General features: G+C 32.5%; 2 protein-coding genes across 2 annotated transcripts; both read right to left on the reverse strand.

Annotated features, from left to right (window-relative positions):
• Positions 1 to 3,822: 3,822 nt before the first annotated feature.
• Positions 3,823 to 19,890, reverse strand: lman1 (lectin, mannose-binding, 1). The gene is made up of 13 exons (XM_051093891.1): positions 19,669 to 19,890; positions 18,621 to 18,775; positions 16,199 to 16,306; positions 15,483 to 15,544; positions 14,788 to 14,887; positions 14,499 to 14,622; positions 13,566 to 13,624; positions 13,243 to 13,375; positions 12,662 to 12,849; positions 12,400 to 12,470; positions 6,404 to 6,563; positions 4,698 to 4,819; positions 3,823 to 4,429 (listed from the first exon to the last, which is right to left on the reverse strand). Exons 1-13 carry the CDS (start codon positions 19,859 to 19,861, stop codon positions 4,393 to 4,395), a joined length of 1,512 nt encoding a protein of 503 aa, XP_050949848.1. The 5' UTR covers positions 19,862 to 19,890; the 3' UTR covers positions 3,823 to 4,392.
• Positions 19,891 to 36,593: 16,703 nt separating this feature from the next.
• On the reverse strand, positions 36,594 to 108,108 carry ccbe1 (collagen and calcium binding EGF domains 1). Its single transcript, XM_051093911.1, has 11 exons — positions 107,880 to 108,108; positions 107,675 to 107,755; positions 64,111 to 64,163; positions 63,124 to 63,258; positions 61,264 to 61,401; positions 55,711 to 55,817; positions 51,475 to 51,583; positions 51,239 to 51,378; positions 42,436 to 42,471; positions 39,150 to 39,185; positions 36,594 to 36,904 (listed from the first exon to the last, which is right to left on the reverse strand). The coding sequence occupies exons 1-11, from the start codon at positions 107,984 to 107,986 to the stop codon at positions 36,647 to 36,649; spliced, it is 1,200 nt and encodes a 399-aa protein (XP_050949868.1). The 5' UTR covers positions 107,987 to 108,108; the 3' UTR covers positions 36,594 to 36,646.
• Positions 108,109 to 144,179: the final 36,071 nt, after the last annotated feature.

A 144,179-nucleotide genomic window follows, 5' to 3' on the forward strand; every position in this document is an offset into this window, starting at 1 on the left:
GTTGACCCAAAAATGAAAATTCTGTCATACATATCTCACCCAAATCCGTAAGACCTTTGTTCATCTTCGGGACACAAATGAAGATATTTTTGATGAAATACGAGAGTTTTTTGACCCTGCACAGACAGCAGTGCAACTGACAAGTTCAAGGCCTAGAAAGGTAGTAAAACAATCCATGACATTAGTTTTTTTGAAGCTTGATTTTTCTGTTGCTGTCTATGTAGGGTCAGAAACCTCTCAGATTTTATCAGAAATATCTTAATTTGTGTTTCGAAGATGAACGAAGGTCTTGGAACGTCAGGAGAGTGAGTGATCATATGCAAAATGCATATTATTTTTATTTACTACTGACCTGAATAAGATATTTCACATATAGTCATTTACATATAGTCCACAAGAGAAAATAATAGTTGAATTTATAAAAATGACCCCGTTTACATACACTTGATTCTTAATAGTGTTACCTGAATGATCCACAGCTTTTTTTTTTTTTTTTTTTGGTTTAGCGATAGTTGTTCATGAGTACCTTGTTTGTCCTGAACAGTTAAAGTGCCTGCTGTTCTTCAGAAAAATCCTTCAGATGCCACAAAGTCTTTGGGTTTTCAGCATTTTTGTGTATTTGAACCCTTTCCAAAAATGACTGTATGATTCTGAGATCCATCTTTTGACACTGAGGACAACTGAGGGACTCATATGCAACTATTACAGAAGGTTCAAATGCTCACTGATGCTTCAGAAGGAAAAACCATGCATTAAGAGCCAGGGGTGTAAACTTTCGATCAAAATGAAAACAAGTACATTTTTCTAATTTTGCCTAAATATCATATTTCATTCATTTAGTACTGCCCTTCAGAAAGATGCCCTGACTGAAGATACTTACATGCTTCCCAGAAGACAAAATAAGTTAAATTTACCCTGATCATCAAATTCCAAAAGTTTTCACCCCCCACCTCTTAATGCATCCTGTTTCCCTCCTTAAGCATCGGTGAGCGTTTTAACCTTTTGTAATAGTTGCATATGAGTCCCTCAGTTGTCCGCAGTGTGAAAAGATGGATCTCAAAATCGTACAGCCATTGGCGGAAAGGTTTCAAATCCACAAAAATGCTGAAAAAACAAAAAAAAATTGTGAGATCTGAAGGATTTTTTTTTTTCTTGCTGTTCAGGACAAACAAGGGACTCATAAACAACTATCACTAAACAAAAACACAGTTAACAACACAGTATTAAGAATCAAGTGTATGTAAACTTTTGAACGGTGTCGTTTTTTTATAAATTCAACTATTATTTTCTCTTGTGGACTATATGTAAATGTCAGTACTAAATAAACAACGCATTTTGCAACATGCAACAAGCATCTTCAATCCTTCGAACTCCCATGACCCTTGTAAATAAGCTCAACAATTACTGAAAAGTCTAATTTTATTTCATTGTTTGTAGTTTACACGTTTTTATATCCCTTTTGCGGTAAAAGCAGCTTAAAACAATCCAAGGTGGTGTACATACGAACTTGTGTTCTTACGAACTCCCATGACCCGTGTAAAAACATAATTACCAAAAGGTCTCACTTTATTATTCGCAGTTTACAAGTACCTCAGGTCAATTCATATTGTAGTTTGACTATTATCTGACAAAACAACTCTCGTTTTGTGAGGCGATTATCGCCTATTAAAGCTCCGACACGGTCTGACAATGCCTGTCCAAGGTGAAGACACTTACAGCAATAAGGACATCATTGTGTCCCCACATTATGGGTCTATTAGAAACATAAATACGTCGAAAACTATTATTCCTGAAGGGAAGGTCATTTTAAGAGTGAATTGTTGTGGATAAAGTTCTTAAAACGTGAATTTACATCAGGTAACAATATGGTTGCCTTGAAAGGGCACAACTACTATTCATACAGGAAGTGCAATGAAATGAGTCACAGCAACAAATGTAAATAAGATAACTTAATAAGAATAAATTAAACCAAAGTATACTAAAGTAACTAAGTGATTAAAATGTAGTGGAGACCATTTGAAATGATTCACAACTGCATGTCCTGTTAGGGGCCAGCGAGCTCGTGCTGGATTGATCGCACAGCATGGTGGGATGGAGTGACAGATGTGCTAAACGTACACGACACGTCTCTGTGTAATCCCCTGAAAAGAGAGAGGAGGGGTGGGGAGAGAGCGAGAGTATGCAATCAAGCCATAGAGCAGTGATTGAGAGCGAAGAGAGACAGAGGGAGGGAACGGCTGGTGGATTATTGGCACTGAGAATCATTGGTGCAATACTCTAACATCACAAATGGACGCTAGTAACGAGGACAGTGACGGCCTGTAGCATCTAAAGAGTCGTTCTGATCGTAGCTGTGGTAACTTTCTGTGTCATGGATCATTAATATAGCACACAAACTAAAAAACTAAAAGATGTAACAAAGGATTTGAGGATTAGTTAATGTTGCACTATTTGACACACCTGCAGGTTTGTCAGGATGCTAAAACAATTAAAATAAAATAAAATAAAATACTGTATTTTTAACATTTCCCAAAACAAAACATTTATCCCATTATAAACTAAATGATAAAAATTGGTATTTTTATTTCCCAAAATAAAATAAAATAAAATAAAATAAAATAAAAAAGTCTGTATTTTTAACATTTCCCAAAATAAATAAATCAAAATTAAATAAGATTAGAACATTTAGTTTTAAATTTCCCCAAATAAAATAAAATAAAATAAAATAAAATAAAATAAAATTCAGTATTTTTAACATTTTCCAAAACAAAACATTTATCCCATTCTAAATTAAATAGCCAGATTTTTTTTAGTGATTTTTATGGATTGAAATCGTATATTTTTCTTTCAGGGAAAAATAAAATTTCATTAAAATAAAATTTAAAAAATGAAATAAAAATAAAATAAAAACCTGTATTTTAACATTTCCCAAAATATAATATAATATAATATAATATAATATAATATAATATAATATAATATAATATAATATAATATAATATATTCAAGATTTTTAACATTTCCCTAAACAAAACATTTATCCAATGACAAAAATAAAATAAAATAAAATAAAAATCAGTATTTTTAACTTATTCCAATTTACAAAATATTTATGCCATATTATAAACTAACTGGCCTGTTGTTTTCAAAACATTCTAGATTGCAATCACATTTTTCTTCTCTTACAGAGAAATGGAAACAAAAATAAAATAAATCGATATTTTTTAATATTTCTCATTTACAAAATATTTATCCCTTTATAAACTAACTGGATTACGATCACATTTTTTTTTCCACTACAGAAATGCAGACAAAAATAAAATAAAACAAAACAAAACAAAATAAACAATTAAAAAAAAAATAAATAAATAAAAATCTGTATCTGTAAAAGAAAAAAAAATCTGTAAAAAAAAATATATATATATTTTTTTTTAATTAAGCTTAAATAATAAAATGAATAAAGCCTGTATTTTTCAAAACATTCTGGACTGCAATCGCTTCTGCTCATTCACCGTTGACTGACATCCTTTAAACCAACATGCAATCAGTTGTTTGTGATGACCGGAGCTGAATAAAGGTGGAGAAAGTGTGTTAAAGCCCTCTGTCTCTGATCTAATCCCTAACGATGGCCCGGGTCATAGAAGCTTCCATAGAGCAGCGCTGAGGCTCACGGTTGGGGTCCTTACATAATCCCCCACATGAGGCCGGCCCTGTCAGACACACTTACATCTGCATCCAGGAGCTCAAAGCCTCCAGCTTATATTTCCAGCTTATATTTATTGAAATATATATATTTCAATAAAAACAAGACAACACGAAAAGTCATTGGATTTGTGTTTTATGTAAATTGTTTGAGAAGAAAAAGATTTTTGTTTTTTTTAAAGATTCAAAATACACATTCACAAATTTAGGTTCTCGCTTTGACCAATACAATAAAGCTTTAACACTTTTTATGGAAAAATCTGCCTTACTGTAGTGGTTTACCAAAGGGAATGTGTTAAAATACTTGATCCTATTGCAATTACTTTTTTTACCACAGTTCAGAACATTCCTGGGACAGTCATTGAGTTTATGAAATGATTCCTGGACCAGTATTGAACAGTAAATATAATGTCAGGCCTCTTAAGAATATATTACATCGTATTCAGGAATCGTCCATTGCAAATGCCACACACACTTGGAAAAGAGCAGTCATTCATTCCTGTACAACTCTGATCAAATTAAAAATCAAGAATTAAAAAAAAAAAAAAAAAAAAAAAAAAATCTCAAACAAAATACTTTAGTTTTCAAGTATAATAATTTACAGTTTGCAAACAGAAAACAAACAAACTGGTAATTAACAAAAACGGACAATTTACATGTTGTGCTGTGTTTACCAAGAGCTACCAGTCATCAAAAAAACTTCTTAGCTGCTGCTTCCTGCTGACTCCTGGAAGTAGGAAAAAAAAGAAAAATTAAAAACACTAAGCAATTTATGACCCTTTATTTTACAAACTCTGAAAAATATTCTTCATTTTTGTCCCATGCATACAAAATGTCTCTTTTGAGTGATTTCCATCTTGCTTTTTCATTATATGAACAAGAGAGTTTTTAATTTAAAGAAATTGGGAAAGATTTCAGTACTTTAACTACCAAAACATCTTTTAACATTTATATATCTCTTCAAAAGCTTGACTGCAACATAAAAATACACTCACTTGTACATAATGTAGCCGAAGAAGAGGAGGGATTGAATGACGATGAAGATCACAAAGTGTGTGGTGGAGAGGCAGGTGGGTAAAGCAGGAAGTTCAGGACATTTCACCTTCTCTGCTGGATTCTAAAGATGGTGAACAAAAAAGGGGGTTATCGACTTTTTTTTCCTTAAAAAAAAAAAAAAACAAAAAAAAAAAAAAAAAAAAAAAAAAAAAAAAAAAAAAGGGAGAAACCACATGTATGAGTGAAGGGGGGATTGGTAAATGACTAGACATTCTATTAGGTGATGTAATGTATGAAATGTATTAAGTAATACAATATAATATATAATATAATATAATATAATATTGTTTTGTAATCTATAATTATAAAATAACATTTTAATAAATATATAAAAAAAACTTACAATATAAGTGTTATTCTAATAAAATATAACACAATATAATACTGCTGTCAAATTGACATAATCATGATAAACTGCATCCAAAATAAAAGTTTGATTTTACATAATATATGTATATGTGCTGTGTATATATAAATACACAAACATACATGGATATATTTAATAAATATTTACACACATGTGTATTCATATTTATATATGATTTATATTATATGTAAATTATATATATATATATATATATATATATATGCACAGCACATGCACATGTTATATAAACACAAACTTTTATTTTGGATGTGATTAATCGCATTTTGACAGGATTAAATATAACAAACATAACATAACATAACAACAAAACATAAAATTATAAAATAAAATAAAATAATTTTACATTTTGTAATAAATATTAAACAAAAAACTTGTTACAATATACGTATCAGTGTTATTCTAGTATAACATAATATAATATAATACAATATATAATAAAGTTATATATTGCATTACAGTTATACTAATATATTATAATTATAAAATAATATTTTTAGAAATATTAAACAAAAAAAACTTGTAAAAAAAGTATCAACATTAATCTAATCTAATCTAATATAATAAAATTGTAAATAATTGTAATAAATATTTAACTTTTTAAATAAATATAAAAAAAACCTTACAATATAAGCATCAGTGTTAAGTATAATTTAAATATAAAATTATATATTACATTACAGTTATATACTACATCATAATGTATTATAATATATAATTATAAAAAACATTTTAATAAATATTAAACAAAACAAAAAAAACAGTATCAGTGTTATTTTAGTATCACTGAGATTCTATTATAATTTTTTATTCATATTTCAAATTAGTCTTTATTTTTATATTTCTGTTGTCATTTTAATTTTAAAGTTTCATTTTGTTGTGCATTATTATTATTACTATTACTATTACTATTACTATTATTTAATGTCCACATCATTTTCAATATTGTTTATTTCAGTTATTTTAGTACATCAAGTTAAAAAATAAATTGATAAGTCTGGCTTGGCAACGGTTGAAATAAAACAAGTATATTTTACCTCCGTTTAAGTTAATTTAATTATTTTTTATTATTATTTTCATATTATTTTAAGTTTTTTATGGTTTTAGTTTACTATGATAAGCCTAGCATACCAATAAAATACCAAGTCAACAAAAAAGAAAACAAGATGGTTTGCCTATTGATTGCAACTGTGATTATTTGTCAGCTAAGACTCACATATACTGTGCTAATGCAGAAATGCTGGTTTATTTTGAACTTACCGCATTTTTCTGAATTATGTGTTCGATGTTCCTCTTGACAACATGCAAATGCTCCTTAATGTCATTGAAATGCTGGACCGTCTCATATGATCCAAGCCCGCCAACGTTACCCTGCTGCTGACCCGTCGCCAACTGCTTAAGTGAGCCTGACAATGTGTTCCTACAAACCACAACAAAACATTAGTGCAATGCTTCATTTGCCATCACGCTTTAAAAACATTAATGAGTCCGACAGCTTGTAAAATATTATTAATTATTCAAGAAGAAAAGTTTAACATTTTCAAATTGTGCATGCCAGACGGTTTCAGATGCAGATGTTTTTCTACAAGGGAACAGTATGTCATACAAGAGGATCTCATCAAACAATCAATTCCTCTGAGACCGAGTGTCGCAAGACTTAATCTATGTTTTAAATGCATAAAACAGCATTAAGCGGATCTGATTCAAAGACAAAGCTCATGTTTTTGGATTGCATGACATTATTTCTCTATTGTAGACATGAGTTTGCAAAAAGATGATTCGCACTTAATATCCTCACTCAAAGTATTAAAGAAATTGCAGCTTGTCGTGCACCAATCCTTGGAACTAACAGACTTATATGCAGTGATGGGAATGACGGTGTTATAAATAAACGGCATTACTAACGGCGTTATTTTTTCTGTAACGAGTAATCAACCGAATTACTGTTTCCCCCGTAACTGACAATAAAATACGCCATTACTATAATTTATTATATTATTATAATTGTATTTTTCAGTTCATCTTATTTTCCTTTCAAAATAACGGAGTTCCTTTGGAATTCTTCAGCTTTTAAGAACTGCCGGTTTCTCCGGTAGTAGGCGGAACTAATGTGCAATCGGCACATCTCATTGGCTGGCGCTCACCTATCAAATCAGTTTGAGCGAACACAGACAATGTGATTAATATTCATGAATCCAGCAGCTCATTAGACCTTAGTGCTTTTAAATTGTTATTAATAGTAGAATTCGTAGTAGCTTTGTTTTCTTATCAGAATAATTTTTAGTTTTTTCCCCTTTTTTTTATAGAAACACTACATTACAAAATATCTTAAGCGCCACCACCAGTCCTAAGTTCAGTCAACGTAACAAATATGCATTCATACATGGTTATTCTAATTACTAAAGATCTAACTGCTAAAGTTTAAAACTAAATTATCATAATAATAATCATAATCGTATATCAGATTTTTAATATTATTCTGGTGAGTAAACTAAAAATTTTATTTATTTCATCTAAATTTCATTCATTTAACATATTTAATATTGGGGGCATCCAAGTTATTTGATATATTTAAACTTTAAATATATATATAGTAATTAGTTAATTACTATTACTACTATAATATATTAAAATAAAATAAAATTATACTTTTGTATATATTTGTGAGAATAAACTAGTAACTGTAACTCATATATATATATATATATATATATATATATATATATATATATATATAAATGACATTTCTAACATTTCAATGCGTTGCAATGGATAATTCAGGTTTGGAGTAACAGATAAATATTCTATTTCAATATGACTTTTTTTTAAATGCCAGAAATTTAAAGGATTAGTTCACTTAATTAGTTCACAGAATAAAAATTTCCTAATATTTTACTCACGCCTATGTCATCCAAGATGTTCATGTCTTTCTTTTTTCAGTCGAAAGAAATTAAGTCTTTTTTTTTTTTTATTAATTTTTCTCCATATAGTGGACTTCAATGGGATCCAACGGGTTGAAGGTCCAAATTGTAGCTTCAATGCAGCTTCAAAGGGCTCTACACGATCCCAGCTGAAAAATAAGAGTCTTATCTAGCGAAACGATTGGTCATTTTCTAAAAAATGTGTCATTTTTTTTATACTTTTTAACCACGAATGCTCATCTTGCACTAGCCCGACCTCATGCATTGCGTAACAGGCACCTGTAATGTAGGCGAAAGTACCGACCCGGTGTTTACAAAGCAAACGTGCAAAGAAAGTGAAACACTCTTTACAAAAAAGGTACAACAACGATGTTGGAGGAGAAAATGAGCTGTATCCTACATTTTTTAATTGAAGCACACAGACGAAGAACTAACCACGTGTGACCTCTCCAATGTGATTATGCAATGCATGAAGTCAAACTAGTGCAAGATGAGCATTTGTGGTTAAAAAGTATATAAATGATCGTTTCACTAGATAAGACCCGTATCTTATCTTATCTGATCTTTTTACTCGGCTGGGATCGTGTAGAGCCCTTTGAAGCTGCATTGAAACTGTAATTTGGACCTTCAACCCATTAAAGTCCACTATATGGAGAAAAATCTTGGAATGTTTTCCTCAAAACCTTTACTTTTAACTGAAGAAAGAAAGACAAAATCTTGGATGACATGAGGGTGAGTAAATTATCAGGCCATTTTTATTCTGGAAGTGAACTAATCCTTTAATTTTTACACGACTATGACAAATATCCACCAGCAAAATAGTAATCTGTAAAATAAAATAAATCACTTGTTGTTCAGCTCTGGCTGATATAACTGTTTTTGAGCCTCTCCCACACCTCTAGTGGTATCTTGATAACATTGCATGCAAACGCTGGTGTCCCTGATTACACTGGCAAATGACTGCTGCGTCCAAGGTCTTCAGCCAAGAAAATCTTAATCTTAATATTACAGTGAATTGTCCCAATCTAATCTTTTAAGCCTCCTCTTAACTCTCCCAAAAGGCCATATATCCCTCAGCCTCATAGAAAAAATGAAATTACCATGCAGCTCAAGCAGCAATGATTGCTAAATTAATCTTCCTAAAAAACATGGTCCCTTTCTTAAACATATTTCAGATGATTAAGAAACACCCAGGCCATGCCACAGCTTTCCTCAAGGGGACACTTTCATTTGGCTATAAGCGCGGTGTGCTTAAAATGATCATTAAAGATGGAATATTATACAAATCTTACATAAAAAAAAGATACATTTATAACAGTCACTATGGGAATTACAGAAACATTTTATGTAAATTTAATTTAATTAAAAATGTATCATCAGAACTTTCTTTTAATATACAGTAATTTTTTAAAAATCCAAATAAGGTCAAATTTATGGTCAGCATATTAAAAAAAAGAGCAACGCACAGCTTAACCTTTTAATCAGGAACACATCTTTAAATTATAGATAATTTCTCTGCTTAACTTGCATTTTTTTTTTACTGATCATGTATTATCTGAACCCCATTCCTTTGGATATCGTCTTCAGAATTCTAAGATGATTACTAGGATAAAAAAATATGATGGGACGGACAAAATGAAAACGTTTGGTAAGTCATAAGTACAGACTCCTTGGGGAATTACAAAGATAAGAAAGCAATCAGAAGCAGACCGTGTATTCGCTGGTGTATGATGGATATATTTAAAGATGCGCATATAATCCATCAAACAGAGGCCCATAAGGTGCCTAAACAGAATCAAATTTGTTTCTTAAGGGAGAAAAAAAAAAATTAGACACAAATCTCCCTTGAGGCAAAAAGTGAACATTTAGTAACCCTCTCCCCGTAATCTTTATCCACTTCAAATGACCTATATGTCTAAAGAAGGTGATTTATTATTATTTTTTTATCAGATAAGTTGGGCTAAGATGAGTAAAATGAAATTATGATATAAAAAAGTAAAGGTTAAGATAGTAATATGTACATAATCTATAAGATGAATTTGATCGAGCTGAGCATTTGTTTGTTGCGGACCAAATGCTGTTTAAATAGGATTAGCCTAAATGAACAATCGACAGATTACTGACCTTTTCAACGTCTTTCCGACAATAGGACGACAATGTGGCCTCAATTCTGCCATTTTGATAAAGACTATATTATGTTAAAATTAAAAGTAACAATATTTGCATATGCTCTAAATAGTGAACAAAGACGGCATCTTGATGACATAGAGAAAAATGTCTTGAATGGTTCAAGATGGCGCAGATATGAATAAAGCTTTTCCTGTTGTGGTTAAATTCAGTTTTAATAAAATATAGGACGTAATTAGGTTTTTAAAACTTTCAAACAATGCACTTCTGCAACTTAACTCTTAATCTAAATGCATCCGTTACAAACAAATCTCTTGCTTAAATCCCTAACAACAAAACCTCTGGTAAGTGTTGTTCTGAAAATCGGTTTAACAATCATTATAGTTTGGACACATCTGAGTTAAAGAGTTGTAAAAACAGTCTTTTGTGGGCTAATCCTCTCCTTGCGCAGTTAAAGAGTTTTAAATGCTGTATTTTGGTGTCTAATCCCAAAGCCTTATTGTTTGATTTGGCCTTTGTGCTTTAATCCTTGTTCGTCTACACCTCGCTTCAAAAATACCTGGAGGAAAACAAACAACTGCCCGCTAACAAAACAAAAAAACAATGCTGCCAACAACAGAATAACAAGCAAATGTATTTAATCTGGATTAAACAAGGAACATCTTTAGATCTTTATGTAGAGACACAACAAACAGGAAGTTTACAGACAAAACCTAATCTCTTGCGCTGTTCAGTCTTTTGCAAAGGCGTGTAATGCGCTAAGGCCTTTAAGTAGTTGTTTCACTCAGATATTGGATGCGATTTAACACTTTATTGGCTAGGAATTTTCCATACTAGTTTTTTATTAGTTAGTTTTAGGTTAAATAAAAATACATTTGTTTAAAGTTTGCTGTCCCCTAATAGTTGACGAGAAGAGGCTTGGTCGACAAAAAGTTTAGTCGCTTAGAAAAAAAAAAAAAAACTATAACAATAACAACGAAACGTTGTGCTTTTGTAAAATAACGAAAGCAAACAGGATGCGCTTTCTACCGTCTCGACTAGTAGTCATTCATTTTAAGCATTAATCGACTAATCAAACATTTATTAATAAACCATTATAATGTAATATAATGAGCCTTTAATTGCCTACATAACCTAATAAGCGCTCTAATCTAATAATAATAATGAATGTGTCAGGGAAAAACGGTAAGGAGAATGCATTAACATTTTAATAATGTATTGATACACTAGTGCTTTCTTTTTTTTTCATCTTAAGAGATGAATTCGGCGACACTGACTCATCATCTCCACAGTAATGAATGCGCCTGTATGCATGTTTCATACAGATTACATAATCTGAGAATATATGTTTCCTATTTGAATTGGTTCATTTGAATGTAGACATTTTGCTCTCTATAGATGTAAGATATGTAAGAAAACTACACACAAAGACAGAGATTTGGAGTTTGGCGCTCAAGTTCACAGAGATCGAGACGGCAGAAAGCGCCTCCTGTTTGCTTTCATTATTTTACAAAAGCGCAATGTTTTGTTGTTATTGTGCATGCACACAAATAAATGTAGAGTCTTTACAGATTCTAAAGATGTATTACTCTTATCTGTATGACCAAAAAGGGGACCATTTTAAACGCAAGTGACCGCACCAGCGGCTCCACCTGTTATACAGTAAACACGCTACTGTTCAGCTTCCACATTCAGCACAGACACTTCAATAGCACACATTTTTCCAGGTTAACTTTAGACTGAGCGGCCATGTAAGGTTGCTAACACATTTAGATATTTCAGATGACAAGCCATATGTAAAATTTTTAAATGATAGTCGAGTGTTTGGACGTCCTGCCTGAGTACTGTATTACCACATAGACCAGCCCTTAACAATCAGTTTGTCACGGACTGCGTGACTTTGGAAATGCGTAGAATTTTTTGTTTCTGCAACGAAGCGAGTAATAAAATTTTGGTCGACCAATGGTTAGTCGACTATTAGGGGGCAGTCCTAATAAAGAGTGAAATGTCTACTTTTAAATGAACCAATTCAAAAAGAAATCAAATATTCTCAGATTATGTAATCCATATGAAACATGACGAGATGACATTAAAATGTGACTTATATACTGATGCAACTTATGTGCTTTTCTCAACAACGCAAATTTGAAGGTGTGACTTATTTTTCATAAATACCGTAATAATACAGTTGTTTCATTGGGGACTTACCTTACTTCATCAAGGTTCCTCAAAACCTCATGCTGTGTATTAACAATGGTTTCCATTTCATGACTGGGAGCCTAAATAAAGCATGTAATTATTAGTCAGGCTAACTGGTAAATTAGATAAATCACTTTTAAGTATCAAAAGCAATCATATAATTTTAGTGCTTCACAAACTGAGAAAGCAACAAAATCTGGTTAAAGTTAGTGTTTTAATACACAGTAAAATGTATTTTTGCCATATTTCAATTGCATTTGTCATGTCTTACCTGTCCTGACTGTGCTTGTGACGAGCGTTTAGCGATCTCCTCTGTGATGACTGACACATAACGGCGTTGTTCGTCCAAAATCATAGCCAGCTGTCTGTTCAGCTGCTTGATTTCCAGGTGGATTCGATTCTGCCCCTCAAACACCTGACGGATTTCCCGGTCGTTAACGCTTTCAAACAGGTCCTCAACTGCCAGAAGAGAAACACTGAACAGATGTTTTTCTACAAATATGGGTTTTTCATCTTTAAACAACTAAGTTTTGTAAGCCATTTAGCATAGTTAAAAAAATACAATAGAATAAATAAACAAATATATATCTATATCTATATCTACATATCTATATATATCTAGGCTAAAAAAAATAACTGTTGCAATAAAATCTACCTCGTCCAATCAGATCTAAGATCTGAGGAGAATTTATGAAAATGTATAGGAAAAGAAAGTGTTTTTACAAAAAATATTTCATCATTGTAGATGTTTTTTTTATGCCAGGACATTTCTTTTGACTATGAACATCATGAAAACCTAAAGCTGAATGTGCGTCTGAGGTCAAAACTTCAGACAGAATGAGAGCAACTCACTGGGCTGCCCCTGGACATCAGGGTGCTCTTTCTGAAACTCCTCTTTCCTTTTGTCCAGCTCTTGTTGGAAATTCTCAAATTCCTCCTGGTACTTGTCCTTCTCCTCTTTGGGAATCTCTTTTTCTGGGGGAGGCTTTATAGAAAGACACAAAACACACATTCAAACCCACTCACGCACATAGACACACTTACGCATACTCCAATTATAATGAACAAGAGAGATGGAGTAAGAGGTGGACACTTATGAAATAAGTATGGCCGATTCTTTTTAATCATACTTAAATGTGTGTTCGCGACTGTGCGGGGAGAAAAAAAGTGCGTACCAGATTCTGCCCAGGCTCGGTAAGTCTGAACAGCAAAAATGACAGAACGTCATGGTCATCTGTTGGGGATAATAATAAAAAAAAAAAAAAAAGTTTAGCCATATTTTTTATGCTGTAGTGTGCAATTTCACTAGCACCAGAAATACCAAACATGTTTTGAAGTATAAAACTGCTTCTTTTAGCTATCCACCTTATTATTCAATGCTTCCGGTTCATTAGCCACTATATGAAAATAAGGAGAATAAGAACAACAACGTGCAGCAAATGGTGAAACTGTTTGCACTACAAACCAGTGTGCTCATAATTAAGATAATACATTAAAATAATATGGTAAGACATGACTATTTGCAATATCAAGCAGCAAAACGTGCGTTTTGCACAGCTAAAAATAGCTGGATGCAGATGAGACCGGAAGCCAGACCCATAAAATTTACAAATGGCTGTGCCTGCTCTTAAAGAAAGAATAAGGTGGATAAATGCTACAAACTATTTCTTAGATTACGTTTTATATCTTAAAGGTACAGTTCACTCAAAAATGAAAATTCTGTCATCATTTACTCATCCTCAAGTTAGTCCAAACCTGTATGAGTTTCTCTTTTCTGTTGAACACAAAAGATGATTTTCTGTAGAATGTTGGTAATCAAACAGTTCACGGTAGCCATAGGCTTCCATAGAGTGGAAGAAAAAATACAATGAAAGTCAATGGCTACCGGTAACTGTTTGGTTACCAACATTCTTCAAAATTTCTTCTTTTGTGTTTTTGAGGGCGAGTGATGATAGAATTTTCATTTTTGGGTGAACTATGACTTCTCATGGTTGAAAGCCATCTATTTTCTTGATAGTTGATCCAGCTGAAGGATAACAAAGAAAACACCGGACTTTCAATTTGAAATAGAAAGCTCTTAACTAAATTTGGTTATGTTTATCCCATACCTGCAAGTCCTCCGGTGGCCGCAGAGATGCCAAAATAACCAGTCTCAGGAATGATCATGTTTTCAACCCTGGTGCAGAACTCATAATCGTCTTTATCAGGAGTAAAACCATTATTGATGAAAACCTGAAATTATTGAGAACAATTCAGATGTTATTATAGCTTGGAAATTTTAGATTTTAATTTTAACTTCTCTCATCATAGTCAAAAGGTCAAATTTTAGTTAGTTCTTTAGAATTAATCGATTTTGAGCATTATTATTGGTTGTTTGATGATATAAATTTGACCTACCGATAAAGTTCGCTTGTAGTAGGTGATTTTGGCGCGTACAGGGTAAGGTTTGTTTCTGAAGTCTCTTAGACATGTACCGAGAGACTGGGTTGTGCCATCACTGAAGGAAAAATATGGTTTAGTATAAACATTTGAAGTCAAAAGTTTACATACACCTTGCAGAATCTGCAAAATGTTAATTATTTTACCAAAATAAGAGGGATCATATAAAATGCACATTATTTTTTATTTAGTACTTACCTTAATAAGATATTTCACAAAAAAGAGGTTTACATATAGTCCACAATGGAAAATAATAGTTGAATTTATAAAAAATGACCGTACTTAAGTTTACATACAGTCAATTCTTAATGACTGTATGATTTTGAGATCCATTTTTTACACCGAGGACAACTGAGGGACTCATATGCAACTATTACAGATGGTTTAAACGCTCACTGATGCTCCAGAAGGAAACACAATGCATTACCCTATACCCTATGGGTATTTTTCTATATGTCTAGCACATATGCTGCTGACAGCTCTCTCCCGCTGGCTCACAGATCTAATTTAATGCTTTCACTGTTACTGCACTCAGATTAAGACAGACAGAGGATTAGACTCTCTCTCTCATAAATAATCATATTTCCTAATCTCCTTTCAGTTGTAAAAATGAGAGCGCTGATGTCAGCAAGGAGGAGGATATGTTTACTTACTTTTGATGGTCGTAAATAAGTTTTCCATTGTTTCCCACCACCAGGACAGCAGGGTTGTTTTTCTACAATAGCAAAGTCACAGAGAAGAGAGACATAATCCTTATTTAGTACATTTAGGAAACAAAAAAACAAATCTACTGAGGTGCACTGATGTTTGTTTCTGAGGCAAACGCAAAACACATAATCATAATCTGTTGATAAATATATATTTAGCTCTACCTTAAGATGTTTTGACTGAAAAAGGCACATCGTTCAAAAACAAAAAACGGCATTTTACTGACACAAGCAAGTGTTAAAAATATTTTTTCAATTAACTAATAGCTACAATAAATTTTAAGGCTAAAAAAAAAAAGATTAAAAACAACCATGCTGATTAATCAAACATTAAAATTTGCTAAGAAAAGCCCCAAAATTATTTTAAAAACTAGTTAAAAAAAATGTAATGCCTTTAAAAGTCAAATTGTTTGTTTTCATTTTTAATGTTAATTCCATTTAGCAAAAATGCAACTTGAGCAATTTTTAATATACTACATCCTAGCTTTTTAATTTAATTAAATCTAATTTTTAAATAATTAGATTTAATTCAACAATTGTGAATAACATTTGATATAATTTATTATTTTTACACATTTAAATAATAAAAGAAATTAATAAAACTAAAATAAAATTCTAAAAAATAAAATGCAATATTTAAAATTATACTTGTGTGTAATCACCTTTCCATCATTATCAAAAGAGTCAAAGAATATTCCCACGCCGTTCCACTGATCAGCGGCCCCGTACACAGGACCCTCCAGACCTTGACCGGCCGTGAACCATATGGCCTACAGAACACAGAAACACACACACACATCAGGCTCTCTTCAGTGAGCATGGGTAATTTGGTAAGTGGTGCTTGAGATCAGTGTGGTCTGCTCCACTGGACTGTGGGACAATTCAAAGAAAGCACATGTTACTTGTACAACACTACATTTTAATTGCTCATTCTACACCGCAAATGTCGAACAACCTGAATTTATCAAGTCTGACCTATGGATGCTTTTCCAGATAAAATAGGTTTATTCTGTGCAAAAAGAACTGCCTGTGATAAGATGAAATATCTAAACCTAATGACTTTTAACAATTTAAGAAAACTCATGATGCATCATGATAAGCTCATGATGAATCATGAAATGAATCACAGTGAGCTTGATATGTAAACCTACAATTTCATGGTTTGTGAAAAGCAATAATAGTAACATATAACTAGATTTTTACATCTTATGAAGAAAATGTGACAGTTGTGTGCCCATGCAAAACTGCCGCCACAATGCTAGGATGTCCTGGGTGGTTGCCCGGGCATGACTATGCAGGTGTTCTAGGTGGCTGTTAGCTTATTTCTATGCTTTTAGTGAAAACTTCCCACCTTCAAGTCCTTATGATTTTCTGATCTCTAGATATGACTTTACAGGAAGTAGGCACACTGCCATTCTGCTTGACTGTTTCGCAGTTTCTGTTTCACACGTGTGTCCTTCACACGTCAGCTAAAGTTTTGCACTTGTGTCGTGTACAAGTTTTAAATGTCATGTTTATTAGCAAAATGCAGGGATTCCAAGAATCTTGGAAAAAAATGGTTTCTACAAAAATCATACGCAGTACAACTGTTTTCAACAATGACAATAAGAATTGTTTGTTGAGAAACAAATCAACATATTAAAATGATTTCTGAAGGATCATGTGACACTAAAGACTGGAGTAATGATGCTGAAAATTCTGCTTTGCATCACAGGGATAAACGACATTTTATATTATCTTAAAATAGAAAACAGTTACTTTAAGTTGTGATATTATTATTTAAAAAAAAGGTTTACTGCAGTTTTGAGTAAATAAATAGTATGGAAGCTTGTTTCTGCCAAGGAATCAAAAAATAAAATAAAAGAATAAGGTAATTGTGACTTTATCTCATAATTCTTGTAACTGTGAGTTTATATTTCAGAATTTGGACAAATTGTGATCAGTAAGATTTTTAATGTTTTTTTTTTTAGATGTTTCTTCTGTTCATCAAGGCTGCATGAATTTGATCAAAAACACAGAATAAAACAGTAATATTGTGAAATATTATTACAATTTAAAGTAATGTTTTTTATTTGAATATACTGTAGAACATAATTTATTCATGTGATGCAAAGCTAAATTTTCATCATCCATTACTCTAGTCTTTAGTGTCACATGATCCTTCAAAAATCATTCTGATTTATTAACAATATGTTGATTTATCATCAATGTTAGAAACAGTTTTGCTGCTTAATATTTTTTTGGAACCTGAGATACTTTTTTGAGGATTCTTTGATGAATAAAAAATAAAAAAAGAACAGAATTTATTTAAAAAAGTAATATTTTCTAACATTTTATAACAAGTCTGTATCATCACTGTTCATTAATTTAACATCCTTGCCGAAAAAAAAAACCCGTCTTAAAAATACAGACCCCAAATGGTAGTATATATATATTTACAAAATATATTATATTTTTTTTTACTTCTTATTCAAGAATTATCACAGGTTTCCAATATTGACAATAAATCAATTAAATTAATTAAATAATTAATAATAAATTAAATCGTAAATCGTAGTTTTTAATTGATCAAAAATATTACAAAACCTTTTGAATGGTAGTATGAGTGTGTGTATGTATATATATATATATATATATATATATATATATAAATAAAATCAGAATTGTACAATGAAAAAAAAAATTAAATAGCAATTACCTTTTTTTTGTAGCATAACAAACTTTAATACATAGAAGACTTTTTTTTTTTTTAACTTAAACAAAGGGTGCAACCAAAGCAATTTCTAGTGTGCTACTTGTGTAAATGCTTAACTTAAGATCTCAAAAGGCTTCTATCAGTCATATTTTAGCTCATATATCACACAATCTGGGATTTAACCTGTGACACTAGCTCAAGGCTGTCATAGCCCTAAAAGGGTCAACATGACCCTCCACCGTCATAACGCTAACAATTTATGCCTGTGCTTCTGTGTGCTTACAAATGCCTACAGCCACAAACGTAGAAATGAGGCTCACATATATAAATAGTTATTTTATATTATATTTATTAGAAAAATATTTAATAAATAATTTCCCCCCTCTTACCAATCCATCTGCTCCCATACGTCCTCGTCCAGACACACGGAATGCCACTTCAGCTTCCCAGTGTTCAAAACGTACAGGGCTTTTTGTCCAAACCGAACCCTTCTGGCTCCGCAAAGATGGGGTGATTCGGATCTGATCCGAACTAGGAATGGCATCTGAAGAAAAGACAGAATGCAATTAATTTTTTTTATATTAAATGCTTGTTTCTCAAAACCAGGATGAGCTGAGGTAAGAAAGCTGGTTTCTGAGCATTTGCTACTTTCCAAACCCATCAGTATAGCTTACATTATTGGATATAGAAAGCATTTACATTACATATTTCACCATCACACACCCTTGTGATATCTGGCACAATGCCAGGTTTATAAGTACAGACTTCCCTGACAGCGTACTTCTCTATTGTGATAAATCTATTTAAACAGATCATGACAGAAACTACAACAATAAATCTGAGGACTAAATAAACAGCATTTATTGCTCCTGCCGGCTAATACGTGCAGCGCAATTGAGAGACTTGGGAAGTGTTGCAAAACAGAACTTTGCTCTTCGCACACGCCGAGACAGATTTGTTTAACCCTTTAGGAAAACTAGTGCCATGTCAGCTGTGAAACTGCATGCATATATTTATTATTCACAGTTTTATCGATGTCACCAAGACTGTGCATCAAAAATGATTATGTGAGTCGAATGACTAATCAACATAACACTTCTTATTAAGAAGCAGCTGCTGATTTCTCAACACACCATAAAAAAACACAGCTGGCACTCAAACAAACATATAAAAACTGAGGTAGTGCACTGATTTTTAAAAAATATTAATAGTTTATTTTAAAATATGTTACAAAATATCACAATTTTTACATTAATGCAAAAAAAGCAATGCAAGTCTTCATCATTCATTCAATAATATTGCACCACCAATAATAATGCAGCTTCACATAGATTTAAAGGGGTATTTAAACTACACGTATCTGCACAGACTAAACATCCTGACAGATGACAGACATTAATACAGATGGATGAGAGAGGACAGAATCTATCAACTTACTCCCAGTATGAATCCAGAATGGGATTGTTCCATCACTCTGTGTCAGATGTGGCCCTTTGAAACTGTATTTATACTCAAAACGCCGGTGCGGCGAGTCCCCGACAGCGCTGTCGGCGAAAGCGAGCGGAAATATTAAAGATATTAGTAATAAATAGGCATAAGCTGCCAGGCACTTGGCTATGGGCACCGCCATGTTTGAGTCTGAGTGCTGACGTAGCGCAGAGAGGGGCGGGATAACTGGAAACGCTGAAGGGCCAACAGGGCGCTCTCTCATTGGCTGAAGCGCTTGATTGACAGGCGGGGAATTAACAAGTGAACCGCTTTGAGCCTCGTTTTCAGGTACGTATGACTTTGTACAAGACGTGTCATAACGTACCTTAAAATTACTATAGTAACAGAAATCTGTGCCAAAGAGCTGTTAACAGTTATTTTTTACCGTTGTAAGATTATAATACTTTTATATGAGACTTTTTAAACATCAACTAACCATCTTTACACACACACACACAGATCTACACTACTAAAAAGTTTTTGAACAGCAGATTTTTAATGTTTTATTTATTTATTTATTTATTCTCACCAAGCTTGCATTTATTTGATCCAAAGTACAGCAAAACATTCTTTTTTTTTTTTTTTTTTTTTACTATTTAAAACAACTGGTTTCTATTTGAATATATTTTAAACTAATTTATTCATGTGATTTTAAAGTTGAATTTTTAGCATCATTACTCCAGTCTTCAGTGTCACATGATCCTTCAGAAATCATTCTAATATGCTGATTTGCTGTTTAAGAAACATTTATTAGTATTATCACCGTCATCAATATTTAAAACTGGATTTTTCAGGATTCCTTGATGATTAGAAAAATCCAAAGATCTTTCTAAAGATCCATTTTTTTAATAGAAATTTATACTTTTATTTAGCAAGGATGCCTTAAATTGATCTAAAGTGATGATAAAGACATTTATAATGTTACAAAAGATTTCTATTTCAGATAAATGCTGTTCTTCTGAACTTTCTATTCATCAAAGAAACCTGAGAAAATTCTACTCAGCTGTTTTCAACATAATAATAATAATAATAATAATAATAATAAATGTTTTTTGAGCAGCAAATCAGAATATTAGAATGATTTCTAAAGGATCATGTGACTGGAGTAACGATGCTAAAAATTCAGTTTTAAAATCACAGGAATAAATTACAGTTTAAAATATATTCAAATAGAAAGCAGTTGTTTTAAATAGTAAACTGTTTTTGCTGTACTTTGGATCAAATAAATCCAGGCAAAAGAGACTTCTTAAAAAAATATTTTGACTGGTAGCGTTTTTTTTTTTTTTTAGTTGATTTATGTATTATTTTTAATAACATATTAATTTACACACACAGTGCTAAAAATCAAAGCATTCAACAAAAACAGGAAATTATGTGCTATCAGCTTTGGATAAAAACTTTCTCTTTCTTTCTCAGTACACACACCTTGATTGCCAGAACAAAAGACTCTCAGCATGTCTTCCTATCCTGCTAGTGAAACTGTAATTAAAGTCTTAATGAGTGCTATCTTTATGAGATTGTGCGGATGGCGTGACCTCTCACTGTGGGCTGCCTCAGGTAGATGACATCCTGTCATTTTGACCAATCACAACCCCCTGCTCTCAGGTCAGTGGTAATGCAGTACTAGCACCGTGTGGAAGGGATCAGAACCAAATGGAGAGCAGTGGCTCCTGAGGTGTCTTTTTTCAGAGTGGCATCCCAAACCCTCAGCAGGACATGAGGGGGGGTCTGTTATAATCCCCCGCCATTCACTTTCTATGCTAATCGGTGAGGGCTAATGAGGGGATGACCTCACTCTAAGGTTAACATTAGCTGACCCTGACACAGCTAAAAGAACCAGAGAGGGACCTGCGGTTGATGACATGCAATGTCATTTGTGTTTTTTTACATGTAAGAGTACAAAACTTTTTTATTTTATGTATTTGTTTTCTTTATGTTGATCAAATGACACAGCAAAGCATGCTAAACGTCATATAAAACTGTTTTAAACTGCATTTTCATACCTAGTTGCGCTTGTATTTATTATTTTGCATAGGCCTACATTAGGATTAGATATTTGACTAAACTCCTGATAGACTTGTTCAAATCACATGGCTTGTTGAAAAGAGTAGTTAAAAAAAAAAAAAAAAAAAAAATATATATATATATATACACACACACACATATATAGCAACCTTAATGCCCTTACTAGTTCTATCATGTTTTTTTTTTTATTAAACATGCATTTTTCATAACCTCAAAACTGAAAGACAGAAAATTTGTGGAATAAAACAAAAAACAAAAACTGTCACTTAAATTATATATATATATATATATATAAAGCTAATATGGGATTAAAAAAAAAAATAATAATAATAATAATAATAATAATAAGAAGAAGAAGAAGAAAAACTAACAATATAATATTTATTATATTTATTATATTATATAATATAATATATTTATAAATTATATATAAATTATAAGATTATATATATATATATATATATATATATAATGATGTATTATATACATTTTAACTCTTAAAGGCACTTTGCAGAACTATTAAATAAACTTAAAAAATAAATAAATAGGTGATTAATGTAAAAAATGTAATGATAATATTAAATAGTATCAATCATATTTTTTTATACATTTCTATTGAATTTTAACCTTTAAAGGCACTTTGCAGGACTATTAAATGAACTTTAAAACAAGCGCACAAACTAAAAAGCTAAAAGATGATTAAAAACGGTCTAAAATATTTAATAATAATAATAATAATAATAATAATAATATTAAAAAGTATCTAACACTATACATTTTTCTTATACATTTATATAAATGCACTTTTTGAGATTATTAAATGAACCTAAAAAATCTAATATTAAAAACCTAATAGGTGATTAAAAAAATAATAATAGAAAGCAGTATCTAACTAAATAAATATTTATACATTTATATAAAAAACCCTGTTATATTTTGTATACATTTTAACCTTAAATCTATTAAATGAACTTCAAAAAAAAAAAAAAAAAAAGTTAAAAGGTGTTTAAAAAAACTGTCTAATAATAATAATAATAATAATAATAATAGAAAACCATATCTAACAATATAATATACACACATATATATATATATATATATTTTTTTTATATTTAATATTTTATATATTTCTATACATTTTAACCCTTAAAGGCACTTTGCAAGACTTTAAAAAAAGTTAGTAATAGGTGATTAGTGTAAAATATATTTTTTCTTCAGACTTCAAAACAAACAAATTAAAAAGTCAATAGGTAATTGAAAAACTGTCTAAAATATTTTATAATAATAATAATAAAAAAAAAACAGTATCTAACAATATAATTTTTACTCATATCTTTATTTAAATTTTAACCCTTAACAACACTTTGCAGGAGTATTAAATGAACTTCAAAAAAGTAATAGGTGATTAGTGTAAAATATTAAACCAGAATATAATATAACATCTACCAATATAATTTTTAACAAACAACAAACAAACAAAAAAGTTAACAGGTGATTACATTTTTTAATTATTTTTACACGTTTCCCTTATATATTCAAATAATTGTAACTTTTAAATGTGATTTTAATTCAACTGATGTTGGAAAAAAGGATGATGCTATTTTTATGTCATCTACCCATATGTAAACATTTTGTTTTTGATGTCAAAATCAAGTTTTTCAGACTCATCTCTTGCCTGAGCATCCACGTCATTTTGCATTTCCCCAAAACTCTCTCTTTATCCTCAGCCAGACGTAAATGTCATGCCTTGTTACGCAAAGGCCGTTGGAATCCCTGCTTGTGAGCAATGCATCAGCATCGCTGCGGCTGATCTCTTCCTGTGGCCTATTCTCCGGCTCACGATACTCCCCTAATCATGACAAGTGTCTCTCTTGTTCGCATCATTAGTTTAGCCCGAGGAGAGAGTTTGTAATTGAGGTCCCTTCTCTTTTGTGTGAAGTTCATTAGGAAGTTAATTCTCACAGTTTGGAGGAAATGCACGATTTAAATAACAAAGGAAATGCAAATGCCTCATTTGGATTGGAGACAAAGGCACCTGATGGGAGCTAATGGATTACGCATCAGGAGAATACCTCGACAAATTAGTCAGCGCAAATATTTGGCCAGCTAATTATGCAGCCAAGGAAATGTTATTTTTGGAAAGCAGATGCGGACAGGCCACAGTTTTAATGCGTAAAATAAGGCAGGAAGACAAGAAGGCTCATAAAAACTCCCGATGTGGATGAAAAACAGAGTGTTTCTTAACTGGGCTCATTGTGTGCATTCTTTGTCTATTATAAAAAGGTCTTTTCGGGTCGTACGGGACACAGAGCAGCTGAGCATGGCTTCTCACCTCTCAGCTGGGTTCCCTTTTCTGTATTCAGTGTGTCTTTCGCATTGAATTCACGAACTAATGCAAACAGACAAAAAACAACAAGTATTTCCACAACAAAACCTAAGTAAATAACAGCGGCGTGGAAGAAAAGCAGCATGTCGCATTTTATTATCCTTCACCTGCAGGGAGTTTACTTCACTATGCTGAGCACTTCAGCCCTAGATGGTCTATTCATTACGCTATAGAACCCACATTAAGATTTGACCCCGTTTTGGACGACTAGCTTATGGTTCAGATCAAGTAATGAATAGGTTGATCATCAGGGATGTGTTTGCTGGTGACTTATTCGAGTGCTAACCGTTTTGAATAAACTTAAAATAAAAAGCATTGTACGAGTTTGTGAGATCTCTGTAATACGTAATGTATAATATATATTTTTCTTCTTCTTCTTCTTCTTCTTATTATTTTTCTTATATAGTCATATACATTTTAACCCTTAAAGGCACAGGATTATTAAATTAACTTCACATAAATAAATAAATAGTGATTAAATATAATTAAACAGTATCTAACAATATATGTTTTAACCTTTAAAGGCACATTTTAACCTTCTGCAGGACTATTAAATTAACTTCAAAAAATAAATAAATAAAAAGCCTTGTACTAGTTTGTGAAATCTCTGCAGATAAGTATTATATTTAATATATAATATGTATAATGTTATTTATTTATTTATGTATTAATAATAATAATAATAATTATTATTATTATAAAACAGTATTTAACAATATGATTGTTTTCTTATATATTCATACATATTTTAAACCTCAAAGGCACAGAATTATTAAATTAACTTCCAATAAATAAATAAAAAGTAATTAGTGTAAAATATTATTAAACAGTATCTAACTATATACGTTTTAACCTTTAAAGACACATTTTAACCTTTTGCAGGACTATTAACTTCAAAACAAAATAAAAAGCCTCGTACTAGTTTGTGAAATCTCTGCGGATAAGTATTATATTTTTATATATAACATATTATGTTGTTTATTTATTTACGGATTATTAATACTACTAATAATAATATTAATTATTATTATTACTAAAAAGTATAATACAGTATTTAACAATATAATTTTTTTCTTATATATTCATATATATTTTAACCCTTAAAGGCACAGAATTATTAATTAAATGAACTTCCAAATAAATAAATAAATAAAAGGTGATTAGTGTAAAATATTATTAAACAGTATCTAACAATATACATTTTAACCTTTTACAAGACTATTAAATTAACTTCAAAACAAAATAAAAAGCATTGTACAAGTTTGTGAAATCTCTGTGGATAAGTATTATATTTTTATATATAACATATATAATGTTATTTATTTATTTATGGATTATTATTATTATTATTATAAAACAGTATTTAACAATTAAAATTATTATTAAAATGTAAATGTATTTATTTATTATTTATTTATTTATTTATTACCAGTCAAAAGTTACGAATAATTATTAAAATGTAAAATTGTGTATTTATTTATGTATTATTATTATGATTACCAGACAAAAGTTAGAAATAATTATTAAAATGTAAATTAATTAATTAATTAATTAATTAATTTATAATTATTATTATTATCAATACTACCTGTCAAAAGTTTGAAATAATTATTAAAATGTAAAATTATTTATTTGTTTATTTATTTATTAGCACCAGTCAAAAGTTACAAATAATTATTAAAATGTAAATTTATTTATTTATTTATTTATTACCAGTCAAAAGTTACAAATAATTATTATAATGTAAAACTATTTATTTATTCATGTATTATATTATGATTACCAGTCAAAAGTTAGAAATAATTATTAAAATGTAAATTTATTTATGTATTTATTTTTGAAAAAAGTCTGTTATTCTCAGCAAGACTGCATTTAAAAACAGTAAAAACAGAAATATTATTACAATGTAAAATAATCTTAAAATATCATTTATTATTGTGATGACAAAGCTACATTTTCAGCACCATTACTCTAGTCTTCAGTGTCACATGATCCTTCAGAAATAATTATAAAATGCCTTTTTGCTGCTCATTTCTTATGAGTTGTTATTGGCATCAAATTATTTATAATAGTTTGATTATTATCATATATATTATTATATATAATATGTTTGTGTAAACCATGATACATTTGATACATGACTAATTTAGCATATATTAGGAATAGATTTTTTGTAACTTTTTTTGTAAAATTACTTAAAAAAATAATAATTTAAAATTATATAATTAAAAATAAATAATTAATATAATAATTTAAAATAAATAATTTAAAAAATATATATCTATGAGCACTAAAAAATAAGTACAATAAAATGATCTATAATAATACAATACAAATCTAAAACAAAAAACTATAATATTCCAAAATTGCTGTTTAAACGGCAACTAAGTAAAACTGTATTTTAAAAATGGCAATTAAATGAAGTGTTATAGTGACAAGTGAAGTCTTCGAAATATATTTAATATTTATTATTTTAGATTACAAAATCTAAAATAAATATAAATAATTTTTAAAAGTATTTTCAAACATGTGCCAATTAAATGAAGTGTTAGTACATGCTTCTTGGACATCTTGTGGCACCTATTTTATATGCAAGTGTGTTCGAGAGTGTGTGTCTACATAAAGCAATAGTGCCCTTTGTGTGTGCATGTGTGTGGTGTTTCGAGCACTCAAACATTACCTTAAAGTGGCTCAACACGGCCCTGTGTGTGTGTGTGTGTGTACGCAGAGTGTTCTCTCATTATCTGTCCGAACTAAAGAGCATTGAGCGGAGAGGCCGTGCCCTGCTCTTATTTACCGACACACGAAAACGAAAGGTTCCAAACAATATCGAATGGATTCCTTTATCCTCACAAGTGCTCGCCATCTCCTCCACCTTTGAATGTCTCCCCTTTTCAGATACCTGCACGGAAGAAAAAAAAAAGAGAAGAAGAAGAAGAAGAAGAGAAATTTACGACAAAAGGATATCCTCAACTTTCCTCTGCGGCCCCCCTCGCGAAGATGGAGGGCCTAGTTTAAGACCTTTATTTGTGTAAAACCTCTCATTAACTCCGCTCATGCTGTCTCCCTCGGCCTGCCGTGGCTTAAGTAGCGCGCTTTGTAAAAAAGCTACCAATTAGTCACCCATCAGCTCCAATTAGAAGAGACAAAACCTGTATAAAGATAACTCGACGAGAGCGGGAGGGAGGCCGCGAGCGCCCGCTCGCTTCACCGGGGCCCTTTTCAGCGCCGAACGTCCCCTCCTCACCTTGTTTCTCCTTCTCTACCTCTCTGAGAGCCCAGTGTTGTGGAGATGGGAAGCCAGGCCTCCCAGGAGTCTCAGAAGGAGGGCTATTCAGCCCCTATACCTGTTTACGGCTTCTAAAGCGTTCGGCTCGCACACAATCGGCCTTTGTCCTCCCGGTGCTTCCTTTAACTTAGGCCTCAACAAGAGCAAGCTTTCACTAGCGCTCTCTTTCTCTCGGCGGATTGAAGAGGGGGGAAAAATGAGCTGAAGGAGTGGCTTTCGCCTCATTAAAATTGAATTTGCACTGTCCTGTAATTACATGGGAGGGCAACAATGTATTTCTTCCCCTCAATGAAGGTTTTTGGGGCAGTTAATTTGGTGCTTGCATTTAATCTCTTAAAGGCATTAATTAGCGCGGAGTGAAACCCTAATTTCCTCCGTCGGCGCTGATGTTCGCCTGGACGTTTTCCCCTCCCGCTCTTCCGAGCAAGCGCCGTTAATAAAATTACCTCATTAATGACTTTTATTCCAGCACAGTGACTCATTCAGGATCTGCCATTAAGCATTAGCTTGATGCTGTTTGAACGGGGCCCGGGCAGGGGGGCCCCGGGGAGGGGCCCGCATTCACTTTCACTTGTGTTTTTTCCTTCATAGTGGGCAGTTCTAAATAATGAGGGAGGCAGCCAGTGAGATATAATTAGGAACAAGGGGGCACTTCAGCAAATATTTCAAATCTTTTAAGGCTGGCTCTTGTACACTGTCCATTAATTACTTCCAGATGGGATTTTGGCGAATATTTCGGGCTCAATAATGTCCTGTTTACCTCCTCCCCGCCCAGCCCCTCTTTCTGTAATCTTGAGAGCTTCTTGTTTGTTTCGTGCCGCTTTTTTCTTTTTGGGTTAATGATGTTAATGCGTTAAATGTCGCTGGCCTAAAATTAACTTATTGGGTAAGAGAATGACTTGCATTAATAATTTTATTAGCGCAGCATTTCTGTCTCTTAAAGGGACAGTTCGCCCAAAAATAAAAGTTCTGAAATGATTTTCTCACACTCATGTCATTATAAACCTTTCTTCTGAACAGTTTCTTATGTACAGTGAAAGTCAATGACAGGTTGGTGAGTAAATTCTGAAATCATTTATTTTTGAGTGCACTATCCCTTTAAATCGTGAGTGGTACCATATGTGACCCTGGACCACAAAACCAGTCATAAGGGTCAATTTCTTGAAACTGAGATTCATACATCTGAAAACTTGAATAAATAAGTTTTCCATTGATGTATGGTTTGTTAAGATAGGACGATATATAATGGAGATACAACTTTATAAATATGTGGAATTTGAGGGTGCAAAAAAATCTAAATATTAAAAAAAATCGCCTTTAAAGTTGTGCAAATGAAGCTCTTAGCAATGCATATTACTAATCAAAAACTTAAGTTTTGAAATATTTATGATAGGAAATTTACAAAATATCTTCATGGAACATAATCTTTACTTAATTTCCTAATGATTTTTGGCATGAAAGAAAAATTGATAATTTTGACCCATACAATGTATTATTGGCTATTGCTACAAACTTACCCGTGCTACTTAAGACTTGTTTTGTGGTCCAGGGTCACTTAGTTCAGATTATTTTGATATAAAGGAGACCGGGGTTAGTTGTCACACAGGAAGTTGTCAGAAGGGCTTTATCTCAGGAATTTTGAGTCAGAGTAAAAATAATATTTTGTCCTTTTTTTTTTTTTCTAATTAAACTCCAATATCACCATATTTTTGTAACAACTGTCAGAAAAAACATTTATATGTATATAAAAAACGTTTGACCAGTAGTGTAAAAAAAAAAAATATATAGATATATATATGTGTGTATGTGTGTAAATAACATATATATAAGCAAAAATAATAATAATAATAAACAAAATAATAAAGTGTGATAACTATTATATTTAAATAAAACAGTATTAAATAAAATGACAATTATTTTATAGTAAACTTAAAAAATAAAATTATAATATTTATCTTTTTTTTTTTTTTTTTTTTTTTTTTTTTTTTTTACCATTTTCAAACTTAAAAATATAAATTTTTTTGGCGGTTTGTCTGCAAGTAAGTATTTGCCTGTCGGGTTTAGTGTTGCTAATAGAGGGTTTGCACTTAAGTCGCGATTTGTTCAGGTACCTCGATGCACGGCCATATTGGATACTCAGATGTAAACAACAGCATGGATTGCAGGTTAATGTACTACTGAATACACTGTTCTGCTAATTTATGCTGTCTAAACCACAGAAAAAACATGTGGAAGCTGCTTAATCATATAGAGAGGACTTAGTAAGCAGGAAAGGTATTATTTTGTATTATTATATGTATTTAGGTATTATATTGTAGGTAATAATAATATTGTAGATATTATTTTGTATTTAATATTATTATTGAAGGTATTGTTAAGGCAATATTTTGAGAAGGTAAAGTTAATATATGGCAAAGATACACGCAGTATTAATTAAGATATTAGCTTAATATTTCACCTACCTTACAGGAAATGATAAGAACAAACATGAGTGTTGTTAAAATTCTTGCCCTGGAAATCCTGGTTCAGTTTGGCCAACCACAAACGCCTTTTGTCCCTCAGACAATTTTCTGCACTCTTCTCCTTGATTTGTTATAACTTCTACCAGTCTATAGTACTCCACATGTTGACTGATTAACACAGCCCAAAACATGACGATAACTGACCATTTTCAACAGCAATAATAAGCAAAATATGCAAGTTTAGTTCGGTTTAGTGGCATTGTTTACCTTCACTGCCGCCAATATGGCCGATTGATGAGGCGTTGTGAAAATATTCTATTGAAGAGCCTCAGTGACTGAAATGTCAGTTTGCTGTCGGCAGCCTAGATTTATACTTTCAGCTCGAATAGAAATTTTATACAGTATTACAGTTTGTCCATCTAAAATGGTAATTGTGTGGTAATTACTTCAAGAAAGTATTTGCGTGAATCACTGAAGCTTCGAAAATGTTCGTTTCTCCTATCACTAGTTAAAAGGTTAAAAAAACGTTATTTTTCCCTGAAAAAATAATGATGGAAATGTTTTAGAGTGTTTTGATATTAAAAAAAAAAAGCTAGCCCCTTCTTATTAGCAACAGATATGCTAATACTGTGTTTACCTTATGGTGTCAATGAAGTGCACCAGGCGCGAGTAGTGAAAACACGGAATGGAGTTTAATTTATGTAGACTTTGAATGAGCCGAGTGGAATGGATTTGAGGAAGCGGCCAGGCTGTAGCTAAAACCCGGAATGGAGTTTAATTTATTATGGCGTTCCTCAACCAGCTTGCTCAGGCTGGAAGACCAGCTTAAACCAGCCAAGACCAGCAAACCAGCTTAGCTTGGTTTAGCATTTTCAGCATGTTGAACCAGACTGAGTCGTTATCCCAGCAGCACTGGTGGAATAAATGCTTCAGTGGAAACAGATCTAAACAGGGATGGACTTTAATTACAGCCTGGGGAACTGGGGCGCAAAACTCTCAAAAGAGAGACATGGAAAGGGTGTCAGGCTTTTGAGAGGAGATAATTGGGACCAGATCTGAACACGGATTGATTTTTGGGGATTGTGCCACTTGGACAGCAAGCCAAGGCAGTTTCTGAATGAGCTTCACTGTACCAAATGACCTCACCATCTCTATCCAAAATAACCAGAGGCTCTGAAATGACAAAACAATAGCCCCTTCTTAATAGTTATTAAGCAATTGCTCCATATCTTTGGTTTATTTTTAACTAGGCCTAAAATAAATTAAGGAAAATAAATAGTTCAACATGACTGAATCTATTTGGTAAGGTGGCATGGGATGCTATAAACACTAATTCAAGCCGTCTCTGTTGTCTGTTTTATATTTGTTATATTTAATTGAGTGAAGTACTTACAAAAGGCATTTTGTGTTTACTTCACGCTCCACCTGATTATTTATCTCATTAGGTGGTGGGAAATGAAGACACAAAGAATAATGGTACTCAGTGACCTGTGCTGTATTGGAATGAAGTGATAAATTTACTCAGTGTCACAACACATTAGTGTGATCACTCTTCAGCAGTTTTCATTTGTAGGTTTGTCATTATCATTCGTTCTACCATAGGACGGGACAAAGTCTGGAGCTTATGTGTTGTTGCTGCTGTCTTGTGGACAACACTCACCTCACAGTATTAAAATACACCACTGCTGCCATCTAGTGGCTAAATAGCCAAACAACAAAGAGTGTGCAATTAAAAAAGGCAATATGATGAAATAATAATAAAAAAAAAAATCCAAAATAAATAAAATAAAACAAATAAATAAATAATCCAGGCTAAAATATATGAATATTAAAAGCAATAAAATGAAAACAAATAAAACTCAGAGTATATATAAACATTTGTAAAATAAAATAAAATAAAATAACCCAGGCTAAAAAATATTAATATTTTTAAAAGCAAAAGCAATAAATAAATAAATAAATAAATAAAAAAATAAATAAAAAAATACATAAATAAATACATTGAAAATAAAATAAAAAATAAAATAGAATCCAGAGACAGAATAAAATAAAATAACATAAAATATATGAATATTTTTAAAAGCAATAAAATAAAATAAAATCGAGACTAAAAATCTAAATTATTTGTAAAATAAAACAAAATAATCTTTATTAAAATAAAAACAAAATAATCTTTTTAAATCTCTAAAATAAAATAAAATAAAATAAAATAAAATAAAATAAAATAAAATAAAATAAAATAAAATAAAATAAAATAATCAAGGCTAAAATATATGAATTGCTTTAAAAGCTTTAAAATGCAATGCAATAATAAAAATAAATAAATAAAATAAAATAATTCAGGCTAAAATAGATTAATATTTTTAAAAGCAATAGAGTAATAAAATGCAATGCAATAAATAAATAAATAAATAAATAAAATAAAATGATCCAGGCTAAAATATATGAATATTTTTAAAAGCAATAAAATGAAATGAAATAAAAGGCAGAGTATATATATATATACACATTTGAAACAGCTGTAACATGAGACATTTTGCTAATATGAATATTAAAAGCAATAAAATGAAATCAAATAAAACCCAGAGTATATTTACACATAAGTAAAATAAAATAAAATAAAACTGAGGCTAAAAATCTAAATATTTGTAAAAAAAAAAAAAAAAAAAAAAAAAAAAAAAAAAAAAAAAAAAAACTAAAAATAATACATAAATACATTAAAAAATTAAATTAAAATTAAAGAGCAATAAAAAAAATAAAATAATGCGGGCTAAAATATATGAATATTTTTAAAAGCAATAAAATGAAATATAATATATATATATATATATATATATATATATATATATACACACATACACACACACACACACACATTTGTAAAATAAAATAATAAAATAAAATAATCAAAGCTAAATATAGACATCTTTGTAAAATAAAATAAAAATAAAATAAATAATTTACTTCCAGACTGTGAATGCACACATTTGTTTCATTTACATGAGAGTGATTATCTGTCACTCTTTATGTGATTATTTTCAATTTAAATGGCAAAAAGTACAAGAAAGAATGACAGCTTTTTTTCCCTCTTATATTTATGTAGGTTAAAATTAGTCTAACTTTCTAATTCACTTTTCTATTGAATATTTTAACATTATTCTTGGCTGTCCTTTTATATATAGTATAGTGTTGTATTTCAAATAAATGTGCAAAATGTCTCATTTTACAGCTGTCTCATGTCACGATACATAATGAATTATGAAAACTGTAAATACACTGTAAGATGAAATAGCATGGGAAACAGACTTTAACAGTTTTTTGTTGCAATTAAACCGTGTAATGTGGATCTATTTTTCATTCACAATTTGCAAAGGAGATCAAGTACCATACAAATACACATCTAATACTTCTGACGCGTCATTCTTTAATAACAAGTAATGTAAACTTACCAGCCGTTTCCAAACTTTCATATTAATTGTTTCACTTGGCCAAATCAAAATATTGCTTTTGCGTTCACACAGTACTCAACTCAAGTTGTTCTTGTCTCATTGGAAACCGATGTTTTGATGAAGTCTGTATAACTGGCCTACAGGGTGAACTGGCCGCAGTTGTTGGCTGGTTACTTCAGACAGCTTCCCTTCACGGGCCATTACTGTGCGGCTCTCACAGGGATCAGTACAATTTAACCATGAAATGCGGAGGGGAAAACAGTGTCAGAATCAGACGGGTGCCCGACGGTGGGAATGTGTGTAAGAGGTCAGTCAACCATGTTTGGATCTGATTTACAAGCTTCAAATGGCAGAATTACCAACAAGTTTATAGTACTGCAACCTCAACTATGACAAATGTGCATTGGACAAACAGATTTTACATTATGTTTGAAATACTACCCCGCAATGCAATGTGCTTGACTTGACGGGCGGCTTGACCGCACTACTGTTTTCAACACTGATTACAAGAAGAAACGAGCAGCAAATTAGCATATTACAAGTGGTTTCTGAAGGATCATGTGACACTGGAAACTGGAGGACTGGCTGCTGAAAATTCAGCTTTGATTACAAGAATATAAAATACATTGAAATAGATTTTAAATAGATTTTTTTTTTTTACATTTTAAATTTTAATATTTCACGATATCACTGTATTTTTTGCTCAAATATATGCAAACATAATGAGCATAAGAGACGTCTTTCAAATATATATGTATAAAAAATGGTAGGCTACTGAACCAAAGTGGACTGTGGTGGATATTACTAAAATTTAATTTTGTATGAAAATGTCTCTTAACTATGGAAGCTGAATAAAAAAAAGAAAAGGTAACTGCGACATTTTAAATCTCCCAATTCTGACTTTTTTCTTCGTTGTAAGATGTAAAGTCAGAATTGTGAGATATAAATAACCTTTTTCTGTTTCTTAAAAAATAAAGTCACAATTCTGAGACACAAGTCAAAACTGCGAGATATAAATTCTAAACAATTCTGACTTTTTGTCTCAGAATTGCAAGTTCATTTCATGCAACTGTGACTTTTTTATATCTTTTTTTCCTCACAATTGCGAGTTAAGTCAGAATTGTGAGATTCCCCTCAAAACTGGATTTAATAACTTGCAATTGTGAGTTTATATCTAACAATTCTAAGAAAAAAGAACTGTGAGAGAAAATTGCAAGATAGAAACTCGCAATTGCGAGAAAAAAGTCAGAATCGTGAAATACAAACTTGCATTTGCGCGAAAAAAAGTCAGAATTGTGACAAAGGTCAGAATTGCGAGAAAAGCCTGAATTGTGAAATGCAAACTTGCATTTGTGGGAAAAAAAGTCAAAATTGCAAAATACAAACTTGCATTTGCGACAAAAGTCAGAATTGCGAGACAAACTTACAATTGTGAGAGAACTATAACTTGCAAATGTGTTTTTATCTCGCAATTCTGACTTTATTTCTCACAATTGCAAGTTTATATCTCGCAATTTTGACTTATTTCTTACAGTTGTGACTTTATTTCTTGCAATTGTGAGTTTATATCTTGCAATTCTGACTTTATTTCTTGCAATTGTGAGTTTATATCACGCAATTCTGACTTTCTAACTTGCAATTGTGAGTTTATATCACGCAATTCTTACTTTATTTCTTGCAACTGTGAGTTTGTATCACGCAATTCTGACTTTATAACTTGCAATTTTGTTTAGGTCTTGCATTTCTTATTTTTCTTTCCAATTTCAAGTTTTTATCTTGCAATTCTGACTTTATTTCTCGCAATTTGAGTTTATATTTCGCAATTCTGACTTTATTTCTTGCGATTGCAACTTTATATTTATTTCTTGCAATTGTGAGTTTATATTATCAATACATCAATTCTGACTTTATAACTTGCAGTTGTGAGTTTATATCACACAATTCTGAAAAAATGTCAGAAATGCGATTTTGTATTAAGGAATTTTGTGAAAAAAGTCATAATTGTGAGATAAAAAGTCACAATAACCTTTTTTATTTTATATTTATTTAGTGGCAGAATCGGGCTTCCATACTTAAGTAATAAATACAACTAAATTGTAAATGAAAAAATTACATATAATGGCAGACATTAGCTCTGATTCAACTTGCAAATGTGTTTTTATCTCGCAATTCTGACTTTATTTCTTACAGTTGTGAGTTTATATCTCGCAATTCTTACTTTATTTCTTGCAATTGCGAGTTTATATCACGCAATTCTGACTTTATAACTTGCAATTTTGTTTAGATCTTGCATTTCTTACTTTATTTTTCCCAATTTCAAGTTTTTATCTCGCAATTCTGACTTTATTTCTCGCAACTGTAAGTAAATTGCAAATGAAAAAATGACTTATAATGGCAGATATTAGCTCTGATTCATTTGTCACACTGGACATGGAAGGTTGAGGTGAAAAGCACCAGGTACTCAATGGTATTCCACAGGGATCGGTATTCGGCCCATTTTTATTTGACCTCGTGTTCGAGTTTTACAAGGCTCTCAGAGCGTTAACAGACAGTCTGTCCCAGAGTTCCTTAGTTATGTCAACACCTATGGAAAAGCACCTACAGAAGATGCAAAAGCAGCTACCCATGATCTTGTTTTCCTCAGAGATAAATGAGCCTACAGGCAGGTCAAATGGCAATGACGTTCCATAGCTGTGAACCTCTTCATGAACTGTGAGGGGGGAAAACAGAAAGAAAAGAGAGTTGAGAGAGACGACAAGGTGTTTTATAGGTGAAGATGACAGAGAAAAACAGCTGTTGAAAACTTACAGTGGTTGGCCTCTATAATTGCTGAATCATGAGTTCCAGTGTCACACGATCCTTCAGAAATCATTCTAATGTAATGATTAGGTGCTCAAAAAACAATGTAAAAGGATTTTAATTCTTCTTAAGCGTTATCTTAAGAAACCTTAAAAATATTGTTAGAAGTATTTTTGAAACCACAAAACCTTACCTTTTTTTCTTAAGCTAGGAAATAAGAAATAAGCAGTTAAGAAGAATTTTATTCTTAATGTTCTGTGAATCCGGCCCTAGAACAAAAGAACCAAAGTTTATGTAACCTGTTATTTGGTAGAAAAAAAAGGCACGTTCAAAATGCACAAAATACAAAATGTACATCCTTTATGTTATAAAAATAGAAATTTCATACAATGAAATACATTCAGCCTTTTTTTCAGCGAGTATACAGTTAAATAGCAGTCATTCTGTAATATTTACACTACTCATTCTCTCCATAATCAGTTCTTTCTTTCAGTTCTGGCACTGTTCGAGGGCAATCTTAAATTGGCCAATCTGGATTATTTAAGGTCCGGGGCAATTTCCTCTTTCTGGTGCTCTTAGGTGGGATCTGGGGTTTGTAGTCTTCTCCAGACCCAAAGTCCAAGCTTTCCGGGGTGTCCCTCCAATTGTCCGGGGCAGATGGGAAATCCTCTACAGAGTGCAGCGGTCTGCTGAATACTTTGTTCTGCAGCTCCGCGATGTCGTTACGAATGTCTGCCATCATGAGTAACAGGAAGTCAAAGGATCCTGGTGGGCCCTGAAAACACAAACACAATCATCATCACATGAAATTCCAGGACGTTGGGCTAAGAGTCATCCCACACCCACACAATTAACAGAAATGGGCATTAAGCAATCGTGTACAATACAGATGAGTCACGTTTTCAACACACTGTCTTTTTATGTATGTCTAATTTAGTGGGCTGTTCCTCCCTTCCTGTTGAGCTTGGATACTTTAAACACAAAAGCAGTTCTTATCAATGAGAAATTATGTGTATATATAATTTACAGCAACTTTAGTTTTCTTTCAATTCCACATACACTGGAATTGAATGCCGCTGCACCATAGCAGCTTGCAGTTGTCTACACTACCATCAATTTGGGTTAATTAAGCTAAATAAATTAGTAATAAAACACAATGTAGAATTTATATTAATTTAAATGGTAATTTTGATTTAGCAGAAGTTTCATAGGTCTTACCATTTAACTGAAATGAATTATTTAATAAATAAATGAATTATTTTTTTTATTTTTATTCATTTAATTTTATTTTGAACATATTTTATTTTATTTTTATTTTTTTTTTTTACAGATTTTGCTAAAATAATGCATGTAATTTATTTTGCATGCATGTAATTTATTCAAAATATATATGCATAAAAACAATAATAAATATATAAAACATTAGAACAATTTAGAATTTATATTAATTTAAATTTCCCATTTTCACTAATTTTGCTAATATTATTTTAGAATAGCAAAATCCTGCTTAAAACAATAATACAATAAATAAATAAATAAATAAATAAACAATTTGTACAAATGCTTAAAAATATACAGTATATACAAAGTAATAATAAATGAATAAAAATATGAATATTATTTTTTTTAATTTACAAATATTTAAATGTTAATATAAAACTTTAGCAAAAAAACAAAAACAAAAGAATAATATTGGTTTCCTATTTTCAGTGATTTTTGCAAATACTGTTTTAGAATAGCAAAATCCTTAGACCGTTTAAAAACAAAATAATAATAAAATTTAAAAAGCTTGAATAAATGAATAATAAAAATGTTCAAGATATTTATATAAAAATAATAATAAACAAATAAATATAAAAATATATTTAAAAAATGTACAATTTATATTAATTTAAAAATGATAATCTAAAACTTCAGCAAGAAAATGGGTAATATTTGTTTCCTATTTTCGGTGATTTTACAAATATGATTTTAGAATACCAAAAGTCTTAGACTGTAATAAAAAAAAAAAAAAAAAAAAAAAAAAAATCAATCAATAAATTTAAAAAATGATCAACAATTCTGCATGCATCATTTTAGAATAGCAAAATATTTTCATACATAAATTATGTCAAATATCAAAAACAACTGCAAATACATATTGACATATGGTTAGAAAATACCTGATTATTTCATTTGGCTTTTACATAAAAGTCACGTTATTTATATATACAATAAAATTCGTAAGACTGAAATCACATACATGTGTTAATGAATTATATATGTTTTACTATTACTATTATATATTATTTTAACTTTACTATTAATTGAATTTTTAAACAAATTTTAATTAATAAATATAAAAATAATATTTTTTTATAAATATTTATTTATTATCTTTATATTAATATAACAATTTTTATACTATACTATACTATACTATATTAAAATTATATTATTATATAATATTATACTATATTTTATTAGATATTGTTTATAATATAATATATTATACATTACCATATTATAATAATACTATATTATATTATTTTTTAAAATGTACAATATTAACAAAAATGCATTATTTTATTTAATAAAAAAAAATAGTCAGCAAAAGTCAGATTGTTAATTTTCTTATATTCTAAAAAAACACATAAATATAAAATTATTATATAGCTCAATTTTGACAAATAATGTTGTAATAGTTTCAACAATAATAACTTGTTATAATACACATCTAAAATTTAATCTGTTTGTAATTTAAATTTAGATATAATTTATTTGTAAAGTCCACAGCCACAGTTTAAAAAAGCACAGCAAAGTTTGCAAGGGGTAGAGGAGTTTTGTGGGTTTGTTTTCAAGAAAAATAAATCTTCTAAACCTGATTTTGTGAATAATCACAATAGGATGTCTGTTTTAGCGCTTTGAGAAAGAGACAGACAGACAGACAGATGAAGCGTGATCAAAGGTAAGAGCGAGAGAGACCAACACAGACAAATATAAGAACCATGAGAGAAAGTGCCATGATAAGAAGTTCTTACTGGAGGTCCGGAAGGGCCGGGAACCCCTCTCTCTCCCTGGAGAAACCAAACAAATATTTGGGTTAGCAGGATTACAGTAAAGAAGCCATGAGAAGTCCAACGGGACAGTTATTGCCCGCTATCTCTCAGTAACACGATCACACGTGAAAAAACAAGCCATCGCTGGCCACGTCAAAATCAGACATCTCCACTCCGTCCTTCAGCGAATAATTCACCACACAATGCAATTTAGCTGGAATACAAAACCAAACGACAAAACACAAGTTTATTCAGCATCTAAGTATATATAAATGTTATCGCAGCGGTGTTTCTGCGCACCATTTGGAACTGGTCTCTAGCTCATTTGGGCTGAGGTATGGCAGTAGGTACCACACAGACAAACTTTGTGAGATATTGACCCCTCTGTGGGGATTATGTCGGGTCAGGGTTCACAGAGAGGTAGTAAGCGGTCCAGATGTTTTTGATTTGCGAATACAAAGCCAGAAAAACTTTCTATACAAACACGTAACAGAAGTGCACACACTATACACGGATCAACCTTGAACCTCTGCACGCACACATATGTCAGAAAACAAACCAAACATTGGAAAAAGCGTGTTTGTGTAGGCCTGAAATCTGTGTGAACGTAAACGCTTCGGGATAAGCTAGGTTTTGTTGTGTCCTAAAGCAACACAGGTATGTTCTGAATTATCAGTGTTGATTTGAAGGCCGTGAAGAGTTTATTTCTACAGCTAGTTTTCTCTTGTAGATCAATTATGGATAATCAAGGGACAATCAATCTGGTTAAAGTTAGCTAAACTGTTGAAATATTTATTGCTAGCTACCTGAATAATAACATCCGGTATGTTGCACTCGGGGTGTAACAATATACTCAGTTCGATTCAGTTCGATACACGATACTTTAAAGGGGTCATCGGATGCTAAGTTCACTTTTACATGTTGTTTGAACATTAATGTGTGTTGGCAGTGTGTGTACAAATCTACCCTATAATGATAAAAATCCATGCAGTGGTTTTTAATTAATCTGTAAAAATAATATCCCCTTTTTCAAATCGAGCCATTCTCAGATGCCTGTTGTTGTGGCGTCACACCGACAGAGGCCGCTCCCACGATAGTTGATTGACATGAGTGTTTTACCTCAGATCAGCTGTAACAGTCCACCCTCTTTGTTTTGATGCCGGAGCAGGGATGTAAGTTAGACAAGAACTGAGTGATTGAGGTGTTGTGTTGCTGGATGTAATAATGAACATAGTGGTCGTCATTTACTCCCAACATCTGAGCCGCTGAAGATGCAGTGGATTACATTTATTTGTGAAGGGAACGCGCCTCCCAATCTACATATATACATCTATGCTCATGCGAATCATTCGTGATCCAGCGTCACCTACAGCAGAAGTGAGTATAAGGTTTTTTTTTAATCAATCTTTGCGATCGCCTTTCCTAATAATGTGCTAGTTAGCAAGATATTAGCAAATGCAGCTAAAGTAAACAGGCTCGTCACTCCACAGAAAGAAGAGGGGCGAGGCAAGCAGAGCTCATTAACATTTAAAGCAGCTTCGACCAGAATGGGTTGATTTTTGCAGAGCTGATTTTGGCAAGGTAAAAAGGGTGTTGTTTTACACAACCATTGAGAATTTTTAACCAAAGTATATTACAGACTTTTCATTAAGACCCTAAAGAATCATATCAACTTGAAAATGGACATCCGATGACCCCTTTAAACAAAGCTAGTTAGCAAAAGTTACTGTTAACAAAAAGTACTGTTCATTAAAATGCTACAAATGTAACTCCAATCGTATTTTCTCCCTCAACCTACATCGCTGCAGAAGTACCGACCCAGTCTTTGCAAAGTGAACATGCAAAGAAAATCAACACCTTTAACAAAAAAGGTAAAACAGCGATATAGGGCAATTTTGAAGTTGAGGGAGAACATGAGATGGGAGTTTTTCGACATACCCTAACTGTCATGAACCGGAACAAATATAGTTCAGGCAGAGCAAGACAAGATGAGCATTTGACATCAAAAGTTTATAAATTGTATTATTTTTATGAAAATAACTGATCACTTTGCTAGAAAAGACCCTTCTTCCTCAGCTGGGATTGTATTCCAGAGCTGATGTGGATATATTTAACATGGCAGCATGACGGTTTCTTATGCAATGCCATCTGAGGGCTCAAAGGTCATGCGCATTCACCTGAGGTGTCTTGCCTTACCCTACACAGACTGACATTTCTCTGGATTCCCTGAATATTTTCACAATATTATGTGAGGTAGTAGGTGATGGACCTAAATTCTTTGTGTTTTCTATTAAAAAATATGATTTTTGGTTTGTTTGACACTTTTGTCATGAAATTGGCAGAAAGTGATGAGACTTGTTCCAACTTCACTTGCAAAGACTGAAATGCAGACCTAAATATGATATCCTCACCCATTTCAATTTCACCTGCTTATTGTGAACTGTTTCAAAACGGTTCCATCTGGATATTCTATAACCTTTTCACTTTTATTTTGCCTCCGTCCCAACTTTTTTGGAGTATGTTGCAGCCATGAAAATCAAAATTTGGTTGTTTTGATTTGATTTGATTTGGCTTTGTACTTTAGTTAATTAAATAAAGGTTAAAGAGAATGAACAGATGATACATTCTTGAGTTTCTGGTTTAATTTTGAGTTACCTTCAGTGAACCTTTAATGTAGAGTCTGTCTATAAACCAGTGTCCAAGCCTAGTCTAGCTGGCTTTAAAAGGCCTTTATAACTTAAACAACTTTTGACATAATATTTGGCATAAACAGTCCATTTTTAGTATTGTTTTAGCATTGCTTTTAGACCATGAGCTAGCAGATAGACCTGTACAGTGATGATATCTTTGAAATATCTCTAGTTCATAAATTTTGAGAGTTATATAAAAATACACAATGATATGGTAATATAAATATATGATATCAAAGATTTAACATTCCATGATTATTAGTGGTGTATTGTGAAATCCCTCTGTGTAATTTTATTTAATATTTGGACTAATCATATTTGTCATTTCAGGAATGTAATAATGGTGTTTTGACATCCTAAATTCATCCTGCCATCTATGATGTCATATTTGAACATTTTGGCCTTTGGTCATCGACCCGACGCCATCCAAGAGTTTATTTCATTAGCGATCAGTCACCATTGATCCTAAACTTCTTCATCCTGTTTTTCCAAATATTTGCATTCCACACATGGAAAACAGCTTTTGGTCTTTGAAAAAGAGTGGACAGAGATAAAGATAGACAGAAAACATACCGTACCTTCAAGCCATCTCTCCCTGGAGCCCCGGGTGGACCCTGCGAACACACACACACACACACACACACACACACACACACACACAAAAAAAAACCCAATCTTAATTAAACAAACATATCTACTAAAAAATACAGGACTTTTCCCCCCATCAACTATGTTTAATTTCTTATGATTACATAAGGGAAAGGTGTATACTTTATAATTTATTATACTTTCATTTATCACAATTTTTATCAACTCTTTGCCTTCAAAATGTGACAAATAAATTTATAAAACAGACAAATATTCATTGTAGCCTTTTAATTAACTCATATGTCATGAAATAGCAAGAAAATAATAAAAATAGTTAAATAGTTAATTGTTAAAAAGTTTTTTTATGCTGTAAAAATGTTTATTATTGAAACTTGCTGCTTTAGAATTGTGATTTTTAAATAAATAAATAAAAAAAATATACAAAATGATATGGTAATATAAAAATACATATTACTTAAAAGTACCCAAAACATTTAATTGTTCACATTCAAAATTTTAGTTTAGAAATATAATAATGTAATAGTTTAATCATTAATTATAATCATTATCATGCTGTAAAAAATTAACTAATGAAAGAAAGAAAAATGATAGAAAATACAAAATAAGAAACAACCTAAAATATTAAATTATGAAAAATAAAATATTCAAAGTACCTAAAATATACAATTGTTCACATTTAAAATTTCAGTTTAGAAATATAATAATGTCATTTTTAAAAGTAAAAAAAAAAAAAAAAAAAAAAAAAAAATATCATGCAGTAAAAAAAAAAATGCTAATGAAAGAAAGAAATAAACTAAAGAAAAAAGAAAAAGAAAGAAAGAAAGAAAACCTAAAATATTCAGTTGTTCATGTTTAAAACGTTCGGTTTAGATATTAGAAATATAGTAATGTGATTGTTAAAAAATGTGACTGTTAAAAAAAAATGAAATTGCAGCTTTAGAATTGCCCTAAATAAATAAATAATAATTAGAAGTACCTAAAATATACAATTATAGAAAATACAGAATAAGAAATAACATAAAATATTACATTGTTTATGAAAAATAAATATTCAAAGTACCTAAAATATACAATTGTTCATGTTTAAAATTTCAGTTTAGAAATATGTTATAGTTAAAAAAAAAATCATTATCATGCTGTAAAAAAATGTAATGAGTGAAAGAAACAAAAATGATAGAAAATACAGAATAATAAAGAAAGAAAGAACCTAAATATTAAATTCATTATGAAAAATAAAATTGTTTATATTCAATTGTTTAGAAATGTGATTGTTGAAAAATGACAGTTTAATTAAAATTTTTTTATATATATATATATATATATATATATATATATAAATATATAATGAAACTTGCAGCTTTAGAAACTTGCAAAAAACAAATAAAAAAAAAAATAAACATGTTTAAAAGTTCAGTTTAGAAATATAATGAAATAAAATAAAGTTAAATAAATGTAAAAGTTAAAAATTCATTATCATGCTGTAAAAAATTAACTAATGAAAGAAAGAAACTAAAGAAAGAAAAAAAAACTAAAAGAAAGAATGACAGAAAATACAGAATTAGAAAGAAAGAACCTAAAATGTTCAATTGTTTATGAAAATAATAGAAAATACAGAATAAGAAAGAAAGAAGAACCTAAAATATTCAATTGTTCATGTTTAAAAAGTCAAAAATTTGTAATGTGATTGTTAAAAAAATGTGATTGTTCATTTTTTTTTTTAAAAATTAATGAAACTTCCAGCTTTAGAATTGCTCTAAATAAATAAATAAATAAATAAATAAATAAATAAACAAACAAACAAACAAACAAACACACAATTAATCATATTTAAAAGTTTATAGAAGAAATGTAAATGTAACTGTCAAAATAGTCTATCATGCTGTAAAAATACTGTATTGCCATTTTTTTTATATTTATTAAATAATATTTATTTTAATAAATTAATGAAGTAATACATTTATGTTTAAATATTCATCTCTGAAAAGCCTTCATAAAATAGCTTTTTATCTGACCAAACAACATTACAGCTAAAGGCCACACTAAGGGCCCTCGGCACTCCAAGAACGACATATTTATATTCTCTGAATTACAGATTTGATGGTCCTATTCATTCAGCTCTCAAATATTTTCACACATCAAATCATGCCTGTCAAAATCTCCAGGGCAGATCTGAGCCATATTTGTAGCAGAATGGAAAACATGATTCATCGATCTAAAAATACTGCATTGAATTCTTTATGCGGGTGATTAGAGAGAGCTGGTTCAGGGCCAGCGGCAACGTCAACAGTCCTTTAGTAAAGACGCAGAGCACATGCATTCATGGATAGAGCGGTTGTGACAGACACAGGAGGCCCATGACAGCACATATTGGGTTTAAAACTTGTATTTATGCACATGCAAAACACAACAAGATCCCACAGACGTAACTGGTGGCAGCTCCTTAGACAGCGTTTTCCAAGAACACTGCATAAATTCTCATTTATTAAATTAAAAAGTGAAACTTTGAGCACTCCCAAACTAAATTCATGTTATGAGCTACGTCTCCAGAGCACTGAAGGGCTCATGTTTCTACATCCAGGATTCATAAATTATTACAATACTTCAGCCGTATTTTTCTTCATTGACGACTCGTGCTTTATCGATGAGGTCCAATGCATTAAAAGCAAAAGGTCGACTCTATCGGACGGGTTAACAGTCAGATTCGAGAAGCACACGGGCCAAAGAAAGCAACCCATGTGCACTAACGCAGTCAGCCTTTTCCCTGTTATTGCCATTATCATTTGTCAACATCCAGAGGTAGGATAAATGTTGTGCTTCGGCATATTGAAATATGTATTGTTTCTACACGCACAAACTATAAGAAAGGCTTGGCACACAACCAGTTATATGGTAGGACATATATCAAGCAACAATCAAAAAGAACAGGGGATCAAATGTGATAAAGGAGGACAGATCCTGTCAGAAGAAAAGAACAAAAAAAAGGATGAAAGTGATTCCTGTTAGCCGTCCTAGTTTCCACCCCACCTGCAAAGACGCCCCCCTTCAGAGAGTCAGAGGTCATCCAGCTGAAGGTCAGGGGGTTTGGGGGACACGTGTTTAAACGCTGGCCCGGGCGGAGGTGACCCAGCTAGGCATGGGCTGATAGCACGATCTGGAGAGCTGAAAATCTGTTGCTAGACACTTGCTAACCTTAAAGTCTCTACTAAATCTCTACTAAAACTCAAAATAAAAGAATAAGTAATTTAAAGTCAATTAGAAATGTATAGATTTATTAATTTATAACATTAATATTAGTCAAAAGTTTTTGAACAGTAAGATTTTTTATATTTTTTTTTAAGAATTCTCTTCTCCTCACCAAGCCTGCATTTATTTGATCCGATATTTTTACTATTTAAAATAACTGTTTTCTATTTGAATATATTTTAAAATGTAATTTATTCCTGTGATCAAAGATACATTTTCAGCATCATTACTCCAGTCTTCAGTGTCACATGATCCTTCAGAAATCATTCTAATATGCTGATTTACTGCTTAAAAAACATTTTAAATGATTATTATTTTTGTCAATATTAAAACATTTAAATACATTTTTTTCAGGATTCTTTGATGAATAGAAATGATTTATCTTATACATTATACCATTCAAAAGCTTGGAGTCAGTATAATTATTTTTTGTTGGGAAACAAATTATAGAAATTAATTTAGCAAGGATGCCTTAAATTGCTCAAAAATAATAATAGACAATGATAGGTATTTCTATTTCAGATTAATGCTGTTCTTCTGAAGTTTTTATTCATCAAAGAAACTTGAAAAAACTCAGCTGTTTTCAACATAAAAATAATAATAAATGTATTTTGATCAGCAAATCAGAATATTAGAATGATTTCTGAAGGATCACGTGACTGCAGTAATGATGCTAAAAATTCAGCTTTTAAATCACAGGAATAAATTACATTTTAAAATATATTCAAATAGAAAGCAGTTATTTGAAAAATAATAAAAATATTTCAGAATTGTACTGCTTTTGCTGTACTTTGGATAAAATAAATGCAGACTTGGTGGGCACAAGACACTTAAAACACTTTTGCTGTTCAAAAACTTTTGACTGGTAGTGTATTACTCAAAATTAATATTAAAATAACTGAATAATATATGTAAAATTATTTATTAATACATTAAATATATTAATGTTACAAATTAAGTATATTAATGTTTATTTAAAAAAAATTTCAAAGTGTCTGAAGTGTTAAAGTGACATTTTGTAAACTTAAAGCCACATCTCTAATTTATTTAAATAAAAAATTAAATAAATTTAAAAGAAAAATCTATATATTTATTAATTAATTAAATAACATTTATATTAAAATGTTTTAAAACAATAATACAATAATTGAGTAATACAATTATTTAATGATTTAAATACAATAATTATTGAAATACATTAAAATATTAATGGTATAAAATAATAAATGTATCAATATTTGAATGTTTTAAAATGTCATTTTTAATTTGAAATAAAGATGTCGGTTTAATTAACTAAACTTAAACTGACTAATTTATTATCTAGATTAAAAATGTAATTTAAATATATTTCTATATATATATTCACTAATAAATTATTATTAAATAATAATAAATAATAAAATAATGTAATAATACTACATTTACACTCAATCAGTTTTTTTTATTTTTTTTTTTATATTTGTCACAGACATTTTTATGGAAGCCTGTTTCCATCCCTGAATAAAAAAATAAAATAGGGTAATTGCGAATTTTTAACTCACAATTGTGATAAGTAAAGTCAGAATTGCAAGATAAAACCTTGCAATTCTCACTTTTTTCTTGCAAATGCGAATTTGTATCTTGCAATTCTGACTTTTTTTCTCGCAATAGCGAGTTTATATTTTGCAATTATGACACTTTTTTTCTTTTTTTCTTATTGCATGATATAAACGCAGAATTGTGAGATTTAAAATTGCAATTCTAAGAAAAAAAAAATCAGAATTGGGAGTTTATATCTTGCAATTCTGACTTTATTTCTCAGAATTGCAAGTTTACACTAGCAATTGCAAGTTTAAAACTCACAATTATGAGGAAAAAGTCAGAATTGTGAGAAGAAAGTCTACAATATACTTTTTTTATTTGTTATTCAGAGGCAGAAACTGGGTTCCATACATTGCTGTTCTCATTGGCTGTGACTGAGCCTATCACAGCCAATCAGAAGAACGGAGAGTCTGCATAGCAACACCCTGCAACCGCTAAACCACACTGCTGCATCAAGTTGGCAACTGTACTCAAGCAATCACCACTCACATTTGTAGTTGACTTGTACTCTAGCAATATACTTTAAATAAATGATGTGATGTTACTGCAAGCAATGTTTGAAACTGAGACTGCGTATATAATTTTTTGGCAGGGCCACATCGATACGGCACAATGATTAACAAGCAAAAATGTTAATGGTCCTTTACATAAAAAAGTGTGTCTTGGCAGAGTTTTAAATGTAAACACAGTTGGTAATGTCTTAAGTGAATGTAAACGATCAGGGCATAAAACGTGTGTGTGTCAAAACACCGTATCAGTCCATTAAGCCTTAAGTATAAAAGTGTGATAAATTGACACAATCTCACATAAATCTAGATTTTCTCCCGAGCAGACGTGAGAAGCAGGATATTTTGTTGCAATCTCATTGGTCAAAAAGCCAACAACCACAAAAGCTGGAAGTGCGAAGCCTCTTCAAATGATACCAACCCTGCACCTGCTGATCCAGTTTCACTCCTACAAGGCTGCTGAAACTATTACGAGCCTCTCGTGAAAGCAAACATGAAGTGGAACGGCATCCAAAAACAAAGAATTCCATGGCTACGAGAGCTCAAAACTGATTATGTCCCAAACGAGAACAGACATCACAGATTTACTCTGCGTTCATGACCTTAGAGTAAAAATATTTCAAGTACAAATGCATCTGAAGTGTTTAAAGAAATCATCCAGTGACATTTCCACAGTCAACAACATACCGATTCGCTCAGTAGATCTACAAATATCCACGGTCGTGAACTTAAGACGTCGTCTCCGGAGGCTACGTACACACATGCTGCAAAGTGATGATTCGGCTGAAAAGGTTAACGTTAGAAAGTCTGCTGTGATTCACACCGCTTGTAATTCGAGTGTGAAAAGCGTGTGTGCGAGATGATAATTCATTATGTACGTCGGTGTGGGGAAGAATGTGTGAAAGAGTAATGAGGGTTAACCGTCCGTAACAGGAAGTGTAAAGCGTGTCGCCGTCGAAAAGCAAGCACAGGTCAGCGAGCTGTAACACCTTCATGCTGTGCCTAAAATGAAGCTTGGCTCAATAAATCTGCAAACGCTCCAAGTGAAGAATGAAGACGCTGTGCAACAATGAAGATCAAGTGCAACTAACGATTAGGAAGTTACTCAGCATCTTAAGAATGTAAGCGTAACGTGATGTTTATCATTTTTTCAGCAGGGGGGCTCAATTCTACTTCTGGACTTCCTGCTGAGGTTAAGTCTAAATGCCTGATTTCCAGCATTAAGAACATGCAGTTTTTAAACACTACAATGCATCTCTATTTGATCCACTTCTGAAATAATGTACTGTGATAATCCACAATCTTTAACAGTTTATTTTGCTATCCAAACTTTTTTCTTCAAAGAATAGAGAACATTCTTTCTGTTAAATGGTCTAGCATAAAAATTTAGACCTATGAATTTTCATGTTGTTCCAGACTAGTTTACGATAGTTTTAAGCTGGGCTAGGTGAAGCAACAGAGCTATCCTGAAAAAATAATATAATATAATATAATATAATATAATATAATATAATATAATATAATATAATATAATATAATAATATTATAATATATAAAATATTATATTTATATTATTTTACATCATATTATACATAATGTGAAACAATATATTTTATTAATATATTTTAAATAATCTAATATATATAATATAATAATATAATATATAAAAATATATAATATAATATAAATATATTGTTTTGGTAATTTAAATAAAACGGAAATATAAATAAATTAAATATATATATTAGATTACAAACTAAAAATAGTTTTATGTAATTTAAATAAAGCTGAAATAAAAAAAATACAAATATATATATATATATAATATTATAGATAATTATTATAATATATATATTACATTTACTTTGGCAATTAACTAAAATAAATTAGGTTACGTTAAATAAAATTAAAAATTAAATTAAATTAAATTAAATAGAATAATAAATAGATATATAAAGAATTAATACAAATGACAAAAGCACACAATAAAATTATTTAAAGTAAAATAAAATTATAAAAATAAAAGATAATTTAATACAATAAATAGAACACTGATATTACATTATATTCAGTGTATATTATATTATATGCTAATTGTAATAATATAACAATATGAAAATGATACTAAAAGAACCCTGATTGTTATATTATATTATATTATATTATATTAGTGTTGTTATTGTTACCTAAAACATATATATATATATATATATATATATATATATATATATATATGATAATATTATAGATAACATTATAATATATAATATAATATAATATAATATAATATAATATTATACTTACATTATTTTAAATCATGATATCACACATAATGTGCAATGAAATATATTATATTACATTAAATATACATATCATTTTTTTCCGGTTATTTAAATAAAACTGTAAATATGAATAAAAAATAAATATAAATATTAAATGAAATGTAAATGTAAACTTAAACGAAAATGAGAAATGTTGCCTTGCCAAATAACTGAAATAAATGAGGTTAAGTTAAATAAAATTACTAAAAATAAAACTTAAATAAAACTAAACAAATAAATAAAAAATAAAAAACTAATAAAAATGACAAAAGCACATAAAAATTACTAAGACTTAAAGACTGTAACAATGTAAAATAATACTAAAATAACACTGATTTTATTATAGCTTTACATATTATTTTACTAAATAAATTGCCACATCATTAAAAAGCATATGCATTTTTATCATGTTAATATTATTATTTTGATATTTTATCTTATATCCACCACCTAGACCACCTACACACACAAATTAAAAGCTTTTTCAGCTTAAAAAAACGCTATCGCCTATCCTTTCGAGAGCAGCTTTACAAAAAACAGCGTCTTATTCCATATTTAGGCGACTATTCCAAAAGAAAAATAATATTTAGCAAATACTGTTTACTTTCACATCATTTAGCTCCTTCAGGTGTGAACAACCCTTTACTCAAGGTCTCAAGGGTTCATTTAACAATGACAGGTCTGTGTGTTATACGACGACTACAGCTAAACCTTAGCAGAGAAGTAGATTTCCAGAGCAGAACAGAACGACCCCTGCATTACATCCTTGAACCTGCTTCAGCACATCCTTTAGTAAATCATAATAAATGTGGACACCCATCGAGACTGATATCAAAGAATGTAAACCACAGGCCACCCAGATGTCACAAAACAGACGCTGAGCCAAAGCGACTTATCTTCATTGAGCTTAATGATGCGGCGGAGACAAAACAACACCATTGCACTGTATCCCAAGCGAAACACTGAGAATTAATGAAGTAGTGCAATCAGATTGTATGCTCGTGCTAGACTAATTATTACAGATGCAGGAAAATGAACTAGAGCACATTAGTCTTTAAATCTGACACTTTAGACTTTTTGGGTGATAAGTGTCTAGGTCGCTTATGAAGAGCGATACGTACCACTGGGCCACGGCGTCCCTGTTTGATATGCGACAGGTCCGGTGAGGGCCCCATGGGCCCCATGTCGCCTCTAGGACCAGGCATGCCTGGTGGCCCCACTTGTCCTGGGGGACCTGGGGATCCTTTGGGTCCTGAGCTCCCTGAGAGAAACATAAAAAGTGACAGGTTTAGATTAGTATTGGGGAAAGAATGCAGAAAATAAACTGAATTATGAGCTGCGTATCGACAAAGCTCACCCGCAGGTCCAGGTGGCCCCACAGGTCCAGGTAAGAACGAGTGTGACATCATCATCTTTTCACTGGTCATTTGTTTATTGATCTCTGTGTTGCTCGGCAACAAGGCAATCTGAGGGAAGGAGAGGTAAACAAAATGCAAAGATCATTCAGGGACTCTGCGTTTCCCCACTGTAGGACTAGACTAGAAAAGACTGAACAGAAACATAAAATTCACTAGTTTTTGGCTCTAATCCTCAGTTTTACAGGAGTAGTAACCCATAAATGAAAATAAATATCATTTATTTGCTCCCTCTTATGGTGATACAAACACAAAATGTTTCTTTGTGTTAAGAATCTTTAATGAAATTAAAATAAATTGACAAATAAAATAAAATGAAATGAAATAAAATGACAAATAAAATAAAATAAACTGACGAATAAAATAAAATGAAATGTAAAATTAAATTAAAAATAAGAAACAAAGAAACAATAAAATGGCAATAATAAAATATAAAATGTAAAAATTAAATTAAAATAAAAAATGAAGAAAAAATAAAATAGTAATAATAAAACATAATAAACAGGAAATATTAAAATATAACAAAACAAAGTACAATTACAAATTAAAATCTAAAAATGAAAAATGAAAATAAAAATGGAAAAAGTAACATATAAATGATAAAAATTAAAATATGAAAAAATAAGGTTAATTAAAATGCCAAATTATAATTATTCAAATAAATTAATAAATATTATTAAATCAAATATAAAACAAAATTAAAATTAAATAAAAATAATAAATAAGGAAAAAATAAAATGGCAGTGATTAACATGGCAAATTAAATAAAATATAATAAAATGACCAATTAAATAAATCTAAAAAACATAAAATTAAAATTAAATTAAATAAAAATAGGAAACAAAGAAAAAATAACATTGCAATAATAAAATAAAATAAACAGGAAATAATAAAATATAACAAAACCAAATAAAATGACAAATTAAATAAAATATAAAAATGTAAAATGACATAAAAATAGACCAATTAAAATAAAAATGACAAATTACATAAAATATAAAAATGTAAAACAAAATTTAAAAAAATGGAAAAAGTAAAATAAAAATGATAATTTAAATATGAAAAAATAAAGTTAATTAAAATGGCAAATTATATAAAATATAAAATGTAAAATTAAATTCAATTAAAATAAGAAATGGAGAAAAAATAAAATGGTAATAATAAAATTAAATAAACATGAAATATTAAAATACAACAAAACAAAAAAAAAAATAGACAAATTAAATAAAATAGAAAAATAGAAAACGAAATAATGGAAAAAGTAAAACATAAATTCAAAAAATTTAAATATGAAAAAAATCAAGTTAATTAAAATGGCAAATTATATCAATTATTAAAAATGTAAAATGAAATGAAATAAAATAAAATGAAAATGGCAAATAAAATAAAATGGCAGTAATTACATAAACATCAAATGTTAAATTGTATTAAAAAAAATATGAAAACAAAAAAAACGAAGAATAAACAGGAATAGAAAGCACAAGCCAAAGAAACAACTTTTTTTGGATTTTATGGATTTTTTGACAGACATGTCACTATGAATGATCTTAATATGGAAAAAAACTGCATTAAGATGTGACATATTCAGGTGAGTAAATCTGGTTAAACCATTCCTTTAAGAAAATGTACAAGGATGTTACTAATCATCTGACAGGAGGGAATGGCTAAAATATGTAATTTTACAAGCTAGATGAAAGAATTATAATTTAAACCAAAGTAACTTGAGCATGTAATCTGATCTATAAACTGTAACATCTGCGTACATGATGTTTGCAGAAACAGGAAATCTCTGAATTATTCAGCTTGGTGCATGGACTGAGATCTGCGCCTGTCTTTTACAAGTGTTCGTTGCAGAGTATTTCACTTCAAAGGACTCACTGGAAGTATCCATTACCTGCTAACCTTTGAGCTCTGGACATCAGCACACACAGACCTTTGAGGTCTCGCCACACACAGTAGATACAGCCCTAGGCTTAGCGCATAAATCTGCGTAAGTGTCTGTGTCCAGCCCTTTGCAAGCAATTTAAATCTCATTTGTCATTGTTTCTGGTTTTGATTTGTGTCGGGTTCCTTACACTGCACATATTTCAATCCCATGTTGCACCGAGTGCCAATGTCAACCACTTACGATGCCTCGAGAGATTAACAGAATTATGTGCCGTGAAGAACAGTCCATATTGAATAAAGTCTGCAGTTGAACTAAAACACTACAGTTCTGTTCCAAAACCTAGTAAACACTGAAGTCAAAAGCCTACATATTAAACCACATTCCAAATCACAATCCTAGCAGTTCATTAAACCTCAAAAATTACTTATTTGGTAACAATTCAATACTCTGTACAAACTTTTATTTGTCCAGAAATACAATAAAACTGTGTATTTTGAAATATATATATATATATATATATATATATATATATATATATATATATATATATATATATAAATACATATATATTTATTTATTTCAAAATACACAGTTTATATATATATATATATATATATATATATATATATATATATGTATTTTCATATATGTTAAACTGTTTTTTATTCCTTCTGGAATCTTAATTTATTGTAGAATATTTGAAAGAATAGTATTTATTATAAATGGAAATCTTTTGTAACATTACATATATATATACACACATATATATATATATATATATATATATATATATATGGTAGGACCCTATCATATATAAATAAAATAGGAAAAACAAATAAAATAAAAATAAAAAAAAATAAAATAAAATAAAATAAAATAAAATAAAATAAAATAAAATAAAATAAAATAAAACTAACAAAAAAAAAAAAAATAATTTAAATACAATCCAATAAAAAAAGTAAAATAACAAAAATAATTACAAAACTGAAACAAAATAAAAACAAAACTAAAAATATAATACAATAAAATAAAATAAAACAATAAAAATGAAATTAAGATATAATACAAAAAAATAAAAATGAAAAACAAACATGAATAAATAAATTAAATATATTAAAAATAGCAAAACAAAATAAAAATAAAAAATAAAATAGAAATAAAATAAAAAAATAAAAACAATAAAACAAAACAAAAATAAAAAATAAACAAATTAAAATACAATCCAATAAACACATGAAATAAAAAAATAATAAAAAAACAAACAAAAAATACAATTTAATTAAAAAAAAAAATTGTTAAATAAAACAAAACAATAAAAATGAAATAAAAATAATACAATAAAAAATAATTAAAATACAATAAAACAAATAAAACGAAAGAGATCAAATAAAATAAAATAAAACAAAACAAAATAGATAAAATATAAAAATAAAGGCATCTTAAAAACAAATATAATTTCAGTTATTTAATTAATTGTAATATTTTAATATAACTTATTACATATACACACACATAAATATAATAAATATAATATTAAATAAAATTTTATATAATATAATATTAAATTAATTATCATAATTACAGCATTTGCATTGTTTTGGAAGAAAACTTGAGATTACATGAAGAGACAAAACTTAAAGAGGAAAAAAAGAAAATTCATTACATTTTTACACTGAAAAAAAAAAAAAAATTAATTAATTAATAATAAATAAAACTTGAGCAAGCAAACACAACCTATTCCAAACAAAGCAATATGGGGAAACAACGGTCAGATAAAAAGATTTGTAACAATCATATCAATGTTTTTGTGAACCATAAACCTTGCCTCACTCTTTCTAGTTCACCACATTTTTACTCTCAGTCTTTACCCTCATAGTTCGCTGGACCACACGCACAAGAGCTATATATCATGGTGCAACCATGAGGGTGCTGAGTGGATTTGCTGACAGTCTCGCTTTGACTGCAGAACACGGACTCTGCGCCCTCAGCCCGTCTAAACCGCATCACTGCATTCGCCGTGATTTACTAGCCTGCAGCAAGGACAGACATAAGTCACACTACCATATCGCTCAGCCGCTCGGCCTGTGTTTTATCGCTTTTTATTTCGCCTATAAAGTCACCAACACATCCCTAAAGACTTGTATAACCTGAGTCCAACTTGCTCGTGAAACACTGGCAGGTAGGTTCTCGTAGGGTTGACTCATGTATAAGGATGAGAACATGCATATAAAAGGAAATCTGCTGCTTGTTTTAGCAAATAAGCCCTGCAGGTGAAACTGGAATAGGGTACCTTCTGTTTGAGCTGGAGAACGGTCATCTTCATCTGATGGAAGTCTTCACACGTGGCCGAGCATGTTCTCTCTTTCATGACGTTGTCGGACTTCTCAAACAGCGGCGCTGGAAAGAAACGACACGAATGTGGAACTTAAGGAAGATGAAAATGAATCAATCCATGATGGCAAGAGCTGAGAGAACTGTTGATTATCAATATACACAATTAAAGGGATAGTTCACCCAAAAAAATCATGTTGTTTTTTTTAAATCTGAGAACTTTCTGACCCTGCATAGACAGCAACGCAACTGACACGTTCAAGGCCCAGAAAGGTAGTAAGGACATTGTTAAAATAGTCCATGTGACACAGAAGAGAAGTTTTCTTTGTGCGCAAAAAGGTATTCTCGTAGCTTCATAAAATTACGGTTGAACCACTGATGTCACATGGACTATTTTAAAGATGTTCTCACTACCTTTTTGGGTCTTGAACGTGAAAGTTGCATTGCTGTCTATGCAGGGTCAGAAAGCTCCTAGATTTTATCCAGGAAAAATATATGAAAAATACATATATTTTTTGCAGTTTGTAATGTAGCCTTCAGTGTAAACAGTTTGCAAAGTTTTAAATAAATAAATAAAATATAAATGAAATAAAAATAATAAACAAAACAAAATAATCAATAAAATAAAAATAATAAAATACAACGCAATAAAATCTAAAATAATATTATAAATTCTAAACTAAACTAAACTAAAATAAATTAAAATACAATACAAAAAATAAAATAGAAAAAGAAAATATAAAAAATAAAATGACAAAATATAAAAATGTTAAGTGAAATAAAACAAAACAAATGGAAAAAGTTAAATAAAAATGATAAAACAAAATAAATAAAACAACAAAATAAAACAGCCACAAAATTACAAATGATATACAATATAAAATGTAAAAATAAAGTTAATAAAATTAAGAAATAAAAAAATAACATGACAATAATAAATGAAATAAACATGAATATTTCAAAAGTTAATTTAAAAAAAAACATGATAAATAATAGTAACCACATTTACATGTACACTTTTTTGTAATTCCCGTGGATTTCCAGATTTGGTGGAATGTTTACATGGGACGTTATCTAATCCAATATGGCATTTACATGTGTCTGCGGCTTCAATTTTGCAACACACTAATAGCGTACAACTGACAACAAATACAAATCACCAGGAAAAAAAAAAGCCAGTATTTGCGTTAATATTTTTAATAGCTGTTTGCAATATTTGAATCCCTTGCGTTCATTTGAGCACAACAGAAATAATTCGGCCGCCTTCTATCGTACCACACAGAACCAAACTGATTTCTTGTTTGCAGTTTCTAATAACTAAGTTGAACCGATATATCTATATAAAGATAAAATGATAAACAAAATATAGCTTGATCTCAGCCAGCTGATCAACACATATCTTCATTTCACCTTAATTTTTTTAATTTTAGAGCAGTAAGGTATAAAACAACAGTACGACCCTCTGTAAAGCATCTTTGAAATGAATTGCATTGTGATACTAAAAGTTTTACTGTACTTGAATGAAAACAAATACACAGTTTCATACCAAGAGTTGCTGAACAATGAATCAAAGCATGCAATCTGTGATCGCTTGCAGTTGCTGACAATCACAAAAGTGTGCAGTCGCTTTCTTATGCGCGTTGTTTTACCAAATTCACTTTTGCTTTTGAAATCTACCCATTTAGCAAGGAGGGGAGAGGATAAACATTTTACCGATGACCGTTGTTGGCTTCTGATCTTCTTTATTTGGACTCACAAGCATTTCCAAACCACAACCTGTAAGTATGATTAATACGTTATGTGTTATGTGCTAATATGTGATGTATAATGTTACCTAGTGCAGCTTTAGGTTTCCAGGTAAACCACAATATTATTGTCTTACTGAAATAATATTGTGTAATATATACGGCGAGTTCTGATAATTCGCTGTAAACACACTTTTTCCTAAGAATGTGTTGATTAAAGTAGACTGTTGTTGTTCTAATTACTTTAATAATAAAGAATGTAACTTAAACATATATTTGGTTTACAAACTGTACTGTTTCATCAGTTAGTCACGTAAACACTCAGCTAATGTGTCTACCATTAGTGTGTTGTTTACAGTGTTTACAGTGTTTACAGTTTAGCAGCTAAATTTAACCTATGGGCACAATTCGCTTGCATAAGTGTTAAACAAATTTTATGTCATTATTTAAAAAATGGATTGGAGCACTATTTTATCGTTTTATGTGAAAGTGCATGCTTTGTCAATGGTAGCCAGGGTTGCCAGGTTTTCACAATAAAACCTGCCCAATTGCTACTCGTTTCGAGGGGGTTCCCCCCGATAAATATTGTATTACGGGGTGTACAATACACACTTCTTGTCAGGGTTCCTCTTGTTAATTCACATTCCAGGTGTTAAGTTATTGGTGTTGCTTTAACCCGCGGACATCAAAAACAACCACAGACTTGGCAACACAGATGGTAGCGCCCGCTAACTTGCTCAAGTACTCCTCTTTGTACCAATTACAACAGGCTTGGCTAGCTGACCAATCAGAGCAGAGCGGGCTTATGGAAGGGAGGGGTTTACAGACATTACACTCAGAACAGAACTGTTTCGAAATCATTGACAAATGAATATGTATAAATGTATATTCTGAGAAAATTACAATGTTTTCTGACCTTAGATGCATTTAAACCTGTTGTCAGGGATTCCAACACAATATAAAAACACTTTTAAAAAAAAAAACTGCTCTTTGTGTTCTGAAGATGAACAAAGGTCTTACGGGTTTTGGAACGACATGAGGGAGTAATTAAATTACAGAATTTTCACATTTTGGGTGAACTATCCCTTTAAGTGCACTTCAGAAAGGGGATCTCCAATATGTGGCATTTTCCACAGACATCATGACAGCTCAGAAGGATTTAGAACAGAGCTAATGTCGCCATAAAAATGTGTCGTAAACTTATAAAAGGGATCTAAAATCTTGCTCAAGGTCACAACGGAGGCTCACGCCATACAGGCATCATAGCTCCTCATCAAAAATGGCCAATGTCATTCCTGCCAAAAGTCTGCTGAGTTCTATCACAATCTCTTTAAGACTCCTACAGCTCAGTTTGACTCGTGGCCGATAACCTTATTTGATCCACACACTGTAACTCAGTGGTCTGGAATTCCTTGAATTCCTTTTTCGTACATCTGGATTGTTGCAACCCCAAATGCCCTGAAAGGTCATCTTGTTTTGCGCTCCAAAAGAGAGGAAACAGCAGGCAGGAAACTCTGAAAGACTGATACGCTCCACGAGAAAGCCTAAAAGATAGATGGACAGAGGAGGGGAGAGGAAGGAGTGATTGATGCTAATGCTAACCGCTAGCTGGTGTCCCAAGTCATTAACCGCGACGGGTCAGTGGACTTCCTGCAGGGAGGCAGGAAGTAATGTCTTATAAATGTGTCAAACCAGAAGAGGCTGCAGAATGGATTTTTTGTAAATAGTGAAGAGATTAAGAGCTAAACCATATCTGACATGAAATTAATGGCACTAAATAACTCTATGTATCTATCTATCTATCTGAATATTTCTGTTAAATAAACAAACAAACAAACAAACAAATAAATAACCAAATATTATATATAAACTGTCATAAATATTGAATTATGTATTTTTTAATATTCATATTAAATGTGAAATAAATAAATATTTAAAATACACATATCTATCTATCTATCTATCTATCTATCTATCTATCTATCTATCTATCTATCTATCTATCTATCTATCTATCTATCTATCTATTTTTATTTTAAATGTTTAATATTAACCAGAACTATATATTATATTTTATTATATATAAACTGTCATAAATATTTAATTATATGTATTTTTTAAATATTTATATTAAACTAATATTTATGTAAAATGTTTAATAATAACCAGAACTATATTACATTTTAATATATATAAACAGTAGTAAATATTTAAATATTATATGATTTTTAATTTATTTTTATTTTATTATTTACATGTAAGGTTAAATAAATAAATATGTTTAATAAAAAAAAAAAAAAATTAATAATTGTAATAATTATAATAATCAATCAATCAATCTATCAACCTATCTAAAATGTTTAATAATAATAACCAGAACGATATAATGCATTTTAATATATATAAACAGTCCTGAATATTAAAATCTAACATGTATTATTTTTTCTAAATAAATAAATAATTAATAAATAAATATTTTTATAACTGTAATCTATCATCTATTTATGTTAAATAAACAAACAAACAAACAAATAAATAACCAGAACTTATATATTTTATTATATATAAACTGTCATAAATATTGAATTATGTATTTAATATTCATATTAAATATCAAATAAATAAATAAAGATTTAAAATAAACATATCTATCTATCTATCTATCTATCTATCTATCTATCTGAATATTTATTTTAAAAGTTTAATATCAACCAGAACTATATATTATATTTTATATATAAACTGTCATACATATTTAATTATACATATTTTTTAATAATTATATTAAACTAATATTTATGTAAAATGCTTAATAATAACCAGAACTATATGCTATATTTTATTATATATAAACTGTCTAAATCCATAATATCTATATATCTATAAACATCTATAAATCTATATATCGATAATAAATAATATCTATAAATCTAAATATATATATATATATATATATATATATATATATTAATTTAATATTCATATGAAATGTTAAATAAATAAATATTTTTACTAATTGTAATGTATAGTACAATTGTTCAAATACAGCAGTGATAATGAAATTTCACATCCAGCCTTTCCAATTGGCTTATTTTCTGCACATCTTTCTTTGTGTTTGCACTACTTTAACTGGATGATGCATCTATGACCTGTCAGAGCATTTTATAAACCTCACTCAATCCTTTCCACACCTGTGCGATGGAAAGATCTGTGGATGGTCAGGTCCAGACAGGAAAACGAATATGTGTGGTTCTTTGTGCTCTACTTAAAACCTCAAAACGCAGTGATTTGCCTTTTCCATGCTCCCTTTCTGTTGTTTGTTGAAAATGCATTGGGCGAATAAAAGCAGGACTGTGAGGTTTACAAAAGCAGCTTCTAACGGGAAAGCGCCTTTCAAATTGAAAAAAAGTCTCTCAAAAAAAAAAAAATTGGAAATGAACGAAAACCCCATGAAGCATTGTGAATTAGATAACAAAAACCACTTAAGTATAAAACGCAGAAAATCAAAGTTTACAACAAAAACACGACTGCCAAGATGATTCATTACCTTTTACGTGTTAACAATGATTTCTCTGGATCTCACTACAGCAATTATTTCAGCAATTAAGCTTTGAAAGCCTCAAAGAGGTGTTTATGAAGAGTTTCAGGCCATGGATGGGTTTGTAGATTCAAAAAAGTCTGAGAAACTCTAAAACACAGAAGAAAAGATAGACAAAAAAGAAACAGTGTTGCTTAGAAAGACAAACAAAGATCCACAGAGCACTCACCTCGCTCACCCTTGGTGCATGTTTTCCCATCATCCTCTAGGTAGAAGCCTTTCTCGCACTCACACCGGTAGCTGCCGGGGGTGTTCACACAGATCTGTGAGCACACCGTCTCGTTATTGTTGGCACATTCATCAACGTCTGACGCGAGAACAGAGAGTGAAAGTGTGAGGGACGGAAAGTTGGCAGAGTGCAAAAGACGTGATGTTCGCTCCTGGGGTGGTATAGAGTGTTCCTGACAGATCAGGCTGAGAAGCAAAATTTGACTCCCATTGAATCAGCTTAACACTTCAGCAGTCTGAGAAATCAGACGCTTTAAGAAACACTCATGGTGTTATTAAAGTGGCAACCTTGTAAATTAAAAACAACCTATAGAGGGTGCTAACATCTCCACACTGTTAACTATTTCTGATACTTGAAACAATTCTAATTTCAAAACATATTTATGCGTTTTGTTTAAGCGTTTAGTTTGAAACTGTGATTTGGTAACATAAGGCTCATGGGTGTCATAAACTAAATTAAAAAGTTTAAAATAAATATTTTTTGTAAACTTGTATGAAGGAGAAGATTATTATTATTTTTTTACAGTATAAAAATCCAAAATATGAAAATAAAATTAAATAAAAAATGGGTAAAAATTATATTACATTTTAATACTTACATTTGACACATTTGTATATATATACACTATTACTATGGTTTTACAATAGGAAAAATGTACCTATATATTATATTTTTATTATACAACTGTCATAAATATGTAATAACTCTAACGATTTATTTATATAATTTTTAATTATATTTTTATATTCATATTAAATAAATAAATAAATAAATAATTAAAGGAAAACAATCTATCAATCATGTTACTTTTTAAAAGTACATTACATTTTACAGTACAATTTACAGTATAAATCAAAAATATAAAATAAAAATACATATAAAATAGGTAAAAATCTATACAGATATATATATATATATATATATACACACACACACACATACACACTATGACTATGAAAAAAAATAGAAATATATTTTATATTTTTATCAGACAGCTTTTGTAAACTTGTATGAAGGAGAAATTTATTTTATTTATTCACAGTATAAAAATAGATAAAATAATTTTTTTACAATATTACATTTTAATATTTACATTTTACATATTTGTGTGTGTGTATGTACATATATATATATATATATATATATATATATATATATATATATATATATATATATATATATATATATATATATATATAACTATGATTTTACAGTAGGGAAAAAAATATATAGAACTATATATTATATTTGTATTATTTATAAACTGTGATAAGTATTTAATAACTATATTAACAATTTGTGTATATACATTTTAATAATAGCTATCCATCTATCTTTTAAATATTCATATGAAATAAATAAATAAATAAATAAATAAAGGGTAAAAATGTATCCATCATGTTAAATGTTTAATAGTCTAATTATATTTACATTTTTATATATACTATGTTTTTATTCTATGAACTATGATTTTACAGTAGAAAATATATATATAGAATTATGCATAAACTAAATAAATAAAAATATAAAGCGTAAATGTACACTTTTATCCTCACAAAAAAAAAATCTTTGCATACACAATTACAGCAAATTGGTATGGTATCATTATTTTTTTTTTCTTGTTTATGACTGATGCATTCACGCCTGTAAATTTCTACATTTGTTGTTGCACAATTTTTAAATGTTTCTGTTAATGCCAAACCCTGACTAACACTGTAATATTTTGCATCCATGTATTTGACACACTCATATAAGCACCCTTTTCTCAATATCTTAACATAAATAAAAGCAAAATCTTACCCAGGCAGTACGGTTTCTCGCGGTTTCTATGTCGTTCCCGGTCATAGCGATACCCAGGGTAACAGGTGCACACCACACGGCCGAAATGATCGGTACACTGCTGTTCACATGGGGCGCCAGCGCACACATCATAGTCTGCATATACAAACACAAACCCACAAACAAACAGATATAAACACAGCAAGAGAGTAAAGCACAAGACAATCAAAACCGACAATTTACCTATAATTTCCGAAAATCATACGCAAATGTGCTACTCCAAACGTCTTTTCCCTTTAACTTCATTATAATAGTAAAAACAAAACACTGAGGTCTGTCAGCACAGTCAGTTCCAGCCCAAGAACTCTCGCATCTTTTCCTGATTCCACGGTTTGTCCTGGAAGAGCCAAACCATCTCAGGCACAGCATGGAGCGCCATGTGAGTCAGAGAAATATGTGGCCGTTCTCAACCGGTACTTTATGTGTTTCTCATCAGCAGAGAGAGGGCAGGTAAGGACACAAGAAAAGCAGAGAAACAGAAAAAAACCTTTAAAAACAAGCTGTAGACTGTCTCAATGGGATCCAGGGACCACTATACACCCTCTCGATGTGGCACGGCGAACCGCACAGCGCAGACAATATAATAGCGTGTTTTTATTTGACAGTTACGAGTACAAAACTTGTTAGTGGCTTGAACCCCTCAACCAAAGATCGAGAAGTATATTACTGTATTCATAAGCTAATATACAGACCTGTTCCCACTATAAAAATACACACAAGGTAATCAAGCTATCGTTACGGTTGGGGAAACTCTGCCAAGCTTTTTAAGGTGTGCTGGAAATGTTAAAACAACATTAAAAGCACGAGCTGAGTGGTTTCCAAAAGGAATGATTTTGTTTAGAACGCTAATGGGAGACAAGGGAAAACATGTCCAGAAATATCAGAGCAAATTTAACCCAGAGGAGACTAATCTGGGTAAAGAATAAGAGCGAGGGAAAGAAATCTTACCTTCTGGAATACACTGTCCCAGCACAAACTTAAAACCTTCACAGCACTTCTTTCTGAAAGAGAGACAAAGACAGAGAAGAAGTTAAGTAAATACATATTAGATTTTATTCAGAATTGTGAAAAAAAAAAAACTTTTACATGGTGTTTGCATATACAGCTGAAGTCAAAAGTTTACATACACCGTGCAGAATATGCAAAATGTTAATTATTTTACCAACATAAGAGGGATCATACAAAATGAATGTTATTTTTATTTAGTACTGACCTGAATAGGATATTTCACACTAGATGTTAACATATAGTTCACAAGAGAAAATAATAGTTGCATTTATAAAAACTGACCCCGTTCAAAAGTTTGATTTTGGAATCCATCTTTTTACACTAAGGACAACTGAGGGACTCATATGCAACTACTACAGAAGGTTCATCAACGCTCACTGGTGCTTTAGAAGGAAACCCAATTGCATTAAGAGCCGGGGGTGAAAACTTTTGGAATTTGAAGATCAGGGTAAATTTAACTTATTTTGTCTTCTGGGAAACATGTAAATATCTTCTGCAGCTTATGAAGAGCAGTACTAAATGAAATCTTTAGTCTAAATTAAAAAAAAAAAAAAAAAAAAATAATACAACTTCATTCTGTTCAAAAGTTTTCACCCCTGGCTCTCAATGCATAGTTTTTCCTTCTGAAGCATCAGTGAGCGTTTGAACCTTCTGTAATAGTTGCATATGCATCCCTCAGTCCACGGTGTGAAAGGATGGATCTCAAAAATCATACAGTCATTGTTGGAAAGGGTTCAAATACACAAAAATTCTGAAAAAAAAAAAAAGAATTTGTGGGACCTGAAGGATTTTTCTGAAGAACGGCAGGCAGTTTAACTGTTCAGGACAAACAAGGGACTCATGAACAACTAGCACTACACAAAAACACAGCTGTGGATCATTCAGGTAACAACACAGTATTAAGAATCAAGCGTATGTAAACTTTTGAACTGGGCCATTTATTCATAAATTCAACTATTATTTTCTCTTGTGGACTATATGTAAAATGTCTTTTATGTGAAACATCTTATTCAGGTCAGTACTAAATAAAAAAATAACATGCATTTTGTTTGATCCCTCGTATTTTGGTAAAATAATTAGCATTTTGCAGATTTTGCAAGGTGTATGTATAGTTCCCTTTCGAGGAACTCGAACTGCGTCCTCTAGGGGTCGCTATGGAGACGTCATCGCCATAGCGACCCCTTAGAGGACGCAGTGTCTCATTCCCTTCTCAGGGAACCAGGGTTACATACGTAACCTGAGACGTTCCCTTTCGAGGAACTCGAACTGCATCCTCTAGGGGTCGCAACGGAGATGCCGTCCCCATAGCGGCCCCTAGAGGACGCAGTGTCTCGTTCCCTTCTCAGGGAACCAGGGTTACATACGTAACCTGAGACGTTTTGATTTCTACTGTAACTGTGTAAGCAGTGTGATGAAAATCCATTGACTACTTTTTATTTTAATCCCCAAAAACCCTAAACAGTCTCAACTATCAAGCTGACAGAGCGTTCCATAATTGCATATTTCCTCCCTCAGCCAGCTGTAAGCTGTCCGCAATTTTCTCCGCGCTCTTCTATGCCAGAACGCCTTGAACACACGAGTAAGACTAACAGAAGTTGTTAAAGTCGTTGTTTTTGTCTTCTTTGCACACAAAAGTATTCTCGTAGCTTTATAAAATTAAGGTTCAACCACTGATGTCTCATGGACTATTTTAACGATGTCCTAACTACCTTTCTAGGCTTTGAAAGTGTCAGTTGCTCTGCTGTCTATGCAGGGTCAGAAAGCTGTTGTGTTTCATCATAAATATCTTTATTTAATGAACGAAGGTCTTATGGGTTTGGAATGACATGAGGGTGAGAAATTAAGAGAATTTTCATTTTTGCATGAACTATCCCTTTAAACAAATAAATGCAACCTTGGTGAGCATAAGAAAAAAACAAATTTTTGAACTGCAATGAATGTGGTTGGATGGGATTCCTGGGTTGGTTTCTGCATAGTTGCATACTAGCCCATTTCTTAAAATCTAATCATATTCCCCCCCACCCGTTTTATCATCTGCCAGGAAAATCAGAAGTGCTTAGAAAAGTATCAAAGCGAATCTATTTCCAACGAGCTTTGTGTTTTGTGGTATCATTCATGTCTGTAACACGAACAAACTGGGATGTGTCACGCAGAGAAGTATAATACTCAGGGTTTTGAGTTTGTTCAAACCCACAATTGAATGGATGAGCAATATTAATAGTGATGCTTGCCTGAGAAACAACAAAACAGTGGCTTCAATCCAGGCTGAAACAAACTTGCATGAATTATTAATGTCACTCTTCTGTTTTTGCAATTTTCCTAATGGTATTTAATTTGAAATCCATGTCTGCAATACGAGACAAAGTGAAGATCCAAAGGGGGGGAAAAAGGTGTTCTGGACAGTGATGGAAAACTCACCTCCAAAGTAAGACAATAATATTCCCCTAGCCTTCTGTAAGTGGTCATCATGGAGATGTTCCTCTTTCGGAGTGACAAGGGAATAACTCACAAGAACTAACATAAATGATTCATTTCAACACTATGCTACAATGATTTCCAAATGTTCTCAAAAAACGAAAAACTAAAAATACAGCACGGGGGACATGGAGTTTGGATATTAAGTAATGCTCATATCCTTTCCAACACTATTACTCACAAATTTTGTGGAATTGTTTTGTCTAGTCTGCCAGAGTAAGCTCTCTCAGTCTAATCTGGAAACAAACTGATCAACAATGCATAGCAGCGCATATTAAAAAGGATATCAGCATGTTAAACAATTAAACGCATTGGTTTACAAGTTAGAAAGAACATAAACTAGCTAATATATTTCCATGCAATCACTTTTACAGCCTGGGCTAGGGCAGGCTGGTATGGTTTGAATCATGGGAGCTGTTTTGGTGGTCTGATTCACGTAGGGAAACTTTATTGGTTTGTTTGATGTTAGAGACGAAAATATCAAGAATCACTTACAAATCTCTCTCTCACACACAAACCTAGACCTAAAACACAGTAAACCCTCCCAATATTAAGGAGCACTATCTTGACATCCTGATAAAATAATAAACACACATAATAATAGGCTCAGACTATCTGAAATTCCTTTAAGGAAATGAAACTGCAAGATGTAAATATTGAAAATTTTGACGAAGGAGTGAAGAAATCACTGACAATTAAAGAATAATCATGAACCACAACTTGGCATTGAACTTAATAAAAACACTGACTGCATTAGTTTGTTTTCAGACAGTCTTGCAGTCTTTTCCACACCACATTCTGCTGTTTGTTGCCCAGAACTAATGGGTGTCTTTGGAGTTCCCTCCAAGATAAAGCATTTTCCCACGCTAAAATGAACCTGTAACATTCACAGGCTACTAAGACACAAACTCTGGGTGTTTGTCCCAATCTAGACTCTTCTAGACCCTACACAGCATGTATAAATAAATAAATAAATAAATAAATTTACACTACCAGTCAAAAGTTTTTGAACAGTAAGATTTTTAATGTTTTTAAAAAAAAGTCTCTCACCAAGCCTGCATTTATTTGATCCAAAGTACAGCTATAACAGTACAATTTTGAAATATTTTTACTATTTAAAATAACTGTTTTCTATTTGAATACATTTTAAATGCAATTTATTCCTGCGATTTCAAAGCTGAATTTTTAGCATCATTACTCCAGTCACATGATCGTGTATAATGTTACAAAAGGTTTTTATTTCAGATAAATGTATATATTCAGATCTTTCTATTCATCAAAATCACTTTATATATTGATAATAATAATAATAATAATAATAATAAAAATATTTCTTGAACTGCAAATTAGCATATTAGAATGACTTCTGAAGGAATGAAGGAACTTCTGAGTAATGATGCTGAAAATTTAGCTTTGATCACAGGAATAAATTACATTTAAAAATATATTTAAATAGAAAACAGTTACTTTAAATAGTAAAAAATATTTCAAAATTTTAGTTTTTGCTGCACTTTGGATCAAACAATTGCAGGCTTGGTGAGCACAAGAGACTTCTTAAAAAAAAAAAAAAAAAAAAAAAAAAAAAAAAAACATTAAAAACTTTTTACTTATTTACTGATTTGCCAAAGAAGCTTCTTTTTCATCTCTTACACATGAACCTATAAGCTTTTCTTAAAAAAATAAAAACTCTAAATTACTCAAAGGACTCAATTAAAGAAACGTAACTTTTAAGGGTGTTTAAAAGAGATCAGGGTATGATGGTCTACCTTCTTACCCCAAAACTTAAATTCCAAAGTCAATAAGACTCATGCTAAAACGCAAAGCTGTAAAATCAACTGTGCTGTGCCACACAAGTGCCGTAACTCACATTTATATGCTGAAAAACATCAGAAATGGAGAGAATCCGTGGGGAGGAAGCACTGAGAAGTGGAAGAGGAGAGCTGAAGAGGCACAAATCTCCCGCTGTGGGAGGTGATGATGGGTGTGAGAGCAGAATGAGTTGAAGGTGATTTTCACACTTCAACGCATGTTTGCAGTCATGTACACACAGACACTCAGGGGGGTCACATTCACTCTACCAAACCAAAAATCACACATGCATATGCACACCACCGCTATAGAAACATAAACAACACATGGCATGTGTTACAACAGTTGTCAGTTTGCAACATATGCAAATGAGATCTGTTTAATATCTCAACAGCTTCTCCTCAACACCAATCAGATTAAATGAAGTGCAAATGGAGAATTTAAGCAAGTCTCTTGCTTCTTGCATATTCCTCTTAAAACAAGGAAAAATCTAAAAATGAAAGAACTTTCAAAGCATCCAGGAGGATAGTAAAAATGCAGGTTTAAAGGAGAAGTCCACTTCCAGAACAACAATTTACAAATAATTTACTCACCCCCTTGTCATCCAAGATATTCATGTCTTTCTGTCTTCAGTCGTAAAGAAATTATGGTTTTAGAGGAAAGCATTTCAGGATTTTTCTCCATATAATGGACTTCATTGGTGCCCTGATTTTGAACTTCCAAAATGTAGTTTAAATGCAGCTTCAAAGGGCTCTAAACGATCCCAGTCGAGGAAGAAGGGTCTTATCTAGCGAAACGATCTGTCATTTTTTTCGAAAATAAAAAACTGTATACTTTTTAAGCACAAAAGCTTGTGTAGCACAGGCCCTGGGATGCGCATCCACGATGCTACGAATTCGTTTGTAAATAGCATTTGACTTACTTGCACTCTTATTCTTTGCGTGTTTGCTTTGTAAACACTGGGTCTGTAGTTCCGCCTACGTTCGGCGTGACCTTTCGATGTGATTCAATAATACGTAGCGTTGTGAACGCGCATCCCAGAGCCTGTGTTACACAAGCTTTTGTGCTTAAGTATACAAATTTTTATTTTTCGAAAAAAAATTACAGATCGTTTCGCTAGATAAAATAAATAAATAAAGGGTAATTTTGGAAGTTCAAATCAGGGCACCATATCAGTCCATTATATGGAGAAAAATGCTGGAATGTTTTCTTTAAAAAACAATTTCTTTACGACTGAAGAAAGAAAGACATGAACATCTTGGATGACAAGGGGGTGAGTACATTATATGTGAATCTTTGTTTTGGAAGTGGACTTCTCCTTTAAATACATTGAGATCCAAAACATAAAAAAAAATGTGTTTTTCTTGTATGCTGACACCAAAGCCACCCTGATCCTCCACAAATACACAAACTCTGATGTGTCCCCATCTTCATAAACTTGCAATACTTAGAGAAAAGAATGCATAGAGAGAACAGCCAGAACTGACCCTGGACCTGTGTCTGTCAGGGTAAGTTTTCCAAAAATATTTTTAAAGCTTTGTTTATTGACTCTCTGAGCTGTTTACGCTCAGGTTTCCATCCATCTGGTGCCTTCACAATTTAATTTTTAAAAAAAGACTTAATAAAACATTAACTTTGAGTACATTTTTGAAATGATTACTAATTATGCAATTATCAGGTTTATCTTTTTATATTGCAAACATATCTTTACATAACCTCAAAATAAAGGGTAATTTAGTTATAAAATATATTGGATGTGATGCAGTACGCATGTGATGCATGCAAATACCCAGGAAGTTTAGAAAACTAAATCTGCACTGCATGAAAGAATTTATTAGTATGTGCATCATTAATATGAAAAATTATATATGCTTAATGGATAGGAGAACATGAAATCCAGCTGGACCAAATCCCATAATGACCTAAACAGAGCCAGAAATGTTCAAACACAGAATCAAACTATACTGTATACATCACACAATCCAAAGCTATGTAAATATACGAAACTTCACAAGAGCTATAATATTTTGCCTTGAGCAACCCCAGATGTTCCATGCGGAGGTCTTATATAGACTACGGCTACTTACGCCGATTCATATTATCTGTGTGACACATTGCAGGTTTAATCTCAGAAGCTTAAAAACATAAAACTAATCAAGAGACCGTGCTGGGTAAGTGTTCATAACATGCAAAGTACTGTACAGACGAACAACAAATTACAAAATCAGTGGAGAGAAACAACATGTTTATGTTGTAAAGATAAGGTCACTGGCACCAGCGTGTAAAAACACGACATGTACTAATGTGAAGCCTTTGAATCGCTCCCTATAGTGGTGTGCCTGTCAGTGTTTTTTAAAGTCTGACAGTCTGATGCAGGCCAGAATCTTAAGAATCAGTTTCCCTGATGACCATTTCTCATGCCAGGACCTCTTAGAGTTACTCCAGTCTTCGTGAATGCAGTCAGACACATGCTTCTGAGACAAGTTGTGCAACATTAAGCTCCTACACATGAAAGAAATACCACAAAATATTACACAAAAATACTATTAAAATACTTGTGGACTGAAGTCTGATTATATAACATGCATTTAAAGGATTCTTCCCAACACTGGAAATCATTCAAATGCATATTCAGAACAGCAGGTGTTACGCAAATACAGAAATGACACATGGCTTGAGCACATCTAGTTTTTAAACACGACAGCACTGATGTGAGTTCTGTCAAAATGCAAGAAAAAAGTGGAGGTTTAGAGTCATTTTTAATGTTTCATTTAAAAAAATATATATATTTTTGGACTGGAAGGAAGTTTTGAGCTTTGAAGGTTACAGCACATTTTCATAAGACATCAAACTCTTATTTCAAAAGAGATTTTTTTCATGATATGATGGCTTAAATGATTCCTCTTAGACCTGTATGGCTTAAAGGAGAAGTTCACTTCCAGAACATTTACTCACCCCCTTGTCATCCAAGATGTTCATGTCTTTCTTTCTTCAGTCGTAAAGAAATTATTTTTCTTGAGAAAAACATTTCAGGATTTCTCTCCATCTTCAAAGGGCTCTAAATGATCCCAGCCAAGGAAGAAGGGTCTTATCTAGCAAAATGATCGGTTATTTTCTAAAAAAAAAAAACCTGACAATTTATATACTTTTTATCCTCAAATGCTCGTCTTGTCTAGCTCTGTGTGTACTGTGTATTCTGTTTCAAGATAGTTAGGGTATGTCGAAAAACTCCCATTTCATTTTCTTCTCCAACTTCAAAATCGTCCTTTACAAAAAAAGGTAAAACAGCGATATAGGAATCGGAATACACAGGCCGGGTTTCCATTCAAAGCTGCGAATTTAACTTATGCCAAATAATTGGAACATCGCATATGGATTTTCCATCCAACGAGTCAAAGAGAACAATATCGTCACTTCCTGTTAAACTGAGACTATATATTACTAAGAAAACTAGGAGAAACCACTGAATATACATTTTTATATAAATTACTTTCGCCTCAGAGTGAGCAGACAAAACACAATAAACGTGATCATTTCTTTTGGAGGTGGATGCCTGCTGTTTGGGAATGCAGTCGTGTAAGACAGTTCTGGGAGGCAATTATACAGAAATAATTATACAGACGACATACATTGCTCAGGCATTTCAGAATGACAAAACATTTCAGATGCTGTGGAACGAGATCGGTCCACTGACTAGACAGGTTTTGCCGTCCCATAGTGCAAAGTCACTTGACTTTTTTGATGCGTATGGAGGAATTTATTTGGCAAATGCATTTCCATCTCCCATTATTTGCATTAACCCTTTTTCGCACAAGTCAAAGAATGAGCGAGCTTAAAAACTTTGTAAATTAAGGAATTTTTAAGATGTTTTTGACACGATATTTCAAAATGCACATAAAAACAGGGTGATAAAAACATAAATACAGAGTAAATGCAGAGCTAGACAAGATGAGCATTTGAGGTTAAAAACTATATAAATTGTCATTTTATATACTAGTTAAAGTCCCTTCTTCCTCAGCTGGGATTGTTTAGAGCCCTTTGAAACTGCATTTAAACTGCATTTTAAAAGTCCAAACTCGCAGGCACCATAGAAGTCCACTATATGGAGAGAAATCCTGAAATGTTGTCCTCAAAAAAACAATTTCTTTATGACTGAAGAAAGAAAGACTTGAACATTTTTGGATGACAAGGGGGTGAGTAAATTATCTGTAAATTTTTGTTGAACTTTTCTTTTAATATTACAAAATTTTTTTTTTTTTTTTTTTTTTTACTGAAATATGTAGTAGAAAACCCATGAAAGATTTATGTTATTTTTAAAAAATCCACATCGTTTTATACATATTTTGGACTATGGGGGTGCTATAATTTTGATGACATGAAATGCCTGCATTCGGTGAGCTACTGGCGCTACCTGTTGCTATTTTTACCGCAACACAACTTGGAAAATAAAAATACTGATATGATGACCACAGCTACTGAAAAAACTTACAGGTGGTGATATAAGCATAGGTTTAAACCAAATGCTGTACCATCGATTTTTCCCCACAAGGAGTCTAAACGCCCCTGGATATCGACTGAAATCTGCACGAGAAACTCCTTCAGTGGCTGTGGCGTCATGACAAGTGTCAGCATGTTTACATCCTGCCAGAATGGCATCTAGCATTTCGTGTCTCTGCCGTTTGTAAGCTCTTTCAGTAACTGTGGTCTACGAAAAGCCTCAATGGTATCAGGACTAAAGTGGAGAGAACAAAGACGCGGGTCTTTAGGAAGTTTTATTCGTCCACAGGCATCTTTCCATTCTTTTCTCCTCTTCTTACATTGCTTCTCTTGTTCACCTTTGACTGAAAATTACAACCAAATGCCGCACAATGTGGCATCGTAGCAGTATTTTATTTTCCGATCGCCAGTAGCTCAGGGAAACCATTTGATATCACTGAAATAATGGTGCCCCCCATAATCAAAAATATGTATAAAACAATGTGTTTTTTTTAAATAACGTAAATCTTTCATGAGACATCATTTACATTAGCCAACACAAGTCTTAATACCAAGCGTTCGCTGTAATAAACAATACAACAAAAAACAACATATTTTTTAATATGCATTCCTTCTCTGAAATCCTCCGAAAAGTTAAAGAAACAATTAATTTCTACATTAAACCTAAAGAGTTGGGAGTAAAACTGTATTTCTACAGGTTAGGATAAGCAACTAAATTTACTTTGAATATTTTGGGGACCTTCTGTCAGACAGATGTTTTCATGCAGTAAATTATTATTCCAGAATACCAAGCAACTGCAGGCCGTTACATCATTTGCTGTGTAACATCCTCTTGGGGCCAGATTGTAATGATAAGATTACATTGTATGTGGGGCATTGTAGTGAGGTCCGATTGCTCTGATGGTGTGCACGTCTCCGAAGGGGAGAATCCAGATGTGAACCCAACCTTGGGAGGTTTAATACGGGATGAAATGGATTAGTTCAGGTTGGGTCACTCAGAAACAACCAGACTTCTAATCAAACCCTCATTATGTAAGACAGAAAGCGAAAGCAACAGAATTTGCATGTAGCAACACACCGTTTAATACAGATCTTCATGAGTGACTGATGTTTCATCACATTTATTTAATATTATCTATTGAGAATGCATTTAGATAATTCACCTTGAACCCTTCTCACTCACTTAAGCACCTGATTTTGACTTCTAACAGTGTTTCAGTCAGGTGTATTTACTTAAAGATTATCCTGGCATGTTAAAAGAGCTTAAAACAAGTCAGTAATAAATTAGCTGGGAGTGTTTTGTTTAGATACAATAGTGCGGAAAAGTAAACGTGTTGTTTTTCGTCAGCCTCTGCTAAATGATAGATGGAAATTATGCGAACTCCATGAATAAGCGGTGAGATTCCAGTACCATGTCCAAACAAAAGCAGGTGCATTAACACTGAGTCACATTCACTTTTAAGCAGAGCTTTTACTTGACCTGTCAGGCGTTATTAGTGAGTACGGTAGCACCTGTGCTTTCCTAATGTTGTGTTTATTTAATTTCCCACGCTGATGGGGATCCAGTTACCAGGAGAAAATCAGGTCTGGATTAGCGTGACCTCAGCCCCACTTGCTGGGCTCTGAGAGATCTCTAATTACCTTATAAACAAACTGAGCTGAGACCTGGAGTAAACACACACACAGACAGTGCATATGGAGGAAATAACATTACATTCTGGCTAGACTGAGAAATTTACCATGGGATGCACAGAGCCTATGAGCAACGATGGTTCAAATCAAATACTATGTGAATTTTAAGGCTCTAAATAAAGGTTCCAAAATAAAAGTGATTAAGCAGTTTCTATGATGTCATAAGACAACTTAAATATCCTATTATGAATGAGAATTTTTTTTTGAGTCCTCTTGTTAAATTTTAAATAAATGTTCTAAATTCAAAATAAATTCCATTTAAATTTGAACATTGTTCTACAAAACAAAGAATAGTGCCTAGAACTGCTAAAAGAGTTCTGTGACAATGTTAAATCAAGAACATTAAAACCAACATGAAGCAGCACATGCAAGTCAAACATGCAAATTTTGGTGCAGATCGGACATTGTATGACTTCCTGCTTTATGCCGAAATATTTTTCATGCCGCCACGGACACACCCTTCAACAAAACCTACGATCTTCGCAATTTAATGTCACAGAGAGTTTTAGATTAGACTGACCAAATTTGGTGTTGATCTGTTTAAATCTATAAAAGTGGTTTGTTTAAATAAAACGCCTGAAAATGGCAAAAACAGCACAAAACTTGCAGAGAAAATTCATAGTAACGGACTGTTGGGTTTTGGACTTCGTACCAGGGGGCTTTTTTGTAAGTATTGGTGTGTTACGTGTATCTACCGAATTTCATACATGTACGTGAAACATAGCTCGAGGGGCACTTCGTTGAAACTTATAGGTGGCGCTATCGAGCCATTTTGCCACACCCACTTCTGAAACCCATATCAGATCTAGTTTCATGAGTTTGAGCATGTTTAGGACCTCAAAAATGTAATTCATTTTGGAGAAGAAGAATCTGAGCAATTCCAATAGGGTCCTCCTACCATCGATGCTTGGGCCATAATGAACTACAGCTTGATATAATGATACAACGAACATATGATAGATAGCACAAACAATATACAGCGCAGATCAAAATTAGAGAACAACCTATAATTTCCTACATTTCAAGGTCACTGCTTAGTCTTATTTGAAGTTATCCTAACAGAAGTAGAAGGGCAGTTTTAAGCATATTTCATGAATTAACTGTATACTGAAGCACAGTATAAAAAAGAACACTAGAAAACATTTACAGATCCCTCCAAGTTAATGGTGTTAATCTAGCACCTGGTGCCAGTTTCCTTAATTATATGACAATACCTATTTAACTGAGAGCATTCCTTCAATTTTCAATGAGACTGCAAGATGGCAAGCCACTTTGAGGTGACTGAAACCCTGCGACAAGAGGTTGTCCAGAGGAAAGCCAAAGGGATGACCCTTTCAGCCATTGTAAGCTGGTCATTCCAAGTCTGAGATTTCTCGAATATTGCAGGTTTACATTGAGACCAATTCATTCAAGTCCAAAGAGAAGACAGGATAACGCAGAGACTCTCAATGGGGAATCGGTTTAGCACTGCAGCTGGAATTGCTTGCCAGTTCTGTGCTGAAAAAGAGAAGTCGCACTGAAAGTGCACTTTGCATTGACCAAGCCTCTCGTCATCAGAAGAATTAAAAGGCTAAGCTCAACTTTGCTGAGGAACACGTGTGGAGAGAGAAGAACTGATCGAAAACTTGATTTAGTGATGAGAGTAAGTATTGTTTATTTTGGTTTAATGAGAAACATTTTTGTTCAGCATCAAACTAATGCCCAAGTGTAGTGTAGCCTGACAATGAAGGTAATTTTAAGCGCACCAATGAATCATGCACAATAAGTCCAGGAACGTGAATTAAAAAAATAAATAAACTGGGCGCATTTCAAACCCATGATGACTTTTAGCATACCACTTGAACTTGATACCCTGAATTTAATATTTACAGATAAATTTTCCAGACTATCTAGCCAAGCACAGCACAAAGAGTCATCAACGATCACAGCTGGAAATTGCAGGCTAACAAACGCATAACAAAAATCTCAATTTCCTTCATAATTAACATCCACAAAATTGGCCAGGAGCCTAAGCCATTAGCAGCTGCTTAAGGAGGGAGGACGTATTATTTCATGAATTCGTGGCGGGTATCTCTCTCCCCTTTCCTCTGCAGCTGGAAACTGTAAATTACCCAGACTTCCATTAATGTTTGGTGATATATAATGAGTGCATAACTCAACACAGGCTTTGTGTATGTGTGTGGCTGTTTGAAGTTTCAGTACTACACATGTAAGGGTCTTATTAGAGCCTAGATCTCATTGTATGTTATATTGCATGTCAGTAAACGCCCTTCACTCGAGTTGGGCCTCTAATTTGATCTTGGTGCTTTTGTGCCAAGTGTGTGTGTGTATGCGTGTTCAGAGGGTCTAATTGTTTTGATGGTGCTCTGATGCAGAGGGCCACTTCACCTTCTCTGCTTTAACGCTTAGAAGAATCTTAATAATGTGGCATGGATCAAGAGCCTGAATCACAGACAGAGAAAAACTCACTCTACATTCCTCCACACTGGCCCCAGATGTGGCTCCTCGTTTTTTTGTCTTCTCTCTCTGTGCTCTGTAACACCACCCACAGGTCTTTTATGAGTCGGTGTGCCTCCGGTAACTCACTGGATTGATTTTTTTTCTCGTGCTTTAACGTTCACATTAAATCACAGAAGTGCTGGTGCTTGTTTAGGTGTAACTGCTTGGAATGGGGCCTGACAGAACCAGCCTGCCAATGCAAAGATCTGCCTGTCAACATTTCAGACATGCTGAGGTGACGAGAAACTGAAGTGAATTCAGATTGATGTTGTAATGGGCATTTAGTTTGTCTGGAAACCCTACGCTGGCATGGGCAGCATGTAATCCAGTTATAGTCAGAGAATATTTCTCTTTGCTATGCTGATTAAAATCATTCATATGTAAAGTAATTTATATGGCAGGGAGTTAAAGTCCACATTTCAGTTGAATTTAATGCGTGCTTGTCAATTGCTTCAACCTGCTGATTAAGCTACACAGTGTGCAATTGTGACATTTTACATATGTAGAGTAAAAAAGGAATGTCAAATTAAAGTTAAGGCGAGTGAACGAAGATTAAAATAGTAACACTTAAAGCCTTTATGTATAATGCATTATAAAGCTATTCATAATGTACATTGTAGTGCAATATATCTTTTCGTATTTAGATTAATTTTAATCAAACTCACTCATTTGTTTAATCATGACTCCCCATGTCATCCAAGATGTTCACGTGCTTCTTTCTTCAGTCGAAAAGAAATGAAAGTTTTTGAAGAAAACATTCCATGATTTTTCTCCATATAGTACACTTCAATGGGAGCCAACGGGTTGAAGGCGCATAATGGAGTTTCAATGCAGCTTCAAATGGCTCTACACGATCCCAGCCAAGGAATAAGGGTCTTATCTAGCAAAACAATCAATCATTTTCTAAAAAAAATAAAAATGTACATACTTTTTAACCACAAATGCTTGTCTTGCACAACTTCACGCATTGGAAAGGTCATGTGTGATGTAGGCAAAAGTACTGACCCAGTGAAAGTGCAAAGAAAGTCAAACGCCCTTTACAAAAAAAGGTAAAACAACAATACCAAGGAATAAGACCCTTATTCCTCAGCTGGGATCATGTAGAGCCCTCTGAAGCTGCATTGCAATTTGGACCTTCAACCTACTGATCCCCATAGAATTCCACTACATAGAGAAATCCTGGAAGTTTTTCCTCAAAAACCTTAAAGGAGAAGTCCTCTTCCAGAACAACAATTTACAAAAAATTGACTTACTCCCTTGTCATCCAAGATGTTCATGACTTTCTGTCTTCAGTCGTAAAATAAATTATGGCTTTTGAGGAAAGCATTTCAGGATTTTTCCATAATAGACTTCATCAGTAACCCAATTTTAAACTTTCAAAAATGTAGTTTAAAATGCAGCTTCAAATGGCTCCAAACGATCCCAGCCAAGGAAAAATGGTCTTATCTAGCAAAACGACTGGCCATTTTTTTTGGAAAATAAAAATTTCTATACTTTTTAAGCACAAAATCTTGTGGAGCACTAGATGTGGGATGCGCGTCCACAATGCTACGTACTATTGAATCACGTCAAAAGGTCACGCGGAACCACAGACCCAGTGTTTACAAAGCGTATGCGCAAAGACTAAGGAAGTGCAAGTAAGTCAAACACTATTTACAAACAAAAAGGTACAACGATGTCAGACGATTCTGAAGTTGTAGGAGAAAGTGATATGGAGTTTTTCACCATACTCTATCTTTTTGAGCCAGAGTACACAGACGATGAACTTAGATGAGATTCGTAGCGTTGTGAATGCTGGGTAAAAAAATGAAATAAAATAAATAGTTGTTTTCTTGGTCTATGCTGTTTTCAGTTGATGTATGAACAGTACACAGTGTGTCTTCCTTCCAATAAATAGCAATAGGCTATGCACCAGATTTCAAATTCTATCAATTTCCTTAGGAAATTCAAGCAATAAATACCGTTTTGGCACTCTTTAATGTGGCATGATAGATTGTTGTACTTTCTGTGTACTCGCCTGTGTGTAATCTAACACATAGGAAAACATTCATGATAGTTTTGTTTTTGTTCTGTATCCTGTGCTCTGCTAACAATACACTCCCCACCAACTGGACAGGGGTGGGAATTACAGCTACAATTTACAATACATCACTCTCAGTGTAATCTGTCAAAATGACGGACGGCCTTCAGATTTTTCCGTCACTGATAAAAAAAATTTCCGTCAATGACGGATACTTTTCAGTTAACGCGACCTTTGGGTGACATATACCGTGAACTTGCAATTCTAAGAACATATCAGTCTTTTTTCCCTAAAAAAACTGGACTTTAAAACTTGCAATCCCAAGTTATCTCAGTTTTAAGAAAGAGGTCAGAATTGCAAGAAATTGTGAGATATAAACTGTAATTTTATTAAATATTCCCTTTTTATTTTAAAATATAATAGTATTATCAAACTTTATTATTTTATTTAAAATAAATAAATAAATAAAGTCCAACGATATTATTCTCACTATTATTAATTTATTTTTTTAGAGTCATATTTAATGGGTCACACTATGTGTATATTGTATTAAAAAAATAATATAATATAATATAATATAATAATATAATATAATATAATATAAAACAAATTTCCACACCATGGAGGTGCACCTTTCCAAGTCTTCTCATTTTCCCATTTTCTCCTTCATGGTATTTGTACAGTGATTACACTTCCCAACACTGCACAGTGCTGTTTTGTACAACTGTGAAGTAAATATAAACACCAGCTCACAAATTTGCATGAGTTCACAGTTTCAGTATGAGCCACATCTTGGATGGCAATCAATGCTTTTAAGAAAGTGCAAGAAAATTCCTGAGCAAGACTGGCAAGCTGGAAAACTTTCAAGAAACCTGAGATATTCAAGAAATATAATCTCTGTGTTGAGTTGTTGCTTTGGCAAACCTCCCTTCTTTGTCACTCTGCCTTTTTTGTTTTCACGTCACTCCTGTTTGCAATAAACAGCTCGAGAGAAGAATCTAAATCTGGAGCTGGCCAACTTCAAAACAGAAATCGCTTACGGACAGCCTAATGTCATTCTGTGGAAGCATGTGCTGACGGGATCTGTCTTCTCTATGGATAAAAAAAAAGCATTGTTGGTTTCATCTATCCAATGTTTACATTGCGATACGTGATCAGATACTGCTTCGTAGTCTCATGCCATAGAGCAGCCAAGAACTGGAAGCAAACACATGGGATCAGCATGGGGAATTATTTGGAAGTTGTGCAACATACAGTCTGAAACAGTGATTAAGCGCTACTATTCCAACAATCATTCAAAGTTTTATTTATAACATGACACCTCACATTTCAACCATTTTCTTAAGGCTGTATTAAACCCCTGAGCATATGATGTTGCAATTTTTAGGCATCACCAAAATTTTGACATCCATTACAGTCCTCCACGGCTCTCTGTGTCCTTCAGATATCAACACCTGGGGTTCGCAAACAATCTCAAGCCCCATGTGTTATAATAAAACCGACGTTTGGGCGATCTGCTCACTTTATGTAACCCACTTTATGTAATCTATGGTTAGTTATCGGTCAAAATGTACACTTACACCATCGGCGCAGGGGTGAACCAAATGTCTGTCATGGTGAGCTGGTTACTCAAGTGAGTAGTGAGAACGAAAGGCCTGGCCAGAAAGTTCAAGAGAGGAGAACGGCTGTCGGAAAATACTAGTGTTATGTCTCCAAAACACTTTGCCTTCTGGGAATACAGTTACAGGAAGGCATAAATTACAAAGAACAGTTACCTCTGAAAAGCGCTTGGATATCTTTTTGTTCTCCATATTTTATGTCAGTCTTTTTTCGTATTTCTTCTTCCAAACGTCATATTTGGAGGAACTTCCTACCCCTGCTAAAAATATCTCTTGTCAAACCACAGGATGCTTTGCAGACCTGAGAAAAGTACCTTTTATCACGCATTGCAGATAATTTTTAGAAGGAACTGCACTTTTTCATGAAAGGCATAATTCTTCTTGTCGTCTTCTTTTTTACTGGAGTAAAATGTTTTTCCTGTTACGCTCACTTCTTTGATTTTGCCTCACCTCCATGGTCCAATTTCAGCCGGTGCAGTTTTTCTTGGGACTCTAACATAAACCTAACACAATGAATTGATTGTGGCATTTATTATATAATTGCACTTCGTACAGAGGACAAGGCAATTTGTCTTGAAATAGGATATTACTCTGAAGACATGCTGTGCGTAGGTCGGCGTCTGTGACTCGCTCTGACTGGGAAGACTTTCTGTAAGAGAATAATTCTGAATAAGATCTTTTAGCTCCTGAACTGTCTAGTCATCTCAGTGCTGACCAGCCAAAGTTTAGTTAGTCTCCAAGGTGCGCTTCCCAGTGGTCATACACAGAAAAAAGCACTTTTAAAAGCATTAAAGTGATAAAAATTCAACAACACTTGAGAGGCTTCTTGGTTATGCTGTCTCAAAAGCATCTGCAATAAAAGAGAGGAATTTACACTCTAATGTGTCTTAAAACTGTTAGTTAGGGGAAAATGTTAGTTGTAGGGATAATCAAATGTTTAAAGCTGCTTGTGTAATCTTCTGATGTGAAAACGTTTCTCATATTCCATCTTCTCAAAACCCTTACTATATCCTAGCTCATGCAGCACCCATTGAGGTTTTTTGAAGGGGAGGTGTGCTACTACTTTCCTATACAATCAGATGCACAATTTTTACCGGACAGATAATAAAAGAGGCACTGTACTACACAACCACCCAGAGTGCCCTGCCAACCACACTTTATTTGGAAAGTCAGCATCGTTTTATACATATTTTGTATTATGGTGGGCGCCATAATTCCGATGATGTGAAATGGTCACTCGGTGAGCCACTGGCGCTACCTGTTGCTATCTTTACCGCAAAACAATAATAAACTGATACGATGACCACAGCTACTGAAAGAGCTTACAGGAGGTGATGCATATAAGCGTAGGCTTAAACCAAATGCCATACCATTGTTTTTTCCCAATAAAGAGTCTGAAGGCCACTGAATATCGACTGAAATCCGCACGAGAAACTCCTTCAGTGGCTGCGGCGTCATGACAAGTGTTGGCATGTTTACATCCTGCCAAAATCTAGCATTTCTTGTCTCTGCCATTTGTAAGCTCTTTCAGTAGCTGTGGCCTACTAAAAGCCTCAAAGGGATCAGGGCTAAAGCAAAGAGAACAAAGACGTAGGTCGTTAGTAAGTTTTATTTGTCCACAGGCACCTTCCCATTCTTTTCTCCTCTTCTTATCACTAGGAAAGCAGTGAAGACTTGCATTGCTTCTCTTGTTGCTCTTTGACTGAAAATTACAACCCATTTGGTTGTACACAATGTGGCACTGTATCAGTATTTTATTTTACGAGTTGTGTTGCGGTAAAAATAGCAACAGGCAGCGCCAGTAGCTCACCAAGTGCAACCATTTCACGTCATTGAAATAATGGTGCCCACCATAGTCCAAAATATTTATAAAACAATGTGGAATTTAAAAAAAAACATAAATCTTTCGTTGGTTTTCTATGACATATTTCAGTAAGAGACATCATTTAAGCCCTTGAAGCAGTGCAACTGTTTTCAACATAGATACTAACAACACTAAAGACTGAAGTTCACGGAAGACCCGAGGACCCGGGACCCCAACCCTGTACGGGTTTAGGTCTATATTTTAAATGGTCAGCAAGGGTCCCGGACAGATCCCACTCTATTACTTCGGGACCTGGGTCTGTTTAACATTGTGTGTAATACCCGAGATGATCGGAGAACATCACACTTACCAGTGATCAGTGTCAGTCAGCACTTTGCATGTGTTTTGTAACTTGCAACTTGTAAAAATAGGATGAGAAAAGCGCGAGCGGAAAAGAATGTGGGGAAAAAAAAGCCCACCTCAGCCACCGGAAGCAGAGCATGAGAGGAGTTAATGCATGGGTCTGTGTCTTCCCAGCCGGGTTCAATTAACGAATAATGGCTGGGTCCGCGTCGGGTCCGGGTAGTACATTTAAGGCATTTCTCGGGTCTGCACGGGTTCGGGTCCCACTTTCAATTAAAATACGGGTCCAGGTCGGTTCCGTGCAGCACATTTATGGGTCTCTTCAGGTTCGGGTATGAATTTTTGGACCCGTAAAGACCTCTACTCACCCAGGCTTACCACCACCCGGTGGCTTTAGGAAAATAGCAAACGGTGGGCAATTTGCATTTAAAGTGGTAAATATAGAAGAAATATATCAAAGTAGATGTCTTTAGGCCAGCACTTTTATAAAACATGAAGTTTGGTGCTGATTGAACATGGTATGTTTGAGTGTAAAACAAGTCATTTCCTGTTGCCAACAGGTGGCGCTATGATTATAGCAGAATATTGGCCTTTATATGTGTTCAGGCCAGGACACTTATCGAACATGTGAAGTTTGGGGCAGATCGGATATTGTTTGGCTGAGTAATAACAACTTCCTTTTACATGGTGAAACATCGAACTTTGTCAGGCCGCCATGGACACGCCCTTCAACGAAAACTCAAAATCTTTGCAATCTGACATTGCAAAAGCCTGACCAAATATAACGTTGATGTCATTAAATCTCTATAAGGACGTTGTTAGAGCATAAATCATGCCACTTCCTGTTGCCAGCAGGTGGTGCTATGACTATAATTGAACATGGGCATGTGTTCAGGCCAGGACTCTTATCAAACATGTGCATTTTGATGCAGATCGGACATTGTATGCCTGAATTATAACAACTTCCTGTTTTATGGCGAAACAAAGTTTGTCAGGCCGCCACGAATACAGTACACCCTTCAACAAAAACTCAAGATTTACGCAATTTAATGTCACAGAGGGCTTTAGATTGGACTGACCAAATTTGGTGTTGATCTGTTTAAATCTCTAGGAGGATTTCCATAAAAATACAATGCCAGAAATGGTAAAAACGGCACAAAACTTGCAGAGAAAATTCAAAATAACAGACTTCCCACACCCACTTCTGAAACCCATATCAGATGTAAATTTTCACCACTTTTGGCATGTGTGCAGTTTCATGAGTTTGAGTATGTTTAGGCAGAAGAAGAAACTGAGCAATTCCAACAGAGTATATTCAAACAGAAAACAGCTGTTAAATAGAAATATTATTTCACAATATTACTGTTTTTAATGTATTTTTGACCAAATAAATGCAGCCTTGGCAAGCATAAGAAACTTACACAACATTTTAAATCTTTTCGACGCCAAACTTTTCAACAGTTGTGAGTGTGAGAAAGTTCCTCCAAAATTCTTGTCAAGCCTTGTCCTATCCTAAACAAACAATATATGTATCACACCTGCACGAATGGTTTGCTTAAATTAATAATGTTCACTTCTCACACAGTTCCGCATTCCCAACTGAAGCATTGTCAGAGGTTTAGAAAATATTAAATCAGTCACCGCGCAGTCAAATCACAACACTTTTCACAGTGCAAATGTGCAGATGATCTGCCACACTGCCCACATTCACTACAAAACACCACTAAACAGCAACACTAAAACTGCTCTGATAATCATTTTGAACCCAAATTGCATGAGGCGACCCGCTGCAGAATATTTATGTCATTATCGTGTGAGGTCTTGTTTTTCCATCACATTCTAAATTCCCGACCTGAGACGCACATGTGAACGTCTCGGTTTTTGTTGTTGCACATGCTCACTGCCACTAGAAACTGCCGACTTCTTTGTTGTCCTGGCAACAGTCGGAGGGTTCTAGAAAAGACCCCCCAGAGCCCATGTGGTTGTGGTTAGATGCAGTTCTGTCTTCTTTTGGCCAGTAATCACACATGGAACAATCTCAATCCTCATCTCCACACTCAGTAACCAGTTTCTCTATCTGGACCATCTAAATATCTCATGATATCGTTTTTGAGCCTGTAAGCGATAACGCTAATTAAACTAAACAAAGAAAAGATGTGCGCGGTCTCAGATACACAAACACAAACTCTGTCTGAAATCTGCAACGTCTGGCTTTAATATACAGCAGGCGGAGGAAGTCAAGGTATCTTCAGAAGCGTGCTAAGGAGCACTGGCACTGAATTTAACCGGTGTGATGTCTCTCACCCTGACAACCCCGGAAATTACAGAGAACATGCCCATCCATAAGTTGTTATACAGAATCCACGTTTACCGACGTCCTTTCTTCGCATTATACTCTCTTAACTCGAACCATACTACACTGCTGGCCTAAGGCCAGATCAACAATGAAGAAAGGTCTTCGACTACTGGAACCCTCAACAGACGGACTATTTGCACAGTGACGGCAGTTTTTTCCAGGAAAATGTCAAGTGCGTAGACTGACCGCTTGGGCCGCTTCATAAACAGTGACACGTTTACTGCCGAAGGACATGAATGAATGATGGGATGAATGAATGAACGCGTCCCTCGCTTCTGAAAAATCGATCCTGGAGGCACTGACCTCTGAAAAGAGGTTTACAAAAATACCAAATCAGGACAAAGAGTTGCTGCTTGGAAACAAATGATTCAGTTAAACTGAAAATATATTATAAACGTCAACAGGGTGATTTTAACGATAGCCGCAGTTAAAGTATTCTAAGACAAAGAGGTTTTTTCTTTCACTTTCAATTTGTTGGCGAGTCAAAGGCTTACGGATCAGATGACCAAGTTTTTCCCTGTGATTTAGCAAGAAAACAGAGCGGGTACAATTTACATGTCCTGAAATGAAAGCAGTGCATCTATGCCCTGGAAAGTCCATCTGACAGACAAAAATATTAAAATGCAGAAGCATACAAGATTATTATAATGGTACAGTGTCAAAATGCAGTAAAAAAAGAGGCCTGGCATCCAAATGGGTGAATATCCAGCTGTTAGCAATAGAAAATGATTGGTACTGTAGTACTTAAACGGTGCAGAACATTTCCTTTCCCTAGTTAAAATCCTAGAGGTCTGATGAATTATTGTCTCTTCTCCTAATGGGAGAATAAATTAAGAATTAAAATGACCGCAAATTGTGACAGCAAAACAGAAACGAAATGCTTCGCCTGTAACATATGCATTGAAAATCCCAAAACAGCCAAACGGTTAACCGCCTACAGGAGGAAAAAACCCAGACTGTGGTTTTGCGGAACCACGTACAATTTCCTATGCAAACCCACATACACAGTTTCTTGACAATCCACGCTTGACTTCATTATCCACTACGCATCAGTCATGCAGTTTAACACATTTAATGTCTTTCCATAAAAATGAAGAATTAAAATAAGCACAATTTAGCCATGCTGGGAATTTATTGCATTCGTGGGAAAAGTCTGTTCAAATCCAACAGATCCTGTAAGATGCATGAAAAGCACCCAGCACTAAAATGATCCAAATTCAATCATTCAAAATGACTCAGATTGATTAAAACTTTAATTGCTTAGATTTCTTTATAGCAATCTTGAGTTTTAAAAGGTGCAAAATAAATAAAACTACTGCTACTACTACAACAATTTTTTAAAGTTGTATATAAATCAATAATTATTGAAAGAAAATACTATTTCAGTCCGTCTACTTCAAAATTGCATGCTTAAAGTTACTAGCAGTTTCTTTGTAATTATTTGAGTCAAAACTGTTTGTACATCAAATTTGTTCAATGCACCTTAATAATAATAACAAATCCAAAAGCACTTATTTGTAAACAAATAATTTAATTTAATTTTCCTATCAGTTTCTGAATTTAATCCACCTTATTTTTCAATGCTGTTTTTGTTCATGTGTGAGACTTCTGGTTCATAAGCTACCGTAGGGAAATAACAAAAAGAATAGTGCAGTAGTAAATATAAAAATAATAGTAAATGGTAAAACTGATTGCACTACAAACCACTGTGTTAACAATTAAGATAATACATTAAAATAATATGGTGAGAAACACCAGTTTGCAGTATCAAGCAGAAAAACAAGCTGTTTTGTACAGTTAAAAATAGCTGGATGTGGATGAGCCCGGCAGCCAGACAAATTAAAATTTACAAATGGCCATGTCTGCTCTTACGGGAAAAATAAAGTGGATAATTCGCAGAATTTTTACAACTTATGTTTTAAATGTAATGCTTCTGATCCAAATCTGGAAACCACATTTTTTACACCCTGCCCAGGGTGTACACACAGGGGTCATGTTGATGCAAAATATAGTCCCGCACTTGTATTCCTCTTAAATAATCATTAGGCCCACGGTAGTAGTTCCATTAGAACCCACTTAACAGGATAAAGGTGTGCGCACACACACACGCACACATATGTTGACACAGTACAAAGCCCTATACATCATCAACCTGTGTCTCGACCATCCTGCTTTAATTCTGGCCAAAGCTAACATCTGTTTCTCTTTAGGAAGCCAAATCCTCAGTAGTCTGCATTCAAACTACTGGCACCTATTCAACACAAAACCCCCCTGAAACCATGGCAGGGGCAAATGAATATTGTCAAAATTACGCTTAAAAAGGATAAGTGTGCAGCAAAGGCAGAGTAACAGCGCTATTTTTCATGCTTTTGGAAAGAGCCAAGAGTTCTGTCAGTACTGCAGGGGACTGAAACAGTTAGAGCACTGGCTATTTTTGGTGACGACAACACTCATCCTTACATAGGGGTCTATTACGGTATTATCCTAATAAGGTAAAACATGAAAACAAATAATTTTAAATAAATGCTGTTCTTTTGAACCTACATACATTCATAAAAAAGAAAGCATTAGTTTTCAAAAAAATACTGAGCAGCACAAATGTAAAGTTCTGTCATGAAACACTAGATGGCGCAGGCCAATACGTTCTAACTCAGTCTGATTTAACAACATCATCACTCACATGGCACAGCTGATTGGTTTCTTTTCACATCAGCACCCAATGAGCTTGCTGCTCAACATTCAATTACTTGTCTAGTGCTTGCGACAGCAACTGCGGCGTGTTTCAGAAACCCTCTACCTCCCCAGCTCCACCTGTATAGATCTGCCATGGGATGATTTTGTGTATGTTATATATGGGGGTTATTTCATGTATGTTAAATGTGCAGAAGCAGTATTTCTACATGCTTACAGCAGCAAGTCTGTGGATATATTGGCAGTCGAATGGACATTTAGAGTTCACTTTTTCACTAAGTGATTTAGTCTATTAAAATACACGTAGAATTTGCCCCAAAATTTAAGATATATTTTTGCATTCATCACAACTGTTTTGCATATCTGAGCAACACACAACAGTGTTTCATTACTGAATCAATCAGCCCTTTGAACGAATCGGTTGAATGAATGACTCAACGACTTATTTATGCAGTGATTTGCCGTCACCTACTAGTGATTTTAGGTTTATATTTAAAGTTTGAAAGTTTTAAAATGTTTCCTTTTTTCACAAAATCATTTCAAATATCACTACTTAACGGTTTGTTTTCAAAACATTATTTATGCATTTGTAATTGCAGGTTATATGCATTCATGTCCTGCATTAAACAGTGTGTGTAAATGCATCTAAATGCCACACATTCTGTGCCACCTCTGCATTGCAAATACAAATTTTGTTGATACTGATTTAATTTGATTGGTAGCAGCCCTATAGTGTCTTACTAGTTGAATTTATTGATTACATTTAAGAATTTGACACAAAAGATAATGCATACAGTTGAGGTCAAAAGTTTACATACACCTTGCAGAATCTGCAAAATGTTAATTATTTTACTCAAAATATTTTTATTTAATTTTTATGTAGTACTGATGTGAATAAGATATTTCACATAAAAGACGTTTACATATAGTTTATAAGAGAAAATAAAAGATGAATGTTTAAAAATGACCCTGTTTAAAAGTTTGCATATACTTGATTCTTAATGCAGTGTTGTTACCTGAATAATCCACAGCTGTGTTCATTTGTTTAGTGATAGTTGTTTATGAGTCCCTTGTTTGTCCTGCTGTTCTTCTGAAAAATCCTTCAGGTCACACAAATTCTTTGGTTTTTCCGCCTTTTTGTATATTTAAACCCTTTCCAACAATGATTGTATGATTTTGAGATCCTTTTGTTCACGTTGAGGACAACTGAGGGACTCATATGCAACTATTACAAAAGTTCAAATGCTCACTGAAGCTTTAGAAAGAAAAATGATGCATTAAGAGCCGGGGGTGAAAACTTTTGAACATAATGAAGATGCGAACATTTTGCCTAAATATCACTTTTTTTTTTTTATTTAGTACTAGCCTTCAGAAGCTACAGAAGATATTCACATGTTTCTCAGAAGACAAAATAAGTAAAATTTACCCTGATCTTCAAAATCAAAAAGTTTTCACCCCCAGCTGTTAATGCATCGTTTGTCCTCAGTATGAAAAAATGGATCTCAAAATCATAAAGTCACTGCTGTAATACACAAAAACGCTGAAAAAACAAAAGAATTTGTGGGACCTAAAGGATTTTTCTGAAGAACAGTGGGCAGCTGTGGACCATTCATAACAACACAGTATTAAGAATAAAGCGCATGTGAACTTTTGAACAATGTTTATGAATTCAACTATTATTTTCTCTTGTGGACTATATGTAAACGTCTTTTGTGAAACATCATATTCAGGTCAGTACTAAATAAAAAAAAAATATCATGCATTTTGTGTGATTTTTCTTATTTTGGTGAAATAATTAGTATTTTGCAGATTCTGCAAGGTGTATGTAAACTTTTGACCTCAACTGTACATTTACTTAACTTGGTCTTACAAAGGTAAAAATACCCATAAAAAGGAAAAATCAATTTAAACTATTGAAAACGGTCATTTCTGTTACTCCTGCAAACTAAATCCTTTATAATATAAACATCTATATAGTTACATTTTACTATTTAAATAGCAGATAATATTTATAACTGAGGTAAACGTTTCAATTAACTGCATTCAATCCCATCACGTTTATGTTAATGATTAAATACAATGAAGTCAATGTAATAATTCCATGAATTCAATATTTTATAAAACCACAGTAAAATGGGTTCATAAACATTTGAAGCTCTCAAATTAAAGTTGTTCATGCTGTACATGAAATGTTTACCACATTTTAAAACCCTACAATTACTACTGAGATCACATTGCTTGGACTCTTTCTTGCCGTCTTCCTCTCATTTCCTGTCCAATCACTTATAAATCTTGAAGAAAATAATAGAAACAATTATACGCTACAGATTTGTTTACCACACACAGACATAGTGATTTTCAGGTAAATGGTCAATTTACGCACAAAGCTCTGTGCAACATACACAATGAATGAGCTGCCAAGTAATTCAATCAGTATTTTGCCTAAGTTAGAAAAATATATGCTTTTCCAAGCAGTGTACAAATATTTGGTAAAACAGGATGTTTCAGTCACGCTTTTACAAGTGAGCCGAACATGAACAAACAAACCCATCACAGCATTGTGCAAATGGATCTAGTTTATAGAAACACATGCCACTCATAATAGCAAATAATGAGCAAGAAACACATCATCTCAGACATCACCCGTGATTAACAGAAGCTTGGAAGATTATGGTAAACATGTAGACAGGATGAGTGGGCCTCTGCCAAGCCAAAACCTTGAGGCTAATCCACAGCAAAGGGAGACGTGGCTCAAACTCCTCATTTTTTGGCAAGTATGTCAACATTTTTAGCTACAAACATGCTCAGTCACATTCTATTTGACCTGATCGCTAAAACACATGGATTACAAGACGTTTCAGTGCCCAACTTACAGGTCTGGACAGCTAGTATTACTGTAAACCTGGAGCAAAATAAAATAATGCTAACGCCCAGTTGTACAGTTTTCTGTGCCAAATTACTTCATCTTTCATAATACAGAGCTTGTCATCTGCCATGTCTGCCATTATCAAAGCACATTTAAAATATTAATATAAATTATAGGTAATCATCTTGGGAAAGAAAAAAAAAAAAAAAAAAAAAAAAAAAAATCCAGATTTATTTTCACAGCCTCAAACAAAGATGCAAAGAGAGATAATTATCCAAGCCTAAACAAGTTAAATACCTTTTGGTTAAAGGTCTGTTTTTCTTTAAGACCTTCTGTGTTGGTAGCTTTTGTAGTGCTGAAACTCAATCTCAGAAGAGGAAACCAACGGGAGCTGGAGCACTTATAAAGGATTATGGAGGTCATAACTATCATTATGATAAAGTGACCCTGGCAAAGAAATGCACCCTTGGCAGCTACATTCATTGAATGAACAGTAAATGAGAACAATGAGCATGTTATGGAAACATAAGCTATGTAAATAAGACTCAAAAAAATGAGACATTCCAAGCCCAAATTATTAAAAAAATAAATAATATATATATTTTTTTTTAAAAATACAATTTTCACACAACACACACACAAAAAAATAAAAAAAAATAAATTAAAAAAAAAAAATTAAATAATAAAAGAAATAGTTGACCATTTTTAGGATAACTGTTATCACCAACAGAAAAATTTGGGAGTAAAAATTAAAAAAAAAAAAAAAAAAAAAAAAAAATATATATATATATATATATATATATATATATATATATATATATATATATATATATATATATATATATATATATATATATATACACACAATTTGAATAATTTTAACTAATTATTACTCTGATCATTTTGCTAGTTCTGTGTTTGTGTTCAAATAAAATAGCTCATCATTTGAAAAGTGTGCTAGGATTTCAGTACTGTAAACAGTGTTAATCTACTTTAAGAGAAGTAACATGATTGAAAGTTTTAGATATTTCTACAAAGTACAAAGCTACAGTAACAGGGTTGACAATGTAAGATCAATAACTTCTGATAAATGTACAATATAAAGTCACTTAAAGTGATTAACATAATTATCCTTGCAGTTGACTTCCTCAAATAAATAAATAAATATTTTATATTACATGCATATTAGTGCTGTCGAAACGATTAATTGCGATTAATCGCATCCAAAGTAAATGTTTGCATTTACATAATAAATAAATGTACAGTACACACATATTATGTAAACAAACTTATTTTGGATGCGATTAATCAATTTGACAGCACTAATCCATATCGATATTGCATGTATTTCAAATAAATATTACATATACTTCTAAATATATACATTTATGTGTATAAATATACACAGCACACACACATACATTATGTAAACAAACTTATTTTGGATGCAGTTAATCGTGATTAATCGATTTGACAGCACTAATGCATACAGATGCTTTATTTACATTCTAGTTATATAAATTACATTTATATAATTGTATTTGCGTTTACGAAAATGCCTATAATTCACTGTTAAAAGTCTATAGACTCTGCATCATATATACACACGACTGAGTGGCACAAAAGGCACAAGGTTCATAGAACGATTTATGCATCTTGCAGGGAGCACTTCACAAATGAATTACAACCTAAGAGAATGACCTTTTACTGTGATTTACTTCATTGGCCTTGTGCTTTGCCCTGGCACATCATTCCGCAAAGATGAGAGATTTTTCACGCTTGGCACTGCAACACAAAGACAATCAGGAAGGAAGAATAATCCACAGAGAGTTTTAAGACAAAAAAGGAATTCAAAGCTATCCAAAAACAGTGTTGAGTACTCATAAACAACAGCACTAAATTTTAATGCATTATATAATGGTAAAATACAAACTCATTTGGTCTGGAGAGACCAGAAAGACATCAGGAAAAGCAATGGGAAACTACAGTTCACATCTTGCTTACTTTTCTGCATGAATACATTTATAAATTCCCCAACCTTCCAAGCGCAGCATAATATAGTATCTATAAATAGGACATTTTTTCCCCTTCAGTACACACTGAGGAATCCACAAATGCAAAGATGTGAAATGAACTGAATCAAATGATTTCACATTTAACTCAGTATTGCTTTATTGTAAAAAGTCACGCAATGGTATAATACTGCAAATAAAATAAAGACTGCCTACAGCTTTGGTTTATGGCCGCCTGTGAGAACGAAATGAATTCTTACCAAGCGTGCTCATGATAATATATGAGACTTAACAGATATATATGACATTTATAGCGCTTGTTTGCCAATGCTCTGGTGTATCACAAGATATCCTGCTGTGATACTCCTATACCAGCATACTTCATTACATATCATGAGCCTAGGAAGAAAGCCAGCACTATCCACCGGTTGAAATTTAGGACTGCTATATACATTGAATATTAAACCCATTAATTTGGGTTTGTTTAGAGCTACCCGTCAGATGTTATATACATCCAGCCTCTCTAATCGAATAACTGCTCACATTGGCTTTGCCTCTGGCTCTTTCTGGGTGGAAAACTTAAGTAATTAAACTCAGAGGACATCAGTCAGTGTGTCTACGTCTCAAATAACTACTGCTTGACATCGTGCGAAATGAGTTGGAGAACACACCAAAGAATGTGTTATGCAGAAATTAAGTTTTCAATTAAAAAATTTGTCAATAAATCCAGTAGATATTTCTAGATAAAAACAAATTATGACTTCTTATCTTTTAACAACGTGCTTTGTTAACAAGGTTAACTCAATAAAAATGCCTCTGGGGAGAGAAAGACTATATAATTTTTCTGTTTCTCCAAACAGTGGAGAGAAACTACTGAAGACCATCCAAAAGAAACGACAAGGAAAGTTTCACTTTTATTTACAGCTCTGATAAAAGGCTTAGAAAGTGCCAAAGGAAAATGGGTTCACACACAAAGCAAACAACATCACGGTTTCTCAATCTTCAGCTTAGGCAATGATTTTTATCATAGAACAAAACACTTGAATTGCATTAACAGTTTCCGTGTTTTGTGATTGGCCGTCATTTGCAGACAGCTGAAGTCCTTTGACATAAATGGCAGGTTGCTCTGGTGACAAAGTGTTTTAGTTAACTGCATCTGTGTTTTCAAAAAGACTGATATGACAACAGTAAGAAACCTATGTTAATGGCAGATATCAAATCTACACCCAATGCAATTGCTTACAGGTGGATCGAAACACTTGCCAAGATGGAAATCACCATGGTTGACATGAACATTTCAACTAAAACTTCTGCGTTTGATAAGATTGATGCTTCACTGTTTCCCTTCTGTGTTTTGACAAAGTGGTAGCGCATAGATATCGCTAGTTATGATTTATTATGTAGAATTAGCTCATGAATATTTAAAGTATGGTTCACTCAAACCTGTATGTTTTTCTTTCTTGTGTGGAATAAAGTAGGGCCCTATGAGATCTGTTTTATTTTTTTTCCCAAATTTAAATTTTTCTGAATTCCAGTTTTTCGGTTTTAATGATTCTACATTTTGTTTTAATAGTTAAATAAAATCATTCAAAAAATGTGATTCAAAATTATCAAAAAGTATGTCTAATTAACTTAAATGTACACAATTAAACAGCAAATTATTAAAAGTTTAACAAAAATTACATTTTTAAAGCCCTATGAAATAAGTTTTAATTTTTCCCAAATTTAGTTTTTTTTTTTCCCCATTTAAATTTTTCTAGATTCCATTTTTTCTGTTTTAATGATTCTACACTTTGTTTTAATAATTAAATAAAATCATTTAAAACAATGTGATGTGATTTTTTTGCTCTATTTAAATTTTTCTGGATTCCATTTTTTCCGTCTTAATGTTTCTAGATTCTTTTTTCATGGTTAAATGAAAAAATATTCATCAAAAAGCATGTCTAATTAAACATTTAGCAAAACGTTTCCCCCATTTAAATTTTTCTGGATTCCATTTTTTTTTCATTTTACTGATTCTATACTTTGTTTTGATGGTTAAATAAAATCACAAAAAAAGGCGATTCAAAATGATCAAAAAACATGTCTCATTAACTGAAATCATAAAATGCACACAGTTTAACAGCAATTTATTAAAGTTTCACAAAAATTACATTTTTAAAGCCCTATGAAATGTTTTATTTTTTTCCCATTTTTTTTCCATTAAAATATTTCTAAATTCCATTTTTTCTGTTTTAATGTTTCTAGACTATTTAATGGTTACATTTAAAAAAAATATTAATCAAAACGGATCTAATTAACTGTCTAAATAACTGAAATCGTTAAACATACACAATTTAACAGTAATTTATTAAAAGTTTAACAAAAATTATAAATTTAAAGCCCCATGAAAAAAGTTTTATTTTTTCCCTTTTTTTTTTGTTCCCATTTAAATTTTTTTCGATAATTAAATTTTTTCCCCATTTAAATGTTTCCAGATTCTGTTTTAATGGTTAAATTACAAACAAATATTGATAAAAACGCATGTCTAATTAACTAAAATCACGAAACGTACACAATTTAACAGCAATTTATTAAAGGTTTAGCATAATTACAAAGGCACTGTGTTTTATTTTTTTACAATTTTTTTTTTTTCCATTAAAATTTTTCTGGATTCCATTTTTTTCCATTTTAATGTTTCTAGAAGCCTTTGACTTCCATAGTATGGAAAAATTACTATGGGCGTTAATGTCTACCAGCAACTGTTTGGTTACCAAAATTCTTCAAAATATCTCCTTTTGTATTTGAAAAAAGAAATTCATACTGATTTGGAACAATGTGAGGGTGAGTTAATGACAAAATTTTTATTTTTGGGTGAACTATCCATTTAATTATCACATGAATAAAATGAAGAATAGGTCTGTAGTACAGTATAAACTAAAGCGTAAACCACAATAATTAGCTAGAAATATAAAACAAATAAAAAAAAAACAGCAGTTTAAACAGCTCAGTGATTTGCTGTTTCTCTTCCAGAAATGTACAGTACATATGATTCTGTACAGTACATCTGATTCTGATTCTCAGTTGATAAATGCACAGATAAGAAAATTGGATTCCATCCCTCCATAAAATAATTTTTGATTTTAATAAGCCAAAATTGCAGCTGTACTAGTAGATGTATATCAGCAGTGGGAACACATTTGTTAGCATTTTGATTTGTGATTTTACTGGAACGGACATTGAACCGCAGAAAAGCAAAGGGGCGGTAAAGCGCACAGCTGTGTGTGGCAGAAAACGTGGCCGCTTTACGCCACTGGTGACAAATGCAACAATAACTCAGCTAACGAGTTACAGAATTCCAGCAGATTTCCACACATTATAACACATGCAAACAAAATGCAAACTTCGGGTTAAAAACCAAAAATGTCAAAGTGCTTTGACATCACGTTAAATGACGATGAAAAACAGAGATGTGATAACTTTGGGATGGATAACAGAAAATAATGATGCACAATCAGCAAACGTGAACGAGAGCAAGACCAGAGATCCGAGCGATTCATACATCACTGAGGAATGCAACACAACAAAAACAACACGTCCTCTCCCCCGCACGCCTGCCAAGATATCCCAAACAGCGCTGCAGACTCCCTGTTGCTCAACTGCACTCTCAGATTGTGCCGAAAAGGTCTTCCTCTTTTTTCAGTCAACTACTGGAAAAAAACGGGCCTTGAACATCAAGTTTCCTAGGTCCGTCTGATGCCAGGATGGAGAGAGACACATTTTTACATTCGCTTTAACCGAGAGGTTTCTCAATGAGCTGAGTTATTTATCCTCAACAACTGGCAGAATTCAAGCAGGGAAGGTTCTGCCAACTGGCAAGGTCTCTGAGGGCTGCGTTTCAGCAGTTATACATGCAAACTCATCCTACAACAATTTCAAGTGAATTTCCTAAGAAACTGTACCAAAGATAGGGGCTTCATGACTAGACAATTAGTTATGCATCCCATTGCACTTATTCTATACACTTTCAGTTTACAAAGTTCATAAGGGAATTGTGATTCATGTTCTGTAGATGTCTGAGTTTGAGATTTACTTGGAAAAGGTAAAATACCAAGTGTATGATTGCCTGAATCAGTTTATTCCACAATCAAAATTTGTGTTTGGGTTACGGGAAAGGGGATGAAGGAAGTAGTTGTTGACTGGAAATGGGATTTCAACACAGTGGCAACTTACTTATATACTATAAACTAAAATTGTGTTTTGACAACTAAGGTGACAAAAAAAATTACCTCAAAAATATGAATCAGCTTTGCCATCACAGGAATAAAATACAGGTTAAAATATATTAAAATAGAAAATAGCATTTTAAATTGTAATAATATTTCACAATATATTTTTACTGTATTTTTGTCAAATAAATGCAGCCTTGGTGAGCATAAAAAAAACCCCTAAACACAATGGCAGCTTACTGTTTAAACTGTAAACTAAAATTGTTTTTTGACCATTAAAGTGTTAAAAATATGTTAGTCTTTACAAAGTTTGCATTAGATTGTTTTTTCATTCAGCAAGAATCCATCAAATCGATCAAAAGCAACAGTAAATATATTTATAATATTACTAAATATTTCTATTTCAGATCAAGTCTGTTGTGTTTTGAAATTCTGTTTGAACTTTATAATCATTAAAGAATAAAATGTATCAACATTACCATAAAAATATTAATCAGACTAATAGCTGTTAAAAATTCAGCTTTGCCATCACAGAAATAAACTACACTTTAAAATATATTAAAATATTTTATTTTAAAAGCTGAACATAGTATTTTAAATTGCAATAATATTTCATAATATTGTCTTTTTTACTGTATTTTTTTTAACAAATAAATGTAGCCCTGGTGAGCATAAAAAAACTAAACAGTGCCAACTTACTCTATATAATTTAAAAGTGAAGTGACTAAAAAAAAAAAGTGTTAAAAAAAATGACAGCATTTAAAAAGTTCGCATCAGATTTTTTTTTAATTAAGCAAGAATGCATTAAATGATCAAAAGCAACAGTAAATACATTTACAATATTATTTTAAAAAATCTATTTCAGACAAAGTCTGTTGTGTATTGAAATTATGTTTGAACTTTCTAATCATTAAAAAAATAAAATGCATCGCTATTACCTTATAAGATATTAATCAGACTATTTTGAAAAAGTCAGCTTTGTCATCAAAATATATTAAAATATTTTATTTTTAAAGGCAGAAAGTAGTGTTTTAAATTGCAATAATACTTCTCAACATTGCATTTTTACTGTATTTTTTTATTCAAATAAATGCAGCCCTTGTGAGCATAAAAAATAAAAAAACAGTGGCAACTTACTGTATATACTGTAAACTAAAATAGTTTTGTTTTCACAATTAAAAGTGATTAAAAAAAGTGTGTAAATTAAAAATTAAAATTTATTTTTATTTCCATTTAGCAAGAATGCATTAAATTAATCAAAAGCAACAGCAAATACATTTATAATATTACAAAATATTTCTATTTCAGATAAAGTCCGTTGTGTTTTGAAATTATGTTTGAACATTCGAATCATTAAAGAATAAAAATCTAAGAACATTACCACAAATATATTAATCAGATTAACAGCTGTTGAAAATTCAGCTTTGACTTCACCAAAATAAATTACACTTTAAAATATATTAAAATATTTTATTTTAAAGGCAGAAAATGGTATTTCAGATTGCGATATTTCAAAATATAATTGTTTTTACTGTATTTATTTAATCAAATAAATGCAGAGCTTGGTGAGCAAATAATAAATTATTTAAAATAAATAAATAAATAAAATAAATGAATTAAAAAATTATGATCTTACTGACTCCAAACTTTTGTGAACATTTTGTGATCAAATTTTCTTGCACTTCTATTAGCAACATTAGCTACTTACAAACAAAGAAATGAGGTAATGGGAACTGGTTAAACAGCAACATGGTTTACTAGGATTTACCACATCAGGCCCCAATTATTCAGGTTGTTGCCCTTTGACCTTCTAATTGCATGAGCAAACCATTACCGGCCTAACCATGAGTCTGTATCACTTTGACTAGTGAGACAAAACAGACCACCATTGCTTCTAATTACTGCAAGAAAATCTGCGATTAATAGCAAAATTAGGTAAAACTGTGGTCAGGAAATTAACCTTTGCGAAAGCAAGACAGCGAGAGGGATGGCCATCATTTGTATGTGACACCATAACGTCACTCCACAACAACACGGTACTGCTTTGATCACTTATGAGGTACTGTATATGTCTGAAATATGATTTAAAAACAGTTTTGCAAGCTTACAGAAGTAGTAAAAACATGGTTGCATCTCATGTTTCTTTAGCCATTCAGTTATTTTTTTAATAAAAGATCAATATCATAATGTTTTCATTATATTCAATCACACAAGCAAATCAGTCTGAAGTTGACGTAATTTGTTTAGATGTCAACGGGGCGTTGCAATTTTCACCTCAGATAATTTCTTCAAGACTGATATTTCGACGAAAGTTCACGAACGCATCTGAATTCATAGCTTACAGCTGTGTACACACAGAAACACGGCATCACCAACCAGACCTGCGTTGAAAGAAACAGCGTCATGACAAGATGTGGAAAGCAAAGAGAGAAAATTATTAAAGGAGAGCGCTAGAAAACAAACGCCTCTTTCCACCGCCACTATTTTCGTCGGAATTATCGCAGAATCCATCAGGGACTTGTGTAAATTCCAGAGGTTGTTGGGTAATGCATTCAGTTTTCTCCATGCTTTGACTAGCTTGGCTCAACTGATCCCAAATAAACTCTGGCTGCATCCCAACTAGAATCAGTCACTCGATGTAGCGCGTTCTTGAGCTGCCTGAAAACACGCTGGACGTTCATTAACTGGTTTTTGGAGAGGACAACGAGGGTCATCCCTGTCATAAATACCGGCCAGTAGAAAAGCTTATAAATCAGCTTGAGTAGTGTTGACTTGGTGGTCAGTGGTCCATTTGATTTAAGCATCTACAGAGCTCATGACTCACTTGTGCTTTAAAAAGACACACATTTAGATGGAATTGTAACCCCTGCTTGAAATCATTGTGGCTGTAAAAACAACCCATAACACAGAGACTATATAACCAGAGGTCTGTATGAGCAACCAAGAAGGAATTCGTATGACATTCGAAAAAACAATACCACAACAAAAGACTTGCACATTGACCACCGTTTGATCTGCTGCCATTAATCCCCACAGTCATCGTAAAGACACAACAGAGAACAATGCAAAGGATTTCCTGTGAAATCACCCTTTTCGTTTCATGGGTCAACAATGCCAATATCCGATTCCCCGGAATTTCACGAGCTGGTGGTCAAAACGTTTTTGTTTGACAGCGTGTTCGACCTGATGAGCACTTTGAGCTGATTGATGAAGACTTTCGCTGATACGAACCATCTGGTTAACTTAACCAAGAAGGGAATTAATCACTTTAAATTGCGTAATATTTCTGCCCAAGTCATAAAATTAAATGCACTGGAATCTCAAAGGGCAGATGCTCTGAGAGTGATTCGCATCAATTACTTCCAGCTTGTGTCTATTGAATATTAAAGGGGAGGACAACCCCTTCGTAAACTGTTTGCTGGAAATAAATCACACTTAAATATTTTTGCAATTAAGTAGCAGAGGTCTGTTACGTATTCAGGCTGCGCATGTGTTGCTGTTAAATGAAATTTGTTCCATATTTCATAAGTGTTAATGGAGCAGACAGAGTTCATGCTCATAAAAAAATAGTTTAGATAAACGGTTCCTGATGAAATATGAACACTGGCAAGGTCAAAATCAATTAAAAGTGACGCATTTTAAAATTGAAACACAATAACAATAGCAAACAACCTTGTAGGAAAACACATTTTCTAACAAATGATGCAAGGTTAGTTATTGAAAAAATTTTTTTTTTGATCTGTGCTACACTGTTTATCACTGTGCACACTATAGAAACTTGTTTCCATTAATAAAAGAAATATGATTTTTAAAAAGGTAATTGCAAGACTTTTAAATCGCAATTGTGAGTTTATATCCATAAATGCCCGTTTCCACCACTGAATAAAAAATAAAAAAAAGGGTAACTGTGACTTTTTATCTCACAATTCTAACTTTTCTCACAATTGCGTGATACAAACTCACAATTCTTACTTTTTTCTCAGAATTGTGAGATATAAACTCACAATTCTGAGAAATTAAGTCAAAGCTGCCTGAAAAACTCGCAATTCTGAAAAATAAATATGAAATTCTGACTTTATAACACACAACTGCGAGTTAAGTCAGAACTGTGGGATATAAATTTGCAATTCTGAGAATATATCTTTTTTTATGTCTTTTATGTCATGTCTTTTTTTTTTTTTTTTTTTTTTTTTTTTTTCGCCCTCAAAACTGGACTTTATAACTCAGTGAGAATTTTGAAAGAACAATTGTGAGAAAGAAAATCAGAACTGTGTGAAACAGCATGAGTTATGAGTTTATATCACGCAATTCTGAGAAAAAGTCAGAATTGCGATACACAAACTCGCATTTACGAGAAAAAAAAGGAAGTTTTTATGTCGCAATTCTAACTTTAACTTTTGTGAGTTAAATCATGCAATTGTGAGAAAAAAAAAGGTCAGAATTGTAAGACAAAAAGTTCAGAATTGTGAGAAACTCGCAACTGCAAGAAAAAATTTTTTAGAATTGTAAGACAAAGTCAAAACTGTGAGATTAACTCACAACTGCAAGAAAAAAAGTCAGATTTGTGAGAAAAAAGCCAGAATTGCGAGATATAAACTAGCAACTGCAAGAAAAAAGTCAGAATTGCGAAATACAAACTCGCATTTGCGAGAAGAAAGGCCGTTTTTATCTCGCAATTCTAACTTTAACTTTTGTGAGTTTATATCATGCAATTCTGAGAAAAAAAGTCAGAATTGCAAGACAAAAAGTTCAGAATTGTGAGATAAACTCACAACTGCAAGAAAAAAAAAAAAAAAAAAAAAAATGTAGAAATGCAAGACAGAAAGTCAAAATTGTGAGAAACTCGCAATTGCAAGAAAAAAGTCAGAATTGCAAGAAAAAAACAACAGTTTTTATCTAGCCACTGAGTGTATATCACGTAATCCTGAGAAAAAAGCTAGAATTGCGAGATATAAACTCGCAATTTCAAGAAACAGGTCAGAATTGTGAGTTTATTTTGCAACTGTGAGTTTATATCACACAATTCTGAGAAAAGGTCAGAATTGCAAGACAAAAAGGTCAGAATTGTGAGATAAACTCACAACTGCAAGAAAAAAAAAAAAATTCAGAACTGCAAGAAAAAAAACCCGTAAAATTGCAAGACAGAACGTCAAAATTGTAAGATAAACTCACAATTGCAAGAAAAAAGTCAGAATTGCGAGAAAAAAACAGGATTGTTTTTATCTCGCAACTGAGTTTATACCACGCAATCCTGAGAAAAAAGTCTGAATTGCAAGACAAAAAGGTCAGAATTGTGAGATAAACTCACAATTGCAAGAAAAACGTCCGAAATGTGAGAAAAAAAGTCAGAATTGCGAGAAAAGAAAACAGGATTGTTTTTATCTCGCAACTGAGTGTATACCACGCAATCCTGAGAAAAAAGTCTGAATTGCGAGATATAAACTCGCAATTTCAAGAAACAGGTCAGAATTGTGAGTTTATTTTGCAACTGTGAGTTTATATCACACAATTCTGAGGAAAAAGTCTGAATTGCAAGACAAAAGGTCAGAATTGTGAGATAAACTCGCAACTGCAAGAAAAAAAAATTCAGAACTGCAAGAAAAAAAAACGTAAAATTGCAAGACAGAACGTCAAAATTGTGAGATAAACTCACAATTGCAAGAAAAAAAGTCAGAATTGTGAGAAAAAAGTCTGAATTGCGAGATATAAACTCGCAATTAAGAAAAAGTCAGAATTGTGAGTTTATTTTGCAATTGTGAGTTTATATCACACAATTCTGAGAAAAAGTCAGAACTGTGAGTTTAATTTGCAATTGTGAGTTTATGTCACACAATTCTGAGAAAAAGTCAGAATTGCAGGACAAAAAGGTCAGAATTGTGAGAAAAAAAGTCAGAATTGCGAGAAAAGAAAACAGGATTGTTTTCATGTCGCAACTGAGTTTATACCACGCAATCCTGAGAAAAAAGTCTGAATTGCGAGATATAAACTCGCAATTAAGAAAAAGTCAGAATTGTGAGTTTATTTTGCAATTGTGAGTTTATATCACACAATTCTGAGAAAAAGTCAGAATTGTGAGAAACTCGCAGTTGCAAGAAAAAAGTCAGAATTGCGAGAATAAAGTCAGAATTGCAAGATACAAACTTGCATTGTGAGAAAAAAAGGCAGACTTGCAAAATAAATTTCATAATAAATCTCATAATGTTAATATTTCCTTTCACAATTGTAAGTTAACATCTTGTAAATTGAGTTTTCTACTAGAATTGTGAGATATGAACATGGCAGGACTGAAATTAAAAGTCACAATTATCTTTTTAAAATGAATTTTCTGTGGTAGAAACTGTGGTTTCCATAGATAGTAGCTTGTCGACATGTCCGTGACTCACAAAACAGATTAACAGAATAAAAATAACTCAAATATTCCCATGAGCATTCAAGAGAACAAACAATGCATCTGTTACAAATACAAAAGAAACAGGAGTCAACTTCAATTCTCTTCTCCTCAATACAATGCTCTGACAAAAAAAGAAAACACTTCCTTGCCTCATGGTCAAATATTTGAAGCAAAAAAAAAGTACTAGATATCACATTATGTGAAGGACAATGTTGTAGCATAATTATGAAATATTTTGGAATTTTGGGGCAGAAATATTTTGGAAAACCTTTGTCCTTCAGCGTTAAGTCCCAAATCTCACAGTACTTCAACAATCAATCCCGGAGCTGTTCAGTGGTAGGTAACCAGTACCCTTGTGAAGCCAAGTTACAGGTTTTAGTTTACTGTGCTTATGCCAGACACATCTGCATTTGCTCAACAGAGCTTTTAGACATGTCTGGGTTGAAAAACCCAATATGATCTTGTTTCTTTTAATGGACACTTCTGGAAATAAACTCTCTCGACACCACTGGACATTAAAGATGAACTAGAGGGTCGAGAAAGACATGCGACTGGACTCTAGAGGCTTCCCAGTTTGTATAAAGGTTCAGGCGATAATTAAAAAGCTTTCTTCTGGCGACGAACAAGTGCTTGTGGTCAGATGAACTTTATGTTTAAGTTCATGGCTGGTTTTCAGTCCTAGAGGAGTTAGTGAAAGGAAAAAAACGAGAGGTTTATATGATATGGCCTTTGTCTGTTTGGTTCCCTTTGCCTTTTGGCCTGGAATGCTTCAAGAGTGTAGAAACAGGCCTGAAACCACCAGAACTATTTGGAAGAACAACCAGGAATCTCCTGAAACACCTTCAATATGTTCTGGACAGGCCCGTTCTGTTGCATTTTGATCTGGCTTCATAATGTTGTCCCCGATCCCAGTCGTGAGAAACAAAACGTCGTCTATTAGTCCAAAACTACAGTACTAACTCATTTTGTATGCTGTAGCTCATTTAAAACTAAGACCTAGAAATTCTATGGCACAATATCAACAACTGCACAGCAGACTTTCAGAATATCTTCAGCCCATATTTTGTAATATAAAAGCATTGAGATCAGAGCTGTAAATTTATTCATTTTTTGTGATTACTTATAAACAGTGTTTAAAAGAAATGTAGAAAAATAAAGGTTAAAATTAAAAAATAAATATAAGAAAAAAAAAAAAAAAAAAAAAAAAAGTGGAATTTTTTCATAAAACAAGCAGTTAATTTAATTAGCAAATAATGTAGTTTAATTCACAATTTAATCAACTGACGGCACTTACTCAGATACAAATGTTATCCATTAGCCACATGAATACTGGTACAACATAGCACCAAAATACTTTCACACATGCATAGATATTTTCCAAGCCAATAAGAGCTCAAAAACGAACACTCAGTGATGGACAGAATATTTTAGCCCTACATCCCTGGCCAGTTTTCGCAACTATTCAACTTTAGGATGGATCACAACCAAAGCAAATGTCACACTGTGATGCATGAATGTTCTCCTCTGTCTGACGTTATGATCTATTCAAGAAACAAACCCTGGCTTGCATGCATGTTTCTGACACAAGAACAGATGCGCAGAAGATCAAATTCAATCAAAAGCATCAATTAAACAATCACACACAAACTTCCTGATGGCATCATGAGTTTGAGAGCTGCCAAGGCACAAACGAAAAGAGGTGTGGTGGCTTACCGGCAACTGTTGCATTTACGATGAGCTCATATTAAAACTGGGATTGAGTCATTTTAGTGATCTGCATATTAGCAAACGGTAATAACAAGCCTGCTCACATGAGACCCGGTGTGCAAAATACTCTCCATGCACGCTTGAGAGACTCAGGGACTCCACAGGTCACCAGTGTTGATGCACCACACACGCCAAGAATTTACAAGGACAAGCTTAACGGCAATTTTGGCAAGCCTTTCAAAGCAGCGCACATCAACGACTCCTGAAATAAAAAACCTGTAGTAGTTTGTGCTTTAACTTGTTACTTCCAACATGCCGGTGGAATGAAATGCACCACCACAGAAGAGAAATGATGACAACTAAGTGATGCAAGAGAGAGAGTAAACCTTGCAGAAACTGCAAAATGTTAATTATTTTACCAAAATGAGAGGGATCATATAAAGGGAGAGAAAATAATAGTTGAGTTTATAAACATGACCCTGTTCAAAAGTTTACACACGCTTGATTTTTAATAAAGTGTTGTTGCCTGAATGATCCACAGAAGTGTTTTTTTGTTTAGTGATAGTTGTTCATGAGTCTCTCGTTTGTCCTGAACAGTTAAAAATCCTTCAGGTCCCACAAATTCTTTGGTTTTCAGCATTTTTTGTGTATTTGAACCCTTTCCAACAATGACTGTATGATTTTGGGATCCAGCTTTTCACACTGAGGACAACTTGAGGGACTCATATGCAACTGTTACTGAAGCTTCAAACGCTCACTGATGCTCCAGAAGGAAACACAACGCATTAAGAGCTGCGGGGGTGAAAACTTTTTGAATTTGAAGATCAGCATAACTTATTTTGTCGTCTGGGAAACATGTACGTATCTTCTGTAGCTTCTAAAGGGCAGTACTAACTGAAAAAATATGATTTTTAGGCAAAATATGAAAAATTTACACATTTTCATTCTGTTCAAAAGTTTACACCCCTGGCTTTTAATGCATTGTTTTTCCTTCTGAAGCATCAGTGAGCATTTAAACCTTCTGTAATAGTTGCATATGAGTCCCTCAGTTGTCCTCAGCGTTAAAAGATGGATCTCAAAATCATACCGTCATTGTTGGAAAGGGTTCAAACACACAAAAATACTGAAAAAACAAATATTTTGTGGAATTTTTCTGAAGGACAGCAGGCACTTTAACTGTTCAGGACAAACAAGGGACTCATTAAATAAAAAACACAGTAGTGGATCATTCAGGTAACAACACAGTATTAAGAATCAAAGGTATGTAAACTTTTGAACAGGGTCATTTTTATAAATTCAACTATTGAATTTTTTATGTGAAATATCTTATTCAGGTCAGTACTACTTAAAAATAACATGCATTTTATATGATCCTTCTTATTTTGGTAAAATAATTAACATTTTGCAGATTCTGCAAGGTGTATGTAAACTTTTGACCTTAACTGTATTTCTATTCCAGATAAATATTTAAAACAATAATTTAATTTTCTTCCATGGATCACAAGGGAGAAATGCTGAAGATTAGTCCATTGACTTGACTTGTTCAGAGGACAAATTAACCAGACCAAGTTTATGATGCTTTCTGTCATTTGGAGCTCAGCAACCCATATCCTTGTTAACCTGGATGTTAAGTACATTCAAAAACTTTTCCTTTTGTGTTCAACATAGGAAAGTCAATTGGTTTTGAGGGCAAGTCAAGTAACCACGGTAAATCTGAGGAGTCTGGGTCTCCTTTGCATCTGGAGCCAGCTTAAAGTTCCAGCATCATAATCCCTAACCTTCAAAGAATAATATCTCCTTGCTTTCTTTCACTAATTCTAAACGGTCACAGGAATGAAAACAGGATTATTTTACATGCCCCACACAAGACACCGAGCGAACCCAATGAAAGGTAACCCAGGCCAATTTAGGGGAACAGAAACAGTCACTCTAGAGGAAACATTTGCTAATTAAGTGATAATCTGGCGATACATCTTACATAAAACCTTCAAAGGTTTATATATTATACATACACGCATATACACTGTATATGTGAACAATAACTGATCGAACAAATTTGAGTCATTTTCAATTTAAAAGGACAAATGTGGGTCTCATTTTCTAAATATAAACTTACGTTTCCCCCATTGCCACATAAGAAACGCATGAATCACAGCTGGAGTCTGTGTATTGTTAGTGATGTAGAATACCATGGTACATTAAAAACTGGCAGCCTTCAGAAATGGAGACAGTGGTACCATTTCAAACTTAATCATAAAACAACTACACATCATTTTCAGGAAAAACCTGGGGCAAAACAGATTTCACCTCATAAAAATGTAAAATAAACAACCGTGACAGACAGACAGACAGACAAACAGAACACTTTATTTATCCCATATGGGAAGTGGTGATGTCCAATTCAGCCCGCTTCAGTAAACACAAAACTTTTACATTACATACTACAAATAATCATACACAAAAACCTACAGATGGAGACGTAAACACTCCCTTACCTGTAGCATGTGGTCACCTCTCCTGTGGATTTTACGCACGGGTATTTCGTCGTTGCGATTTTGTTCTCTGAACACACTTCTCTGTAAAACAAAGGAGTCGTCAGCTGTTTCTTTTTCCGTAAACAAATCTGCCTCACGCACAAGAAACTAATTTTCAATCCTCTGAGTTCGCGTAAACAGCGAGCTGACAGCACGGGCACTTTACCTGTCCACATCCTCCTTCTCCTCTCGGAAAGTCCACGGTGTTCCCGATGAGACCAGTATTACCACCACAGCGAGTCTGAGAGGAGTTCCGCTGCCCGTGTAGCTCATTTCAGACACTTTGAGATGATGTAAAGATGTTTGTCCGTTTAAAGCCAGCGTCTTGAAGTTCGGCTTTTCTTTGAGGAATTGAGAGAGTATTGATTGGTTACCTCCTGCGAAGCCCCACGCGCAGATTCCCACCGGCCCCTCCTACTCCCGCACTTGATCAACGTCCATAGGTTCAGGGAAGCAAATTATGAATTTAATATATCATAACTGACACAGGTAACGCTAAAGACATTTCTGTGGCGAAATCCTCGTGGTGTGAGGTTTGAGTTAAATACTAGGCTATAATATAATAAATTCAACAAGTTTTAACGTAATCAGTTTAATATATTATATTTTTTTATTTGATTAATATATTTATTGCTATATGTATGCGAAATCCTTATGATGTGAGGTTTGAGTTAAATATTATAATATATTATAAGACGTTAAAAATGCTTTGATAACAGTTTTTAACGTGTTTTAATATTTTATTAATATATTTATTATATATTGGGGAAATCCTTACGATTTGAGAACTATAAGACATTAAAAATAGCTTTGCTATCATTTTTTTATAACATATTTTGATATTTTATTTTTTATTTGAATATTTTATTAATATATGTATTACTATATATTGGCAAAATCATTTAAGTGTGAGGTTATAATATATTATAAGACGTTAAAAAAGCTTTGATATCAGTTTTTAACGTATTTTAATATTTTATTAATATATTTCTTATATATTGGGGAAATCCTTACGATTTGAGAACTATAATATAAGACATTAAAAATAGCTTTGCTATCATTTTTTATAACATATTTTGATATTTTATTTTTATTTGAATATTTTATTAATATATGTATTACTATATATTGGCAAAATCATTTAAGTGTGAGGTTATAATATATTATAAGACATTAAAAAAGCTTTGATATCAGTTTTTAACGTATTTTAATATTTTATTAATATATTTATTATATATTGGGGAAATCTTTATGATGTGAGGTTTGAGTTAAATATTATAATATATTATAAGACATTAAAAATGCTTTGATAACAGTTTTTAACGTATTTTAATATTTTATTAATATATTTATTATATATTGGGGAAATCCTTACGATTTGAGAACTATAAGACATTAAAAATAGCTTTGCTATCATTTTTTTATAACATATTTTGATATTTTATTTTTTATTTGAATATTTTATTAATATATGTATTACTATATATTGGCAAAATCATTTAAGTGTGAGGTTATAATATATTATAAGACATTAAAAAAGCTTTGATATCAGTTTTTAACATATTTTAATATTTTATTAATATATTTATTATATATTGGGGAAATCCTTATGGTGTGAGGTTTGAGTTAAATGTTATAATATATTATAAGACGTTAAAAATGCTTTGATAACAGTTTTTAACGTATTTTAATATTTTATTAATATATTTATTATATATTAGGGAAATCCTTACGATTTGAGAACTATAATATAAGACATTAAAAATAGCTTTGCTATCATTTTTTTTTTATAACATATTTTGATATTTTATTTTTTATTTGAATATTTTATTAATATATGTATTACTATATATTGGCAAAATCATGTAAGTGTGAGGCTATAATATATTATAAGACGTTAAAAAAAGCTTTGATATCAGTTTTTAACGTATTTTAATATTTTATTAATATATTTCTTATATATTGGGGAAATCCTTACGGTTTGAGGAATATAATATATTATGAGACATTAAAAATAGGTTTGCTATCATTTTTTATAATATATTTTGATATTTTATTTTTTATTTAAATATTTTATTAATATATTTATTACTATATATTGGCAAAATCATTATAGTTTGAGGTTATAATATATTATAAGACGTTAAAACAGCTTTGGTATCAGTTTTTTAATATATTAATTTTTATTTTCATATTTTATTAATATATTTATTACTATATATTGGCAAAATCCTCACGTGTGAGTTTTGAGTTAAATGTTATATTATACTATAAGATGTAAAAAAAAATCTTTGATATCCGTTTATTTATTTTTTTAACATATTTTAATATATTATTTTTTATTTTAATATTTTATTAATATATATACTATATATTGGTGCAATCCATGGTGTGAGGTTTGATTTAAATGTTATAATATACTATACTATGGGGCCGCTGAATGCTTCAATCTGATTGGTTGACGAACAAGATGTTAGAAAAAACTTTGATATATATTTTTTTAAAACATATTAATATATTATTTTTTATTTTTATATTTTTATATTTTATTCATATATTTATTACTATGTATTGGACAAAATCCTTATGGTGTGAGGTTGTAATATATTAAAAGTCATTAAAAAAGCTTTTTTAAAGGTATTTTATTATATTATTTCTATTTTAATATTTTAATAATATATTTATTACTATATCGGTGAAATCATTATGGTGTGAGGTTTGAGTTAAATGTTATATTATACTATAAGATGTAAAAAAAAATCTTTGATATCCGTTTATTTATTTTTTTAACATATTTTAATATATTATTTTTTATTTTAATATTTTATTAATATATATACTATATATTGGTGCAATCCATGGTGTGAGGTTTGATTTAAATGTTATAATATACTATACTATGGGGCCGCTGAATGCTTCAATCTGATTGGTTGACGAACAAGATGTTAGAAAAAACTTTGATATATATTTTTTTAAAACATATTAATATATTATTTTTTATTTTTATATTTTTATATTTTATTCATATATTTATTACTATGTATTGGACAAAATCCTTATGGTGTGAGGTTGTAATATATTAAAAGTCATTAAAAAAGCTTTTTTAAAGGTATTTTATTATATTATTTCTATTTTAATATTTTAATAATATATTTATTACTATATCGGTGAAATCATTATGGTGTGAGGTTTGAGTTAAATGTTTTAATATATTGTAAGATGTTAAAAAAAAGCTTTGATATCAGTTTTTAATGTATTTTAATATATCACATAGGACACAGATGAAGTCATATATAAATATTTAAATGTTTGCTAATATGTGTGCTAATAAAATCGTGTGGAAATAATTTTCACTTAGAAATTGAACCAAAAAAAATTACAGTAACACATAAAACTAAACAATAAATTTGTAAGTATAAAAACTCAAATAAAACATACTCCAATAGGCTTTGTTTTATTTACATTTTTGAAATATCTTTTTTTAAACATTATTTATTTATTTACTCACTGAGTAACTAAACAAATACAGCTGGAGTCATGTGTGCTAAAATGTTAAACAAACCCATGTCTCTCAATCAGATAATAATTGCATGTATAATAATTATAAATTAATTATAAAAATGTCTAACAGTGTCAATAAAAAAACAGCTGACATTTAACCTCTCCGTGTTTGATTCTTCAAATATTCTGTACATTGGGGGTGCAAATGTAATGTTATTATTGAATTAATGTTTTATGTGAAATAATAAATATAGAAACATTAATGACAACCATATAATTTATCACAATGACTGCCCTCTAATGTTAAACTAGGCAAATGAGAGACTGTTGGCAAACTGAATCCCTCAAAACAAAGAACGTTTGCCCCAATTCTTCATCCTTGACCTCTGACAGCCATTAAAGGACCCAAACGGCCCACAAGGCCAGGGGACTGTTGTCACAAAAAGAATTAGATTAACAGAAAGAGACTAACAGTACAGTACTGAATTTTATAGTTATTTCTATGTTAGTGCTATTGATACCCTATTAATCGTGACTTACTGAACTATTTTAGTTGTGGTCACTGATGAACTGAGGAGACTTATTCATAGTCTCGCCCCCTAGTGGCTGACAAAGCAGCAGCTGTTTCTTGTTTGTATGCAGAGGAGTCATTGAGGAGTCCTCACTAAGAATGATCTCCATCCCCAGCCATCTGATGAGCAATAAATGAAGACGCTCTCGCCAGCAAACCTTCCTGATGACTAATCTCACATCTCTCATGAGTAAGCAACTCTAAACATATCAGACGGTGTCGATCTCAAGAGCTTGGAAGCACAGATAAATCATATTTCTCCAAAAGGACGAGTTTCCATGGAGCTGTTTGCATGATGCTGCTGATGAATCTTGGCTGAGATTACTTTTCATGCCTTGCTTTTTTTCTGGAATTGATAAACCCTACTTTTTCTTTCAACACTTTCATTGCAATCCAAGCAACTGGTTTAAGTTGATGTCATCAGAGTCAACGTCTAGACTTTATGGAGACATTAAGATATGTATTAAAAGTTCACTCATTATTAGTTGCAAAAGCTATCCCTAACCGTGATTTCTTATCACAGCGTGATTGCGGATACTGCATTTTAAATTTCACTGACCCGGCATTTGTTTTCATAAAATATTTTGGTCTCAGGTGGTTGCATAATTCGTGCCGTGCTATTCAAACACCCAAACACCAGACAGAACAAGTAAACAGAATAAATGAAATGTTTTCAGACAGAGAACACCTGCTCTTTAAAGAATATTCCTTCTAATCAAACAGCTATGAGCTATTTGTTGTTTTCAGTGTTTAACTAAGCATTTCATCCGGTGTAGCAGGAACACATTAGTGATAAGATAACAATTTAGCAATTCTTGTGCTTCGTAAGCATGTTCTAATTTACATATAAATAAAGAACTGTTTTGACAGTATTATGAGTCAGCCGAATTCGAAATGATACAAATATGTGCTAATGAGAACATGCATGCTTGCAAGTTTTGTTTTTAATTAGAGCATAGGAAATAGGTCAACTTGAGCAGTGTGAAAGCTGGAAATTGTGCACAGCCTTTAAAAGCCTTACAAATATTTTAATGTCAATGGTACATGCAAATATTTGCAGCTAGGGTGAAACAAGTCTGTTTTTTGTTGTGCAATGGATTTAAAGTTCTGAGTTTCAGGGAACAATGGTTTGCTTCAGTGTACAGTAACTATAAAGTTTTGAGCCAAAAGTCAGTTACACAAATGTGACTCCAGACCACAAAACCAGAATAAAGTAGCACGGGGAGCAATAGCTAAAATACATTGTATGGGGTTTTTCTTTTATTAAGTAAAGATCATGTTCCATGAAGATGTAATTAATCAAAATTAGTAACATGCATTGCTAAAAACTTCATTTGGACAACTTTAAAAGTGATTTTCTCAATATTTTGATTTTTTTTGCACACTCCAGATTTTCAAATAGTTGTATCTTGGCCAAATATTGTCCTATCCTAATAAACCATATGTCAGTTAAAAAAAACCCGACCCTTATGATTGGTTTTGTGGTCCAGGGTCACAAATGTGTTTTCTCAAGCAGTGTTTTATACACAACAATTTAATTTAGTCTAAATATTTTACATTGTTACAATCTATTTCGAATAATAATTCAAACTATTATTGTTTTTACTGTAATTGTACTGATCCCAAAGTTTAGAATGGTGTTGTTTCAAAAATCTCATACATTTTGTTTTAAAAACCAAATTTAAATTCAAACCACACTAGTTTTGATATTTTGTATCTAATGTATTAAGATGCTTTTTGAAGCCTAATACACTACCAGTCAAAAGTTTTTGAATACTTAGATTTTTAATGCTTTTTTAAAGAAGTTTCTTCTGCTCTCCAAGCCTGCATTTGATCTAAAGTTCAGCAAAAACAGTAAAAAAATATTTTAACTATTTAAAATAACTGTTTTCTATTTGAATATATTTTAAAATGTAATTTATTCCTGTGATCAAAGCTACATTTTCAGCATCAGTCTGTCACATGATCCTTCAAATATCATTCTAATACGCTGATTTGCTTTTCAACATTTATTATTATTATTATTATCAATATTTAAAACAGTTGAGTACATATTTTCAGGATTCTTTGATGAATAGAACGATCCAAAGATCAGCATTTGTCTGAAATTAAAAAGCTTTTTAACATTATACGCTATACCATTCAAGCTTGGAGTCGGTATAATTAAAAAAATAATAATTTTCTATAGAAATTAATACTTTTATTTAGCAAAGATGCTTTAAATTGATCAAAAGTGATGATAAAGTCATTTATTATGTTTTCAAATAAATGCTGTTCTTTTGAACTTTCTATTCATCAAAGAAACCTGAAAAAATTCTGCTCAGCTTTTTCAACATAATGATAATAATAAACGTGTTTTTGAGCTGCAAATCAGAATATTACAATGACTTCTGAAGGCTCATGTGACTCAAATAATGATGCTAAAAATTCAGCTTTAAAATCACAGGAATATATTACATTTTAAAATATATTCAAATAAAAAACAGTTATTTTAAATAGTAAAAATACTTCAAAATTATACTGTTTTTGCTGTACTTTAAATTAAATAAAAAACATTAAAAATCTTACTGTTCAAAAACTTTTGACTGGTAGTGTATGAATGCTCATTTTTTTCTGTTTTTGAATGATTGGTTTTAAGACCTGTGCCATTTTTCTTCATGCAAAGTGAGAATCATCTGTGTTTCGACATGACGGCACAGCTCCTTGTGATAATGACATTTACATGTGTGTATTTGGTGCGTGAGAACAGGAAGAATTCACCATGTCGACCTCTGGGTCAACCAAATCAATGGTCCATAATCAAGGTCATCCGGGGCACCGCGCTGTTATTTTTTCTCATCTTCCCTGTCTCTCTTCAGCTGATAGTTGACACATCCAGCTCTGGATTTTGAATCTATATGAAAATGTCTGAGAACACAAAATGAAGTTGTGGGATTTACTGCTGCTGTTTATCAACAACACAATCTGTGGCCTGAACAAACCTACGATTTATATTTAGCAAATAACGTACTGAAACACACACACACATACGCAAACAGAGGAAAATCTTGAGATTTGCAGTCTGTCGGATTTTCTACCTCACATGACCTGCCTGGACGATAAATCTGTGAACCAAGATTAACTCTCACTGTCCGGCCTTCGTGTCGCTACAGCAAGCCACTATGGATTAAAATGCTCATACATGTGCACTTCATCATGTGAGATCAGTTTTATTATTATCTCTTATTGTTGTTAATGCTGGGTCAGGGGCAGAAGGTATCTCTGAAAAGCTGTGGTCCACAAGAACACGACAGAAACTGCAGTTGTAGTACCGCTGTTGACCGCTAGATGCCTCTTCAACTCCAGCGTAACGTTGCTGCACACCTCCGTCATCGTAAACAAAATGGATGACCAGTGTTATAAATACCGGGGTGCGTCACGACTAGGGAGGGTGCCTGCTGTGCCATTTAAGTTTCTGCAATTTTTGATGGCTCAGCAGAGAGGAGGAAAAGGGATGATAGATAAATAGATAGAGAGAGCGAGAGCAGGGTCATTATGTCTCCAGGTGCAAACATCCCTCACACAGCCGGTCTTAAGGAAGAGAGGCTGTGTATTTTCCTGAGATAGAACTAAAAAAGTCATTTTTGTGGTGGTGTTTTGCAGTGTGAGTGTGAGTGTGAATACTTAAAATGAGTTTTGCACCTGCATATGTGTCACACTTAAGGTTTCTGTTGTTACTAAACACTAAGTATGCAGTAGGCCTGTTAAATTATGGCTGTTTTTTGCGCTAGTTTAATATAAAGAGCAAATTTTCTGGACCAACTTAAATGAGACTACAAATGAAGAAGCGGGATTTATGATTTATTGTTGTCAGGTTGTATTTGACTTGAGATTTGTATTTGACTAAGAAAATACAAAAATTGCGACTTTTTATCTAACTTACAATTCTGAGTTTATATGTCACCTCAGATACAGTAGCACACGTACGTCTGAAAGATGTCTGTTAAAGATCATTATCCTGGAAAGCATGTGCTGTGTACAAACATCTGACAGATGTCAGTTTTACGTTCTAAATCATAAACATCTTAAAGACATCTAATAGACGTCTATTTGACATCTGATAGGAAGTGTCCTATAGACGTATTGCAGATGAGCAGACACTCTAAAAAATACGTCTTGCAGATGTAAATGCAGACGTCTCCGTGATGTACATGTGCTATCAGGGGCAATTAGGGTTTATATATCAGAATTCTGAGTTTAAATCTCGCAGTTGCGAGTATATCGTGCAGTTCTGATAATTTCCTTAAAATTGCAAGTTAATGTCTTGCAATATTGTGAAACCCGTCCCGATTGTGAGATAAAAATGTGAATTGTGAAATATAAATTCTGAGAAAAAAAGTCTGAATTCTGAGATTTAAACTCAAAATTGCAAGAAAGTCAGAGGACTTTTTTTCTTCAAAATTTGGAATTTATATTTCGATTTTTTTTCTGAGAATTGTGAAAAACAAAGTCTGAATTAAAAAAAAACTGAACTGAACTGCGAAATGTAAACTCAAAATTCAGAGAGAAAAAGTCTGAATACTGAGATTTAAACTCTGAATTGTAAGTCAGAGCTCAGAGTTTACATCTCACAATTCTGTCGTTTTCATCAGAATTGGAAATTTATATTGTGCAATTCAGATTTTTTTCTGAGAATTGTGAAAAACAAAGTCTAAATTAAGAAAAAAAACTGAACTGAACTGTGAAATGTAAACTCAAAATTCAGAGAAAAAAAACAGTATATTGTGATTTAAACTCAGAATTGCGAGAAAGTCAGAGTTGAGTTTACATCTCGCAATTCTGACTTTTTTTCTCCGAAATTAGAATTTAAATTGTGCAATTCTGATTTTTTTTAAAAAACAAAGTCTGAATAAAAAAAACTAAACCGAACCGTGAAATGTGACCTCAAAATTCAGAGAAAAAAGCAGTCAAAATATTGAGATTTAAACTCAGAATTGTGAGTCAGAGCTCTGAGTTTACATCTCGCAGTTCTGCCTTGTTTTCATCAGAACTGTGAATTTATATTGTGCAAAAAATTATTTTCTGAGAATTGTGAAAAACAAAGTCTGAATTAAAAAAAAAACTGAACTGAACTGTGAAATGTAAACTCAAAATTCAGAGAGAAAAATTCTGAATACTGAGATTTAAACTCTGAATTGTAAGTCAGAGCTCAGAGTTTACATCTCGCAATTGTCATTTTCATCAGAATTGTGACTTTATATTGTGCAAAAAAATTTTATTTTCTGAGAATTGTGAAAAACAAAGTCTGAATAAAAAAAAAAAAAAACAACCTGAACTGCAAAATGTAAACTCAAAATTCAGAGAAAAAAAGTCAGAATATTGATATTTAAACTCAAAATTGCGAGCAAGTTAGAATTGGAGTTTACATCTCGCAATTCTAATTTTTTTCCTCCGAAATTAGAATTGAAATTGTGCAATTCTGATTTTTTTCAGAGAATTGTAATAAACAAAGTCTGAAAAAAAAAACTGAACCAAACCAGGAAATGTAACCTCAAAATTCAGAGAAAAAAAGCAGTCAAAATACTGAGATTTAAACTCAGAATTGTGAGCAAGTCAGAGCTCTGAGTTTACATGAGTTATTTTGACTTTTTTCTCAGAATTTGGGATTTGTATTGTGCAATTTAGATTTTTTTTCTGAGAAATGTGAAAAACAAAGTCTAAATAAAAAAAAAAATGAACTGAACTGCAAAATGTCATCTCAAAATTCTGAGTAAAAAAGTCAGAATATTAAGATTTAAACTCGGAATTGCAAGTAAATCAGAGTTTCGAGATTACGTCTTGCAATTCTGACGTTTTCTTCAGAATTTGGAATTTATACCATTCTGATTTTTTCTAAGAATTGTGAAAAACAAAGTCTAAATTGTGAGATATAATTTCAGAATTGCGAAAAACAAATCTGAATTGTGAGAAAAAGTCTATACTAAGAGATAAAAAGTCAGTTAACATTTATATTATTTTATTCCGCAAACAGGCTTCCATTTAACAGCCCATTTAAACCTTGAAATAAATATAAAGATTAAGAAAATTTACCATTTTTTAATTTCATATAAAAAAAAATGAGTCACTAATATAACATTAAAATATGTAGTGTATACTGAACAGCATGACAAACCGTTTTGGAGATTGTGGTCCTTCCCCATTCAAGCAGAAGCTGTGCTTCCATGACTAGAAAATAGCTGCCAGAGGGTTTCGCCAAGATGGCTGCCAAGTGAACAAACTTGTTCCAATGAGGATTTCGATTAAGCGGAGAGAAGACTGGAAAAGATGGGGAGCGAGAGGGGAGAATGAGATCTGGAAATGCCACAAGCTGGATTCAAATTCAGAACGGCTTAATGAGCCCCACTGCTCAGTGCATCAGAGCATGTGCACTAACTACTAAGCCACAGCTCCAAAAAATGAATGCAATCTTCCAATGAGCTAATAAGCAGTTTTATTTAGTGGTTTAAATCATGCAATCCAACACCAGGGCTTTTGTTTGACTGTATCTGCAGTTTGCATGTGTATCCTTGGGCCATTAGAGGATCCTGTGCACCACTTTTGTTGTCCCCCCTTTATGTTTTCTTCCTTTTCTCTTTCCGTTTTGAGGGACAAAGACATTTTCGGTCACATATTACCTTGCCTGAGCACTGGGCCCACAGGCAGGGAAGATTCTCTGCGGTGGGCATAAGGTGATTACACAACGCCTGGCACATCAAGCACAGAGGAGCACCATGCTGACTCCTGGACACACTCTTGGCCAAACTAATGTCTCTTTCTCAATTCATCCTTCTGTTCCATTTTCCCCCTCCTTGATTTCATCTTTTCTCTTATCTACGACCAGTTTTTATTTTTCTCTTTCAGCACAGTACAGTTGAAGTCAAAAGTTTATCCCTCAGGTCCAACAAATTATTTGTTTTTTCAGCATTTTTTTTGTATTTGAACTCTTTCCAACAAAGACTATGATTTTGAGATCCATCTTTTCACATTGAGGACAACTGAGGGACTCATATGCAACTATTAAAGAAGGTTCAAATGCTCACTGATGCTCCAGAAGGAAACACAATGCATTAAGAGCCAGGGGGTGAAAACTTTTGAACAGAATGATAATGTGTACATTTTTTTTATTTTGCCTAAATATCATATTTTTTCATTTAGTACTGCTCTTCAGAAGCTACAGAAGATGCTTCTTACATGTTTCCCAGAAGACAAAATAAGTTGCATTTCCCCTGAACTTCAAATTCCAAAAGTTTTCACCCCCTGGCTCTTAATGCATTGTGTTTCCTTCTGAAGCATCAGTGAGCATTTGAACCTTCTGTAATAGTTGCATATGAGTCCCTCAGTTGTCCTCGGTGTAAAAAGATGGATCTCAAAATCATACAGTCAGTGTTTGAAAGGGTTCAAATACACAAAAATGGTGAAGAACCAAAATATTTGTGGTAACTCAAGGATTTTGATAAAGAACAGCGGGCAGTTTAACTGTTTAGGACAAACAAGGATTCACTGAATTTTTATTTGTAATATCTACTGAGAAATAAACATTAGTCATTACATTTCTCTAAAGCTTCTCGAGTTTTAGATTATGATGATATTATGCCTTGGAAGGCAGAAAACCTTCATACAGAAAAGCAACATGGCAAGTCATTGACTTTCTGGACAACGAGGCAGCAAGACAGCCTTCGGTTTCAGAAACAGCCTTGGAAAGCATTGCAGCTGAGAGAGGACGTTGCAAGGAATTGTGGGATAAGCAGAGAGCGAGAGCTGCAGTGCAGCCATCATAATCTGTTTACGGTGTCTGTCTGTACAGATGCCAGCTTCTCTTCTTCTCTCTCACAGTTCGTAGTCTAAGCTGCAGCTCTATACAGTGCAGTCGTAGCAAATGGAGGCTGTCATAACATCAGCATCCATCACTGTCAGACAGGCACCTGTCAGCTAAAATATAGGAATGTCCCACAGTGCCATTGCTTCAGACAAACACCCAGTACCCGGGGGAACCGCAAACCCACGCATACATAAACCAGCAGCCTGCCTGACCACCTGAAGAGAGGCGGTGCACAGTGCTTGTGATGTATTTCTGTGGTATTTTATTTAACATAAACAAAAATACAGTCATGACCCACTCGAATATTTGTTCACAACTAAAGAACCAAAAATTGATATTAACATTTTTTGAAGAGTTTATTTTATTGTTATGTATACGGTAGTCAACATCTGAAGTGGATCAAAACCTTTCATCAAAGCTGTCCTAAAACCAAAACAATACCATTCTTGTCTGAGGACAATTTTGAAATTTTTTAACTTTTTTGATCCACTTCAAATGTTGAGTACTGTATATTGTCATTTGCCAGGGTGTCATGCAGTTGCTAAAATACAGAGGTTTTTAGTATGTTGCTATGCAGTTGTTAGGGTAGTAACTCAACCAGTCACTCAAATCATATAATAAGCAACAGAATGAGAAAGATGAGAAAAAAAAAACAGTCAAATGATTAAAAAAGAAATAAATAAATGCAGTTGCCAGTAATTGTTAATAAAAAATAAATAAGTAAATAAAAGTAATTATTATTGTTATTTATTTATTATGATGTATTCATAATTTTTATTAAAAAACAATAATAAATATGTATGGTGTACATAAATAAATGCACAAATAATGCCTGATGCTCAGTTTTAGTCTCGTTTCCACAGCAATGTAGTTTCCAGTAATTGTTAATAATAATAATAATAATAATAATAATAATGCCTGATGCTTTCAAAGCCATGTTTCCACATCAATGCAGTTTCTAGTAATTGTTAATAATAATAATTATTTATTACATTAATAACAACGGTAATGTGTGATGCTTAGTTTTAAAGCCTCGTTTCCAAGGCAGTTTCCAGTAATTGTTAATAATAATTATTATTTATATAATAATAATAATAATAATTATTATTATTATTATGCTTGATGCATAGTTTTACAGCCTTGTTTACACATCAATACAATTTCCAGTAATTGTTAATAATAATATTATTACTATTATTATTATTTATTATATTTATAATAATAATAATAATAATAATAATAATAATGCCTGATACTTAGTTTTAATGTCTCCTTTCCACATCAGTGAAGATTCCAGTAATAATTATTAATAATAATAATTTATTATTATTATTATTATTATATTATTTCTAACAATGATAATAATAGTAGTAGTAGTAGTAATAAAAAAAAACGTTATAATGCCTGATGTTCAGTTTTAAAGCTTTGTTTCCACATAAATGCACTTGCCAGTAATTGTTAATAATAATAACTTGTATAATTATATTATTAATAATAATAATAATAAATGATAATAACATAATAAACGCTTTAGTAATAGCTATTACATTTGTTTTGTTATTTATTTACAATTTATATATTTATTTCTGAAATCACTCAGCATCACATGCATTATTACTATATATATTTATACGCACACATACTACTGTTGCATTCCTGACGTTAAATAGTTCGTCATTACCTACAGTATAGGTCTCTAAATAGTCCCTGCCAGAAATGGCGTAACTGCAGCATTATGCAGGTATAAAGCATGAGTGAGTGATGAGGTAAGATGACACCGCTTGTACAGTTCTTGTGTAACTCCAGACACAGTGTCTCCACCTGAGCACACCGGACGCATCAGACCTGCTGTCCTCTGGCTGCAGTCCACAGGGAGCTGCTGTCACTGTCTCGCCGACAGGCCTGATAAGACAAATGGTTATGTAAATTGTAATATAAGCTATTTAAAGCTATGAAACTGTAGAAAAGGTATTAAATTAATTTCACTGCAATAAAAAACAAAATATCTAACCAAGTTGCTTCTGCACACAAACAAACAGGCTTTAAAACTAACACTTGAACAAAATATTATTGCCGTCTTTCAAATCATTATATAATTAAATGACATCAGTATACAATAACATGGAAAAGATTTCATAATTAAAAAAGACAATTCTATAAGAACATCATTGTAAAACATCGTAAAAACATAACAAAAATATACAGTCTAATCAAAATTCTAAATAAAAATTTAATTCATTTGAAAGTTGTTATTGAGTATTTTAACTGAAGAATAGAATAATTAAATATAAAATTGCAAATCTGGCAACTTACTGTGCGGTCTGCCAGAGGTTAACAATTCATACTCTGCATGTTTATTACTTTTAGACGTTCCCAAATATTAATAATAATCAATTACCTCATTTGCAGCCATTTGAACTTTAACCCAAGAGCTATTGAATGGGAAAAAACCTTTAAAATGGCAAACTCAATCCCTCTGTGAAGTCTTGAAGCCATGGGAAGAGTGTTAGCAGGTCAGAACGGTTCAGAATAACCACTGACATTCAACAAATGTAAATCCAATTGATTCATTCACATCATTAGAGATCATCAAATATCCATATAGAGCCACAGAACACATCTGAATAACTAATCTACATTATAATAGACAGCAGTGACCTTTCCATCTGACCCCAATCAATATACCTGACTGCATATCTGGAAGTCTCTTCTTTTATAATTACACCAAAATGGCTTTCAACCATTTGTATCAAATCAGATCTATTCAGTGGCCTTTCTTTTCCAATAGCAAAATTTTATTTTAATTTATTTTATTCTAGTTTTATAATTTAATTTAATTTAATTTAATTTAATTTAATTTAATTTAATTTAATTTAATTTAATTTAATTTTTTTTATTTAATTTTATTTAAATTTATTTTTGGTGCATAAAACACATTCCCGTCACCCCATAAAAACAAAGGGTGAACTTCTCTTTTAAATGGATCTCTGCAATGTAAAAATGTATATATTTGCATAAAATTTAACTTTCAATTATTTATGAATATGCTTGAATTTACTAATGTATTTTTTTTCTCATGCAATTAAGTCATAAATATCTCTGTCTCTCTCTCTCTCTCTTTCGTGTTGCCTTAAAAGTCCCTTAAATGTCACATCTTAAAATAACAGAGGCTCTGATTGGCCCCAGAGCAAACGTCCTGCCCACCCTCTCAGCCTGAAGCTGACATCTTCATCTCAGGGATGAGTACACGCACTGAGGGAGACGTCTCGGAGTATATTGACTGCCTGTGTTTCTTACGTCTGCTTAATTAAGTGCAGTAACAGCGTACACTTAACGCCTGAAGCTTAATGAATCAGTGACACTGAGCTGGGATTGATTCCTTCAGGACAGTGGCAACAGCACACTGTCAGCTCATGTCAGTGGGCTCAGTGCATCACATTATTTGGCTGTGGTCATATAGATTTTTATCCTCTTATTAATGCTATTCAAGGTTGTAACTGAGTTTCACATAAGCGTTTTCCATATTTGCTTTGACGCTTTGAATTAAGCAGGCTTTGCATGTACAATGAGTAACAGCTCTTACTTGCAGGTTGTGATTTTTCTGCCAGTCCTAAAATTAGGGTTATGTTGTATACATTACAGTTTGGAAATGTAACATGAATCAAAGTAAATTAGGTATCATACATTATTTTATACATCTTGATTAATTTATAAACAGTTTTTCTGATTGTCAGATCATGTTAGTTCTTAATGATGCCGCATAACGTAATATTGATAATTTAGACTAATGATTCTAAAAGAAAACACACAACCAATCTGACTGACAATAAAAAGTACAGAAAAGTATAAAGTATAGAAGAAAAGTATAAAGTATAGAAGCCTGTTTCTGCCACAGATTTAAAAAAAAATAAACAAGGTAATTGTGACTTTTTATCTCACAGTTCTGATGTTTTCCTTTTTTTGTGACTTTAGCTTATTTTCCTCGGAATTCTGCATTTACATCTCAAAATTCTTATTTCATATCTAGCAATTCTGAGTTTACATCTCACTACTGTGACTTTTTTCCCCTCTGAATTCTGAGAATTTTGAATTTTTGTCTCCCGACTGTAACTTTGGACTTTTTTTTTTTCCCAAAATTCTGCATTTACATCTCAAAATTCTGAGTTTATATCTTGCAACTCTGAGTTTACATCTCACAATTGTGAGTTTAGAGTACATCTCGTGATTGTGACTTTTTTCCCTCAGAATTCTGAAATTTGTGTCTCGCGATTGTGACTTTTTTCACTTGGAATTCTGAGTTTACATCTTGCTATTGTGACTTTTTCTCCTCGGAATTCTGAATTTATGTTTTGTGATTGTGACTTGGGACTTTTTTTTCTCAGAATTCTGCATTTGCATCTCACAACTGTGATATTTTTTTCCCTTGGAATTCTGAGTTTACATCTTGTGACTTGCCTTTTTTCCCCCTCAGAATTCTGAATTTATGTCTTGCAATTGTGACATTTGACATTTTTTCCCTTGGAATTCTGCATTTACATCTCAACATTCTAAGTTCATATCTTGCAATTCTGAGTTTACATCTCGCTATGGTGATTCCCTCAGAATTCTGAATTTATGTCTCGTGATTGTGACTTTGTTTTCCTCAGAATTTTGAGTTTATGTCTCACAGTTGTGTTTTTTTTCCCCCTTGGAATTCTGAGTTTGTCTCGCAATTGTGACTTTTCCTTGGAATTCTGCATTTACAACTCAAAATTCTGAGTTCATATCTTGCAATTTTTACATCTCACGATTGTGAATTTATGTTTCATTCTGTCTTGTGATTGTGACTTTTTTTTCCTTGGAATTCTGAGTTTATGTCTCACAACTGTGACTTTTCCTTGGACTTCTGCATTTACTGTACATCTCAAAATTCTGAGTTCATATCTTGCAATTCTGAATTTACATCTTGCAATTGTGACGTTTTTCCCTCGGAATTCTTAGTTTATGTCTTGTGATTGTGACTTTTTTTTCTTCGGAATTCTGCATTTACATCTCAAAATTCTGAGTTCATATCTTGCAATTCTGAGTTTACATCCCTCAGAATCCCTTAGGGGACTTTTTCCCCTCAGAATTCTTAGTTTATGTCTCGTGATTGTGACTTTTCCTCGGAATTCTGCATTTACATCTCAAAATTCTTAGTTAATATCTTGCAATTCTTAGTTTACATCTCATGATTGTGACTTTTTTCTCCCTTGGAATTCTGAGTTTACGTCTTGCAATTGTGACTTTTTTCCTTAGAACTCAGAGTTCATGTCTTGCATGATGGAAAAGTTAATTGCAATGTTTTTCTTGCAACTGCAAGTTTAAATCTCACAATTCAGACTTTTCTTCCCAGAATTGTTATGTTATATCTCACATCTGTTAACATCTAACATCTTTTTTATCTCACAATTCAGACTTTTTTTCTTACAATGCTTTGGGAAAATAAGGTCTGAATTATGAGATGCAAAGTCCCAATTTTGTTATAAAATTTTTAAATGATTTTTTTTCTTATCCAGCGGCAAGAACAAGCTTCTATAATAAATCTCTGTCTATGAAAGAGCAGAGATTTCAGTCTTATTCAAGGTCCAAGGTAATGTCAATGGTGTTCAAAATTACTATTCAAAATCATTCTATCTTGACATCACAAGTAAATCTTTATATTACAAGCATGTTACTTTCAACAAGCCCTCCAACATCCTGTTTTGACATCCGTCGGGGTAATTTGCACCCTGGCAGTACAATTATGGATTATAGTTGAACGCTCTGTCTCCTGCATAAAGGGGTTAAGTGTTGCTGCTACCTTGTGACAGCCGTCTGTTTCTCTGACTGAACATTTCTGCCTTACGCAACACAAAATTGAAAGCCGGTTCTCCTGTGTTTTGTCCTCCGGAAATTTAACAGCTCCCGGAGAGAAAATGAAACACCTTGTAGTCACATCCTGACCAAACTAGAGCGACAGAAAAACAGTGTTTGCACTCACAGTTTGCACTGTCTACCACGTTCTCAGCACAAAGGCTTCCTGAGGACAGTTATGCTTCCGCTCGATGTAAGAATTGGCATATGACAGCTCACCTGACAGACAAAGGACATATACACTTGAGATATCCCATCATCCCCTTCAGATAAGGCTGTACTGTTGGTACAGGAACTCGGCGTTTTGATGGCCTGAGGTTGCAGTCCTTCCAACCCCTGGAGATCTTCTTAGTTAGCCATGCATTTCTGCACACACAGATCAGCCCTGGAGGTCACCGCATTAGCCACACACTAGCGACACTTCAACGTGACATATGTTCGCAAGATGTGTTGTGGTTGTGGACATTTTATGAAACATACATTGTGCTGTGCTGAAATATTATGACCTGAATTAAGCTTTATATTGTGTGCAGTGCAAGACATCTGAAGATAATCAACTGTCATTGTAAAAACTTTTTTTTTTTCCCGTTAGCTTTATGCAAATCTGCTCTTCAAAGATGTTCATCTGGCCATATCAGTGTTGAGGAAGTCCCTGGAATTCTTGATTCTCTACCAAAAAAAGGCAGAAATCTGTTAGAATGCTGTAGTAGGACATGCTAAAACAACACATTATTATTGTAGATAGACATAATTGACAAATATTTGGTATATAAAATAATTTAAAATGTTTATGCTTTGTCTATAATATTAACAAATAGTTATAAATAAATACATTTAATACATTTTGAACAACTTGCTTTTCAATACAATGCTGGAAATAAGATTAGCATATATACATATATATATATATGTTTTGTTTGTAATAGTGAAAAAATAATAATTAATTAATTAAATAATTAAATAATTAATTGATTTTGAATAAAAAGCATTCCAATGCAATGCTGAAAATATGAACTAAATAGCTAAATAAATAACTAAATAATTAAGTACATTTCGATATAATGCTGGAAATAAGATTAGCCTCAAAAAATAATGAAAACAAATAAATAAAAATAAAAATGTATTGAGAATAGATTGGGTCAATACTTGTATCATTTGTATGTTTTATATGTAATAATAAAAAATATATTAATTAATTAAATAATTAGAATTATTTTTAATACTTAATATAATTAATTAAAACTTAATTAATTAATTAATTTTGAATGACAAGCTTTTAATTGCAATGCTGGAAATAAATCAATCAATCAATCAGTAAATAAATAAAAACATAAATAAATAAATATTTCGATATTTCAATATTTCTCTTCAATACATTTATTTTTCTTTAATAAATAAATTTGTATACTTTGTCTGTGATAAAAAATAAATAAACGTAAAGTAAAAAGATATAAATAAGTTAACTAATTAATTTTGAATGACAAGATTTCTAATGCAATGCTGGAAATAAGTAAATAAATAAATCAACACATTTTAATACAATGCTGAAAATGAGATTAGCCTTTTAAAATAAAAAAATATTAATATTAATTTTACAATCATAAAATCAGCAGTTATCAAAATGATTAAACATTTAATATTTTTTTTCTTTCAATAAATGTTAAAAATGTGTTGAGAATAAACTGGGTGAGTACTTGTATAATTTGTATACTTTGTAATAAAAATAAATACATTTTAAGCAAAAAGAACTAAAAAGAAGTTAACTAATTAATTTTGAATGACAATATTTTTAATGCGATGCTGAAAATAAGTAAGTAAATAAATAAATAAATCAACACATTTACAATGCTGAAAATGAGATTAGCCTTTTAAAATAAACCAAAAAATCGTAATATTAATTTCAATTTAAAATCATAAAACCAGCGGTTATCAAAATGATCAAACATTTAATATCTTTTTTCTTTCAATAAATGCTAAAAATGTATTGAGAATAAATTGGGTGAGTACTTTATGCTTTGTCACTAACTAAATAGCTAAATAAAGAAAAACTGATTTTTTTTCTCTACCATGAAATAAAAGATAAAAAAGGATAATTACAACTTTTCTTGCAGTTGCGAGTTCATCTCACAATTCAAACTTTTCTTCTCAAAATTGCAAGTTTGCAAAAAGTGAATAACTTTAATTAATTTAATTATACACCACAAAATCAGCAATTATGAAATTCAAATGTAAAATACTGAAATTCACATTTCTGGCAAGGGAATAACTAAATAGCTAGGATTTTCTCTTAATAAATGCTAAAAATTATTTTTGAATCATTTAAGATTCCAAATTGTCCTGTGATGCATGTGTTTTTAGTGCTGTTTGGGCGCAGCCATTTGGAAAATGTTAGAGGTGTTGGTTTCGTAAGACGAAATAGCATATCCTCAGTGTATTTTCTCTGATGTGTCTTCTCACAGGCCCCATTGCACTGGAATAAGTGACTGCTCACACCATTCTGAATTTTTCATCGGGCCCTGCAGTTCGAGACTCACATAGTCTCACAGGTGTCTGCTACAAGAATGTGTGTGTGAGAGAAAGAGAGAGAGAGAGAGAGAGAGAGAGAGAGAGAGGTCACCTGATCTCTACCCAAATCAGTTAGACAGTCATTCTAGACTTTAATCGGACCAGGTCAAGAAGCTTTGGCCAACAAGGGCAAGTGTGGGAACCAGAGACTGAGTATTTGTATGTTTATATGCCCCTGTCTATCTATCTATCTGTCTAGTTGTTTTCTAGCAAATAAGTGGTTAAGTGAATGTCTCATTTCGGTATTTATTTCATGGCAAGAGTTTATGTGTTTGAGAAAGTAATTTGTTTAAACAGCATGATGTCTTCTAGTGTTTCAGAGCTGGATGTTGTGGCTGTAGGTGACTGTCAATCATGTGTCTCTTTCACATCAATGTGACATCCCCGCCTGAAAGACCAGACAACATATCGCTGCAAATGTGTGTGTATTTGTCTCTGTTTTGTTATATTAACACACTAACAATATCCTAGAAATCTCTGAAAATCCCAGACTCAATTCGTATAATGCAAAAACCACCTCCTAGGGTGGTGGTAAAACTATGAGCTGTCAATCAAGTCACAGAAGGGGTGATCATGATTCGGAAAGTATGGTTTCTCTTGTGCCCTTGAGCAAGGCACTTAACACTATAGAAGCCAGTTACCACCAATGGATAAAAAAAAAAAAAAAGGTAATTGAAAGTTTACATCTCGCATTTCTGACTTTTTTGCTTAGAACTGCGTGATGCAAACTCGCAATTCTGACCTTTTTTCTCATAATTGTGACATATAAACACACAGTTGTGAGTTATGAATTCAGAATTGTGAGATACAAACTCACAAATCTGACTTTTCTCAATTTTGTGATATGAACTTACAATTCTGACTTTTTTCTCATAATTGTGAGATATAAACTCACAAATCTGACTTTTTTTCTCAGAATTGCTTAATATAAACTCACAACTGCAAATTATGAAGTCAGAATTGTGAGATTCAAACCTACAAATCCAACCTTTTCTCAGAACTGCATGATATAAACTCGCAATTGCGAGTTAAAAATTCAGAATTCTGAGATACAAACTCACAAATCTGACTTTTCTCAAAATCGCGTGATATGAACTTGCAATTTTGACTTTTTTCTCAGAACTGTGAGATATAAACTCACAAATCTGACTTTTTTTCTCAGAATTGCTTGATATAAACTCACAATTACGAGTTTTAAATTCAGAACTGTGAGATAATAACTCGCAATTCTGACTTTTTTTCTCATAACTGTGATATAAATCCACAAATCTGACTTTTCTTATCAGAACTGTGAGATATAAACTTGCAATTGCAAGTTGTAAATTCAGAATTGCGAGATATAAACTCACAAATCTGACTTTTTTTCTTGTGTGATATTAACTCACAATTGTGAGATATAAATTCAGAACTATGAGATACATACTCACAAACCTGACTTTTTTTTCATAATTGAGATATAAACTCACAAATCTGAGTTTTTTCTCAGAATTGCGTGATATAAACTTGCAATTGCAAGTTCTCAATTCAGAATTGCGATATATAAACTCACAAACCTGATATTTTTCTTAGAATTGCGAGATGTAAACTCACAAATCTGACTTTTTTTTTTAGAATTGTTTGATATTAACTCCCAATTGTGAGATATAAATTCAAAATTGTGAGATACATACCCACAAACCTGACTTTTTTTCTCATAATTGTGTGATATTAACTCACAATTGTGAGATATAAATTCAGAACTGCAAGATACATACTCACAAACCTGACTTTTTTCTCATAATTGTGAGATATAAACTTGTAGTTGCAAGTTATAAATTTAGAATTGTGAGATGTAAACTCGCAATTTTGAGTTATGAAGTCAGAATTGTGAGATATAAACTCACAAATCTGACTTTTTTTCTCAAAATTGTGATATTAACTCACAATTGTGAGATATAAATTCAGAACTGCGAGATACATACTCGCAAACCTGACTTTTTTCTCATAATTGTGAGATATAAACTTGTAGTTGCAAGTTATACATTTAGAATTGTGAGATGTAAACTCGCAATTTTGAGTTATGTAGTCAGAACTGTGAGATATAAACTCACAAATCTGACTTTTTTTCTCGGAGTTGTGTGATATAAACTCGCATTTGCAAGTTATAAAGTCAGAATTGTGAGGTAAAAAGTCACAGTAACACCTTTCTATATGAAAGCATCTGCTATGACTAATCTCTGTTATTTAGAATTTCCAAATCAACATGAAGTAAATCATTTTAAAAAATGAAAGTTATTTCATTGGATTTAAACAGGTGGGTTGTCCCATAAAAATAATAATAAAAATCACAATCAAAGCAGATTTCACAGTGGAAAAACTTTGGCATTAAGGGCTCAAAAGAGCAGTTTTAGGCTCTTAAGATCAAGGCCTTAATCTAACCACTCAGATCTGAAGGGTTTTGCACAGTCAAAGCACTAGTGTATGTGGTCAGAAATGATTGCAAAGGAGGCTTTCATCTACTGCCCTCAGGTTTGTTATGGAAAAGTTTTAGTCTCAAGCAAATAGATTTCTTTTATAGATCTTAATAGATTTTTGACCTTAGTCTGAAGGTGCATTATTCAGACAAACACATACATCATTTATGATGTGTCCATCTGCCACTCTCTCTGCCTGTCTTGTGCCTGGCTTTTTAACCGTTTGTTCCAGGTACCGACCAATCATGGATAAAATCGCCCACTTCTGTAGTCTAGCCACAGGAAATCGCATCACTCTGTCCGGTCCAGCTTTATGCAACATCTGCTGAACAGCGGTTTTGATTTCTCCATATAATCATCTGTGATTAAATGACAACCGAACATGAAGGGCATCCGTGTCTGTTTTATAGTGCCCGCTCTCTTTTTATCCGGAATCATTTTGCATTCTCGGTAATCACGAACATCTGGTGATTCCCATCTGCTGCAATGATGTGTGGATGGGACAGAGATTATAAGACCAAAAAATATATTAATGTTGGGGTTCAGGCTGGCAGGGTTATTTAGAGACAGCAGAAGGTCAGAGTTGCTCATAAACACAAACGTTTAGAAATATACATATTCTGTAGAAGCAAAACTACAATCCACATAAGCCTATTAATGCTTAGCCACTTTTTTTTTGAATACTTACATTTAACAAGGAAGCATTAAATTCATTATATTTATCGTTTATATTCATCAAATAATTTCTAAAGGATCAGGACACTAAAGACTGGAGTAATGATGCTGAAAATTCAGCTTTGCATCACAGAAATAAATTACATTTTTAAATGCATTAAATGAGAAAACAGTTAAGTTGTAATATTACTGTTTTTACTGTAATGCCTTGAACACTTCTTTCAAAAACATAAAATCTACCAACCCTGTTCTTTCATGATCAGATTTTATTGATCTGATCAATAAAAAGGCATAGTGACCATGTATATATTCCCTCACAGAAAGATAGAGAGAGCTTGGAAAGTACCAGGATGAAAGGATGCGGCTGCTCACTGAGCATTATGATCATTAAATCATAAGAGGCGTTTCAGACAGCGCTGAGGAAAACAGACACAGGAATATTAAAACCCCTCTCTGCAATGCAGAGAGGCAAATAAAAAGAGAAATTGTAGAAATGGCTTCTGATATTGGCCTAATATTTAAAACAAAGCTCTCACTTCAAGCACTGTTACTCTGATAAATGATTCAATTACAGAGAAAATTCTACAAGCTCACTGAAAGAATACAAGAATCAAATAATTTGCTTGAATGAGATGAACAGTAAATTTGGAATCTGTTCACTGCTCAGTAAGTGTTCTATAGGTTACATTGTTATACATTAGAAGGATTAATTCTTTAAAAGATTCATCAAAATCACTTGAAAATGTTCCAGAGACAATCAAATATTGATTTTTGATTGTATAAAAAAACAACTGAACTAATGGAAAGACCTGACTATAAACAAACGCACGCATGTGTGTTTGTTTCCTCTGGTCTCTGTACGAAACCTAAGAGGACGACACTGTGTTCTGCACTCTGCGATAATGTCTAAGAATGACACATAATCACTAGCGGGATTGTGGACATTGACTCCCTGTTGCTTAGTCATCAGGCCAAGAAAATGTAGACTCCATAGAAGTCGATGAGAGAGAAACAGAGCTAACTTTAAATGTCTAGGTTACAGGAGCTTATATGACTGTAGTATCTGTTTCTCTGAAAACTTTCAACCGCAAATCTTCTCCGACTGGAACATAGTGCTTATTCAAGGTACGTTCAGATTTGTGGATTGTCATTAAAGGTATCATTTGTGAAGGGTTTGAAAGTCATACCTCAGAAATGAATCTATGACTTCTTACCAAAGACTGTGTTGGAAGATTCACAAAGCTGGAATTTATAGCCGGGCTGTCGTTTATCTTGTCCAAGGCCGAAGGAACGTCACATATGGAGCCCTGAGCAATGGAAGAAAATAATGAGTCATCTTTCACATTTCTAACATCCAGATGTCTTTATAAGTGGATAAAAGCCGAAGTAAGCTTTCAAACATGGTGTTAAACACATAAATCATGGCACTTTAAACTATATACTGTATATAAAACACACTAAAAACACAGTAAAAGCAAATAGCCTGCCTTGTTGGCAGAGGCTATTTACACTAACTCCGCCTACCAATATGTGATCAGACTAGTCTACACTACAAAAGACGATTGTCAAATAACAGTGTATACATTATATACATTCAGAAAGTTTTCCATTTTTGTGGAGATTCACACAAAGACCAGTCTCTAGTCAGGTGGCGACACAGCATTTGACCACTGGATTCACAAAAATAATTTCAGGTTTAGGACGTGTTTCAACATTGCATCAACTACTGATAAACGTTCGTTTTTAATGGGGGGGTGAAAACTTTTTGATTTTGAAGATCAGGGTAAGTTTACCTTATTTTGTCTTCTGGGAAACATGTAACTATCTTCTGAAGGGCAGTACTAAATGAAAAAATATGATATTTGGCAAAATTAAAAAAAAAAAAAGTACATATCTCCATTCCATTCAAAAGTTTTCACCCCCCAGCTCTTAATGCATGGTTTTTCCGTCTGGAGCTTCAGTGAGTGTTTGAACCTTTTGTAACAGTTGCATATGAGTCCCTCAGTTGTCCTCAGTGTGAAAAGATGGATCTCAAAATCATACAGACATTGTTGGATAGGGTTCAACTGCACAAAAATGCTGAAAAACCAAAGAATTTGTGGGAACTGACGATTTTTCTGAAGAACAGCGGGCAGTTTAACTGTTCAGGACAAACAGGGGACTCATAAACAAATATCACTAAATGAAAAAAAACAGCTGTGGATCATTCAGATAATAACACAGTATTACGAATCAAGCATATGTAAACTTTTAAACGGGGGCATTTTTATAAATTCAAATTATTTTCTCTTGTGGGCTATATCTAAACATCTTTTATGTGAAATATCTTATTCATGTCAGTACTAAATAAACAATCCCATGCATTTTGTATGATCCCTCTTATTTTGGTCAAATAATTAACATTTTGAATGATTCTGAAAGGAGGGTGTAAACTTTTGACCTAAACTGTACTTTAGTAATACCCCTCTGTGTTTATTTTTTTAATATTTAACTTCCTCATGTCAAACAAGTAAACTATACCATTCCCTAGTGCCTGAGTTGTCAGAAGCTTGTGCAGTAGTTTTATTAGCCTATATTTAGTTCTTTACTTCTGACAGCTGTATTTGGCTTCAAAATGATAAAAGTTGTGAAGTAATTGTGTATGAATCATAAACTGTGTTAGTCACAGAGCTTTTTTGATTGCAATAATTCAAAAGCCAAAAGAAAAACAGGACAGAACGCTTGAAAGAGCTACAGATTCTTTGCATACTGTCTTGTAGCACATACAGTGTTGTATTAAGTCTTTGAGTAGTCTGCTCATTTGTTTTCTCTGGCCCATATATGTTGTCTTACACGATATTGTCGTCATAGGCTGCAAGGCCATAATTCAACGGATGATGTATCCACCAGAGCCTAGATAACTACATCATCAATCATATAGAGGCTTCATGCCGTTTGTACGTAGTTTGAAAATCTGCACATTCAACAAAACCAACTTTACCAGCTAGTCTGCCGTACCCCCGATGCCCCAATTTTTGTCTCTCCACAGGAAGTCATCATTGTGTGAGATTTTATTCTCATCTCCATGGCAACAGTGTGCTTTTTTGTGTATGTTTGATTTTGTGGAGAGTATATTTATTAATTAATGTGATTGCCACTTGTGGTTCAGACAGAAATCATTATGCTTATTCAGATCCACCCCGGTGGTAGATTCAGCCTTGCTGATTGACGCTGTTGTTTTCCCCAACACGTTTATCTCCACAGTTGTTCGACTGCTCAGAGAAAATGAAATAATGGACCATTTTCGAGAAAATCTTAATCACACTTCAACACAGGAAGCACTACGCTGTTGTTTGCAGAGACGGGACCCTGGTAAGTCAAACCCTGTGGTTGTATGTGAGAGGCAGGTGAGGTGGCTTGTGTTTCAGTTGCGTGTAAACACATCCCAGCTTGGTAACAATGAAACCGGGCACATGGTAATCCAACCAGCCCAGACCATGCCAGGGTCTGCCCTCACGCTCACCTTAGTAAACACACACGCAAAGCTGCTTTATCCATGATAAAATCATGCGCATGTCCTATTGTAATATTTCAAAAGATGCAGCATGCAGATCTGATCAAGCAGCTAAAAACAAACAGAAGGAAATCTACACATATCTGACACTTATTTCTTATAATTTGGACCAATAATAGCATTGCTTGACGCAGAAAAAACTAAATTAACATGGAAATTTAAATAAACATGGAGATTTTTAGCTATTTTTAGAGATTTTTCAAAGGATTTGTTCATTTCCAGAATAAAAAATATCCTGATAATTTACTCACCCGCATATCATCCAAGATGTTCATGTCTTTCATTCTTCAGTCGAAAAGAAATTAAGGTTTTTGAGGAAAACATTCCAGGATTTTTCTCCATATAGTGGACTTTAATAGGAGGCTGAAGGTCCAAATTGCATTTTCAATGCAGCTTTAAAGGACTCTACACAATCCCAGCTGAGGAATAAGGTTTTTATCTAGCGAAAAAAATAATAAATTCTAATTTATATTTGAACCACATATATAGTTGAGGTCAAAACTTTACATACACCTTGCAGAATCTGCAAAATGTTAATTATCTTACCAAAATAAGAGGGTTCATACAAAATGGATGTTATTTTTTATTAAACCATGCATTAAGAGCCGGGGGTGAAAACTTTTGAACAGAATGAAGATGTGTACATTTTTCTTATTTTGCATAAAAATCATGTTTTTTCATTTATTACTGCCCTTCAGAAGCTACAGAAGATACTTACATATTTCCCAGAAGACAAAATAAGTTAAATATACCCTAATCTTCAAATTCAAAAGTTTTCACCCCCTGGCTCTTAATGCATTGTGTTTCCTGTATTTGTGGGACCTGAAGGATTTTTCTGAAGAACAGCAGGGACTTATGAACAACTATCACTAAACAAAAAAACACAGCTGTGGATCATTCAGGAAACAACACAGTATTAAGAATCAAGTGTATGTTAACTTTTGAACAGGGTCATTTTTAACAAATTCTACTATAATTTTCTCTTGTGGACTATATGTAAATGTCTTTTATGTGAAATATCTTATTCAGGTCAGTACTGAATAAAAAACAGCATGCATTTTGTAACGTATGCAACCCCACTTATTTTGGTAAAATAATTAACATTTTGCAGATTCTGCAAGGTGTGTGTAAACTTTTGACTTCAACTCTACATGCTATTATAGGCTATGGTTGTAGCCTAATAATGAAAAACCACTGCAAAACAAAACTTCAGCTCATGTACTGTAGAAATGCCACAGAAACTGAACATTACTGTCTTGCACATTTTTACTCTTGAGTAAATCACTTAACTGTAGTTATTTCCACTGGGACTGTCCCGACACTTGGCATACCTTGAGTTAGATGAAGAATATCTACCAAATGCCAAGTTGCTAATTTTGGGTCCTGATCTAATTTCTTTTTTATTGTTCATCATAATTTCTCTCAAAAAGGCTAGGCGATCAAGCATACATACATTATACCACAACTTATGTTCTGAACGTAATGGATATGCCAAGTAGTGCATACACAGTTATGCTCAGTGATATAAAAACAGGATCTAATAAACATCTGACGTGCTAGCAAAATCCTCTCCATATGGTTCAGTGCGTTTCCTCCAGGCCTCAAAAATGGAAAGGCCAGAAGATCTCTTTGGTAATGCTTCTCACCCTCATGCCTAGGGGAAGATCTCTTTATGTCTTTGTTTTTTGCTTTGTTGTTGTTAGTCTTGCTAGCCTCATTAGCTGGCTCAAAAAGCCTTTCGATAAAGCATCCAAGGAAAAGGAGTTTATCCTCAGACATCCTACAGAGCTGGAACAAAGCCATGAGACATTTTACCATTACATCTTCTCTTTACAGTGGGCTGTTTAGTGTCATCTTTTCCTGTATCTAAAAAATGAGACTTGAGGATGTTTTTATTAAAAGATAATGATTTGCAATCAAATAATGCTTTACAAGATATGTTTTTTTAAAGCTGTAAATAAAACAAAGATTATTGGAGTACGATTTAGAAGAAAATACTATTTAGGCCTTTCTACTTAAATATTTCATGCTTAATTTAATGTCTTACTTGACATTTATTTGTAATTATTTGTGAAAAATTACTAGCAATTTCACCATTTTATTCAGTGCAGGTTCAAAAAAATTTAATTAATACATTAAACATCATAATGAACAACAATTTTTATACATCACTTTAGTTTTTCCATTTTGGTAGGTAACACCCACAATTCGTATATCTCGTAATTCTAGGTTTATATCTCCACTTTTATATCTTGCAATTCAAATAATCACAAAATTCAGAAAAAAGTCTGAATTATGAAACAATCTCAAAACTGTATTTCAACTTTGCTATACTGTTACTAAAAAAAAAATTTAACTAACACTCACCACATCCCTCTTATTTTTGTAAGTAACATGCATAATTTGGACAGAATTGTGAAATATAATGTCAGAATTGGGAAATATAAACTCAGAATTCTGACTTTTAGCCACAAATCTGAGTTTAAAACTCAAAATTCTAAGTTTATATTATCCAATTCGCAATACTTTTTTTATTAAACTAAGAATTTTGAGTTTTACTCACAATTCCAAGTTCTCTATCTCAAACTTCTAAGCTTATATTCTAAAATTCAATTACAAGTTTAAATCTTGCAAATGTGACTTTTGTCTTAGAATTCTGAGTTTACATCTTGCAATTTTAACTTTTTTTCTGAATTCCAAATTTACATTTCGCAATTTAGTGTTTTTAAGGAAAAAATGTAATTAAGGCCTAAGAATAAACTAAGAATTCTGAGTTTTACTCACAATTCTACTTTCACATCTCAAAATTCTGAGCTTATGTCTTGCAATTTGCAATATTTATTGTTTTTTACAATTGCAAGTTTAAATCTTGCAACTCTGACTTTTGTCTCAGAATTTACATCTCGCAATTCTGTGTTTTTTGTAGAATTGTGACTTTTCCCCCCACAGTTCTGACTTTCCTTCTCAGAATTATAAGTCATAAACTTGCAATTACGAGTTAACAACTTGCATTGAGTTTATATCTTGCAGTTATGGATTTATATCTCATAATTCCATAATTCAAAGTTTATATCCTGCAATTCTGAATTTATTAAATTCAAATATCTCAAAATTCAGGAAGAAAAGTCTAAATCTTAAAACTGTGAGAGAAAGTCTGAATTGTGAGATTTAAAAGTTGCAATTGCCTTTTTTTTATTTCATGGCAGTAACAAGCTTCCATAGAAATATGAAAAAATGTTAATGGAAGATAAATGTCATTTTGTTAACTTTACTGGTCTTGATTAAGGGTAATTGTTTATGTATTGCCTGATATTGATGTTTGAACCTACAACCTTTCAGTTACCAGCACAAAACATTAGTGCAGTTTATAATTTCTGCACCAAATAAAACTGAAATCTTCGCTTGGTTCGGAACTAACTCGAAATTAAAGTTTGTCAACAGCTCTTATTTTTGCCATTGTGTCATTGTGACAAAGAAACCCACCTTTAACCACTATAACCCAATGGTCATCCATGAGTCCTTCTTCTAATGCTGTCTGAACAATCCATGTCACTGCATTCGGTGAATCCGTGAATGGTGTTTCAAATGAAAGGCATGACCTCTGTGAAAACGCATGGTGTAAGCCACGTCTCTTTTGTTCCACTCCAATGACTGCACTGCCAAGCAAAAATATTATTAGCAAAATTACAGATCAAAAAAGAATCATTATGTAACGAATGAGGCAAAAATAGTTTTGCTGACCTTGAGAAACATGGTGGGAAACATTTCAGCGGATCATCGCAACCAGCTGTTCCCTTGAGTGCAGATGAGTCTTAAATGCATTATTAGCGTGATGTGATTTTTATTGTTGCATAAGAGAATTTCGGGAAAGCTTCAGAGACTGAGAGAGAGAGAGAGAAAGAGAGAGATGCTCACACATCTGGGAGCCGTTTCTGACATGGGTGACTGGCTCTTTCACTTCAATAGTGGCAATGTGAAGAATGATCAATCATGATACACCTCATTCCCTTTATGGCTGCACGTCACATTTCTGGGACAGCTGCTGCTGTGTCTCACGTACCTATACTTGTGAGTTATGGCAAGTTGCACAGGGAAACAGGGAACTGCGTGCCTGCAAACACAGACGCAAGCTGAAAACATTAACATATGTGCATGTACACACTCACTTGTAATGGAGAGGTCCTTTTTTCATATTACAATTCAAAATACTTTATTGTAAACATTTTCTGATAAATACTGCAAGTGTTAAATCTTATTTAATGGTTTTAGGTGAAGGAATAGTTTACCCAAAAATGACAACTAGCTGACAATTTACTTACCTTCAGACAATCCAAGATGTAGATGAGTTTGTTTTTTCACTGGAACAGATTAGAGAAATTTTGCGTTACATCACTTGCTCACCAATGGATCATCTGCAGTGAATGGGTGCTGTCAGAAAGTCCAAACAGCTGATAAAAACATCACAATGATTCACATATAAATCCATGATCCATAATAACACTTCCTCCAGTGAAAAAGTCCTTCTCCTGTTGTCCTCTCATGTCAAAATTCACCAACATGTTTGTTAGAACCGTTTTGGACTGTTTTTGCTTTTAAACGCTTTTGTGCTTGATTTGTGCATATTTCTCTCCTGATTCAGACAAGATAACTTTTTCACTGGAGAAAGCTAAAATATTTTATCCAGAAGCAACAGATTAAAGTTAAAACTTCTTAATGATGGATTTGTTTCTTTAAAACACATAGCATTTCACTTCCTAAGATGTTCATTGATGGACTGGAGTTGTGTGGATTAATTGTGGATTATTGTGACGTTTTTATCAGCTGTTTGGACTCTCATTCTGACGGCACCCATTAACTGCAGAGGATTCATTGGTGAGCAAATGATGTAATGCTACATTTCCCCAAATCTCAGCCGATAAAGAGACAAACTCATCTACATCTTGGATGGCCTGAGGGTGAATAAATTATAGCACCAGCAAATTTTCATTTTTTAGGTAAACTATGACTTCAAGTCTCCACTTGAAAACTCCACACCATGAAAAAGCAAAATTTCATACCTGGCATACCTTTACTTTAAAAAAACAAAACCAAAAAACTCCATTTGTTGAGTCAACTTAAAATTATTTGTTACCCTGCTGCCTTAAAATTTTAAATTCGGTATGTTTCAATAAGTTTAGTCAACTTGAAATGTTAAGTTGTACTAAGTGACATCTTAGATATTTAAGTTGACTTAAAAAATTTGGTTTGTTATACTTAAAAGCTAGGTAAGTTACCCATCTGCCTTAAAACTTTAAGTTGAATCAACTCAAATATCTAAGTTGTCACTTAGTACAACTTAACATTTCAAGTTGACTTAATTTTTTTTTTAATTGACTGAACTCAGCAAATGTTTTTTACGGTGTTCATCTAAAAACCTTTACAGTATTTAAAAATGTACCACACTAAATTAGAAAGAAAGGCACAGGTTTAAAATTACATTTTTATCAGCGTTGCCAGGTTTTCACAATAAAACCCATCCAATTTCTACTTAAAACTAGCCCAAAACTTTGCAATTCACAATTGCGTTTCGAAGGGTCCCATGGTAAAAATCACGCTTCGGAATGTAAAATACGCATTTTTTGGCAGAGTTCCCCTGGTAAAATTTGAATTCCAGGGGCTAAATATCATGTTATTGGGGTTGCTTCCAACCGCGAACATGAAAAACAACCCATGGCAACAGTGTTTAGGTAGCCAAGTTCTGCGGAAAAAAAAAAGTGGACTTGGCAACACTGAGGTTTATACATTTTAACAACTGGCATCTTCTCAAACCTTTTTAACTTTTTTGAAGCATCTGTCGATTAGCTATTTTCTTTAAAGTCGATCTCAAAAGGACTTTAAATGTTGAATGTCGTATTGAAATATGGGATCTGAGCAGCAGACAGTCATGATGGATTTGTTCTAGGGTTGAAGGTCAGGAAAACGGCTTGGGTTACTTGTGTGTAAGATGTCGAGTTTAATTTCAGCTGATGCCAGAGAACGCAACAAACCGAACATGATTCCTCGAGGACCGTAGTCTCTCGCTCAAAGGTCCACTGGTGACAGGTGTGCATGAGTCTGGAGAGTTTTCTTTAACCTGTAAAGCAACCAGAGGGAGAAATCAATTCACAAACCATGAGAAACAAAGGAATGAGCTTTTTTAGGTGTTTAGGTGTTAGTTTAGCCAAAAATGAAAATTCTGTCTTTAATTACTCACCCTTGTCGTTCCAAACCTGTTTGACATTTGTTCATCTTCAGAACACAAATTAAGATTTTTTTTGATGAAAACCAAGAGCTTTTCTGACCCTGCATAGACAGCAAACGCAACTACCACGTTCAAGGCCCAGAAAAGTAGTAAGGATATCATTTAAATAGTCCATGTGACGTCAGCGGTTCAACCGTAATGTTATGAAGCTATGAGAATACTTTTTGTACGCAAAGAAAGCAAAAATAACAACGTTATTAAACCATTTCTGCATTGCTACTTACCTATACAGGTCCTAATATCTGAGATCCAAGAATAAACCAACCTTCTCATTCACCTCTGCAAATGTGATCACTGCAATTATCCGATAATTAGCATTGGTGCACCACAACAAACTGCTAATTGCAGATTGCTTTTAAGACGTAACCACAAACTGTGGACTGATCTAAATTAGAGGCGGAGAGGCAATTCACGCCCTTAATTTATTTGTAATTTGATGTTCACTTACTAAACTGAAGGGTCATTACATGGTAACCATTAAACATGTGGCTTTTGGGAAGGACAATATCATTTTCTCAGCGCTGGGGGTGACAATTATCAGAAAAGACACTGGGAAAATAAAGTTGTGGGTGTATAATTCAAGTTCAGTTTCATGAATCTTGCTCTATTGTCGACTGCCAACTTTTTAAATAAACTGAGAATCCTCTACTAGGATTCTAGTCATAAGTGTCAATTTTTTTGAAACTGAGATGAATGCATCATATGAACGTGGAATAAATAAGCTTTCCATTGATGTATAGTCTGTTAGGACAGGACAATATTTGGTTGAGATACAACTATTTGAAAATCTGGAATCTGAGGGTGCAAAAAACTCCTCCTATCGCCTTTGAAGTTGTCCAAATGAAGCACTCAGCAATGCATATTACTAATCAAAAATTAAGTTTTGATATATTTATGGTAGGAAATTTACAAAATATCTTTTTGGCATAAAAGAAAAAATTATTATTTTAACCCATACAATGTATTTTTGGCTATTGCTACAAATATACCCATGTTACTTGTGACTGGTTTTGTGGTCCAAGGTCACATTTATATATAGGCGTTTTTGGGGGGGGGGTTTGTCATATGGGAAAACACATTATTACATAATGTAAAAAAAATAGTTTTTAAAATTTGTAGGATTAGTACGGGGAGGATTTAGAGTAAAATATCCTCAGATAGCCTAACACAGCTGCTGTTTTCATCAAACGTGGAGACCATATAATCACAGATTTTTAGGACTGAGATGAAAGCAGAGGCCTGAAGCCCTCCTAATTAGTGTCTACCAATGCCTATGTATTTTTGATGTGTCTACAAATACGTCAAATGAGGACACATTTAGCAACTTAGTATCAAAACCAGCAAGTTACAATCTGAGCATTTGATTGGCAGGTTCTGTAATAAACTGTCCTTAAATGCAAGGCTCAGACTCATGTAAAGGTCACTGTGTGCTGCTATTTCCAAAAAACAAGAACATCAGAGATTAATTATCAAATAGCCAGAGCTTTAGCGCGGGGAACACAAGGTTACCGAAGCTCCATAACAGATGCAAAATGGGACATTGACCACCAGCTCAATCACAGGAACATGTCAAGGGAAAAGCTATGAACGGTGACAGCAAAAAGAACCTGCCCTTCTGTAGAGGCACTTATAGAGAGCAGAGAAGTGTGAAGTGGTCACAGATGTGTGTGTTTACCTCTGAAGAGCCTCTGCGATGTTGAGTGCTGAATCATATGATTTGAGATGAGTCATATCTGTGACAGATAGGGGAACTGAAATACTGGGATAGAGAAACACATAGAGTTGAGGTCAAAAGTTTGCATCACCCATTCAGAATCATTAAAAATGTTAATTATTTTATCATAATAATACAAAATGCATAGTACTGACCTGAATAAGATATTCCACATAAAAGATGTTTACATACAGTCCACAAGAGAAAATAATAGTTGAGTTTATAAAAATAACCCGGTTCAAAAGTTTACATCCCCTTGATTCTTAATACTGCGTTGTTACATAAATGATCCAGAGCTGTGTTTTTTTGTTTAGTGACTGTTTTTTATGAGTCCCTTGTTTGTCCTGAACAGTTAGACTGTCTGCTGTTCATAAAAATCCTTCAGGTCCCACAAATTCTTTGATTTTTCAGCATTTTTGTTTATTTGAACTCTTTCCAGCAATGACTGTATGGTTTTGAGATCCATTTTTTCTCACTAAGGACAACTGAGGGACTCATATGTAACTATTACAGAAGGTTCAAACACTCACTGATGCTCTAGAAGGAAAAACCATGCATTAAGAGTGGGGTGTGAAAACTTTTGAACAGAATGGAGATGTGTACATTTTTCTTATTTTGCCTAATTATCATATTTTTTTAATTTAGTACTGCCCTTCAGAGACTACAAAAGATAGTTAAATGTTTCCCACAAGACAAAATAAGTTAGATTTATCCTAATCTTTAAATTCATGAAGTTTTCACCCCCTGGCTCTTAATGCATCATGTTTCCTTCTAGAGGTTCACACGTGTTCTGTGTTCACACAAGGCAGAGACGATCATTAAGGATCTCATTAAGGTTGTATGTGACAGTAGTTAAATCTCTCGCTGTAACACAACTGCTTACAGTTTGTTTCTCAGATCTCTGTAAGTGCTGCTAGACAGTGAGAAGTGTGAGCGGAGCAGGACTCACTGGTCCAGTTATCTCTAACAAGCCTCTGGAAAAATGCCAGACGTCAAACATGTGCTCTAATAGATCATTACATGTGTGGATGAAGTGCCGCAGCCGTTATATAAAATGTTAGTGAATTTATGATTTCATTGGTCCTATAAAGGTGAATCTGTCAAGAACATGTCAAAAACGAGTTACACTGACCTTAGAAATTATATTAATAAAGAAAAATGTATGACTATTAAGATTTAATAAAAATGATATTGTTCTCATAACAATAAGGCACTTTTGGAATAATTATAAATAAATAAAGTATAAATAAATCATGCAGTGTTGGGGGTAAAGCATTACAAGTAACACAAGTTACGTAATATTATTACTTTTTCCAAGTAACTAGTAAAGTAACGCATTACTTTTTAATTGACAAGAAAATATCTGAGTTACTTTTTTCAAATAAGTAACGCCAGTTACTTTTCCCCCATTTATTGGTTAAAAGTTCTCCTTTCCCCATATTG

This window comes from Labeo rohita, chromosome 21 (assembly GCF_022985175.1).
Source record: "Labeo rohita strain BAU-BD-2019 chromosome 21, IGBB_LRoh.1.0, whole genome shotgun sequence".
In the NCBI taxonomy this organism is placed as follows: Eukaryota; Metazoa; Chordata; class Actinopteri; order Cypriniformes; family Cyprinidae; genus Labeo; species Labeo rohita.

Coding starts and splice junctions, on each gene's coding strand:
- lman1 (XM_051093891.1), bottom strand. CDS start 19,861: ATGGCGGTGCCCATAGCCAAGTGCCTGGCAGCTTATGCCTATTTATTA. Junction 16,307..18,620: donor GTATGGGAGCAGATGGATTG/GTAAGAGGGGGG, acceptor TGTGTTCTGTAG/GCCATATGGTTCACGGCCGG. Junction 4,430..4,697: donor TTCGGCTACATTATGTACAA/GTGAGTGTATTT, acceptor TCCTACTTCCAG/GAGTCAGCAGGAAGCAGCAG.
- ccbe1 (XM_051093911.1), bottom strand. CDS start 107,986: ATGAGCTACACGGGCAGCGGAACTCCTCTCAGACTCGCTGTGGTGGTA. Junction 64,164..107,674: donor GAGGTGACCACATGCTACAG/GTAAGGGAGTGT, acceptor TCTCTCTTTCAG/AAAGAAGTGCTGTGAAGGTT. Junction 55,818..61,263: donor ATGCACCAAGGGTGAGCGAG/GTGAGTGCTCTG, acceptor GTTTCTTTCCAG/CGCCGCTGTTTGAGAAGTCC.